Source organism: Pelophylax lessonae (assembly GCF_965119305.1).
Source record: "Pelophylax lessonae genome assembly, chromosome: 4".
NCBI lineage: Eukaryota > Metazoa > Chordata > Amphibia > Anura > Ranidae > Pelophylax > Pelophylax lessonae.
Genome location: NC_138771.1, coordinates 454296920 through 454441098, shown reverse-complemented (window position 1 = coordinate 454441098; position 144179 = coordinate 454296920). Strand labels below are relative to the sequence as shown.

Here is a 144179-nt window from a genome sequence, read left to right as displayed (position 1 = left end):
GCAAACACACACACATCATAGGTTGAACTGGATGGACTGATGTATTTTTTCAACCTCACAAACTACCCGTAACTATGTCTGGAGAAGCTGTGGAGAACGTTATGCTGCCTGTAACATCATTCAGCATGACCGGTTTGGTGGTGGGTCAGTGATGGTCTGGGGAGGCATATCCATGGAGGGACGCACAGGTCTTTACGGGCTAGACAATGGCACCCTGATTGTCATTAGGTATTGGGATAAAAATCCTTTGATCCATTGTCAGACCCTACGCCGGTGCAGTGGGTCCTAGGCAGTGGCGGCCGGTCTATAGGGGACGCAGGGGCGCCCCCCCCTCAATCTGTGGCCAAAGAAAAAAAAGATTACAAAAAAATTTCCATTTTTAGCCCACTAGGGGCGCCGGACCTACTGGTGGCTATGGAGGGGGGGGGGCGTTTTCACCCCACGTGCAGCGGGCAGAGGCGCCGATTGGCAGCCTTCTGGGGGTCATCGGGGTGCAGAGCAATGCGCCCCGACACTCCCCACTTTAGAGATGTCCTGGCTGTGATTGGTCCAGACTCCAGCCTGGACCAATCACACAGGAGGACATCCCGGGTGACGTGACGCGTGGGGGTGGTGCGTGCGTCAGTCACTCACCGTCCTGGCGTCACGTCATCACCTTCCCGCCCGCCGGCGCCATCAGACCAGAGAGAGCCGGCGCGTGAGGAAGAAGAAGAAGGACTCGTTCGTCTTGGAGTCGTCACGTGTTCTTCTCGTCTGCTCGTGTGAGTACTAGTCCCAGGCCGACTCAGCAGCAGCACGCAGGTCACCGTGAGTGAGGTAAGTTCAAGTGATGCCTCAGGGGGGGGCCCGGCCCACACATTGCTTTGAAGGGGGCACGCATGCACGCTGGTCTCTGCATTGATGGGGGGGGGGCACGGCAGACAAGCTGGTCAATCACTGCATTGTCATTGATGATGGGGGCACAGTAAGCTGGTGGTCACTGCATTGATGATGGGGCCACGGCAAGCTGGTCACTGGCACTGCATTGATGATGGGGGCACGGCAAGCTGGTCACTGGCACTGCATTGATGATGGGGGCACGGCAAGCTGGTCACTGGCACTGTGTTGATGATGGGGGCACGGCAAGCTGGTCACTGACTGCATTGATGATGGGGGCACGGCAAGCTGGTCACTGCATTGATGATGGGGGCACGTCAAGCTGGTCACTGCATTGATGAAGGGGGCCCAGCAAGCTGGTCACTGCATTGATGATGGGGGCACGGCAAGCTGGTCACTGCATTGATGATGGGGGCACGGCAAGCTGGTCACTGCATTGATGATGGGGTTACGGCATGCTGGTCACTGCATTGATGATGGGGGAACGTCAAGCTGGTCACTGCATTGATGATGGGGGCACAGCAAGCTGGTCACTGCATTGATGATGGGAGCACGGCAAGCTGGTCCCTGCATTGATGATGGGGGCACATCAAGCTGGTCACTGCATTGATGATGGGGGCACGGCAAGCTGGTCACTGCATTGATGATGGGGGCACAGCAAGCTGGTCACTGCATTGATGATGGGGGCACGGCAAGCTGGTCACTGCATTGATGATGGGGGCACAGCAAGCTGGTCACTGCATTGATGATGGGGGCACGGCAAGCTGGTCACTGCATTGATGATGGGGGCACGGCAAAATGGTCACTGCATTGATGATGGGGGCACGTCAAGCTGGTCACTGCATTGATGATGGGGGCACGGCAAGCTGGTCACTGCATTGATGATGGGGGCACGGCAAGCTGGTCACTGCATTGATGATGGGGGCACGGCAAGCTGGTCATGTCTAAGGCCTACATACAGAGGGTATCTGTGGCCTATAAATATTAACAGCCTGTGTACAGTATATACAGTGGGTACGGAAAGTATTCAGACCCCCTTAAATTTTTCACTCTTTGTTATATTGCAGCCATTTGCTAAAATCATTTAAGTTCATTCTTCTTCCTCATGAATGTACACATAGCACCCCATACTGACAGAAAAACACAGAATTGTTGACATTGTTGCAGATTTATTAAAAAAGAAAAACTGAAATATCACATGGTCCTAAGTATTCAGACCCTTTGCTGTGACACTCATATATTTAACTCAGGTGCTTTCCATTTCTTCTGATCATCCTTGAGATGGTTCTACACCTTCATTTGAGTCCAGCTGTGTTTGATTATCCTGATTGGACTTGATTAGGAAAGCCACACACCTGTCTATATAAGACCTTCCAGATCACAATGCATGTCAGAGCAAATGAGAGTCATGAGGTCAAAGGAACTGCCTAAAGAGCTCAGAGACAGAATTGTGGCAAGGCACAGATCTGGCCAAGGTTACAAAAAGATTTCTGCTGCACTTAAGGTTCCTAAGAGCACAGTGGCCTCCATAATCCTCAAATGGAAGACGTTTGGGACGACCAGAACCCTTCCTAGAGCTGGCCGTCCGGCCAAACTGAGCTATCGGGGGAGAAGAGCCTTGGTGAGAGAGGTAAAGAAGAACCCAAAGATCACTGTGGCTGAGCTCCAGAGATGCAGTCAGGAGATGGGAGAAATTTGTAGAAAGTCAACCATCACTGCAGCCCTCCACCAGTCGGGGCTTTATGGCAGAGTGGCCCGACGGAAGCCTATCCTCAGTTTAAGACACATGAAAGCCCGCATGGAGTTTGCTAAAAAACACCTGAAGGACTCCAAGATGGTGAGAAATAAGATTCTCTGGTCTGATGAGACCAAAATAGAACTTTTTGGCCTTAATTCTAAGCGGTATGTGTGGAGAAAACCAGGCACTGCTCATCACCTGTCCAATACAGTCCCAACAGTGAAGCATGGTGGTGGCAGCATCATGCTGTGGGGGTGTTTTTCAGCTGCAGGGACAGGACGACTGGTTGCAATCGAGGGAAAGATGAATGCGGCCAAGTACAGGGATATCCAAGGACAAAAACCTTCTCCAGAGTGCTCTGGACCTCAGACTGGGCCGAAGGTTTACCTTCCAACAAGACAATGACCCTAAGCACACAGCTAAAATAATGAAGGAGTGGCTTCACAACAACTCCGTGACTGTTCTTGAATGGCCCAGCCAGAGCCCTGACTTAAACCCAATTGAGCATCTCTGGAGAGACCTAAAAATGTCTGTCCACCAACGTTTACCATCCAACCTAACAGAACTGGAGAGGATCTGCAAGGAGGAATGGCAGAGGATCCCCAAATCCAGGTGTGAAAGACTTGTTGCATCTTTCCCAAAAAGACTCCTGGCTGTATTAGATCAAAAGGGGGCTTCTACTAAATACTGAGCAAAGGGTCTGAATACTTAGGACCATGTGATATTTCAGTTTTTCTTTTTTAATAAATCTGCAACAATGTCAACAATTCTGTGTTTTTCTGTCAGTATGGGGTGCTATGTGTACATTCATGAGGAAGAAGAATGAACTTAAATGATTTTAGCAAATGGCTGCAATATAACAAAGAGTGAAAAATTTAAGGGGGTCTGAATACTTTCCGTACCCACTGTATCTGTGTTGGAGTTACTTCATGTGCAGACTTTTACTAATTTATGAGAATTCAGTGTGCAGGCTCTAAATTATTTTACTTTTTAAACGGCATTGCTTTTCATAGGACAATTACTCCTCTTCAGAATATTAAATTTCTGTTTTAATAATTTTACTGAGTTTTATACCATCTTATACCAGGCCGCTGTGTGCTATTTACTATTAATAAATAAATAGTGCCAGTCCAGCAGCCTGCTTAGCAGTGAGTGTACACAATATAAGACAGTGCAGGCCAGGCCAATTACATTGTACATCAGGAAAAGTGCTATGCTAACTTGGGATTTGTGCTAGGGGGTCTGTACTGTGGGATTAGTGCTAGGGGGTCTGTACTGTGAGATTAGTGCTAGGAGGTCTGTACTGAGGGATTAGTGCTAGAGGGTCTGTACTGTGGAATTAGTGCTAGGGGGTCTGTACTGAGGGATTAGTGCTAGGGGGTCTGTACTGTGGGATTAGTGCTAGGGGGTCTGTACTGTGGGGTTTGTGCTAGGGGGCCTGTACTGTGGGATTAGTGCTAGGGGGCCTGTACTGTGGGGTTTGTGCTAGGGGGCCTGCACTGTTGGATTAGTGCTAGGGGGTCTGTACTGTGGAATTAGTGCTAGGGGGTCTGTACTGTGGGGTTTGTGCTAGGGGGCCTGTACTGTGGGGTTTGTGCTAGGGGGCCTGTACTGTGGGGTTTGTGCTAGGGGGTTTGTGCTTGAGGGGTTTGTGCTGGGGGGGTCTGTACTGTGGGGTTTGTGCCACTCTCAGTCAGTATATCCCATAATAGGGTGTATCTCACAGTATATCCCATAATAGGGCCCCTGCTCCCTATTATGGGATATACTGGTACTGATGGACCCCTTAATATGTGATATATTGGGAGAATTTGTTCACGCAAGCAAAATACAGGGGACAAAATGGGTGGAGTATATAAGGGGTGGGACTTCTGAGAAATGGGAGGGGTCAAAATGGAAGGGCGGGGTCTTGCGTCCCACCATCTTAAAACTTCCCCAGCCGCCACGGGTCCTAGAGTTCCTCCTGGTGCATGACAATGCTCGGCCTCAAGTGGTGAGAGTATGTAGCCAGTTCCTGGAGGATGAGGAACTTGATACCATTAAATGGCCCCCACACTCACATGACCTAAATCCAATAGAACATCTCTGAGGCATTATGTTTCAGTTCATCCGACGCTGCCAGGTCGCACCTCAGTCTGTTCAGGAGCTCTGTGATGCGCCGGTCCAGATCTGGGAGAAAATACCACAGGACACCATCCATCCTCTCATTAGAAGCATCCCCCGACATTGTCAGGCATGCGTACAAGCACGTGGGGGCCATACAAACTACTAAGTACAATTTTGAGTTGCTGCAATGAAAATTTTTGCAAAATGGACTAGCCTGCTGCATAATTTTTTCACTTTGATTTTCGAGGTGTCTTTTTCATTTCCATTAAATGATGTGGCATCCTTTCCTTCCTAACACATTACCCAGTCCAGTCAGTATAGATATCCAGCATGATATTTTTCCCCATTGAGATCTGATGTGTTTTCAAAGTGCTCCTTTAATTTTTTTGAGCAGTGTACAGTATATGCCACTGGGTAAGGTGAGTAAAGGGGCACTCTGCTACACTACTACTAGACATTTAAATGGAAGACACTCACATGCAGGGTGACATGCACTTGGCTTATGTCAACTCAACATATCACAACCTAAAGGTTCTCAGAGTCTTCTTTACCTCTCACCAGGGCTATTATAAAACACAAAAGGTACCAAAGTAACATCTGCCATTCTACTTATGGTGTTAATCTGGTGGCTTGCTCTAGTGCAGCCTTTTTTCAACGAGGTGCCCAGGCACCCTGTGGTGCTTTTCAGGTTTCTTTGGGGGTACCTTGGCAAAATGCCTAAAAATTGCCCAAAAACGTATACAAGTCCGTGGGCGGATCAAGACTGTCTTTTAGGTACACATAGCCACAGGTTTTTTTGTTCAATCTTATTTTATTAAAAGATGAATAGAAAAGGAATGTACAACAATATAAAAAGTTATATACCAAGTTATACAATATGGTACAAAGATAAGGATCATAAGAAAATTAGCATAGTTACAACATTATGCCATTTTCACAATTTGATTTTCGGACGTAAAAGAATAATAAAGACCTCCAAAGGTTTCTGCATTGAAATACATGTAATAGATCTCATAGGCCACCAAAAAGCAAATGGACCCATTATATCGGAAAGGATATCATGAGTTACGTCAATGACTTCCTTCTCATAGTAGGATATGATCTGTTAAGGTCATTAGAGATGTTATATACATGGAATTTTGCCATCATTTGATGTAAAGGTAGCTCAGAAAAATTTAAGGCAGAAATATAAGGGAAAGAATATAAATGAGACAGAAGAGGTAATAAGGAAAGTGGGAGAGGGGGAAAGTGTTGTGAAGGTTGTACGCACTTCATCATGACACAGGGGTACCAGTAACTGTTGCGCCCTTGGCCCAGTGAACGAAGTCTGCTGAAAATCGGAACACGAACCAAGATGACCATGTGGTGGAGAATTTGTCCAGTTTCCCATTCTCCTGCTCCAACAGACGTTTCAAGTCTCCAATCTGGCCCACCTCAATGGCCCAGTCTCCCAGTGAAGGCATATTCGATGCTCTCCAATGTCTAGGTATTACTACCCTTCTTGCGGCCAAGAAGTGCCGCAGGATGTCTTTTTTGATGGATCGAAATGACCCCGGTATGATTGACAGTAGGGCCATTTCCAGTGTGGGTTCAAGAGAGGTCATCATCAGCCTGCAGTACAGAGTAAAAATCGTCTCCCACAGTTTCCGAGCTGGGGGGCAATCCCACCAAATATGGAGTAGTGTCCCTGTTCGTGGGTTTTGGTGGCCAGCGATAGTTTATGTGTTAAAATGAAGCATTTCTGCCAGTCGATGGGTGAGATAGCATGTTCCTTCTCCCATGCTCGTGTGTAGGGCGGTAGATCAGGGGAAAAAGCCTGAAGCAACAGTGAGTACAGATTGGAGAAGACCCACTCGGGAGGACCAGCTTGCAAAACCAGGTCATCAAAACTCGAAGGGTCCGCCAGGATATCTGATAGAGAAGGCAGTGTATGGAGATAGGAAAGGACCTGTTGTCTCTGTAACCATCCCGTCATGAGTTGAAAAGATTCCCAAGATAGGACCGCAGCCATCAGTGACGGATCAGTGTGGAGGACTTGGGCAAGGGGTATGTAATTGTCTTTACTCCATGGGCCAAACCTCTTCCCACTAGAAGCCAGTGGGAAGGCCAGGGTTTCCGAAAAAGGGGGTCATGGGACCCTGCAATTTAGATAGGTTGCCGGATGTGGTCAGTCGGCCCCAAATCTGAAGAGTCTGAGTAAGAGTACAAGCACACATTGTGCTCTGCGCCCCAAGCCCACCCTTTTTTTTCCAGCCTGTGAGAGCCTCTGGCTCTAGTCACATGGTTAAAAAAAAGCCCCATTAAACTCCATGCATCCAGCGCCCCGCATGTAGATTAGGGGGCCGGACACATGAATAGTGGGGGGCGGCACCCCTGCGCCCCATATGCACCAGCCGCCAATTGGTGGAACCAGTTCACAATGCGTGTAAGTACCACTGCCTTGTGGTATAAAGAGGCATTGGGTACTCCAGCACCCTCTCAGGCTTTGGGAAGGGAGAGTGTTGCATATCTAATCCTTGTACGAGCCACCTGCCACAGAAATTTGGAGAACAACAGGCGGAGCTTCCTAAAGTAGGATGTAGGAATAAACACAGGTATCGTTTGGAATAATAATAATAGAGTTTCTTGGTTGCATATGCGGTCAAGTCTGATTGGGTTCTGAGAAGTAGGGGCTCAAAATTCTCAGCAAAGAGTCGAAATGCATCGGATGGTATGTTAATCCCTAAGTAGCAAATAGAGGAAGATCCCGTATTAAAAGGGAATAAAGATGAAAGTTGGCGCAAAGTCATCTCTGGCAGCGATATATTGAGAATCTCTGACTTGTTATGATTACCTTTGAAGTTACTCACCTTCCCGAAGTCTTGGAATTCTCGCAAAATTGAGGGCAACGAGGAGAGTGGCTGGGTGTCAAACAATAGAATGTCGTCCACGAAGAGAGCAAGTTTGGAGTCTATGGGGCCCACCTGAACTCCTCGTATAGATGGGTTGGTCAGTATGGCGATGGCTAAGTGTTTCATCATAAGGACGTAGAGAAGGGGAGAAAGGGGCACCCCTGCCGCGTCCCGTTCCGAATGGAAAAAGCTGGGGACAACGAGCCATTGATTCGAATTCTAGCCGACGGGGAATATATAAGGCCATGATCATCGAAAGCTTGTGTGAGCTAAGCCCGATCTGTTGTAAAGATAAACAAAGAAATTGCCAATCCACTTGGTCAAATGCCTTTTCAGCATCGACCGCTAACAAGCAAAGAGGAAAATCTTGAGCACGTGCATAATCAGTGAGAAGCAGAGCTTTGATAGTGTTGTCTCTTGCGTCACATTCACTTACAAAGCCAACCTGATCCATGTGTATCAGGTGAGGTAACATGGGTTGCAGCCTATTCGCCAACACTTTGGCATATATTTTCAGATCCACCCCAATTAATGAGATGGGTCTGTAATTTGCACAGAGCGATGGGTCTTTATCCTGTTTTGGAATAAGGGAGATATGAACTCCAAGCATCTGTGGGGGGAAGATAGAGCCTGCTGATGAGGAGCTACTGTAAATATATTGGTCAAGAGAGGGACAAGGAGAGAAGCAAACACTTTATAGAATTTGGGGGTGAAGCCATCAGGGCCTGGGCTCTTGTCAGTAGGAGTACCAGCGATAGCCTTCGCCACTTCATCTTCTGAGAAAGGCTGCTCAAGTACATCTATAGTATCTACATCTAATCTTGGCAGAGTGGTTCTAGCAATATAAGGAGGATGCCAAGCCCATAGGAAGCCGAGGGACAGATATATATACACTTTGATCTCATCTATACAAGACTACTACTACTTGTACTACATATGACCCTCTGTGGTCTTATTTTTCCTGTATATCACAGGTTGCCATATGAACATATCCCCCTTTATGGGAGTAGTCCATATTGAGCCAATTTTCTTACCGGTCATCGTGGTGCCCTGCTGGTCCCTCTGGGCGGATGCTACTACTTCTCTCATGCTCTCACGGACTTCGTAGCCCTTGAATGGGCCTGTGGGAATTTGGGCATTCCTCCTGATGGTAGCAATACCATTTTTAGCTGACAGACCAATCCAATCCGTAGGGCTAGACGCTAAGGATATACTAGGTATTGTATCTGGAGCTTTGGGTGACCCCTGAAGAAGGGCTTTTTTGCCCAAAACGCGTAGGGTCGGTTCCGGTTCCATGATCACCTTGTACACCTAAGCGCCCCTAATTGGTTCGGTATTTGGTCTGTCATATGCATGCATATTTTAATGCCCTGTGATGTTATTGATTTATGTTACTGTTTGTTTGTTTGGTTCTTATTTTGGAATAAATAAAGATACTTTTATACAAAACACAGTGTTCAGTGGCATTCACGGTCCCATACATAGGGGAATTTTTCTTGTATACAACATATAGGGATGATGGCCACTGACACTGGGCACTGAGTGAAAAGATACTGTTTGTTCTTAGCAATATAAGATGCCTTAGTCTCCTCCGGGGAAGGCAAGGAATCTAGATTAGGTTCCGGAGGTATATTGTACAAAGATTGGTAAAAATCCTTAAAGGTCTGAGCAATTTGTGAGGGAGCGGTAACTGATTCACCAGATTCGCCCCGAATGTGGGTATTAAAGGTAGAAGGAGGCTTAGGATGGAGGGAGCGGGCCAGAGGCTTACCACATTTATCCTGCAATTTATACTGATGGAGAGCTAACTTGTCAGCGTAGGTGCGCGCTGACGCTTCATATAACTCCCTGAGTTGCGACCGAGCCATCGATAGAGCAGTTAACGTGTCCACAGTGGGAGCCCGTTTGTGATCCATTTCTAAGGATTCAAGTTTGTGAATTGCGGACACTGTGGCAGCCGGACTTTCTTTCTTTAAATAAATCCCTATTTTAATAAAGGTGCCTCGTAAGACAGCTTTAAGTGCCTCCCATTGAATGGGGAGTGAGGTCCTAGCCACAGGTTTTAATTGTGCTCCATTACAACCTTCTAGCCGTTGGCGTACTAACAACCAATTTTATCATCAGTTAATAAGAGGGATGTCAAACACTTGGACAGCATCCTTGTTTACCCCTCTATGTCAGCACTGGGATCACATTAGCAGAGTGAGGGAGAGAAACTGAGGGAGTGAAAAACACTGGCGTAGTAGTCAGTACCAGTGTGCAAAGGTGTTTTTACTTTGGAATAATAAATAATGTTGGGTGTCTTGTGTATGTGGATGTGGCTGCATTATGTAAAACTATTTGTTAAGTAATTTACAGGTATATAGGGGAGGAGCCGAGCCGGTGACGTCATCAACCAGGAAAGAGTTTTACCTGTGCATACAGTTTAAAGAATTTTGGAAGTTTTTATATCCATTGTTATTATAAAAAATGTTGAAATAGAGAGCACTATGGGTCTCCTTCTTATGTTTCCCATCACGGTGATGTATTGACCTTGTCCTTGGAGTTCCTATTGAGTGAGGATACGAGAGAGGAGGTTTGCTATTCCAGACACAAAGAGAATGATAACTGTTGCTGCTTGATAGACTCTGTATTGGGGTCAGAAGCTGGGGTGAGCATTTTTTTTTACCTAGAGATGGAGGTCACTGAAGGTGTCATGAGACTGAAGATTGTCACTTGTACTATAAGCACGGCGGTGTTCAATTGTTTGGAACTCTTTTTAATTGCACAAGAGCTTTATGTTAAATATATTTTTAAAATGTTATGAGACTACAGTATTTTGAGTTGTGCTGCACTATTCTTTTGTTTTATCTGATTTATATTAGCGTGTTGTGAATTCACTTACACAGTGTTATAGCTGCAACCACTGTGTTTTAACACAAGAGGTTATGTTGTCAACATTGGAGTGCTGACATAGTTTTACCTTCAACAGAAGGTCACATATTTGTACACTTTGAGTAGCATGGAATTATTTTTAATAAGTTTGCTATGCAAGGAGCAGCCAATCCAGGGAGAGCCGGAGCAGGTAGTGGGAGAGAACTGTTAGAGAAAGCTGTATACGCACCCTTCATGCTTGTTCATGAGAGAAATGACATAGTCTGTCAGTCAAAGGAGTGGGGGCATGGCGACACACATTTTTTTAATGTATCACTCTGAAAGCCTGCAAGAAAGCGGAGAGGAATAAACATTGCTGGATTTACCCTTTTTTCCAAGACTGGAGACAGATGGCTTCTGATACAATACTAAACAAGGTAAATTGTATAGTTCAATTTCTATTTTTCAGGTTTTCAACCACTTTAATGCCCACATGCTGCACATATGTTCATGGGACTGAGTTTTTTTTTGCCCAGAGCATGTTCACAGCGCAGTTACCAGGCTGCCACAGTTACCGATCTCTGCTTATAATGAGGAACCTCTGGGACATAGCCAATTACAGTAACCAATGTGATGGAGAAGTCTGTCCCATTTCCCAGCACTAAGATTCAATGAAAGGACCAGTAGAATGTGGTAGGAATGGTTCAACAGAAAGAATATTAGGCGGAGGCTGGGCAGTCTGCGGGCCAAGAGGTGTGAGCAGCAGCGGCGACGTTGCAGAAATCCTCGGCTCAGGCCCCCCAGAACAGCGGTCAGGCCTGTCAGCAGTCAGCACAAGAGCTGTACACATCCTCAGGCCGCCATCGTGGAGAGAGCCTGCTGAGCTTAGGCGCAGCAGCAGGGAAAATGAGTGTGCACATCACCATGCCAACCCGGCTACTGAGCCCTGTCCTTAATCCTTCCAAGCTGCAAGCAGAGTTGCCAAGTGTGCTGTAAACGAAATACAGTACATCATCCCTGACCATGCTTGCTGGACTACGTGTCAGCAGTAACGTGGACCTTGCGGCTGACTGCCTTGCCAACGATTTCACAACAACACCTTCCACATGATGGTACAGAGCTGGAATGGCCTTTTGTGAAAATAAATAGCGACTGAGAACCTGCCATTGTTGGACAGCACATTCTGCAAATTCACAGAAGGGAGCAGAATCCACCAGATGGAAAGGCAGAAGTTGTAAAGCCAGCAGATTTGACAAGTTTGAATTTAGGGTGGCAGAAACATTTGCCTGCTATAGACTACAGCTGGTGGTATGCTACTGACAGATGTGTTAAAAGGACCTGGGACACCCTTGCTATAGCATCATCCCTGTCAGTGGAGGCTGCTGAGAGGTCATGAGGTATAGCGGGGGTAGACTGAGGTGAGGAGTGAGGAGGAGCAGAATTTTTTGATGATACTTAACTGTAGGGTCACATTGGTTCAGGTGAGAGCACATCTGTTGTGAAGGGGGGTACATTGATGGTTGGATTATGAGCACTATATGGTGATATTAAGAGAAAATTAAAATTATGAAAAGGACTGAAATAGTTTGGACTAAATATAATTTATAACTAAAGTGGTTTCACTAAGTGGTCTTCGTGTAAACAGGACTACAAGCTTTATTTTGTGGTATTGGGTTATTTAAAGTGTTTGTTATCACAACACTTCATATTCCTGATATGTGCCTTCTGTACCATATACTTGTATGAGAAAGTATCCTGTTCTCTTTGTATTGCTTCCTTTGTGCGAAATCCCTGGTGTTTCTGCTAGTCCCCTTGCTTTCCTATTAAATTCTGACCACACTAAGCAGGAGAGCACACCGTGGTCTGTCCTCTAGCTATGCTGGGAACTCAGTCTATTCTCCTCCAACGATCAGACTTATCCTGACATGTTCCTGCTGCACAGCCATTTACTGGGAAGCTCAGTGTGTTTCTCCCAGCTCTTATGCAGCAGGAATGTGATCACTTATAAAAATGATTGGCATTAACCTTTTGCCGACCGCCGCAAGTACATATACTGGGGCGGTCAGCCCCGGCCAGGCAAAGTGACGTACCGGTACGTCACTAGCCTGGGAGCCAATAGCCAGCGAGCGCGCACCGCCGGAGGCGTGCTCCTGCCCCGGCTCATTCACGGACACCTCCGTGCGTGTGACCGGCGGACCCGATGTCCGCCAGTCACTCGCGATCGTCTGCTGTGAAGGGAGAAAGGCAGGCGGCTAATGTAAACAAAGCCGCCTGTCATTCCTCCCTGTGTAAAAGCACTGATCTAACGGTCCTTCTATGTAGGACCATTGATCTGTGCTGTTACACACACAGCCACATCCCTGCACAGTTAGAAGCATGCCCCTAGGGACACACTAAACCCCTCCTTCCCCAATAAAGTTAACCCCTTCCCTGCCAGCGTCATTTTTACAGTAACAGTGCATATGTATAGCACTGATTATTGTAGTAATGTCACTGGTACCCCCAAAAGTGTCAAAAATGTCAGTCAAGGGTCCGATCTGTCCGCCGCAATGTCGCAGTCCCGCAAAAAAAATCGCAGATCGCCGCCATTACTCGTTAAAAAAAAAAAAAACAACAAAAATGACAAAAATCTTTCCCTTAGGTAGTAAACGCAATAACTTTTGTGCAAACCAATCAAAATACGATTATTGTGATTTTTTTTTACCAAACATAGGTAGCAGAAAACAAATTGGCCAAAAATTAAAAAAAAAATAGATTTTTACATTTTTTTGGGGGGAATTTCATATAAAAAAATGTTAAAAATATTATTATTTTTTCAAAATAAACGCTCTTTTTTTGTTTATAGCGCAAAAAGTAAAAATCGCACCGGTGATCAAATACCCCCAAAAGAAAGCTCTGTTTGTAGGAAAAAAAGGACGTAAATTTCGTTTGGGTACAGCATTGCACGACCGCGCAATTGTCAGTTAAAGTCGCACAGCGCCGAATCACAAAAAGTGGCCTGGACGTAAGACAGCAAAATCCTCCGGTGGAAAAGTGGTGAAATGCAGGCAATGATGCGTTATCAGTTAGTGCAAAGTGGCAAAAGAGTTATGTCAAAACTATAGTCCATTTAGCTTGCCATGCTAAGGGGAGAAGCAGTGGTGCAAGAACATGTGATTAGGTAAGGAAAACCACTAACCACCAATGGAAAGTGTGGAGAGAATTGAATATCACTGACTACTAATAAAAGGGGTGGGGGATTAAATATCACTTTTGCAGACCACCAATAGATGGGGGAGGGTCAATTAATATTGCCACTTACCACTAATGAAAGGGGTGGGGGGTGGTTTAGTTATCACCACCACTAACCACTGATAGGAGGGGAAATTATTGAATATCACTACCACTGACTATCAATAAATGGGTGGGGGAATTAATTATCACTTTTGCAGACCAGCAATGGATGGGGACGGGTCAATTAATATTTCCACTGACCAACCAGCATGGTTAATAATTATTAACACTGACCATCTATTTTGTCTAAAATATATAAAAACAAAGGGGTAAGTGCCTATTACCATGAACTGACACCCACTTTATTGACCATGCCCACTCTTTAGCCACACCCACCAGCAACCAGCGGGGATGGGGGCCATTACACACGCCTACATTTTCTTCTATATCTCTCCAAGGTTTCCCTTCTAATTGTTTTCAAATGTTGGCAACTATGGTACAATTACCAATTTGCACTTTGAGTGCCTTTCTATTTGAGCCCTTACCCTTTTGCCTTAACAGGTCAGGGCTTCTGAGTATGGGGGAACATGTGACTTTGTCTGTGTGACAGTGTTCAGGCTAATCTCCAGGCCTGAACACTGTCACGTGGCAGGAGGGTGGGTGGCAACAGTGATGTTATCTACCTAGGTAATAGGCGTCAGATTCTACACAATGTAGATTTCTGCAGTGAGAAGGCATTGTGGGAGTCTAGATTGCCAAGTTAACCTTGCCAGGGAAGAGGGAAGGGGGGGTTATGCTATCAGGAGGAATTGTTTATTTGCTATTTTTAAAATCCTGTGCATTAGTTGTTTTATACTATAAACATTTTTTGGAATCATAATAAAAAAAAAAAGTGAATTGTTTGCTTTTTTTAAACATTTTTCCATACAAACATTATCACATTTCTGCCACAGCTTAGAGCAGCGGTCTCCAAACTGCGATCTGGGGGCCAGATGCAGTCCTTTGCTTGCCCTTATCCAGCCCGTGGGGTACTATTTCATCCACTGACACTGTCAAAGTGTAAAGTAAGTATAAGGTAATTACACTATTTCCCCTTGTTGGAGTTATAGCACAGCTTTGTCATATTCGTTTTGGCCATATGTGTGCTATGTTCCTGGTACCTTTCAACCTAAATGTCCGGGGCCATTTTTTTGGGGGGGGAATTTCATATAAAAAAATGTGAAAAATATTGTTATTTTTGCAAAATTGTCGCTCTTTTTTTGATTATAGCGCATGATCAAAAATCGCACAGGTGATCAAATACCACCAAAAGAAATCTCTATTTGTGGGAAAAAAAGGACGTCAAATTTGTTTAGGTACAGCGTTAAAGTCACACAGTGCCGAATCGCAAAATACCCCCTGGTCAGAAAGGAGGTAAAATCTTCCGGGGATTAAGTGGTTAAAAAGGTAGTGAACCACAACAAAAAATAGGCACTAGGCAGTTTATGTCATAATGTGCTAGTATGTATCACATACATAGGTTTGTGGATATATATAATTAGTTCACTGGGTGATTTATGCATGTCACTTTGATATTTTTTATATGAGATTGTACAGTATATATGTTTTTGTTACTGATTTCTCTTGTGTGTAGCACCCTCCTAGGTAGGTGCTAGAGAGTGAGTGTAGTTTTTGGCTCTGTCTGCCTATCAGAGGAGCAGCAGGTAAATTCTATATTTCTCTCTGCTTAACAGGGAGCAGAATTTGTGAGTTAGGTCTGCTCAATGTGGTCAGTGTGTGATTCATCTGGTCTGAGGGAGTGTCCCCACTGATCCAATGGGGAGGCACATTGGATAGTGGAGGAAACATGGCCAATGAGTACACAGGCTTTTATACAGCCCCAGTGATTGGCACAGACTGCTGTCTCAGTGCATTGTGGGGTGTAGTATAAAAAGCCAGGAGCACATGTGCTCAAGGTCTTTGGCTGGTGAGCAGAGTCCCGGAAGGAGGGTGGCGGCTGCCTCCTCTTCTTCAGTGGTTGGAGTATGGTCACAGGCAGTCGGCCTGGTGAGTCAGAAGTGTGGAGCTGAACCCAGAGGTCCAGGAGAACTGACCGAAGGAGTTGAGGCACTGGAGAATCTGAAAAGCAGTATCGTGAGTCAGAGGCGTAACTAGAACCTTCAGGGCCCTGATGCAAGAAACCATGAAGGGCCCCCCAGACCCCTGGCCGGGCCCCTTACCTTCAAGCCAAGGGCTCTTCCCACTAATCCTGGGGCTCTTTACACTCGTTGCATGGCCTTTTATTACGGTCCCGCAGCAGGATTCTTTCACAGGTTCTGCAGTGGGCCCCCTTCCTGCAATCTTGTGGGCCCCCTTCCTGCAATCTTGGGGCCTCCCCACAGTGGTGCAATGCCAGGGTCCGGTCGCAAGTGTGACCTTTGCGATCCTGGAAGTTCACCCACTGGTTTGCTACCGGGCCCCCTGGAGCATGGGGCCCGGTAGCGATTGCAACCCCTGCAACCCCTGTAGTTACGCCCCTGTCGTGAGTACAGAGGATCGTGCCTAAGGGCCTGACCAGGAAGGGGGCCACTCCAGAGTAGAGTAGTCAGTGGACAGGTTTACACCTGGTGGATAGAAAGGGGGTACTAGGTGTGTGCCCTGAAGATAAGTACTAAAGGAACATTACCTCAGATTCATCTAGTGGCAGGATGAAGCTGCGGCCTTGCCGCATTCTCAGATAGAAGCATTGTGAATAGTTCAAGTGTTGGGAGTATCCCACTCATCCCTTCTCCCATCCCAATATTAAATAAAACAACAAAAACAACAACCCCTAGACTGTTCATTGACTGAGCCAAGAAAGTAGAGTGTTAAGATTCTGCATGCAGTTGCTACCAGTAAACCAGGGGGACCTAAAAGTGTGAAAATCCAGCAGCCCTCAAAGGGGGCAGTGCTGCATGTGTTTATTGGATGGTATTAAATAACCACTTCCGCTTCGGAAGATTTGCCCCCCTTCATGACCAGGTTATGTTCTGTAATACGACACTGCGTTACTTTAACTGACTGGCGTGGTCATGCGAAGCTGTACCCAAATAAAATGTATTTCTTTTCTGCCACAAATAGAGCTTTCTTTTGGTTGTATTTGATCACCTCTGTGTTTTTTATTTTTTGTGTTATAAACAAAAAAAGGCCAACAATTCTGAAAAAAAAAAAAATAAATAAAAAAAAAAAAAAAAAAAAAAAAAAAAAAAAAAAAATATATATATATATATATATATATATATGTGTGTGTGTGTGTGTGTTTTTTTACTTTCAGCTATAAAATATATTCAATAAAAAAATAGAAAAAATCTGATTTCTTCATAAATTTAGGCCAATATGTGTTCTGCGACATATTTTTGGTAAAAAAAATCCCAATAAGAGTATATTAACTGGTTTGCGCAAAAGTTATAGCATCAACAAACTATAGGATATTTATATTCATTTTTATTTCTTTATTTTTTTATTACTAGTAATGGGGGCGATCAGCAACTTATAGAAGGACTGCGATATTACTGCCTACATTCAGGAACTAACTGACACTTTTTGGGGACCAGTGACACTAATATAGCGATTAGTGCTAAAAAATATGCACTGCCACTGTACTAATGACATTGGCTGGGAAGAGGGTTAACATCAGGGGTGATCAAAGGGTTAACTCTGTGGCTAGCATATGTTTAACTGCAGTGTGAGAGGTGCTTTTATTAGGGGAAGACATGGATCTATTTCCCAGTCTTGCAGAGACATAGGATTTATGCCTTGTCAGAACAGCAATCTGCCTTGTTTACATAGGCAGACCGCAGTTCTGTGTCTCTGCAGGATGATCGGCAGGTGCATGCAGACATTGAGTCCGCAGTACTTGCTGATCTGCTTCCGCTGTGTATAATCACATTGGGAGCGAGCTGTATATATATTGTATGTGACGTGATCCGGCGCACAGCTGCCGCCCTGTAGCAGTAAAACTGCTATGGGGCGGACAGCAAGTAATTAAGGAAAAAGCACGACGCACTGGAGTTTTTTATCTCTATACCACAAAAAGAAAGCTCTATCTGTCTCAAAAAATGATAAACATTTTATTTCTGTACAGTGTTGCATGGCTGAGTAATGGTCATTCAAAGTGTGACAGCACTGAAAGCTGAAAATTGGTCTGGGCAGAAAGGGAGTGTCCGGTATGAATTGTCTGGTGGGTAATTCAGGTTTTCACAAGGAAGGTTCCTCAAGAACCCCATCATGCCTGCAAGAATAGTTCACAGCCAACCAATCCTGCCAGAAAGATGGTGGAACACACCTACAGGATCCTGATAAGGACAGATACTCCACTTAATCTTAGCAAAAATGGCCGAAAAGCGATACGTCAGCAGGAGGAATCACTATATGAGGTAGGGATACCAGGAATTCCACACACCCCAAAGAGTTGAATACGTTGGCATAGCTCCCAACTGGCCCTGATTTGGTGGGACTGTCCCTGATTTGGAGGGACTGTCCCTCATTTGGAACTAAGTCCCTATTTTCTCCTCATTTGTCCCTCATTTTGGTCTGATCTATATAGTTTTATATAAAATGCACTATTTATCTTCCAAAAAGTGTTTCCCGCTGCTAAACCTTTCATCCAATTTCTAAATTGCTGCATTCGTAGATGTCAAAAGCCAGTATAACCACTTTACGACCGCACCCGCCGCAGTTATACTGCAGCAGGCAGCCACTCCTGCGCAAACCGCCGCAGGCATACGTCGGTTGCACGCAGGCAGCTAGGGATCGTGCGTGCGCTCCCGCCCGCACTCGTCAGCAGGTAACTCCGATTGTAAACACAGCTGACCGTGCTTCTCACTGGAATGAACATAGAGCTCCTGTGATCCTTCTATAAAGGAACACAGGTCTCTATGGTAATTTCACAAGCCACGCCCCCCCCACAGTTAGAAACACGCCCCTAGGTACACATTTAACCCCTTGATCAGCCACACTGTTAACCCCTCCCCTGCCAGTGTCATTATTACAGTAACAGTGCATATTTTTAGCACTCATTACTGTAGTAATGTCACTGCCCCCCCAAAAGTGTCAAAAATGTCAGTCAGGGGTCTGCCGCAATGTCGCAGTACCTGAGAAAATTGCAGATCACCGCCATTACTAGTAAAAAAAAAAAAACAAACAAAAAATAAAAATGACATAAATCTTTCCCGTAGTTAGTAGACACGATTTTTTTGTTTATAGCGTAAAAAATCGCACAGGTGATCAAATACCACCAAAAGAAAGCTCTATTTGTGGGAAAAAAGGACATCAATTTTATTTAGGTACAGCGTCGTATGGCCGCGCAATTGTCCGTTAATGTAACGCAGTGCTGAATCGCAAAATATGGCCTGGTCATTAAGGGGGAAAATCCTTCCGGTCCAGAAGTGGATAAAAGAATAATAGTTGTAAAAAAAAAAAATCTTGTGGGTTTAATTCATTTTTTTTTATAATTCTTCTTTTTAAGGAGGGTGTGGCAGGGGGTGTGTCCTATATCTACATACTTTTGCTGATAGGTGTCCCTCGTTTCCATCTCAAAAAGTTGGGAGGTGTGCGCTGGGCAACTAAAGCCTCGTACACACGCGTCGAAAATTGGCAGGGAATTTTCGTCCAACGACCGGTCTGCCGATTTTCTGCTTGTTAGTATGCTGCTTCCGACAACAGACTCTGACTTTTTGGCCGAAAAAAATCTGGTGTGCAGGCTATAAAAAGGGGGGCAGTGTGTATAGGAAGGGGTGCGTAGGGTTGAAGGGGGGCAGTGTGTATATGAAGGGCGTGTAGGGTTAAAGGGGGGCAGTGTGTGCAGGATAGGGGTGTAGCATTAAAGTAGGGCAGTGTGTAAAAGAAGGGGTGTGTAGCATTAAAGGAAGGTAGTGTGTATAGGGTGTGAAGGGGGGTGTAGGGTTAAAGGGGGGCAGTGTGTGCAGCAAGGGGGTGTAGGATTAAAGGGGGCAGTGTATACAGGAAGGGGAGTGTAGGGTTAAAAGGGGGGGTCATTATGTACAGGAAGGGCGCCATGTGTACAGTTTTTTTAGGGGGGGTGCAAGTATCTGGTCTTGCCTAGGGTGCCAAATAGTCTAGCACCGGCCCTGTATACAACTATATAGCTCAGACAAAAATGAGAGAAAAATAAGGAGGAAAGAGGGACTTTGTTCCAAATCAGGGACCGTCCCTCAAAATCAGTGACAGTTGGAAGCTATGCTAATGACATTTCAAGAACAGGGCTGCTGGAAAGGTAAGGATGTTGGCTGTTATGTCTGCAGACATTGCTGCTTGGAGCCTGTAGTATAAAAGGTTCATAGAAAAGACGTAATAAAAACATGAGCGATTAAAAACAGAAAGTGGCAGGTTCACTTTAACAAGTTAGAGCCTACAAACTGGTGGGCGGGGCGGAGCAGAACGTAAGCCACATGACACCGATCTATTACGTAACTGCCGACAAGACGTTCTCCACCCTGGTCATGTGACCTCGAGGGAGGGGCTCTATGCAAAATGGCGTCGCTGCTTCAGCTGGAGAGAGTGCTGTATTTGGTGCACGGTGAGAAGGAAATTCGAGCGCCGTTATCTCAGCTCTACTTCTGCCGATACTGCAGTGAGCTGCGCTCTTTGGAATGCGTCTCTCACGAGGTAAATAACACAGCCGCCCTTTTCCTCCAGGGTGATCCAGCATCTCTGAGCAAAGGCTCCTGGGACCAGCCAATGGCTGAGCAGGAAACTCTGACGGCTGCAGTCTGATTGGTTACTTAATGCTGCTAAGCCGCGTTCCCTGCCTTCCTGTTAAGTTGAAGTCTAGTAAGGAATGGGTGGGGTTTTATTTTCCCAGCCCTGATTGGCCTATTGTAGTTGCGTTGTGTGCACTGGTTGGAGGGCAGCAATGTCAGTCACTGTCATGGGCCTAGAGAATGATTTGGCTTGGGTTCTGGGTGTGCTTTTTAACTAGAGGCCGAGGCCTAAGCGATCGCGGTGGCTGTGTACTGTTACACCTTCTGTGAATGTATATCTGAATGCTGCAGAGTACAGATCCGAGTGTTGTCACTCTCTGTGCTGAGCCTTTGTGTGGCAGAAAAAAACAAGCAAACCTTGGCCCCATACATCACAGTGCCTGCCAGATCTGATCTGTCTGTGCAACAGAACTAGCACACTACTGCTCTGGGTCTATTCTGACTCTATTCATGTTGCTTTACACGTGCATAGATGTTTATAAATATGGTTCATCGAGCAGATTATTACTATATACTTGAGCTCTGGAAAATGTTACCCCCCCCTCCTTTTTTTGACACTTTTTGGGGACCAGTGACATTAATACAGTAATCAGTGCTAAATATTATGCACTGTTACTGTATAAAGGACAGGGAAGGGGTTAATACTGGGGGTGATCAAATGGGTTAATGTATGCCTTCTCACTGGGGGGGTTCTGTGACAGGCACCGAGAGATCCCGGTTTCAGCTTAGCTGAAACTTCTGATCTCTCCCTGCCTGTCTGACAGAAGACTCGCCTGCTTTGTTTACATAAGCAGGCGGGTCTTCTATCAGGTTATCTGACGACTGCGGGAGGTCGGCAGCAATCGCCGCCGCTCCTCCCACGGCCTGCCTCCCGCTGTGTTTAGACACATGTGCGTCACCAAGACCTCGTGCACAATATCCCATAGTACTACGTGGTTTTGCGCAAACAAGGAGCCGCCCTGCCGCAGTAATATTATGGTGGGGTTGGCAAGAGGTTAATACCCTTACCTGTTCATGAATCCAGAGGTGTCTTCCCTGAGCTAATTTTTCAATTGGTTCTGGGGTGCTACCCCCCTCATCTGGGCTAAGGGAAACTGTCAATGAAGCCTTGCAGTTTTACAGCCGATTCCCTACTGCGCATGCATGAAGAAGGCTGTGCTTTGTGAAGGCCCAGCTGCGGGGGAAAGAGGGAGGCCGAACTTCTGGATGAGTTCGCTGTGGTGCAGTCAACCGGAAGTGGGAACGGGTACCTGTCAAAACCAGGTACCTGCTTCCCCAGGTACCTTCTCCCCCCACCCAATGGGTGCTAAATGTGACAGCGGAGGAGGCAAATAAGCAGAGCTTCCCCTTGTGTTTGGCGGTGCACTATTAAATGTGCAATTATGCAATGCTGTACACATACAACATTTATATTGTTCCCCCTACAAATAGAGCATTATTTTGGTGGTATTTGATCGCCACTGCGTTTTTTTAAATTTTGTATAAACGAAAAAAGATTTAGATTTTGAAAAATAAAACATTTTTTTTTTACTTTCTGCTATAAAACGCATTTCATTTATTTATTTTTTTAATCAAATTTCTTCATAAATTTAGGCCAAAATGTATTCTGCTACACTTTTGTTAAAAAAAAAAAAGCGTGTATTTGGTTTGCGTGAAATTTATAGTGTCTACAAACTGGGATATATCCTGCAATTTTTATGTTTGTGTTTTTTTTTTTTTTTTTTTATACTGGTAATAGCAATGATCAGCGACTTATAGCGGGACAGTATGGTGGGTAATCTGACACTAACTGACACTTCTAGTGGGAACTGGCTTACTGACGCTAATACAGTAATCAGTGCTAATTATATACACTGTACTAATGACACTGGCTGGGAAGGGGTGACATCTGGGGGTAATCAAAGGTTTACCTGCCTAACCATGTGTAAAATGATTATTGTGTGGTGCTTTTAATAAGGAACATGACAGTTTTTATTTCCTGCTTTACAGGGAAAAAAAAAAAGCGGCACATCACCGCTGTCAGTAGAGAGCTCTGTTTACATACACAGACCTCTCTCCAGTCACTCACTCCAGCATGCTCTAAAGCCAGTGACAGCACAGCGGGGTGGTCAGCTGTGTGTGCACCCCCTACCCGGAAATGCTGAATCGCGTATACATATAGTGGGTAAAGAAAAGAATCCCCCCCCCCCCCCCACCTAATATCACATTTTGCTGAAATGACACACAGTTTTGTTTTATCCAGCTGTATTTATAACATCAAAGTAAAAGATAGAACCCCGACATGCCAGAAATAATTAAAAAAAAAAAAAAAATTCAAGAAACCAAAAGACTGAGTTGGAAAAAGGTTCACCCCCCCCCCCCATGTAAGTATTTTTGCTTAAAGGGGTTGTGAACCCTTTTATTTTTATAAAAAAACAAACATGTTCTAAATACCTGCTCTGTGCAATCGTTTTGCACAGAGCAGCCCCGATCTTCTTCCTCTGGGGTGACCTGCCGGCGCTCCAGGCCCCTCTTCATTTGGTGCCATCTGCGGAAATCTGCTTTCCCTGGGGGCACCAGTGTGGGCTTGCTCCCGAGTTTTGCTGTTGCATCCATTGACTGCTCCCATGTCACTGGATTTAATTGACAGCACTCGGAGCCAATGGCTCCCGCTGCTATCAATCTGTCCAATGAGGAGAGACAGCAGCTGGAGCTGTTGCACTCGTGCACATGGCTGGATCAGATCAGGCTCGGGTAAGAAAAAGGAGGGGGGGGGTTCTGGGGGGAGCTGCAGCACAGAAGGTTTTTCACCTTCATGTATAGAATGCATTAAGGTGAAAAACCCTGATGCTTTATAACCAATTTAATTACAGCCTTTAGTCTGTTGAGATATGACTCTAACTCCTCTACCATTTGCAATATTTGCCCGCTTTTCTTTGCAGAACTGCTAAAGTTTAGTTAACTTTGATGGCGACCTTTTGTGGACTGCAGTCTTCAAGTCATTCCACAGATATTCAATGGGGTTTAAGTCTGAGCTTTGACTAGGCCATGCAAGGACATTCACCTTTTTCTTATTCAACCACTGTATGGTCATTTATGCTCTGTGCTTTGGGTCATTGTCCTGTTGGAAGGTAAACCTTCCCATTGACAACTTTCTGGCAGAGGGCAGCAGGTTTTATTCAAGAAATTAATGATATTTTGCCCCATCCATTTTCCTTCTATCAAGTCCCTGCTGCAGACAAACGCCCCCATAACAGGATTGCCGTGGTTTACTGTAGGAACAAAGCACAAAGAGAGGTATGCTAATTCTGTGAGGCTGCATATATGCATACAGTCAGCAGGAAGGGGTTAAATAAACGTTATCTGAATGGCTATACACTCGGAACTCGGATCACCCTCGTCCTGCAGCCACCGAAAGGAAAATTTGGTGCCGAAACCGAAAATTTAGGATGCACTTTGGCTGAAACTAAAAATGACATTCATGATCCTAAATAAAAAGTTGAATATAATACAGTTATATATATTAGTCATTTCCAGGGTTCTAAGTAAATTTCTAGCAAAAAAAAAAAATGCAGATTTTATCGTGTATAAGAAATTTAAAAATTGGCCTGTATGGGAAATGGTTAAATACATTGGTAGGATAGATGTGTATATACACTGCTCAAAAAAAATGAAAGGAACACTTTTTAATCAGAGTATAGCATCAAGTCAATTAAACTCCTGGGATATTGATCTGGTCAGTTAAGTAGCAGAGGGGGTTGTTAAAGAGGAAGTAAACCCACAGAATCCACAGGTATCATTGAATCGATACTTGCAAACATTACAAAGCACACCGTCATGTAAATTCTCCTATTCATGTCAGGTTTTATGAAACGTTTTCTTACATTCTCTATCTGTCTTCCTGCAGCAGCCTGCGCCATGTCAGCTCCTGGTATCCTGTTCCAGAGCGGAGTATATTTTAGCCATTCATGCCCTAATCCTGTGCGGTGGTACTTATCTTGCTGGCCAGACCTAGTGTTTGCGTATCCTGCAAGTGTCGGAGCTCACGTGGGATTAAAATGGGTACCCCTGAGTTCTGATGAAGTCGGCACCTTTTGTAAAGCGTTTGACAGCCCACTGAATGTGCTGTGAATCAGAGCAGAAAGGCGCATGCGCAAATTACGTTGCTGCAGGGGACAGAGGTCTATTTCTCACAAACAGTGCAGCTGTGGGGAATATAAACCGAGCTACATGTAAGTTAATGCAGTATGCTTTAAATGTAGAAAAACACTATAGAAGAGTTTGCAACCACTTTAATCAGTTTCAGCTGCTTTGGTGTTAATGAAATTAACATGGGCACTAGATGGGCAACAATGAGACGACCCCCAAAACAGGAAAGGTTTTTACATGTGGAGTCCACTGACCTTTTTATTCCCTACTCATCTCTTCTGACTGTTTTTCACTAGTTTTGCATTTGGCTAGGGTCAGTTTTACTGCTGGTAGCATGAGGTGATACCTGGACCCTATAGAGCAGGGGTCGGGAACCTTTTTGGCTGAGAGAGCCATGAACACCACATATTTTCAAATGTAATTCCGTGACAGCCATACACTATATTTCAGGGGTTGGGAACCTTTATTTAATATTCATATTCATGGGCCGCAGCTATACAGTGAGTAGATGGAGCCGTGTGAAAGTGCCTGGAGTCCAGTTGGGAAGAGAGCAGGCAGGTATGCAATGAGGCCGGAGTGGTGAAGCGCCTGCGAGTGATGGAGGTGAGTATAGGCCTTGAGAAAATGGCGGCCGGCTGCTGAAGGCCTCAGAAGTGGATGTGAGAGGCAGCTCCTGCGGGTCCCCAGGTGTCAGAGGGGAAGGAGATCGTGTCTGTTGGCACAGGGAGCGGATGGCAGGTCTCCTTACCGGGCGGTGATTGCCAAGGCCCTCAGATGCACAGCACACGAGCCGGCAGCGGTACCACAAGTAGGCCGCGGGGTCCGTATCGTGGCAATCCGGTCACCCAAAGACGAACTGAGAGCGGTGGGCAGCCCACAAAATGTACCGTCGATGGGTGCAGAAATCTCCTTGGCACCGGGCACAGCTACGTTGATGGCACTAAATTGAGTGGTAGATGCGGCGGAGCTCTGGGACTACATGTCCAGCGCGGCTCACGTCTAGACACGCCCCCCTTTATTAAAGATTTGTCTGTGAGCCAGATGCAGCCATCAAAAGAGCCATGTGTGGCTCGCGAGCCATAGGTTCCCTACCCCTGCTATAGAGGATGCACAGGCAGTTCTAAATACCTGGCGCTGAGAGCTGACACGTCTAGAGACCAGAAAAAGGATTGAAACAGTAAAAATGATGATAAATAAAAATGACCATGAATTTGGTCAGGGTGCAGCTGTCCCATACTCGGTCCCAATGAGATAAGTGACACAAACCACAAAAATGGGATAGAAAGCGCTCCCCCAGACCAGAGACAAAACTTAGCTTGAAGATTTGAGGTAAAAAATCTCAGTTTATTGGAAACATCACAACAGAAAGGTCCAACTGAGGAATTAGAAACGCAGACCACCATGTAAAATGGCATAGATAAATGTGCAGTACCTTAGTGGGAGCCAATGTTGATGACACTGTACTATGCAGGAGATGTCACCCCCAACGGGGGATAGGATGGAACTTTGCCTAACAAGGGTGGAGGGGAACTTGACTAGAGGAATGCCACATCAAAGAAAGCCCGCGGCGCCGTCCCACACCGAGGAGGTTAAAACACGGGTACTTCCGTGTAGCGGCCAGCAGCATCCCCAGAGAGCACTGGCGTCTCCTGCTCTCGTGGACCCGCAGCCGTGCCGGAAGATGCCACCAGGCAGCTGGAAACGCGTGAAGGTAAAAGCGGTATCCACACTAAGCAACAAAGGAGCAATGTTGAGGCGGCCAGCTGGAGGAGGAAAGGAACGAAAAGAAGACTACATGTTTCGGGGGAACCCCCTTCTTCAGGTCTGTAGCTGTATAAGCGGCCCAACTCCTGCTGCAGAAAACATCCCCCAAACCATGACGCTGCCCCTTCACCTTTTACTGACTTCTTCTACACACTTTGGGGTCTGTCTTTCCCCAGTTTGACAATGGACCTAATGTTTCCCATTGGACCCAAAAAAATAAACTTTCTTTCATCACTAAAGTGAAGTTTGGACCAGTTCTCCTCTGTCCACAACATGCTCCTCAGCAAAGGTTAGTCTAGCCTTTTGATTCTTTCTGCTAATGAGAGGTTTGGTCACTGAAAAGTGGGCTTTCAGTCCAAATTCTCAAACGTCGAGACACTGTATGACGAGACAGATCCTTACTCTGTTTGTTTGATGAACTGGCAAGCAATTGCAGATGCAGTGTTGAACTGATTGTCCATTGAGATTTTCTGCATTATCCCTTGTGACTTTACGTTGTAAAGATGCAATATTCTATAAATCACAGATTTGGAACGATAAACTTCTCTTGCTTTGGATGAAAGGGTCATCCCTGTGGCCTTCATCTGGGCAACCTGCTGCCAGAGGGTTTCAGTTACTTTAGAACAGCTCACCATCTTGCATTTGCACAAGGTGCCAGTTTAACACCAATAACTGGGAGGTATTTGAAAGTGTTCTCTGATGTTTAACCTCCTCCCACCCAGCCACTGCATATAAATGGCCTAGTGGGAGCTCCGTCGTTCTGAGAGGATGCATCCTCCCCCCCCCCCCCCCCCCCCTCCACTTCTCTCAGAACGAGCGCCTACTCACGGCCCGTCAAGGCTGTGACCACAGGACACAGCCAGGACGAGATCGGGCAATGAGTTGCTGTGATTGGCCCTCCCGATCACGTGACGACTGTCCAATCACACCCTTCAGGATGTAAACAAATGCTTATCACTTTGACAGTTCTTCCCACTGAGCTTAGTACTGGGGGGGGGGGGGGATCTGCAAGATCTGTGACAGTTTTGTGTGTAAGGATGATTTTACACACAGCTGTCACAGATCTCTTCCCCCCCCCCCCCCACAAACAGTCCCCATAAAACATCTGTACCAGTGTACAAAACATCTGTCAGTGTCCGCCGGTGGCCAGTCAACATCTGTCAGTGTACCAGTGATTACCAATAGATAAATGGAACATTTAAAGTGCCCCCATGCTCGCGTGTAAAGGCGAATGCACAGGTTTTTCCCGTACGCATATGTAAACCGCAATAACATCACATGTGACGTATCGCCATGAATGTCAGTGAGAGCAATAATTCTAGCACCTGACAACCTGTGTAACTTTAAACTAGTAACCAATAAATGCTTATAAAGCGTCACCTATGGAGATTTTGAAATACCAAAGTTTGGCGCTGTTTCACTAGTGTGCGCAATTTTTGAGTGTGATATGTTTGGTATCTATTTACCAAGCGCAACACCATTTTATATTTTACTGAACATTTGGGTATTGTCTTTTTAAAATGTATTCATGCATTAGTGTGTAAAATTGCGTTAGAAAAAACTGCTACTCAAATACCGTGTGACTTAAAAATTTGCAAAACCCACTGTTTTATTCTCCAGGGCCTCTGCTACAAAGTATATGCTTGGGGGTTCTAAGTAATTTTCTAGAAAAAATACAGATTTTTACTTGTAAACAAATAAGGCCTTGTCTTCAAGTGGATTATGGCTGAAGGTGCTATTTGGATTAGGGCTAGACCGATATGGTTTTTCCAGGGCCGATACCGGTATTTTGGTCACAACGTATCGGCCAATATGGGCCGATATTCTGCACATTCAATCACACATCCAATGCAGAGTGATCAGTGCCCCCATCCAATGCAGAGTGATCAGTGCCCCCATCCAATGCAGAGTGAACAGTGCATGGGGATTAGAGCGCCGCCTGATTACACAAAGAGTTCTTCTGCTTACCCAGCACGGGAGCTCTCATACGAAGTCCTGCCTCCTTGACCGTCTCCTACCTATGATAGACGTCACTAGTGTGTTGTCTATCATGGGTAGGAGTCGGTCCAGGAGGCGGGACTTCGTATGAGAGCGCCCGCACCGAGTAAGCAGAAGAACCCTGCTCTCTGTGTAATCAGGCGGCGCTCTAATCCCCATCCCCCCTTCCCATTCCGGAGGCAGCCCTACCCCAAGAAAATATCGGTCATATCAGGCAAGTTTGTGGCCGATACCGATAATTTCAATAAAGTGAATATCGGCCGCCGATAATCGGTCGATCCCTAATTTGGATGTTGCGCTTATCTATGTGGCCAGGCTGTGAAACTCACATGTGTTATCACCATACTCAGGAGTAGCAGAATGTATGTTGGGTGTAGTTGCAAGTATGGCAATGCAGTGTGTGAGAAATAGCTTTGTTAATGACATTTTTGTGAAAAAAAAAAAAAAATAATAATTTCTTAATTCTCGAAAGAATTGTGAGGAAAAAAACTACGTCAAAAAAACTCGCCATGCCTTTTACTATATACCCTGGACTGTGTACTTTTCAAAAAGGGGTCATTTGGGGGGGGGGGGGGGGGCGCTATCTGTATTGTCTTGACGTGTTAGGGCCTCAAGAAATTATAAAAAAAAATGTAATTTGGGAATAGTGTTGCATGACCGCGTAATTGTAATTTTAAATTGTAAGAGCAATGAAAGCTGAAAATTGGATTGGGAAGGAAGGGGGTCAAAGTGCCCAGTATTGAGGTGGTTTACCAATGTTCTTTTCTCAAATCTCATTTAAGTTTTTTTTTTTTTTTTTTTTTTTTTTTTTTTTTTTTTTTTTATTCTGTGCTTCAAAATATATAATATGTGACTCGTGAAATATGCTTAACAAAACTGCTCTTTTTACTCCTGTTTCGATCATTTCAGATAGGACTAAGCAGTGGCCTTAAAAAAAAATTTAGGAAAGTGTGGGTTCTCTCATTTTGATCTCCAATGTGTATATATAATCATATCCAGGTATATTGTCCAGCAAAATGTGGCAATTGGGTGAAGTGTGTGAACCCTAATCTGATTAGCTGTTTATTATTGCATCATGCTACACTTTGTTGCTGAGCTCCCTTTTTTTTTTTTTCTATTATTAGTTTTATTATATACTGTGCAATATATGCACAAATTCTTATGTATGCGCGTGTGTGTGTGTGTGTGTGTGTATATATGTGTGTGTGTGTGTGTGTGTGTGTGATAGATAGATAGATAGATAGATAGATATATAATCTCTAATATATGAGTGTGTGTTCTGCAAACATAATGTTCTCTGTAAAGACTTGTGTGCACATTAGGAGGAAGCAACTAACCAATTTGTTTGAGGTTTTGGTCTGGATGATTTATTTATTTATATTTTTGCACTAACCTTGTGACAAGTGTGGGATGCAAGTGCTACATGTGAGATGTGGTTGCTCAGATCTCCGAGGGGGCCATTGCGTATTTTTCTTCCTGCAGATTCAAAAAGAGGCCACACTGATGTAATCTGTGGAAATATGTTGTATTTTGTTTCCACATAAGCGGTACACACAAGTTTGTGACCAAAGGCAGCAGCACATCTAATGTCCAAAATAGCTATTTTTTTTTTTTTTTTTGGTTTACCACATAACTGCAGGAAAACAGCTAAATTGTAATACATATACTGGAATGGTTTTACTTGCCTAAGAGTTTGCATTTGCATGTACCAATATCTGACATCTACACAGCCATGCCTGGTCAGAATTACACACCTAGGCCATTGCCTTATCCATAGCCTGTGATTGGACAGTGAAGGTGAAGCAGTAGACCAGTGTGTTAAAGTTGTTACTAAACCCTGGAGCCTGCATTCACTATATCTGGTCTCCCACTGTACACAGAACATGGAAATGCAATTATTTTTATTATTTTAGTAAATATAAAAGGATACATTTTTTTTCATCGGCAGTATATAGCAGTCTTGTGACTTCTATCAGTGTCCGACTGAGCACTGGTTAAAGCTTGTAGGGGGAGTTTTCATTCTTTTCTGACTGTCCTATGAGGCTCCATGACCTCTGACCTTCTGTCTGGACAGTGCTGATTGGCCCTGTGCTGATCACATACACGGGGCCAATAATTTCTTTTTTTGTAAACCGCAATTTATTTATTTTATTTTTTTTTATCTTCTTGGCGTTTAGCATTAAAGTAAAGCTAGTCATGTACATTAAGATTTGTCTTAAGCTTAATGAATAAATATTAGATTTCCCTATTCATTCCAAACTATATGGATGGAGAAATCTGAACTGCCTGCTCTTTTTATTGACATCCTCAGCGCCCCCAGCTGTCTAACTATCTGAACTGTGACTGAGTAATGTGATACAATGCTTGTTCAACTAATAATTTTCTATCCAGTTCAGCAATTTTTCTTTTACCAAAATTTTATTGAAAGGAAAAGGTTAACTAACTCCAAATATCCTGGACCCTGCTGCAGATAATGGCCATGATACCCTGTGGTGCCGGTGTAATAGTCATAGTGGTCCATTCACTGCAATAAACAGCCCTGTAGTGAGCATTCATCATAATACTCACAAGCGAAACTCTCATTGGTCAACACAGCCACGTGACCATGCTAACATTTGAGGAGCGCATCTGAGCTCCTTGGTCTCGTAAGGTGTCGCAGAAGAAGGAAGCTTGTGATTGATCAGCGCGGTCACATGGATACTCGGGGCTGTGTATTCGTGTAGACTACTACATCAGTAGCATGGGGTAACATAATCCCTATGGGCTGCTGGGTCCAGGGGGGTGGCCAAGATATTTGGAGTTTACCTTTTCCTTAAAAGGTGAACTTGCCCTTTTAAGGATTACAGAATGGGCACAATGACACCATAACGATTAAAGTCTATGCATATGGAAAATTTAGAAATCTTCATACAAAGAGTATCTGGTAAGATAAACCATCTCAAGCGATTTTTTAAATCAACTTTTCTCCGACTTTGCGATGCCGACAGGACCTCATAAGACTCAAGATTCAGCAGGAATCAGATGGATGTCAGGCTGTGTAAGGCCAGCTTCTAGGGATGCACTGATCTGATATTTGGATCGGATATCGGCGCCGATATGGCCATTTTAGATGGATCGGTAAAATTGACTGATCCACTGGCCGATCCGGTTTTTGCTTGGTAACGGCTCAGCCATCCCTTACTAGGTGCAGTAGTAGTATGGGATGGGAGCCGCTACTTACTGTATAGGTCCGGCTCACAGGCGGAGTGATATCAGATGCACTCCGCCTGTGAATGGAGGAGCCGTACACATAAAGCAGCGGCTTTGCTCTGTACTGCAGCCGCTTGCTTTGTGTGTAGCTCCGGATCGGTTCCGGTATCAGCGATTTCACAACGCCAGATATCGGTATCGGGTCCAAAAAAGTCAGATCGGTGCATCCCTACTTTAGACGGGATGCACAGTGAATGTATCTAGGAAAGTGTACTTTTTTTTTTTTTTTTTAATACATTTTTGATTTTTATTTTCGCAGGTCGACTCGCACTACTGTCCCAGCTGTTTGGAGAATATGCCGTCAGCTGAGGCAAAGCTGAAGAAAAACAGGTTTGATGACTATTATCTGTAAACTTCCTAAAATTTATGAAGGCGCTTGCTTTTATGGGTACCAGTAAGAAAAATCTTGTAAAGCCAGCCTTTAGTGTATAAGACCACACCTGGCCTGCAGAAAACCAGTCACCAAGCTATGATAATCATGGCTGCTATGTAGTGCATACTGTTTATAGAGCTTTCAGAATACAGAAATTACTGTGCAACAACTTTTTATTTAATGTGAAAAGCCCCAAAATTTGGCAACCGCACTAGGGTGGTGTGCGTGTTTTTTTTTTTTTTTTTTTTTTTTTTTTTTTTTTTTTTCTGAAGGTCCACTGCCTCTTTGTTGTCTTGGCCTTTTGAAAGAGCATTTATTTAGTTAACATTGGAGACATTTCCATGGAATATAATGGGTTTTAATAGATTTCAACTTGAAGAACAAGCAAGGAGAAATGTAATGTGCAATAAGCAGCAGCTCTGTGCATCAGTATTCAAATAATAGTTGCATAAATAGCCTCCAAATTATACAGCTGCTCAGTTCTAGCTAGCTGGAAAATAGCACTATATTTAGCTAGTTAGAACTAATAGGATTACATAATTGCACAGTTCAGTGTGCATGCTATTATCACAGATAAAGCTGAAAGTTCCCCATATGCATACAAAGAAAAGACCTACAGGCCAAACAAATGGGTAAGTGGGAGTCCAGGTAACCTTTTTAGGCCACAATGTCCCCTTCAGCAAACTGTAAACCTGTTAGAGCAGATGAATCTTTTCTCTGGCATGACACGATTTTTGCCTCAAATCGAGAGGATCTGCATTTCTTCTAGACAAGGACGAGCATCTGAAAGTGCTGTAACAGGCCCAGGACTGTTTGTTGGGGCACTAAAAATGGTTGATTGGCAGGTAAAGCGCATCTCCCATCATTCCTCAGCACTTGTGATGGCATGGCTCTGTTTTATCTCATGGGTGAAAATGGTAATCTCTATTAGGGGGAAGACAATAGTTTTCAATCAATCCATTTTTAAAATACATTGGGGAGCAAGGGTAGGGAGGATGAAGGGCCACAGATTTCTGACATTGTGTAGTCAGAGAATTCTGTCAAAATAATCCTGTCTTATATTGTCATTGCATTAACTTATTGAGTTGTTGCTATGGGTTTCTGTGAGAATCTGTCAGTTATGTCTGACTGAATTTTTTTAAATCTCTCCAGCCTGCCTTTGTAGTACAGATTTTTTAAGAAGTAAGTTATATAAAGTTTCTTTGAAGAGGTATACCTTGTCTACTCTTAAGGCCTCATGCACACTGCTGCTCCTAAACAGTTCGGCCTTTTGACATTTTTTGCCCAAGCCCCTGAACGCATCAAAATAAAAGCCTAAGTCCATTAGGGGTTGACTTAGTAAAACTAGAGAGTGCAAAATCTGGTACAGATGTGCATGGTAGCCACTCAGCGTCTAACTTCAGCTTGTTTAGATTGACTGTAAAGTCTCTAACTAAAAAAAAAAAAAAGTTATACTTGGTAATTGTTTCACACCGAGCAGAACAGTTCCTCCTCTTCTTGGGTCCCTCTTCGGTGCTCCTGGCCCCTCTCTTCTGTTGAGTGCCTCCACAGCAAACAGCTTCCTATGGGGGCACCCGGGCCACAGCTCCCTGTATCTATTCAAACACAGAGCTGTGGCTCTGCTCCGCCCCCCCTTTCTCTCCTCATTGGCTGACTGATTTTAATTGACAGCAGCGGGAGCAAATGGTGCCAGGCTGCTCTCTTAGCCAATGAGAAGGGGAGTCCCGGGCAGCGGAGACATTCCTGCAACATCGCTAGATCTAGATGGCTCTCAGGTGAGTATTAGGGGGGCTGCTGCACTTGGATGGCTTTTTATCTTAATGCATTAAGGTAGTCAAGGTTTATTACGCTCATCAGGTGTTTGGGGTTTCCCCCTTTTTTTTTTTTTTTTTCTTTTTAATGCATTAAGATGATAAAAAAAATAGTCTGCCTTTTTACAACTACTTTGACAAAAAAAAAAACCTGGAAGCTAAGTGGTTTCTTTGTAGAGCTGCACCAGATTTTGGATTTTGCACCCTCCAGTTGTAGTAAATCGACTCCACAGGCATTTTGGTGGAGTTTAGCAGTAGCAGAGTTTACAGGTAGTCAAGACACCTTCTGAACACAGAAGAATCTCGTTCAGGAGAGGAGCTTTTGGGCATAAAAATGCTAAAATGTGCCTTGTTAGCGCTTGTTTTTATTAATTTCAATGGCCAGAATAAATTAAAACTCTGGTCAAATGGAGCTTAGGTGAATTTTTGACGCTGATTTTTTTCCTGTCAGGAGAAATTGCAATAAACCAGTGTGCATGAGGCCTCAAAGTTTACCTAAAGACTTTTTGTATAGTGTAGGAAAGGTTTATTAGCCTCATCAGGGGTTTGGGTTTCCCCCCCTTTTTTTTTTTTTTTTTTTTGCTGCCCTTGTCACCTTGGGGATATTTTCTTACACTTACTGTCCCATGGACAAAACAGGAAGTCTATTTAAACTGGGTTGCTGCAGCAGTTGTTCCCATTGGAAGATTTTCTTTCTTTTCTTGATCTTGTGATAAATCCAAAAAATAGAATTTTTACTTCATTTTTAGTCCCCTGAGACCATTGTTACTAGGACAAATAGTAACTCCAAATTTGGTATTGCTTACTGTCCCATACTCAATCCAAAACCGAACAAAAAGTTTTGACTTCAGATGCAGTTTTCACAGCTATTGCTTCATTGATGTGTATTAAGGATTTCCATAACTCGATTATCAGACTTTTGGCTGCATTTACCAGATGAGGCATCCCCCCCCCCCTTTTTTTTTTTTTTAAGCTACTTATAAAGTTTGGGGTGATATCAAACAGAGTGATCCAAGTTGTGGTGAATGACTAAAGAGTTTCTTTGAATGATGGGGCTTTCAGCCAGTATTCCAGTATCAAAGGACTAGTCCACTAGATGTTCAGAAAACATCTAGCAGCTCAACTGTTGATGTGTTTAATTTAAAAAAAAAAAAAAAATTGAGCTGCTGATCTGTAACTAGACAGTGAAAATGCACCTTGGGCGCTCCACTGGCTGCTGTGAAAATACAAAATATTAATGTACAACTAAAAAAATTATAAGTTATACATTTTGTATTTTTATTTTAGTTAGTCCTGGACATAATAACCAATGCATATACAACCACGGCCCAGTCCCCTTTTTAATGATTGCACTAACAGCTTTGCAATTTTGTTTGTTATGCAGATGTGCCAACTGTTTTGACTGCCCCTGCTGTATGCATACTCTCTCTACCCGGGCCACTAGCATTCCGGCTCCACTTCCTGATGACCCTGCCAAAACCACCATGAAAAAGGCCTATTACCTAGCTTGTGGGTTTTGCCGCTGGACCTCCAGAGATGTTGGTATGGCGGATAAATCTGTGGGTAAGTGTTTTTCTTTTCACAAATTTTGCTTCACGCTTGTCATGTTACACATCACCTAATATCTGATGGGATTGAGTGACACCATTAGTTGCATAGTGTGGCTGGTAAATGGCCAGCAGTTTCCAAAGCTGATTCCTGTAAAATTGGCGAATTTAATAAAAGTAAAATATGGTAGAGTGCGTGTATCAAGGTAAATGTGTTCTATGGATGTTTAGTATTCATAGGGTAAACTTAAAAAAAAAAAAACCCCCGGTGGTGCAGATTTCTACATGCTTGGGAAATGGAATAAAATTCTGATTACAGAACTTCAGTGTACTTTGACTTAGTTGATGATAAAAATAATATCCTAGAAATCCTTTTTTATGTTTTTATCTCAAAGCAACACAGTTAAAGGAATTTTCTTGTTTCTTTTTTGCAGCTAGCGGCGGGTGGCAGGAACCCGAGACCCCGTACACCCAGAGGGTAAGAAGATTATGCCTTAATTGGACTTAAACACTACATTTGACTAATAAAGAATCCTTCAGTGACCTTTTACACATGCAAGTTAGCACAAAGCCTACTGTTTTCTATGTTTGTGCCAAGATGATGTCATTCCCTTATCAGTGTCAATGGTAGACTTGATGTCATTTCTATTAAATGTGGTAATGTTCACAAATGTTAGGCTGTCTTTTCTTGATCTACATTTCTTCTCAGGCTATGCCTTATTTACCTTGTATGGGAAAATCTTTTTTCTGTTGCTGTCTTCAACTGTGAATTCTCTACCCGGCTAATTTTTATTTCTGAGTACAGTATTAAAGGAAATCCTGTGTAGGACAAAGCACCTACACCTGTGTAGGACAAAGCACTCACAACCTACTGCTTTACCACAGTAAAATGGTTAATTTCAGACCTTGGCAGGGAGATCTGAAACTATTTGGTGCTCCGATATGACTGTAAAAGGTTCTGTTGTCGCAAGTTATTAACATAGGGCAAAGTAGGACAGACCTCCTTAATGGTTACAAACAACAATCATTTTGCCACACTGTGCCAAAACCTTAAAAGGTCTGCGGATGAATATTGCAGTGCTACTACTGAAGCTGATTTTTCTATTCCTTTGGAGAATTCTGTATAAATCTAGTGAAATTGATCTTTTAAAATAAACTTTTGCATTGCCTATGCTAGCTAGATCAAGACGTACCAGAACATTGTACTCCATGGACACATCACAAATTCACTTTGAGGGCCCTTTCACACTGATATGTTCCTGCATTGCAACGAAAACACAGGAAAAATGTTTCCCTTTGATACTTTTTCTCACCACTGCACTGTGCGTTTTGAATAGTCCTACATGCGGTATCTTTGGTGCGGTTTTAAAAACTGCAACAAAAATGCAGCTTCCCATTGAAATTTGGAAATCGTTGTAAAAATGCACCCGCAATTTGCAATTTTGGTGCGTTTGAGTCAGGTCCATTTTTTGCAGGTGGCTCAAAAACAAAATCGTGGCAAAAATGTTAATGCATTGCTACTGCCATTACTGACCCCTTTTTTAAAGGTACAAGGGATGTTATCCCTACACTTGCTTCGGTCACTTGATATGTACATGCTTTTGTCACATCATTTACCCCTGAAATTGTGTAGTGAAGATAAGATAAGCACTCTGGCCAACTTTCATACATCTCATATGAACAGTTTTTTTGCTTTTCAAAATGTATTTTCTTGAGCTCTAACTTATTTTTTTACATTGTGGTTTTCATTGAAGATCAACAAACTTTTGGAGTATTACCAACAACTGGCACAGAAAGAGAAGATTGAACGTGACCGTAAGAAGCTGGTGCGACGTAGAAACTATATGCCCCTGGCATTTTCTGTAAGTGTACCTTTTCATTAAGTAAAAGAATTAAACAAGGAATGATAAACGCGGTTTGCTTGCAATTGGCCATCGTGGTCACATCTGATGTTCCCTTTCTTGGTGGAATATTTTCTAGGCTGGCCAAACAAAGGTAGAGATCTAAAAAGAAAAAAAGATGCATTCTGATCTATTTTCCTCTTCCCTCTTATCTGTATAGCCAGGATGTGCAAAAAATAAAAATAACCACATGCCTGGCGATCATCAGTGTTTTCCAGAGATGTGCCGCTTCACAACAAGACACTCGGTCCTGCGTCTCCATCTTCCTCTGATGTCACCAGGGGGTGCTGGCTGTCTCTGGCTGCATAGACCATGAATAGACCACAAGCCCCGTGATGACGCTGCACATGTGCCATAAGTGCCCTGTGACCTTCTGGAACGCATGCCGTTGGTATCCCAGGAGGCTGTGGGCACTGTACACATGGGGAGGGATTCCTAGACAAAATTTTTTGCCCCCTATGCTGTTAGTGGATGGCCAGGAGGAGATTGATATAATAAAATTGATGGGGTGGGTAAAGTACTTTAGGCATTCCCAATAAATGTATTAGAAATTGCATTTTGTATATCGAGGGAGAAAATAAAGCTGCATATTTTTTAAATGTATCGAAATGCATGCAGTGACGTGTATTGACATGACGTGTAGTGCTGCATGCAAATAAATGCACATGGGCCTTTGCTGTACCATAATGAGCACATAAGACAACTGTCGTCTTAAGCCATACGCTTTGTGATTGGTGCAATCTTTTCTAGCATTGAGAGTGGGCATTGTTGTATGGCTACCCTAATCTGATAAGGCAAAAATTAATGGGCAGGATGCTATCTGTTGTCTGTTTTGTATTTTTAGCTGTTTAAAGAAGAACCTCCATCTATATTGAATTTTCAGAAACCAACATTCTTATGGTGAATTCAGAAAATTAAAAACTGTGTTCTCACTCCTCCTCTTCCTTTTAGCATGTAATTCCTGAGCAGATCTAAAAATGTAATAGTACAAAATAAATCTGCTCCCATAAACCAATAGAATTGCTTTCTGTAATTCATGTATCAGTGTTGTTGTCATATTGGAGGAAACCGACCCTATATGGGTTTTTCTGACTACTTGCTAAAGCTGTGTCAAGGCAATGACAATTCAAGTCTTTGATTATTATCTTTAAAACAAGCCCTCACTGACCTCTTTAACTGCCAACATTGTGGAACAATTAAAGTTCAAAGCAGAACTCCCTGAAGTTCTATCTGCAGTGCAGCTTACCCCGATCCCCATTACTGGTTGAGCCAATGTGGTAACTAACCAGTCAGGTATCGGATCACTCACCCAACTGCCTTCCCACTCCCAGTATTTCCATTTGTTATGCTGGGTGGTGGGAGTTGAGCGGACAATACACTGAAATTCTGCCAATTTTGCAGGGACCGGCCAAATTTCGAACAGTGTGTAGGCTCTCCTGCATGATGCAAGTCGGTTAATCAACTACTGTCAAAAGGACATGTTGGAAAATGTTCTGTTTAGGAAAGGCTGTCCTAAATCACTGGGTAAGAGAGCTAGATAATAAGTAATAACTATTGACTTCATCATCGTAGGAGGGAGTTCTCCTTTAAAGTGCTTAATAGCTTGATGAACCCATATGTCTTCAGCAATGTTAGTTCTTTTGTCTGACTGTCACTCTCTTGTTTTTTGCCTTTAATTGCATTCTGGTTAATGTTGGAACTACTATACAGCAACACACTATTCATGTAGCGGTAAGTTCCAGGCCTTCTCATGTCTCAGAGCTTACTATCAGCACCAAAGCAATGACCAACATACAGCTTTATTCTAATATTTCAACGATAACCATCTCTGCTTCAGAGAATGCTTTTTTTTTTTTTTTTAAATCTTGACACGGCTTGTCTTGCATGGTTATCATACTTTAATGTCACTTGTTCAGATGCTGTGCCACTAAAAGTATCTGCCACTTACAGGACAAGTATGGCCGTGGTACAAGGCTCCAGCGTCAAAGACCAGGAGTTCCCATCACACCCCTATCTGGGCTGACGTAAGTACTGAACTGTTGTATACTGTGCACATTTTCCAAGGTAATCTAATAGCGGTGCACTGAAATTAAAAATTTTGGTACCGATAACGAAAATTCAGAATGCACTTGAAAATTAGTTTTTTTTATATCTATAAAAAGAAAAAAAACTATATTATATATAGTGTAGTTCACAAAAGTGAGTACACCCCTCACGTTTTTGTAAATATTTTATTATATTTTTGCATGTGGCAACACTGAAGAAATGACACTTTGCTACAGTAAAGCAGTGAGTGTTCAGCTCGTATAACAGTGTAAAATTTGCTGTCCCCCTAAAAATACCTCAACATGCAGCCATTCATGTTTAAACAGCCGGCATGAAAAGTGAGTACACCCCTAAGTGAAAATGTCAAAATTGGGACCAAAGTGTCAATATTTTTTTTTTTTTTATATATAGCTGTGCCCCTATTTTAAGATATTTCACTTCTTGCCCATTTGGGTCTCAGAGTAGGAAAAGAGGGGACCTACTCAAAAAATATAAACACATTTTCGAGCAAAGTGGGGGAAAATTGGAACATATTGCAGGGTTTTTTCTTTTTATTCATTTCTAGGATAAATGAGACTTGAAGGATAACTTTACCTCTAGGAACATGTTACACGTTCCACCTGTTTTTAGGGTGGACCATGTAATGTGTTCCTGCTCCTGCAGCCACTCTCCTATTTTTATTTTATTTATTTTATTTTTTTTCTTTTATCTCAAATCACTTTAGTAAACGTAATTATTACAGCTTCTGTTGTCATTGGCAGTTACAAGGTAATAGTTCATGTGGAATATTCTCTTTCCAGTCTGAAAGAAGGGGAAGATCAGAAGGAGATAAAGATTGAGCCAGCACAAGCAGTGGATGAAGTGGAGCCTCTCCCTGAAGACTATTACACCAGACCGATCAATCTAACTGAAGGTAACAATTTTCCTAGATGGTGGCATGTTTAGGAGAATATTGGGCTCAATAATCAGATATTGTCATTGGCCAACATTTGGAAGCTGTGCTAGTTTTGGTGCAGACACACCATGGGGGATAATTCTGCAGAGGTGCAGTCTTTTACTTTACAGCAACATTTGCATTTAGAGGGTTGGGGACAGCGAAATATACCAAATGTATTCATATACAGGAGCAAGTGCCTTCTCAGTAAGGAATACAGTGGTATAATGAGAAGAAACCCACCAACGAGGAAAGTGGTGTCACCCTCCTGGCTATACTGTCTAGCAGACTTTTAGCACAAAAGTGGCTGGACCGAATTAGAAATCTATTGTCAGGCATGATTTACCATAGTGTATTTAGCTTTTTGCCTGCTGTCCGTTTAGGACAAAGCGACAGTGCCTGCTGATAGCCCTCCCCCATCAAGCTGTACTCGCCAGTCTCTACTCCTCCATCCGAGCCTTCTCTCTATTACCAGTCGCTAACACTTTCAAACGGGGGAAGGAAAGTAACTTCATCTCATTGGGTAAGCTGCAACAGCGCCTAGGGCTTACTCTGGTTAGGGAGTGTGGATTGGGGATTATTACTTGCTGGGGAAAGGCCTATCAGCAGACACTGTTACCCTGCTCTGAATGGGTAAAGTGACAGCATCTCTGTTGTCCTAGTTTTTGTGTAAATGCTGACTCTATAGTGGTGGCTTCCTCATCCAATCCACTGCTCACCATCTTTAGTACGTCATACAAAAAGATTGTCACATTATACTTTTTTTGTTTTAGTTACTACACTGGACCAGCGCCTGTTACAGCCCGACTTCCAGCCCATCTGTGCCTCTCAGCTTCACCCTCGCCACAAACATCTCCTTATCAAGCGATCTCTCCGATGCCGGGTATGTCAGTCCTGGTAGTTAATCCTAAAATGGAAGGGAGGAGAGTCCCTAGAAGAATGGAGTGTGATTAAATGTGTTTTGTCTTCCAGAAATGTGAGCATAATCTGAGCAAACCAGAATTTAACCCTACATCTATTAAATTTAAGATTCAACTGGTGGCAGTGTAAGTATCTGAAAACCTAGCTCGAAAATAATTGTGTATAATATCAGTTTGACGTTTTTTAGACTGGTTACAGTGAAAAAGTTCTTTGTAAATGAAACGCTTCTATGTATTTAGCCCTGAATTGCCAGGTCAGTATTGGCTATAAAGAAATTTTATTTTGTGCAGTGTTGTTGGCAAGAGACCCTGAACCAGAGAAAAGCCTGATATCTCGTGGGAGATAAAAAGCTTTCCAGATTTCTTATTAAGACAGAAATAAAGTGCTCCCCAAACACTTTCTGCCGAAAGATATTTTGTGTATCTTTAGGGAATACTATTCATCCCTATATAATCTCTCCATGGTTCCGACTCCTGCTTCCTCCATAGACACCTACCTCTCTTCCACACTACTTGCGCGTCTCACTTCACCTGAAAGATAGGCCCTTGAGGCCTCTATCTCATTAGAGGAATTGCAGACAGCAATAAATCTACCAAATCTGGAAAAGCCCCCGGCCTGGACAGTTTTACTATTCAGTATTACAAAACTCTTCACTCCTTACTGTGCCTATAGATGCTTAAATTGTTTTAACAATTTGGGACAGTCGTCCTTCACCACAGAAGCCCTACTGGCCCATATCTCTGTTTTCCGAAAGCGGGTAAGCATTCCTCTACCTGCGGCAGTTACAGACCAATCTCCCTACCCAATGCTAACTTGAAGCTTTTCACCAAACTACTCGCCTCCAGACTTATAGCCATTATTCCCCAGACTGGTCCATTTGGACCAGGTGTGCTTTATCCCCTCAAGAGAAGCGAGGGACAATACCTTGAGGTTGTCCATCTGCACTTGCATGCACGAAACAAACTACAAACTGTTGACCCACTGGTATTACACTCTGACGGTCCTTTGCAAATATTTTCTGGAGGCCTCGGATCGTTGCTGGTGGTGCCGAGAGGAGCCGGGGACCATACTCCATGTTTTCTGGAGCTGTCCCAAACTCCAACAATATGGGAGGGAAGTACGAAAGATCACCCAGACATGTACTGACTTCCCAATTCCAGAGGATCCTGCCTTCTTCTTGTTACACTGCATGCAAATCCCACCAATACAAGAATTTGATCCTGTGCCACCTACTTAATGCTGCAAAAGCCTGTATAAGTCCCTGCTGGAAGAGCACTAGCCCACCTTCCATTGCCATGTGGCTCAATAAAGTCAGGAATGTTAAATACCTTAGAAGACCTGGTTTTGACAACACAAAATAGAAGGGAACAGTATACTAAAACTTGGTCTTATTGGAACATGTTTATATACTCTGATGAAGGTAAAACCCTACTAGATCACCCTGGAAATTGAAACCCTGATATCCCAGCTCTAGTGGGATACAGTGTGTACCATTAACAGCCCAAATGTCCTTTCCTCCCCCTCTCACCCCCTTTTTTTTTTTTTTTTTCCCTATTCCCCCCCCCCCCCCCCCCTCCTTCCTTCCTTCCTTCCTCCTCATTTCTACCTTGTGTCTGACACCCAATCCTACCCTTTCTCCAACTACAAGATATTATTACTACATATCTCAGAGGTTATCTCATCTGAAAAATGTAGACTGTGAGAGTGGACTTACTGAGCCTTGCTTTTCACACACGCAAAGCTTCCAATTGTTCCCGCATTCATGGCATTTCTATGACTATTTTTTCATGTCTGTACAAACATTACTGACTGTCATACCTTTTATACTTTATAAATAATTTGAAAAAATGTAAAATTAAATAAAGCTCTCCCCACACCGAATTTTGCTTTACTGTAATTCTATAGGCCTGAAGTAGTAATGTCTATCATCCTAATTTGTTGACAATCATTGATTTATGCAGGAGCTATGTGCCAGAAGTGAGGATTATGTCAATTCCAAACTTGCGCAACATGAAGGTCCGTATTGCTTTGATTTTTTTTTTTTTTTCTGTATGTATTTATTTATTTATTATTATACAGGATTTGTTTAGCACCAACAGTTGCGCAGAGCTTTATGAAATGAGGGTAGTCAGTACAGTTACAATATAGTTCAATACAGGAGGAACCAGAGGGAGGGCCCTTCTTGTTAGAGCTTATAATAAAATTTTCCAAACTGGAAAATTGGGAGGGAAGACCACTTAATACCAAAAAAAAATCAAAAAAAAAAAATCGCTATTGCACATAGTGGGGAAAAATATGCACATCCTTCTTTTGTCAATGTGAGCTACTGAGTGTGCAGAGATACTGCTTGTATCTCTGCTGTGAATCAGCTGTTCTCTGCCAGTGGGGGAATCCCAAGAATTCCTGTCAATACTTGTTAAGCCTTATGCTTTAAAGCAGACCTTCACTCAAAAATAACTCTGCATCATTCTCTTCCTTCACCAAAATGTTAGAAATCCTTCTTTTTTTTTTTTTTTTTTTTTTTTTTTTTTTTTTTTTTTTGGGAATGGGGTACCTTATTTTAGTTGTACTTGCTCCCACTTCCTTAGCCCTTGCCTAGATCATGATAAATTACCCTTGGCACATTTTCCCCACATGCAAACACCTGGAATACAGGTCACAAAAGCTACAGAATCTGTCTGCCTGCAGTCCATGATCTTAGATGTGCAGTAGGGGGAAGCTTCTTTCCAAATGCAGCATGGAGATGCGAAGGAATAGAAGCCTTGCAAAAAATTTGGTGCTTGGAAGACAGCGCTGGACCCCATGGGCTAGTAAGCATGCGTTTCTTAAAAGTCAGCAGCTACAGTACTTGTAGCTGCTGACTTTTATTTTCCTCAAAAGCCAGACGAAGTTCCTCTTTAAAATGTTTGACCAGGCATTTTTACTGTTGCTGGCTTAATTGAGCACCAAAAAGCTTGCATTAACAAGCCCCGGTAACCATGTAGCTAATATACCTAAAGCATATTTTGCCTCTTTTAACCCCTTTGCACCTATAAGTAAAACATATCTTAATGCCTAAGCACAACTTTGACATGTGTTTGTACCCGTAGTACAGCCCAGAAACAATAGTGCACATTTTTTTATTTTTATCCTATCTAAAACACACTGATACTAATTTTAAACATTAACCACTTAAGCCCCGGAAGATTTTACCCCCTTCCTGACCAGGGGGTATTTTGCGATTCGGCACTGCGTGACTTTAACGGACAATTGCGCGGTCGTGCGACGCTGTACCTAAACGAATTTGGCGTCCTTTTTTTTTTTTTTTTTTTCCACAAACAGAGCTTTCTTTTGGTGGTATTTGATCACCTGTGCATTTTTTTTTTTTTTGCACTACTGCGACATTGCGGCGGACAAATCAGACCCTTGACTGACATTTTTGACGCTTTTGGGGTTACCAGTGACATTACTGCAGTAATCAGTGCTATACATATGCACTGTTACTGTAAAAATACACTGGTAGTGAAGGGGTTAACTTTATTTGAGAGGGAGGGGCTGTGTGTGTCCCTAGGGGCGTGATTCGAACTGTGATTGGCTGAGGCTTGAGCTGTAGGAACAATGATCAATGGTCCTACATAGTAGAACCGTATGATCAGTGTTTCTACACGAGAGAATGACAGGCGGCTTGTTTACACTAGCCGCCTGACTTTCTCCCTCTGCAGCGACGATCACAGAGTGACCGGCGGACTTAGGGTGCGCCGGTCACACGCGCGCGCGGGGGGGGGTCGGTCCGTGCCTCCGGCGGCGCGCGCTCGCTCCCCAGAGCCTCACAGGCTAGTGACGTTTATATACGTCACTTTGCCTGTGAGGGGCTGACCGCCGCAGTATATCTACTTGCGGCGGTCGGCAAGTGGTAAAAAAAAAAAAAAAAAAATCCTGTCCAAAATATACTGACCTTTTGACCCTTTAAACACTAGTCCTGGCTCCGATCTAGCTCAAACATTGGATCTAGGCATTTTTTATTTATTATCCTGTAATTTATTTATTTTTCTCTGCAAGGAGAGAGAAAGATGCAATGGGGTTGATTTACTAAAGCCAAATGGACTGGGCACTTTGCAAAGTGCAGTTGCGCCAGAGCTTAGTAAATCAGTCTGCTGACTTCCATTATCTAATCGTGTGCAAGCAAAAATGCTGTGTTTTTTTTATTTTTTTTATTTTTTTTTCCCCCCTCTCTCATTTCCTTTGCACGTGATTGGGTATTCTTTGCACAGTAAAGTTTTTTACCTCATTTTATTAAGCTCTGGAGCTACTGTACTGTGCAAAGTGCACAGTCTTCTTGCCTTTAGTAAATCAACCCCAATGTAACTCTCCCCTCCATTCACAGAGAGAGACATGGGTGGGCTTCACAGTGTGTGATCTCTGGGACAGCCAATCGGAGGCTATTACAGTAAAGGGGTTCCCAGAACCGGTATTTTCTGGGTCCTGATCATTAGTATGGGACCTTAGACTTTTGGTGAGACCCTCGTCTCCGTGCAGGAAATGCGCTGTCCCAGCACAAAGCGATACGCAGATGTAATGTCCCACAGGAAAAAAACTGGTCCAGTGGGGCAGTATATCTGTGTACTGTACTGTGTAGTAAGCTGCACTCTGGACAGAGGCAGCTCCAGGTGTCTGCTTCACATGTTTACCTGGGAGCCTCAAAACTAAATGTAAATTCCGACAAGGTTTTATAGGTTCTCTGGCTTGCCATTCACAACTCTTTATTACGCGAGCTAACTGCCATAGGTATAGTGCTATTAAAAAAAATGTAACTATTTAATTTTTACACTTTTCTTTAATTTTGTTTTGTTTTTTCTTGATCACTTTTTATTGCTGTCACAAGGAATGTAAATATCCCTTCTGACCGCTATAGGCAATGACTGGTACTCTTTATGCTTTATGGGGAGATCTTTAGTCTATTAGACCCCTCATGTCTCCTCTGCCCTTACAAGCATCTGCTCATCTAAGGAGAGCGCTCAAAGCGGATTGGAAGAAAGAAAGGGATACTCGCGCACCCCCCCCTTCACACAGGAACTGAGGCTGTCCATCAGCTTGATGGTCCCTTCCCTGTCATCATTTTTCTCTTGGTGTCAGGCAAACTTGTCAGAAGTGACTAATGCAAATAGCAGAGGAAAGAGGCTGCAAACAGAATGACACTTAGTGTTCTTAATTGAGACTAGTACAAACTATAGAGGTATATGATTTCTTCATATTTCATGTCTGAGGTTTACATCCACTATAAAACCCTTCTGTAAGTGAAATTTTTGTTCTGGTGATGACATAAATTTGTGTTGCAGGAGAGCCAGGTTCTGCTGACTCTGACTAACCCCGTGGAGAACCTCACGCATGTGACGCTAATGCCATGTGAAGAGGGGGATGCCCATGACATCAACAGTACCGCTAAGGTATACTCTTTACCGAACAACTTTTAGTTTTTTTTAATACTGTAACTTGTACTCAAAGGTAAATATGTGGTAATGGCATTTAAAAATCCTTTTTTTTTTTTTGCATAAAATTTAGAATGTCTCCCACGGGGGGGGGGGTTTCCCTTCACTTATTATTGTGCCGCTATGGCAATACCCTGCAGTGAAAGCATTTGTTACAGTGGGTAAAGGATAAATACCCCCCCCCTCCCCCCGTTAAAGCGGTTGTAAACCCTAAAAAATAAAAAAAAATAAAAAAAACCCTGCAAGACAAAGGCATAATGAGCTAGTATGCATCGCATACTAGCCCATTATGTGTAACTTACCTTAGAACGAAGCCCCGACACGGACCCCCGAACATCGCTGCGGGCGCAGCCATGATCCCTCGCCGTCTCTTCCGGGTTCGGCGGCTCCGGTGCGGTGATTGGCCGGAAGAGACGGCTGCGGTGCGATGATTGGCCTGAGCCGCGATGACGTCACTCCCGCAAGCTCCCGGCAAACTAATTGAAGGTCCCCCCGGACCTTCAGAGCGCATGCGCCGCTCGCGCGAGCGGCTGCATGCACTGTAAATATCTCCTAAACCATTCCGGTTTAGGAGATATTATTTGTACCTACAGGTAAGCCTTATTATAGGCTTACCTGTAGGTAAAAGTGTCAAAAAGCGGGATACTACCGCTTTAAGCGTTGTTGTTGTGTTTTTATTTTATTTTTTTGGGGTGTCAGTTTATTTGATTAATTTTGAAAATGGTTCTAATCCTTCCTTGTGGCTAGAGTTTAGCCTGTCCTGCTTCCCATACCTCTGCACTTTTCTGGGTTAAAGGGCAAAGCCCCCTAAAGCTCTTTTGTATTCAGTAGTTCTAGGAGTGTCAGATGTTGACACCCCTCCCCACCCCTGCTGCACTTTGATTTTTCTCTGCCAGCCCTTATGTCACTACAAGACACAGCTGCTGGCAGAAGGAACCACAGTGCACAGCAGGGAACCAGGCGTCTAACATTGGCAGAAAGTTCAAATGCTGGAGATCTTTGAGCCAGCTTCATTCTTCAAATCAGAAGAGTTGGTAATGAGGGCAGAGGGATTAAGTTGGCTGCCTTTCCTTTTAGGTTCAGTTTACACCTGAGTGATGTAAATAACTTTTCTAGAAGTGCTTTAACGCTCTGTATAGGATTCCCAATAGATCCCCGGTGCCCATTCACACCTTAGTGCTGAGTCGTGTGTTTTTGGTACCTATGGTCTATAATGGGAGAGCCAAAAAAATACACATAGAGTGCGTAATTCGTGCAATTTATTGAATTTTCTTCCCATAGTCACTAGTTTCTCTTTTGGGGAAAACCAAAAAAAAGGTCAAGCCTGAAAAACGCTTGAACAAATATGCATTAAAAAAGGCTCCAAAACTCCCTTCAAGAAGCTCAAGTGTGAACCTAACTATAGGGAGGACTGCATTTTGAATTTGAACATGGCGATTGAGGTGCATATGGTAGATTCTGTTGGTATACAGAAATGCATATTACAGCCTTTTTTTGCCATTTGCAGGTGGTTGTGCCTACAAAGGAGCTGCTCCTGTCTGGCAAAGATGCTGCTGCAGAGTATGATGAATTGGCAGAGCCGCAGGATTTCCAAGATGACCCAGAGTAAGTGGACATGTTAAAATAATCTTGACTGTCAAATATGATGATCCACTGGTCACATGTTGTTCAGCCTTTCCTAAAAATTATTATGCTTTACATTCAGTCTTGAATTTGTATTCTGTATCTAACATTGGTTTATTTTCTGCAGTGTTGTCGCCTTCAGGAAGGCCAATAAAGTGGGAGTATTTATAAAGGTTACCCCACTGCAAGAAAAAGGAAGAGTGATCGTAAGCTTTAAGCTTAAGCATGACTTCAGAAACCTGGCTGCTCCTATCCGACCTGTAGAAGACAATGAGACCACCTCCGAGGCTGTGTGGCTGACACATCATGTAGAGCTTGACTTGGGGCCTGTGGTACAGACGGCTCCCTAGAATTGGCAGTGTTTTGTATGTTACAGGAACACGTTCCTGGGGTATATGTTCATCTCCACCTGCAGACTACACGTGGAGAAAGAGCTAAATAGTGCACTTGTGCTTGGAGGTTGCTGGCTAGTCTGTAAGCAGTTACTGTGGGAATTCACTACTAGGTCACCCCTGATCCCTTTAACACTGGAACAATAGATAAAGTAGCTGCGAAACACATGATATGTATAATCTGTATAATGTACTAGAAAAATGACACAGTTGGGTATTTCAGAATCTAGGTGTGACTCAACACACTACTTCTAACTAGAGCCAGAATGCAAGTTTTGAGCTGACTTGTCTTTTTAAGAATGCAAGTCCTTGTAGTAATTTGTATTTTGCTGGTTGAAAATTCTGTGCATAGTGCAAAAATGGTGGTGGGCTGTAGCTCATAACATCCAATCAGAAGCTGACTTTCATCAAATTGACTGATGCTTAGGAATAATTTTCTGATTGGCTGCTGTAGGATCCACTACACTACTTGCGTTATGCCCCATTCTTTACAAATTAGTGTTGATTTACTGTTGTGCATTAGTTTATACTTCTGTAAAATCTTTTACAGATAGTTGTGAGGGAAACAGGGTGTTTAAAAGCCTTGCTATCTGTTTCTGTATGCCGTATCTGTAAGGCAGCTTAACAAATTTAAAAGCCATTTTATCATGGGCACCACATTTGTTGTCATCCATAATACCGGACTATTTTTGTAAATGCCCCTAATATATTTTAAATCATTTATTGCGTTACAATTTAGTTTTTTATTCTCCACTAATAGGTTTGGAATGTGTTTTTATGCAGAGTGGGCAAGAGCTGGAAGATGATGTTGGTCCTTGTGTATTGGGGTCTTTAAAGGAAGGACTGTTGGCTGAAGAATCAGATGTCCCCTATTTAAGCAGTGCAATATGGAGGAATGAAAGGAAAATCTAGCAACTATGTGTAGTTCATTCTTCACACATAGTAATAAATAATGCCCATTTTGCAGTTTAGTCAGTTATGTCTGAGCTGTAAATTTCACAAATGGCTCCTGTAGTATTGAGTGAAAGCTGGTCTGTTTTACCTGTTCATGCTTTAGTCAAGCAAACGTATAGGTTTTACAGCTCATTTCTCATTAGTTAGGTGTTTGGATTCCACAGGATCACCTTGGTGGTTCACCATCATACAAATGATATATATTGTTTACTTATGTGCAATGCTTACAAGAAGGTAACATTCTTGGGTTTGCTTTATTCCTAGATGACACTAAATGTAACTATTGTCTTAAATAATTTCCATAGTCCAGTATTGAAGATGTCCTCAAGCTCACCTTCTGGAGGATGTTTTCCATGTCTTTCCACTGCAGCAGCCTTTTTTCTTCTTTTTTTTTTTTTTTTTTTTTTTTTTTTGTGCCTTGATGCATGCTTGGAAAGGGTAGTACTAGGACAGGATTATGACCATTCAGTGCCGCCTTTTCATGTGCTGCACACTAAAACCATGTCACTTTACTATTCCAATAAATAAAAGCTGTTCCCATTTCAGTTGTTTCAGTCAGCAGAATGGCAATGTGCCTTTTATACTAAAAAGGTGTAATGTATATCAGCGCAACTAAATTAAATAAAGTATTTAAGTATCAAAAAATATTGTGGCTGCAATATCAAAGTGGTGAATCACTACACGTAAAATCAATAAATATATGAAGTGATATCGCGCTACAATAAAGTGCTAATAACAAAAAATTGCTGTTCTATTCGAACAGCAAAAAAATACTGTGCAGTGCAAATAACAAAAGTTGCTGTGCCTTTTATGACTTTGAAGGTCAACAGCGTGGGTTATGGGGGTCACGTTAGATCCCAATCCTTGTTTTGCTTAGTGCTGTGCTGCGGCTTTCTGGAAACAAGAAAGAAATTACAAGTGTTATACAATATTTCCAGTCTCTGCCCTGATCATGCCATTGTGCTTGGATATTATTTCCTAGTTTTTTTTTTTTTTTTCCTCCTTCTCCCCCCTAACACACCCTCCTTTATCTCTGGACTTGCAATTTTCAAGATGCTTATGTGGGATAAAATCATTGAGGGTATGCAGCTGCTCCCCTTAGACTTTGTGGACCAATTCTCCAATGTTATCCCAAAGTAGAAGTTTACTTTTTAAAAATGATAAATGCCCATTTTTCTGCAGGTAAAAAAAAGTGCATATACTATAATTCTAGAATAGTTTTTTTTTTTTTTTCTTTTGGAATGCATTGCACCATGCAGGACTCCAGCAGACTAAGTGTAAGCTGTCTGCCACCGTATGGGCAGGCAGTTTCTCACTGACAGGACGATTTCATGAACTACCACTGTACTTAACAGCACCGTGGTAAATCATTGAGAATTACAAGCCAACATCTGCAAAGGATGTCAGTACTTGTAGTTCGTTCATTTACAGAACTGTGATTAAATGACGTAACTGGGCGGAGCACCACGCAGCCGTGCGGTTTTCAAAAAGTGACCGCTCGTATCGGGGGAACTTTTCCCCTGTCCTGCCGTCACGGAGGGGGGGGAATCGGACCGCAACTGCAGCAGTTGGGAACGTGTTGCATGTTCCACCCCAAAAATGGGTGTAATATCTTCCCAAAGTTGAACTTATCCTTTTAAAGCTACTCTGCTTGCTTTAAAATAGAAAAAAATTACAAGATAGATCTGTAGTTTTGTTTGAATGTGCTCTAAAGGTGTTTACCCCTATTTTATCTGCTACTTCAGCTGCTCTTTGCTATTGCCCCCTCTGACTAATCGGAGTGTAGGGCACTTTAGAAAGTCCCACGGTTCACCATTTGGTGCCTGAGCTTACTCGGCCTCTTTGCATTGCAGCATTTTATCCTATTGTGCTCCCTTCACCCCAGCAAGATTGTGCACAGAGCTTTTTGTAAACCCTGGAGCATTGGTCCAATTTAATAATAAACTCCAGATTTTTACAAACCTCAGCAACTAAAAACACTTAATTCAAGTCTTTGCACAATAGTGTGTTGAAACACACTTGTATTGTGTGAACCAGGCACGTAGGGAACAGTTGTCTTTGCATTAAGGCTACATCAGTGCACCTGGTGTGTGACTAAGCCCTAAGAGGTTCTGAAGATAGGCTTGCTGGAGAAACAAAGGTGTGATTATGATAAATCTTGAAGAGGCTGAGTTGCTCTAAGGAATACACGGGATGTAAAAGCAAACCTGTTGTATTGAACACAAGCTCACAGTATGGAAGAGCCTACTGAAATGTTGCCATTTCAGTCATAGTCATTGCCATAGTCATTCTTGAATAATTGGGTGATACAAAATTGGCTGGTTTTGGCACCTAATTGGATAACAGACCTCTATGGAGCCAAGAGCTTTTGGCACGTTTGGGTAATCAGGTTGACTGCATTCACATTGAAAAACATTTCGTATTCTGCTGTAATGTGAATCCAGTCCTGAATGGACTCTGCTCTATACCTTACCCGAATAGCAAACTGCTTCATGTCCATGAGCTCTTTTCCTGATCATAGGTTACCCTTTACTTTTGTAGTTTTACTTTCTATAGTGTTAAGGAGAAGGGGTAGCTTTTTGGTAATGATCGCCTGTCCACAGAAAGCCATATTATGTTTACACTGTCACCGCACCTACAGCATGACTTACAGGCTTAGCCTATATTTATTATGAGATAATAGTATTAACATAATTGTGTATGCAGCCTATATTATGTCAGCACACCACTTTCTGCTGCAGATTTTTATTTTTTCTTTAGCGCTGTAGAAATATATAATTACTGTATGGGTCTGTGAATACAAGTTTACTCTAGATGAGCATTTTTTTTTTTTTTTTTTTAAGGGCTGTTATAATTAAGTAATATCACACAACGCTGTAAAGCTGCATATTGTGTCATGGGAAGTAATTTGGATGCTGATTCTCTTCTGAGATCTTTATATTTCTTGATGACGTTTCACAAAGACATTGACTTTTCAATGCTAGTCTGAATAGAAATGAATACAGAAGGCATTTAACAAGAATGTACTGTACAATGTATTTCAGTTTTTTGTTTTTGTTCTGTTTGTCTCTTACAGAGCCTTTTCGGTATCGCTATGCAAGATCTTGTGTATAAAGCCCTGTACACACGCACCGATTGTCGGCCGCACGATTGGCCGTCTTTTGCCCAGTGTTGATGTGTTGGTTGAAAAGTGATGTCATGTTCTGGTCTACTTTTCATGTGTTTTTTCTTCTCTGAACATGCCCAGTCTTGCTCATTTGACTTTTGTCGGCCGAAATCTGTACTGACTGACGCGAACAATCGGCCGTTCTGGTGACGGCCAACAAAAATTTTATAGCATGCACACCAGATTTTGTTCGGCCGAAAAGTCGCAGTCGGTTGTCGGAGGCATCATACTAACAAGCCGGCTGCGTGTGTACGGGGCTTTAGGCTAACAATGGGCCGAAAACTGAAACTGTCTTTTTTTTTTTTTTTTTTTTTTTTTATGCAGCACACCAGTTTATAGCATGCATTATGTGCTGCATTGTAGGCCCATTACTACCTAGTGTAATTGTGCATGGGGGGCAATTCTAAATTTAAGTGGCTGGAAAGGCAGAAGGTTTTGTACTTTTTTTAATGCATTCTCTGCATTAAGGTAAAAAAAAATAAAAATCTGCATGCAGCTCCTACCAAATTTTGACATATCAGAGCAGAAAGCACTTTTGAAGTGAACCTGCTTTGCCCATAAAGTAACAGGCTCTTTTTAACTTTTGGCACATACAATGTTTCTTTTGGCTCCATTTACTACTGTGAGCAGGGAGAAATGTTGGGCACATCCAGATATAGGGGATTGTGTGACTTCCTTACTTGAACAAAGTTGTTCAAAGCTTGTGGACTGCTGTGCTAAAGGTTTGTAAATGCTCTCTATAAATATTGTTATTCAGACTAACCATTAGCAGGTTCGGGTTCATCTATCAGCCAATAACAAAGAACACTTTGTACTTGCATTCACATTCTACTGAGTGATTAGCAACTGGGAACATTTCAGATACATATTGTATATTGTATGATTCACCACGCTTCCATGTAATGTTGTGACCGTACAGTAATGTCAAAGTAATAAAAAAGAAAAAAAAATGTGTGCATCTTTTCATAAGTGAGCTGAAAGCAAGAAGGTTCATAAAATCAGAGCTTTCTCCTTCTGTGGGCTGGGGAGGCATTTCAGTTTTCAGATTTTGATAATTTCAATATCTTTTCTTTTGGCTAGCCACCCAGTGCTCTCATTGGGTAAACAACTATATCTATATGTTTTTTTAACTGTTAACTGGTGGGCATTTATTCCAAACTAAATGAGTCAAGCTAAATACGAAAAAAGACTGAATTGTGGATGCTCTTATAGCTAGTGCAGTTTAGCTACACTTTTCTGATAGTGTTGTGGGCAACTTGATGAGGTCACTTTGGGTGAGAAAAAAAGCTGTATGGTCGAATGGGACCATGTATATTGGATGGGCTGCAGGGCCAATGCAATAATGAGCCAAAATCGTTTGTTTTGTTTTTTCCCCCCAATAGTCTAAAGGGCCATACACACTATAAGATTTTCTGAAGACTTTTTCCTTCAGATTAACCTTTTCTATGTAGTTCAAGGGCCTGCCAGATTGCATACAAATTGAAAGTGTTTAGGTTTGACCTCATATTATATGGTTTTGGTAAATCTAAAGGAAAAAGTCTTCAGAAAATCTTATAGTGTGTATGGCCCATTAGTTCATACCCAATATGTTGCAGTGGGGTGAGCTTTGTGAAAATGGAACCTACAGCAAGACTCATCAACAATACAGCATGCAACAATGTAAGGTAAAAGAAAAGGAATGTATTGTCCTTCCACAATGGCCACTCTAATGCACACTGGGATGTTGTGTGGCTGGAGCTCATCAGAAAGGAGACGCCGTACACAACTTCTTAGGACATTAACAGACACGCCAGCAATGAGAAGCCAAACTTGTCTTGGAAATGTGGTGCCACAGCTCCATAGATCCACTTAATTCTTGGGAGGCAGCCTCGAAAGTTCAAGGCAAGGAAAGGCTTCCTGAAGATAGCTGTGGCTTCACCTCTGCATGTAGGACTATCTGGCCACAATGTCTCACCCCAAAAAGATCCACGGAAGTGGCTCTCAGACTTATTGGAACCTTTAACCCCCAAGATCAGGGACTGCACTGCAAGAGTCTGAACCTGTGCGGACAACTACCAAAAAGATTTTGACTCCTTAGTCCAGAGCACTTGCCATTTTTCTCCACCTCTGTTTCTATGTTTTTGTACATGGTTGAGTCTCTTAGCCTTGTTGGGGTATGAAGGTATGGCTTTTGGGCTGCACTTCTTCCATGAAGACCACTTTCGGCCAGACTTCTGTGGACAGTGGATGGGTGTACCTGGGTCCCACTGATTTCTGCCAGTTCTGTGCTGATTGCAATGTTGGACATCTTGCAATGTCAAAGGGAAGTAAGCATAGTGGGGTTGATTTACTAAAACTGGAGAGTGCAAAATCTGGTGCAGTTTTGCATAGAAACCAGTCAGCTTCCAGAGGTGTGGTTTTTTTTTTTTTTTGTAAAAGCTTAATTGAACAAGCTGAAGTTCAAAGCTGACTGGGTACCATGCACAGCTGCCCTAGGTTTTGAAATCTCTAGTTTTAATAAATCAACCCCAGTGTGTCTTTCATCTGCTACATTTAGTTTCCTTGGCTGATTGACTGGTCTACGCTCCTTAATGTTTCCTAATCAATAGTGTCCTCAATGCTGAGAATTCTTCTGCAAAGATTCACATGGTTTCTATTGGTAAGGGTCATCATGTAGGTATTTTGCTATTAAGTGAGAGAAGTGCCAGAAATCTGGTCCAAGATCCTCTTCCAGGCTGCAAAACCCCACAACTATGGTTGCTCCAGTTTTCATCCAGTAGAAAGCAGTCACTGAATCTCTCCTACCTGCCATTTATGGCTGCAAAGAATGGCTATGCCCCCTGAGCAAAGCTCTCTTTACCACATAAGGAGTGGGTGTGGGTTCAGGTCATTTTGGGTGCAGGAGCCCTGTTGAAGTTGAGCTTTTCAGAGCTGCATTGTTAAACCTTACCATAGTAAAGTTATTGTGAATAACTCGAGGTGCATTAAAACACTGTTGCAGACAACTGCATGGAGCCTTCAACGGCAGAGGACTTGTCAAGCTTCTGCAAGAAATGGACAAGATAGTACAATATTCAGCCTGTGTTTTTGTTCCTGCTAAGCCATTTTTTTTTCTATGGTGATTTAGCTACCATGAGTGGAGGATAACCAGAAGATTCTACGTATGAAGTGTACTATGGCATTTCCTTAGATGGTGGAAATAGACTGCATGGCCTTGGGGGGGAAAGCTGTCTTTTTGGCAATGCCCAGGACAACATCAGATGTTGGTGAGGGTGAAATCACCCACCCACTCAGAGGGAGAAGCCTAGAGCGCAGACTGCAAAATATTTTCCTGCTCTATTGTCCATTGTCTGTTTCAAGGCTTCATAGCCAAGTTCTTTACCCCAAATCCTGTAGCAAAATTGTTCTAAAGCCCATGGCATTAGCCTTTTCTGCATCTTGGAAGCTGTAAGGGTCTAGGTTCAGATGCCAGTCTGTGCATAAGCATATACCAAATCTGGAACTGCCTCCCTTCACCTGGAAGATGTTCTGACTGTTGATGGTAGTGGAGCTAATGATCCCATCTCTTCAGCAATTCCCATACTTTGCCTATAGAACCCATGCACTATCAGTCTGGGGTTTTCCCTTTCAACCTCTTATGAGCACCTCTGGCTATTCTTTAGGATGCTCAACCCAGTACAAGCCTTATTGCATTCCTGTAACAATTTGGTGTTGTTTTCATTAGATTACCTGGTTCTGTTCTCACTACACGTATGCCCCAGGCGTGTGCAGCTCAACATACAGCTAAACCTTTAATCCTGCAATAACCAGTCCTTTTGTAACTTAAGGCTTTATTCCAGAGATAGAATAGTGGTCACACGTACAGGTTACAAGTCAGAATGGATATGCGAATAGGATTGTGCATAGAGAGGTGAAACTGCAAATAAACAGATAAAGGCATACAATCAGTGTACAAACATTAACAAACATATGCTTTGAGTATATAACTGACAGTTCTGAGCATACCAGCGATGCTTCAAAGGGGGGTTCAGGAATCTTCCCACAGGAACCTCAGATGCTGTCTGGCTGTCTCCATGAGCTGTTCTAAAATGGAGATTCTCTCAGAGAGGGGTGGAACTAATATCCAGCAATAAAGTACCATAAAGTGCTGTCCAACAATCGTTTTTGTCACAGTGGCATCTTGTGGCCGATATTGGTATTACAAGTTCCAATAGCATTAATTATTTTCTTATGCTGGAGGCATAACACTCCCCGTCTGGTACTGCAGCAACAGCTCTTGTAGCATGGTCTGCAGGGTTATAGTCAGTAGGTACATAGTGCCATTGTGTTGGACTGGTGGATCTCCTAATCCTCAACACTCTGTTGTTGACATAAACGTAGAAACGTCTGGTCTCATTGTAGATGTAGCCTAGAACTACCTTGCTGTCTGTGTAGAATTGAACATCCTTGAGGTCAATGTCCATCTCTGAGGCTATTAGCTCTGCTAGTTCAACAGCTAGTACTGCAGCACAAAGTTCTAGCCTAGGTATAGTGTGCTCAGGGTGTGGAGCCAGCTTTGCTTTGCCCATGATGAATCCTACGTGGCATCGCGCTGTAGTGTCAACAGTCCTTAAGTAGGCCACGGCAGCTATTGCCTTGACAGAAGCATCACAGAATATGCAAAGGTTTTGACTTTGTATCTTTGTAGAAGGTACAGGAGCATATGGGCGTGAAACATGGAGATCAGATAAGTCTGATAAAGAGTCCCTCCACTCTACCCAAGAGTTCCTCTTATCAAGGGGTAGTGGGGCATCCCAATCGGATGTTTCACGAATCAAGTCTCTAAGCAAGGCTTTACCTTGAATTGTAACAGGTGCCGCAAATCCTAATGGATCGTACATGCTATTTGATTGTAGACAAGACACCTCTGCGAGTGAAGGGTCTTTCTTCTCCATTTACTTGGAAGGTAAAGGAATCAGATTTCAAGTCCCAAAGTAGACCTAGACTGCGCAGTACAGGTAGACGTCCTCTGACAAAACGCGTAGGGCAGAGTCGCAACGTCATTACGTCACTTCCGGTTTCGGAGCCTGGGCCGTGGAACGCGGAAGCTTCCCGGCCGTCACCGCTGATCCTAGACAGCCTCAAACGTGAGTGTTTTGCTCTCTTTTTCACGCTACAGATATACATTGCATCATGGGGCCTTTCTCTTCCAATTTGAGGTATTAAAAGCCAAGTTCGGTTCACTGGAGGACCCCGGAAGCAGTGTTAATTTAGTCGACTAAAACCGACTAAAACGTTTTTGTCGACTAACACAATTCAGATGACTAAAATACGACTAAAACTAAAATGGCATTTTAGTCAAAAGACTATAACTAAATCGAAATCTGCTGCCAAAAATTAACACTGGTGCATGCTCAAAGCATAAATAATAACATATTAGATTTTTCACTCCAGGACCAGCAGTAGTATATAATGAGTTTGGAAATTGTAGAGAAATGCTTAAATAATGCATTACAAATTACAATTGAACTACACCCATTTGATTATAGATGACTAAAATGAGTTTTAGTCGACTAAAATGTAGGGCGTTTTAGTCGACTAAAATATACTGGAGTTTTAGTCGACTAAATACGACTAAAACTAAAACACTTGCAGAAGACTAAAATAGGACTAAAACTAAAATGCCATTTTAGTCCTAAGACTAATGCCCCATACACACCTGCAGATTATCTGCAGACTTTTGTCTGTAGACTTACCTTTTCTATGTAGTGCAAGGGCCTGCCGGATTGCATACAAATTGAAAGTGTTTAGATTTGACCTCATATTATATGGTTTTGGTAAGTCTGCAGATAATCTGCACGTGTGTATGGGGCATAAGACTAAAACTAAATTGAAATTTGCTGCCAAAATTAACACTGCCCGTAAGCAACCGACCACTTTACCACAAGTTCAGGTCGTATACCTAGGGGCGACATCTAGTGGATGCATGAAAGAATTGCAACCCCATTTTGTATTTCATTTATTTCTCTCTTTCATATAATTTGTCACTTTTCACTAAAGTGGTAACAAAAACACCACGCATAGCACGGATATGATTTGTATTCACTGTTTTATTTGTGCATCTAATATATAATCACTGGTTTATTTGTGTATTTAATATAATTTGCTGAAGTTACTAACAGCTATCACGAATAAAACGCACCTTTGGAACTCACTGTTTTATATTTATTGAGCATACGCAGCACAGCACTTGCACTTTATAAAGTTGCACCTTATGAGTCCAGGTTAAATAATCAGTTAACCTTGTCACCCCACAAGCCACTAGTGCACTTTACTTTGGACCCAACGATTTATATGGTATAATTTTACTTTATTGGCACTTTATTTTAAGTTGGCACTTACAAAGCACTTACCCACTATTAAGGTAGCGCCGTTACAACCTCCTCTTATTTATTTCACACTTTAACCCCTTGAGGGTTCGGTTGTTGGCAGCTTACACCTTCTCAATTGTTTAAGGTCTCTTACTCCATAGCGCTGGTCACCCCTATCTTTCTATTGCCAAAGATGTGTACCCTCATGCGATACTCTGAAATAACTTTGGAAGGATCATTGTCTTGGAACCAAAGGAACCTTAGGAAGTTCCTGTCTTCCTCTCTGACCAAGAAACAATAGAACATCGGCTGGATGTCAGCCATGAAGGCAATAGAATCTTTGCGGAAGCGTAAGAGCACTCCCAGGAGTTTGTTGTTAAGGTCTGGGCCTGTCAAGAGGACATCGTTTAAGGAGATACCCTTGTTTTTGGCACTAGAGTCAAACACTACTCTGATTTGACCTGGCTTTTTGGAATGGTACACTCCGACTATAGGGAGATACCAACACTCTTCAGAGTCTTTAGGGATGGGAGCATGACCGTTCTCAAAGATCTTCCCCATGAAAGAAAAGAAATGTTCCTTCATCTCTGGCTTTCTTTGTAAATTACGTTTAAGGGAAGCAAAACGTTGTAACGCTTGTTCTTTGTTATTGGGTAAGCGTTGTCTCTGTGGTCTGAAGGGAAGAGGTGCGACCCAGCTGTTTGTGCTGTCTTTGACTAGTCCTTGCTCCATTACTTCTAGGAAGAGTTTGTCTTCGATAGACCTTGCCACACGATTGTCATCTTTAGTTCTCTGAAAGACTGTGCACCCTAAATGGTCTTGGTCACTGTCACAGGCAAAGTTGTCATTAGTGGAGCTTGTGAAGGGACAAGATGAGTGGGTGGCGTAGGCTGATTCCTTAAGGAAATGGTTGTGGCATGGCTGGAAAAGAGAGGGACGCCCATTCTCTAGGGTATTTGTGAGCATGCTGCTAATGGAGTTAGGTTTGTGCACGCTTCCTAGACAGACATCTCCTATGATGACCCATCCAAGGTCTAACTTCTGAGCATAAGGAGCGTTATTGGGACCATTAATCTGAGCTCTTGATTTGTGGGCTTGTAAGATATCTCTCCCAAGGAGTAGGATAATCTGAGCCTGAGGATCAAGTTCTGGTATCAGATGCGCTATGCGTTTCAAGTGTGGGTGATGAGCTGCTACATCTGGTGTAGGAATTTCAGATCTGTGATCAGGGATCTGATTGCATTCGATAAGAGTTGGCAAAGACAAGCGAGATCGCCCGTCGATGGACTCGATTTGGTAGCCGGATGCTCTCCTACCAGCCGTCTCCACTATTCCTGCACAAGTTTTTAAGGAGTAGGGAATGCTGGTGCCTTTAACGCTGAACATGTCAAAGAAAGTCGAGCTGGCTAATGACTTGTTACTTTGGTCATCCAGGATTACGTAAAGCTTAATAGCTTTGTCTTTTTGGCCTGCTGGGTAGACTCTGACTAGGCCGATTTTGGAGCAGGACCTACCACCTATGGCTCCTTTGCAGATCTCTGTACATTGTGAAGTGACCTCTGGTGTAGTTGTGGTGGTGTGCTCCTCCTCCCCGCCATGCTCACTAGTGCGGAGGGTGTGTTGTAAAGTCCATGGAGCTGGCCCAGGATGTAACCCTGTATTGTGATCTGAGCTGTCACATTCTGTGCATTTCAAACTGACCTTACAGTCCTTGGCGAGATGAGATGTTGAAGAGCAGCACCTGTAGCAGATGTGGTTCTCCTTGAGGAAGGCTTTGCGGTCCTGCAGGGTTTTCTCTCTGAAGGCTCTGCATTTTAGTAGAGGATGTGGCTTCCGATGCAAGGGACACTGCTTACCAGGATCGTTGACCTTTGTCTCTGAGTTAGAGAAGTTGACAGACCTGTGAAAGGAACCTGGAGGAGACACGTTAGTTTTGTGTACTGCTACTGGAGGTTTGCGAGGGTTAAGTCCCACAGGAGCAGCACACAACAGCGTAAAATCAAAACTTGGATCATTTCTTGTTTTAGCTTGCTGGCACACAAAGTCCACAAAAACAGAAAAAGTAGGGAATGGAACATCATGCTGTCTTTTATATCGGGATCCGTGTGTAATCCACTGCTCTTGCAAGTTATAGGGTAACTTTTGCACAATGGGGTTAATACCTCCTGGCTGTGTCAAGGAATGCAAGTCCTTGTAAGTCTCCCTCGGATTTAGCTACTTGAAGTTCCATTAGCAAGTCACTTAACTCTCTAAGTTTATGGTAGGCTTTGCTAGGTATTCTGGGAAAGTTATCAAGTCTTTTGAATAATGCATTTTCTACTGCTTCTGCTGAACCATAACACTCATCAGGTCTATCCCAGATTGTTCTAAGACCAGTGTCTGGGTAGTTTATATTTATTGTCCTGATTCGCCTGGCGTGCTCGGCAGACTCATTTCCAAGCCATTTGATCAGGAGATCTATCTCTTCGCTGCAAGATAGCCCTAAGTCTCTGATAGTGTTTTGAAAGGATGACCGCCAGGCTCTGTAGTTTTCAGGGCGGTCATTAAACTTTTCAAGTCCTTTGGTGACTAACTCGCGTCGTGCAAAGAACCTTGCGAAGTCTATTGTGGCTTGGTTAGCCTGTGGTGTGTTGTCATGGTAATATGGCTGTGTGTAGTCATACCTTTTGCTGGCACCGAGCTGTCCTCTGATGTACCGTTCTGGCTTGGATGTTGGTTCTGGAGGGCGATTAGAAGGTGATTCTGTTATCTCACTTATGGGGAGTCTGTCGTAGGAGACGTCACTTTGCACGGATTTCTCCCGTTTGCAGGCTCTAGGCTTGTCACTGACTTGCGGCGGTACCGTGTGGTGACTTTGGCTTGCCTCTTTGACATCATCCTTGACACTGCTTGTTTTAAAATGTTGATTGATGTAATCTGAAGTTTGTTGAAGAGAATTTGGAGTTTCAGCTGCTGGATCGAGAATATTGCTGCGTCTTCTGCGTTCACTTCTCGTGTATACAGCTAATTCTAAGGCCTCCACTTCAGCTATGGCTGCTGCTACTTCCTTCTCTACGGTGAGCTTCTCTAGGGCTACTTCTAGGAGGGCTTCCTCTGCCTCTTTCTGCGTTTTTACTTTTAGGAGGGCTTCCTCAGTCTCTTTAACCTCACTTTCTCCTGTTTAATCTGCATTTCTTGCTCAGTAAAGGCTGCTCGCGCCTTGGCGGCTTCAGCTTTCGCACGTGCTATGGCAGGTGCATTGCTTGCGGAGGAAGATCTAGAGGAGCCGGAAACTCGGGACCTTGTCTTGAGTGAGGATGTCTGGCTATGTGACATGTCGCCTTGCAGGAATGCTTGACTGTGTAGAGACTGCTGTATTGCATATGCAGATGACTGCACTGGCAGGGTAGCAGGCCTCTGTATAGTCTCTGTCCTAAATCCCACTTGCTGGATAGCCGCTGTTTCACTGTTCTGTTCTCACTACACGTATGCCCCAGGCGCGTGCAGCTCAACATACAGCTCAACCTTTAATCCTGCAATAACCAGTCCTTTTGTAACTTAAGGCTTTATTCCAGAGATAGAATAGTGGTCACATGAACAGGTTACAAGTCAGAATGGATATGCGAATAGGATTGTGAATAGAGAGGTGAAACTGCAAATAGATAAAGGCATACAATCAGTGTACAAACATTAACAAACATATGCATTGAGTATATAACTGACAGTTCTGAGCATACCAGCGATGCTTCAAAGGGGGGTCCAGGAATCTTCCCACAGGAACCTCAGATGCTGTCTCCATGAGCTGTTCTAAAATGGAGATTCTCTCAGAGAGGGGTGGAACTAATATCCAGCAATAAAGTACCATAAAGTGCTGTCCAACAATCGTTTTTGTCACAGTGGCATCTTGTGGCCAATATTGGTATTACAAGTTCCAATAGCATTAATTATTTTCTTATGCTGGAGGCATGACATACCTCCTTTTTGAGGGAACAGATAGTGTGGGCTGAAGCACCGGCTGAGCAGCAAGACAATAACCTCCAGATATTCCAACAATTTGGATGGGTTCAGAACCTTCAGAATGTCACTGGAACTGTTTCACCTTCAGAATATCTGGGAGGTTCTGCACACTGCTCAGGAAATTGTGCTTTTCCTCAATAATAAACACTCTCTGGTCTTGGATTCAAGCTCTCTGGCCAAGCAGCAATCTGACTCTACTTTTGTATGAGTATCCTCGATCTGCCTCTTTTTAAGGCAATCCCTTTGGCCTAGTTTCAACCCAAAATTTTTTTACAAGATGCCATTCAGTCTTTGGACAGGCGATTCACCTATAACAGATCTTCTGCATTCAAGTGTAGCACCAATGCTGTGGGAGGGCACTCCCTCTACTTCAGGAATCTCAAATCCATGACCAGGGTTTTTGGTCCTCTCAGACGAGGGTGCACCAGCCTCGTGTATTAACCAAGACTCCATTTATTTAAAAGCGTAAAATAGGTAATATACTCACAAATGGTCATTAAAAAAAGGCTCATCCCAATTCTCAAAGGCACAACCAGAACCACTGTGCATGCCTCCAGATGGACTAGGAAGCATGCCCAAGAGCCTGCTGATGGGTTTCCAGGGTGCGCCCTCTTCTTCAGAGCTGAATGTCTGCTGCAATCTGTGCATTCTTATATACTACCTGTTTATCAGATTTATGTCCACTTGGACTGGGTTTGTAATACTATTAGTACTGGTAGGTTACATAAGACATTGGTTTACAGGGCTAGCTATTATCCAGCAAGCAAAGGTACTTTGAAATTGTCCACTATACTGTTAATCTATAATAGTTCTGCGCTGCAAACAAAGCTATACCTTACAGATTATATTCGCGCAAAGAATTGAAGGTGACTAAAAACAAATTGTTGAATTAAGGCAGACGATATCTCCCATAATCCTCAATCCGACTACTGTAAGTATTCATAATACATACCATGTATAACAAGTGCATAATAAGTCCATGCAAGTGATGAAAAAAATGTAAATTCAAATACAGTGAACTGATAGGTCCACATCTATCCAATTTTTAATAAAGCTGTGACATTCTTCCCCATCACCAATCCTTTTTTGTTCATAATACACAATCTTCCTTCTCCCTTAGTGGGGTTCCAATAAGCAAATCTGTGTGACACCACCAAAAGTGCCCCCCCCCCCCACTTCAGTTTAACTCCCACCTTCAGCAGTGCGACCTTGCGATTAAGCTTGGTAAAAATGCGCCTTGTAGCCTCTCCTGGGCTGGAACAGAGGTATCCAATTGCTTCTTGTCTTGTCGACCCTCTTGGCTCATTGGTGTCCCGATAACATAGGTGAAAAAAACTCAATAGTGTTTATACCCTTAACCACTTCAATACAGGGCACTTCCTATCCAGACCAATTTTCAGCTTTCAGTGCTCTCACACTTTGAATGATAATTACTCAGTCATGCAACACTACAAAATTTGTATGCTTTTTTGCAAACAAATAGAGCTTTCGTTTGGTGGTATTTAATCGCCACTGGGTTTTTTATTTTTTGCGATTTAAGTAGAAAAAAGAGCGAACATTTTGAAAAAAAAAAACACTTTTTTTCTTTTTAGCTTCTATTGTAGTTTTGCAAATAAATAATTTCTCTTTCGTTAATTGACCGACACAGCTCTATATCATCTTTTACCCTTGGGTTATGCTGCTCTCCATAGGAGTAGGACACTAGGTGGGGAAAAAATTGACTACGCCCATAGGGCCATCGTAGGGGTGAACTCTCACTTCCTGCTATAGGACTTCAATTTTCTTTCTGCTCAGTCAGGAATAAGGACCTATTTCCTTGCTGGGATCTTTGGTCCTAGCATTTTTTTAAACTGACATTTTTTATTTTCTGAACTACATACAGTGAGAACTACAATCAACTGCTGGACTGGGCAACGCACTGAATATCCTAGATCCTTACGGTCTTTCGAGTCCGGCCAGCAAGCACAACCCAACTGGAGCTTACAGCCATACTGGGCGGGGCTGGCTGGCGACTAAAACGTCTCACAAGGACACATAGCCCTGGTCACAACCTGACTCACAGCATACCTCGGGCCTGCAGCACCCCCATTCCAAGATCGTGCGGTGGTCTGCCTGGATTGGTGCCTGCCCGGTTCCAAGGTGTGGTGAGTAGTGTCCCCCCTCCCCCTCTGGTGAATGCTCGGGGTGGACGCAGGTCCCTCCCCGGGTTGGTAGACCCCCTAATGTGTCCTTCCTTCCTCACTATTGAGATCCCCCTCTGCCCTGTCTTTCACCAATCCCCCCCCCCCTCCCAATTAACTCCTACAAGAATTATCCTCCCTATCCTGTGACTGGTTTGTGAAAGCGAAGCATTACTAATCGGCTCATCTCTACCCTTGTCCTGAATTCTCTAATCTTGTCCTGTGAGCTTGTTCCTTGCCAGCACATTTGCATGCAGCACACTTGATTAGTGCATAGCACTGACCCTTCTCCCCAGTATGAGTGACACTGAATAGGAGATAAGTGAGCAGGTGCGCAGGAGATCTAATTTTAACGATTGATCCATTTTAAGGGTTGTGAAAAGAAAGTCTTGGTAGACTTTTACAAGTCGCAGATGGTGACAATGCACTGAAATAGCCTCCAGTCCAGCATCTGTGTATGTCCTATTAATGTCCTGCAATATTTTATGATGCCTGCTATAAAAAGCTGCTCATCTAAAAGATTTCTTTCCGGTAGAAACAGCAATGATATGCTGGCAGGGAATATGGTAATGAATGTATTCTGTATATTAAATCTGATGTGTTATTGGTTAAAATAGCCTGGAAGGCATGATAAAAATGGATATAAAAATTCCATGTGATACTGAATTAGACAGAACGGCCAGTGAGGTGCAGAAGAAGCTTTTTATGCAGCTTTAAAAATAAGATTGATGTTTTGTACATACAAAAATAGTGTTAAATGTGAGTGTTGTACATGGTTTTTATTTCCAATGGGTACCCTAGGTGAATACAGATTAAGCATAGATAAAACTTTGAGTAGAAAAAAAATACGTATATCAATTGCTATGCCTCTGATTAATATAAAAAGCTGGTGATTTTTTTATTTTTACACATTTCACAGCAATGTTAGAAACTTTCTGTACAATAAAGTCCTATGCAAGAAGATATCCTGGCCAAAGATTTAAAGGAGAACTAAGCACATTTCATTTAAAAAAAAAACTTTTTCTGCTATAAATACAGGATTCTTTCAAACTGTAAACCACACTTGCACAGATTCAAACTTTACGTTCTGAGTGTAACCTTGGGGGGAGAGTATGGCAAAGCTCTAAGCCTATGTTGAAGTTGGATTTAGCTCAAACTGACCCCACTGTGTGTGATGTCTGTGGTTGTGGCATGGACATTAGATGATCATTTTCGCTGCCGCAGAGACTAATGTCAATGGCTGGTCTAGTGAGGAGGAAAGAGCAAACCCCTGAACTCCAGCTTATCTTGTAGGAAAATAATAGTGATTTGTTACAATAATCCATATGAGAAATTGAATTTTGTCCCCTAAAAGTGTTCAATCAGGGATAATCTACAGATATTAGATTGTATTTCAGTTTGACCATAACTGGCCAGAATGATCCTAATGGTCAGAACTAGAGCCAGTCTTCCTCCTGGTGTTTAGGGAATCTTGAATGGCCATTACTGAATCCAGGGCCGTCTTTAATATTGATTGGACCCTGGGCAAACATTTTCTCTGGCCCCCATGCAATTTCGCTATCCACCTTCTCTGAGACATACAATAAACAGCAGCTAGACTCAAAATCAGTTTACTTAATCAGATCAGGCAGCAATTACGATTGGTTGCCAGAGGTTACAGTGTATCATTACTGCTCACTGACTGACTGCTAGAGGTTACAGAACACACTATGGCTAACTGATTATTTGCTCGAGGTTACAGCACATGACTACTGCTTGTTGATTGATTTCTATAGATTACTGTACAATAACATTGCTCACTGATTGGTTGCTAGAGGTTACTGAACATCCTTACCACTCACTAATTTGTTACTAGAGGTTACTGCACATTATTACTGCTCACTGATTGCTTGCTAGAGGTTACTGCACATCCTTACCAGTCAATAATTGGTTGCAAGAGGTTAGTGCACATCATTACTGCCCACTGATTGGTTGCTTGCCTGCACACCATGGACTGGGGAGGTGAGGGGACCCATCAATAGATAGAAAACTCCTAGGGATACTAGGACTCCTGGGATCAGTGGCATTGCTGGGGAAGGGGGGTGATCAGTGGCAATGCTGAGGGGTAGATGGGATCAGTGGCAGTGGTGGGGGGATGGGATTAGTCAGGAGGCAGTACACTGTGGCAAATTCTGAATCATGTAGAGCAAAGCAGAAAATCTTTGGCAAGTATATAGTGGGGGATTTTACACCGACAACCAATGTGAGGGGAGATTCTACACTGACCACCAATGTGAGGGGCAATTTGCACTGATCACAATGCAGTGGGTGATTTTACGCCCCCCACCAATATAAAGAGGGATTTCTACACTGACACCAATGTAATAGGAGCATTTTTACCAACCACCAGTGTAAGGGGGAATATACAATGACCTCCATGTAAGGGGGAGTTTACACTGACAACCATTGTTGAGGAGATTTGTACTGACCTCCAATGTAAGGTGACACTTCTACACCGACCACCAATGTTAGGGGGGGGGATTTACACTGACTACCAATGTAAGAGCAATTCTGCACTTACCACCACTGTAAAGGAAAATGTACTCTGACAACCAAAGTAAGGGGGACATTTACACTGGCCACTAGTGTGAATGAAAGGATTTTTCACCAAGCCCCAATGTAATGAGAAGATTTACATTGACCACCAATGTAACTGAGACATTTAGCCTGCATTCACATTTATTGTGTCAGGAAAACATGCAAAATTGCTTTCCTGACACCACAGAAATGTGCTGCCCTTCGCCTGGTACACAGCAGTGGCATTAATTGTTAATGACACCCTCACACATCTACTGAGATGTGCGTATTCACATCCACCAAAATTCAGGGTGCTGTGCCACCATGGTATTTTGTAAAAAGGTTCCCCCTCCAATTTGCTTACCTGTTGCAGAGCAGGCTGATGGTAGGCTTAATGACCTCAGTTGTAGACAGAACTTTCAAGCATCCCCCTTTACCTCCCAAGTGGGCAACATTCAACAGAAGTGAAGGTGGATATGACCTCAGGGTGTCATGATATACATATGAATGCTGCCTCTATTTACCTATCAATTCAGCTGGTCCATGGCTATTTACGTATTAATGTCATGCAATTTGCATATCATTGCAGGTTATTTACAGGTAAACACAGGGTCTGCAGGTGAGTCATCTGTACATGGCAATAGGGCAGAGCTGGGCAGCTATGGGACTAAAACTTTAAGGGAATTTAAACAGGGATAGTTGGCAAGTATGAGGCAGCTGCTTTGGGCCCCACAACAATGATGGGGCCCAGGGCAGCTTCCCCTTTTGCCCTGCCTTAAAGACGGCCCTGACTGAATCCACTAGGAACACCCTCTGTAACCAGTACAAAAAATATTGGTTGCCTACGTCCAGCATTGCATTACCAGCAGGAGAACCAATAGAAATAAGCACCATGAATGCAACATAATATAAAGGTAATATCCTTCACAACCAGTTTTACAGAACACAGACCATGGCTGTCATCCTCATCCTCTAGCTCACTACTTAGTAAGTGAATGACCAAAAACAGGTAAGCAAGCATTTAAAGGGAAAATGTCATTGTTTACTTAAAAAAGCCACCATTACCTTAGATATTTTCTCCATCAATGATTCGTCCAGCAAAGATAAGAAACTTGTAGATTCTTAAACAAGTCAGTATTAGCATTACCTATACCTGTCATGAAAGGTTCACGTTCTTTTATCTCCTTATGTTTCAGAAACCCTTCATTTCTCATCACCAACTGCATTTACACGGGAATATTAGTGTTACTAATATTAGTATCAAGGGACCTTAAAGTGATTCTAAACTCACAAAGTTTAATTGACATTGTCCCTTTTTATTTCTGAATATGGATGATGGCAATGTAATTATTCAATTAAAGTGATGCTAAACCCAGGGCCCTGCATTCAGTATCCCACAGTACACAGAACATGGAATGGAAATGCAATTTTTTTTAGCAAATATAAACTGCAAAATACTTTTCTCATCAACAGTATATAGCAGTCTTGTGACTTCTATGAGTTCCTGATTAAAGCTTCTAGGAGGAGTTTTCATACTCCACTAAACTGTCCTATCAGAATCCAGGACCCCTGACCCTCTGTCTGGACAGTGCTGATTTGGCCCTGTGCTGATCACATGCACTCTTTCAAGGAAACAAAAAAACTCTAGCCATACTGAGCATGTGCAGCCTGACTCCAAGGGCTCTGTCTTATCCGGACATATTCTAGAGGCAGTGCAAGTAGAGGAGGATCTGTGCATACAGGATCAAACAGCCTTTTTACACAATGCAGAGGATTAACTCCTTAGGTTCCACAGTGAATATTACATTTACTGTTGTGGGTTTAGTAACACTTTAATTAAAAAAATAAAATAAAAACGCCTAAGTACCTCTTTCCTAATTGATATACAGCTGTCACATGACCCAGCTCTTTCCCAGCCTCTCTGCAGGGAAACATTAGTAGGAGGAGCATCTAGTCTTCTGCTGTTGGTCACATGCTCAAAAACATGGAATACTGAGTAAATATAAATAATATCAATAAACTGTTTTAAATTGTCATACAAATTTATTTTTGAAATACAATTTATATTGTTTTTTTAGAAATAACATGGTGTGGGTAGATTGTTATACCCCCCCAGCCTGTGTCCTAGAATAAGAGGGGGGGTGAAGCCACCATGAATCTACAATATCCCACTCCATTGTGTTTAGCTGGATATTGGGCATGGAGGAGGAGGGAAGGAGTGGGCTTTCATTTACTACTGTGTATACACCCACATGTGTGACTTTAGTCACATGGGCTGCTCAGATATCATATGAAGGAAATGCTCAGCATAGAAACTCACTGAAAACTGAGCATGTGCAGAGTTGCCATTACAGCTGCAAAATCCCTAGCTGAATTGGGGACATGAACAGGTGGAGATATAGAGCAGCAGGAGTGAGTATGAAGAGCATGTAATACACCATTCATATATCGTTTTTTTATGATGTGGGTTTAGTGACACTTTAAATGGCTATATGATTCCTGATAGCGTTGCTCTTTTAAAGCTCAAGTGCAGCCAAAATAAAAAACCAGCACAAGGGACATCTTAGTCAGTAGGATGCGTCACTTTTGCGGATTCTGCTTCTTTTAATAGAAAGCACCCCCTTCCCCAATCAATCATCCACTGTCCACAATTCGTAGAGTGTGTTCTATTCATAGAAGCTGTAGTATAGAAAAAGCCAGCTCCCCTGATGAGATTCTGTGACGGCCCCTTATTTACTGTATATCCCTTGTGCTGATTTTTTTTTCTTTTTTTGATTTTGTCTGCACTTTACCTTTTAAGCAATATCCTGTTTATGCCAGAATGATTATGCTTCAAGTGAGGACTGAGCAGGGGATTGGGGAAATAGAGCATGTGCACCACAGCAGGCTTGCACTTGTAAGACATGTTGGGTTGGTGGTCTGGAGTGGAGATACTTTGTACCCAAGCAGAGCCCTAAACACACTGAGTTCCTGAGTTTAAGATAAATATGCATTTCTCCTCCTCCATCCCAGACTTATCACAAGGCCAAGACATTGTCACATGGAGAGCAGAAGGCATACCTAGCTTTATAGAAAAGTTTCTCATAGGTGGGTAGACTCTGTAAATATAGTATAATCCATGTAGCACTGAAGGGTACCTCCCAACCAACTGCAATGTTACTTTGCTTTTTAGTGTCATACAGACATGCATAAAGTACAGTCCGAGCGTCTGAGTATACATACTCATCAACTAATGCAAATATTTGTATCTGAACTACTTTTAAGCAAATCAATGTGAAGCAATCTTTACGCATTATCCTAACACCTCAAATAAATCTATAAGTCTGCTGATTCAGGCACATAGGCCATTGACCACCCCCGCGGTGCTCGGTTGAAGCTGGGCCTCAGGAACATAAGTTGTCCGCTGGGTGATTCTTCAATTTGAGCTTGAATATCCTCAAAAAGATAGGGAGCTTCTCCACCATTAACTACAGATAGACTTCCGAAGGGTATTGGAGCTCTGGAAAAAAAAAGTAAGACAAAAACCTTATCAATAAAAATCATTCATCTGACATGCATTTTCACAAATCAAAACAATACCAAGTTTGCAAAAAAGTGATTGTGACCTGCTGTTCAAGATACCTGAGCATTTGTGTACAGCCTGTCAAGGCCCCTTTACATGTAATGCAAGAATTACCAAAATCTGTAAATTCTCCCTAGACTCCTATTTTATTTGACCCTGTGATGCCACATTTATTTGTAAAATATTTTGGGTTGTTGGACCTCATGTAAAAGCCGGTATGTTAGTTTGTGGTGCCTAATGCTTGGTGCTGCTTTTTTTTGCCACAAGACAACCTGCAGAGATGAAGTATGGAGGCTGTTATAGTTGACCTCTTTTTGTGAAAAACAGAAAATGTAATATCAAATACTTACCACAATTTTCCTTTCCTGGTGAGATACATGTCAGCCTACCACTGGGAACTAACTAGCTATCCAAGATGGGATAATGCGGAGACAAAACAGGGTTCATTATGGCCCCTGGCTAACGAGATAACCATTTTTCCCAAAATTACAGTTATCAAAAATGACCGATCTATGCGATAATGAGAAATAAAGGTGTGTATGGACAACCACTTTGCCGCCTTGCATATGGATATTCAATTTCCAGGCATCTCTAACATCCCGTCTCCCCGCTCTCTTTGGAAAAGTCCCTTAGCAGGGTTTCCTTTTCCTTGTTTTTCTCTAATTAATTTGGGATGGATGCCACCAATAATTTATTCTATATAGATCTGTGAGTGCAATTGAGTATTTGTGCATATTGACTTCATTGAGTCTCTACAGGCAGCTGCCCAGAAGGTTGAGATGCTCCTTGTGGAGCGCGCAGGAAAGGGCCAACCCACTATCTGTATATAAGAGGGAGATCACTTTCACAATCCAAGAATCAATTACTTTACCGGAAGCTCTGGCCCCCTTGCGTGAACCTCTGGGAACCACAAACAGGCAATCTGATGACCTGAATGTTGGGGTAGCATGGATACATGTCTTCAGTGTCTCCCCGACATCCAAAAAAACTACATTTTTGTCCATCTTCCAGATGAAAAGTTGGCAATATGATTTCTCATCTTAAATGGAATCTTGAGGCCACTTTGGGAAAAGAATCCAGCCTCGGGAGCAGAATAACTCTGTTGGCCAAGAAGGACTTATAGGGTTCTTTATAACCTAGAGCTGCCAACTCAGAAACCTTCCTAGCTGAGGCTGCTGCCACCCGGAAAGCTGGTAATTCCCATAGCGACAACTCCATCATGGATTTTTGGAGCAGGCAGATAGTTGAGTACTATTGTGAGGTCTCATGTAGGAGGACTCTGGGAGGCCTTCGCTTTACTACTGCCTTAAGAATTGAAGAATCAGAGGTCCACTGAGTCCTGCTAAGGACGGACGTGGAAGAGATGTGTCCTTTGAGTGAGCTTGCGCTCAGGCCCATGTCGAGACCTCTAAAAAAAACGAGAACATTACAAGCTCTCCTGGAGAAAACGTCTGACATAGCATATTCTTGGAATTTGCCAGACTTTGGTGCAGACTTTGTTCATGCTGCTCTTCCGTGCTCTCAGAAGGGCATCTACCATTCTCAAACAGCAATCTAAATCTGCAGATCTTTGCCTCTCAAAATCCAGACACTAAATTGAGCGTCTCCAGAGAGGGATAGAGAACTTGACCTTGTGCCACTGTCTGGCAACTGAGATTTGTATTAGGTTTCTGTGAGCCATAAATAGTTTGGTGCATATCCACTATTGAAGAGAAACCCCTGGAAAGGGTATCTTCTCCACTGAGCCACTCAACACAAGGACAGGGAGAGACCATGGTCCTGATAGTGTCTGCATGCCTAGTGACTGACGGGTGAATAGAGGAACACCAGGCCATTTCAGTACCTTAAAACCAGTATGTTCTCTAGCAGCAGAGAAATGCATACTTTGAACCATGATTAGTTGGGCTTCTAATTACAGAAGGACTGTGTAGGGGTCAGATGACCCTGTTCTTTATTCATCAACTGCCAACTCGGACATTTACCTTGAGGCAGGAAGCCAGACTTTCCACAATCATAGAACCTTGCTGTCAATTTTGGCTTCATCTTCTATGAACAAATGCAGTGAATGAGTACTTCCTTAAAGGCTACATTATCTTCTAATGGTAAAGTAATGTATCTGACCAATCCCATAAGGGACACATCGATCAAAAGGGGTGACTCCAATATGCTGGATACCTTCCTCTTCATAAGAGCATAACTTTGACATCTGCTGTAAAAACATGCTTTTTGCTCCATTCTTCTAACATGAGCTGTAATTTAGTCACCTTAATGAAATTGCAAAGCGGTCTTTGGAGGCACTTGAAATTCTTTCACTGCTTTCCTTCTATCCTAAGGCATCTCACCACCCTTACAAATAAGGGCTCAAACTGGATATAGATAATCCCGATCTGCCCTTTTTTTTTTTTTTTTTTGAAGAGTCTGAAGACGGTTGGTTGGCCTGAGAAAGCTCTCGAGACCAGTTGCTTGTTTTGGAAGGAAAACTGGACCTTGCCAGAATAGATGACTCTTGCTTAAGGGGGGGGGGGGGGGGGGTTAATCAACTAATTTAGAGTGTTTTGACCAGATACTTAATTGTGACAACCTTTTGGTCTTTGTCATCTTCATCACTGAATCACTTGAACAAAGCAGGATTCAAACAGTCATGTTCATTCGCATCTCTCTTTGGAAGAGTCTGAAGAGGGCTGTTTGCCTAGACAGCAGATGGGCACTGCTCCCTACCTTCTTTGGTATCACTTGTTTTTGAGGTTGGTATTTGTTTTTCTGCAGAAGGCAGGCAAAAAACATTGAGCTTGTTCAATGACTATTAAGGAGTAGTGCAGTGCCTCATTTATAAGGAAGCTCAGTATCTCAGTAATATTAAGGCAAGCGTCCACTCCAGCCATAATATTGCACTGCTTCCCCTTTGAGAGTGATTTACACCTTATATGCCGCCCCAGAGACCAGCAGAGGGGCTCCCTGATAGACAATGCATTTAGTATGTGAACCCAGGGGCCAAATCCCAGTGGAGCAGGATAGACAGCTCGCACTTTATATGAACTAGGTAGGAGACGTGCCAATTTTCTGGATCCTGTCCCTTTATGGGGTGAGTAGAAACGACTCCTGTAAAGTGTATTGACCACGTGTTTAATGAATGCGACTGCCTGTTAGGTGGTGTCATCTTTATCCTTGGCTGCTTGAACCTGATAGAACACCTTTGAATTAGAGCAGGGACTGCAAGCCAGGCCTTCTTGTCCAACCTCGGTGCCTGACCTCACAAATGCGCTTCTGGAAGAATGGTCAGACATTCTCATAGACACACTCCTAAACCTTGTGGGCAGCCTTCCCAGAAGAGCTGAAGCTTTTAAAGCTACAAAGGGTGGACCAACTCAACATTGAACCCCACAGACTAAGACTGGGATGCCATTGAAGTGCTTGTAAAGGCAGGCGCCCCAATACTTTTGACACTATAGTGTATTTCAGCCTTGCTTTTGCACCCTAATTGTACATCCCAGCAAGCTTATAAGAATATTTAAGGTAGTATTTGGGCATAGGCCCACTTTAAAGCGACCTTTTAGAACTCTCATAGTGAAGAATCATACACTTACCTGTTATGTGTACGGTTTGCGACATTTAGTGGTGTTTTTGGAGGTGGTGGTAATGATTCATCAGCAGGTATGACATGCTCCACTGAGTGACCCTCAGCCCAAGGACAATAGTAAGGGATAGCTGTGTTGTTAAACTTCTCATATGGCACTCCTTTTAAAGGTCCAGAGTAACCTGATATTAGAAAGACAGGAACTCAATATACAACATCATCATCAGTGCACTTTTATACAAATAAAAAAAAAAAAAATTGCAGAAGAGGAGCCAGAATATTGATTACATGCCAACAGCCCCCCACGTCAGTAGATAGTCACTGTTTCTGTGACAGAGCCAGTGGGGAAAAAAATTTGCAACATGGCACATTACTCCCTAGCTCCAATGCTTTTACCCCCACAAACCCTACGTCCATTCTAAAAACACACATTAAGCAGATGCAGCAGTACCACAGTCATTTGTCTCTGATACAGACATTTTTGCCCCTCTAATGCCCCATACACACGTGCAGATTATCTGCAGACTTTTGTCTGCAGACTTACCAAAACCATATAATATGAGGTCAAACCTAAACACTTTCAATTTGTATGCAATCCGGCAGGCCCTTGCACTACATAGAAAAGGTAAGTCTGCAGACAAAAGTCTGCAGATAATCTGCACGTGTGTATGGGGCATAAAGCTGGATACACACTATACAACGTTTGTTGTTAGATTTCCTTTAGATTTACCTTCAAATACGTAGTGCAAGAGCCTGCCTTATCGCATACAAATTTAAAGTATTTAGGTTTGACCTTATATTATATGGTTTTGGTAAATCTAAAGGAAAAAATCTAATGAAAATTGTATAGTTTGTATCCAACTTTAGACAATCAGAGGGTAAGAGAGCACAGTACACTTTACTGGAGGGGAGCTGTGCATATGGTTGCCATGAAGGAGATGGGGCTTATCAATGCTGTGGTTTATTGTAGGGACCACTGTAGATGACAGTAGGGAAGAGGTATGAATATTTGGGAGTAGACAGGATCTTTAGATGTAGACAGTGATAGGTGCCATACCATGTGGATTTGTGGTGTGGTTAGATCAATCCCTGCTATTAGAGATTGGTTTATAGAATTGAATATATACATAATATGAAGTATTTGAGCTGTAGAGAGCAAGAGCAGGTAGAGAACTTTACAAAAAAAAGGAGGAGATGGGTAGATTTTAAAAAGACTAACAAATATTGAGAAGAATGGGTGGAATAATGTGCAGAATGTGCTAATGAAGAGGAAGCCAAAGTAAAGCACAACAACAGGAATAAGTGGTAGAAAGAAGGGGGAGGGTGGGTTATGGAATGGAAATTTTGTACACTGGAAAGTAATTTTAATTTTTTTGGTTATTTGTATATTTTGAATTGAAAATTAATAACATTTATATATTTTAAAAAAGATCAATCCCTGCTGCTTCCAATATGCATATCATCCACTTTTCACTCATAATGAACGGTGCATGGCCAACAGAGACATCATATAAATCCAGAAAATGTAAATGACCAGCCCACCAAAAAAGTACATCTAAAGATTTTACTGAAATCTCAATTGCAAAACAATGTGAACTATAATTTGGTGTTGAGGTCTCAGGAAAAATCTGAGACCTTCTTTTTTTTGGTGTGGTTGCCCTTTTTGTTCCTGCTTGAAATCAGACGCGTTCAATGAACCCAACCCTGTTGTAGAATTTATTCACTCTTACCTGGTGCAATCCCTCCTGGATTCAACTGCATCTTCATCTGCAAGACCTTGGCAGATTTCTTAGGGATATTTGGTGGGGTCTGATTTCCTCCTGGGACTATGTGTATCTCTGAGCGGAAGTTCTCTTTCCCATCAACCCCTGCTGAACCAGAGAGGCCATTGACAGCTGTCTGATCAGCATTCAGGGCGTGCATATTACTACCTGCCTGATAAATGAAGAGTCATTTATTACATGGATTCAGTAATCCCAAACAAAAATAACCTTATGGAAAAAAAAAAAATAATATTCACAAACATTTGTGTACATATATAGTATTCCAGACCTACATAGCTATAATAAAGGGGGCTTTGTCATTTTGCTATGCAGCTTATGCAGCTTATTGTTCTGTGTTAGCTGCCATATAAGTAGTGGGGTGCATAAAACAAGCAGATCTAATGTGGATTAACATGCAGTACTGTATGCTCATTGGTGCATAAGTCTTTTGAGCCTACTCTCTTGCCACCGTATCATACATTTAAAATACACCCTAACTGAATTTATTTCATAAATCACTATGCATCACGAACCACTGCCGTGTTCTTTTTCTTTTTAATAAAATCATTTCATGCCATGCTTTACATCTCAGTACTGCTGATCTCCTGCAGCATCTTCGCAAACCACCTCCAGTCAATCCACTCCAGTTAAAAATGCACAGGTGTGAATCTAGGGTAAGACTTTCCATTAGATTACAAAGGTTAACTTACATGGACAAGATCTGATGGGTATTCAAATGTAAACCTCTGAACGCGCTTTTGACGCTCCAAGTACATACAAGAACCACGATTGCGTTGTAAAGTGAGTTCTTCCATCATTACGTCCCTTGGTATGCTAACCTTCTTACCCAGGTTCAAAGTTGGACCTACAGGAAAAGAAACATCAAATTAGAAGTCACGTGCACCTCTCTGCTTCAGGCACACTAACCGCACATCTTAAACTGTACCTAAAACTATTGGGCTTTTAGTTTGGTGGGTTTTTAAAATCCTGCTTGTTCTATTTTTAGTGTGTTGACCTACAGTTTGCCATGCCAAGTTAATTGGCAAGTAATCCTACAAAAACACAACTCTGTGTGGCTGTAAATGGACATTAAACCCTTTAATGAACTTCTCTTATTTGGTCCCTTCTGGACCTTCCATTAACCACTTACCGCAAAGTGACGTAGGGCTACGTCGGCAAACTTTGCGGTGTTATACCGGGATGATGCCTCTAGCTCTAGTTTACAGCCAACGGTCGGCTTTCCGTCAGTAACGACTGATGCGGTTCGGGAGCCGCTCAATCGTTACCCGGGTGAGCGGGAGGGGACGTCCCCCCACCTCCCGTCGCCTTCCGTGACTTTGAACGGGCCTCTTGTCCCACCGGGAGACCCGAGCACCCAGCCGGCGTGTCCACCGGCTGGATGGAGTCCCGATCAAAGCCGGAAATGGCTTTGATCGGGTCTCCGATGACGTAACCCGGATGCGGCATCCATGACGTCACTTCCAGGTTACTCTGCTGCAAAAGGCGGCAGATTTAAAAAAACGGCTGTATGCAAAAATGCAGTTTTCAGCGTTTTCATACATGGGAGTGTAGTGGAGGGGTCTTTTAGACCCTCGATCCCTCCATAAAGAGTACCTGTCACTGCATATTGGTGTCACAAGGGATGTTTACATTGCTTGTGACGGCAATAAAAGTGATCAGATTTATTTTATTCTTTTTAAAAACCTGTAATAAAATTTAAAAAAAATAAATAAATAAATTGGGAAAAAAAACATTTTTAGCCGCCCCCGTCACCGTTAGCTCGCGCACGAAAAAAAACATATATGGAAGTCGAGCCGCGAATGAAATCGCTGTTCAAACCACACATGTGTGGTATCGCCGCGATCGCCAGAGCGTGAGCAATAATTAAAAAAAAAGAGCTACACTCTAACTCTAAACTGGTAACCGTTAAAAAAATTTAAAGCGTCGCAGATTGAGATCTCTATTGACCGTAGTTTGTCGCCATCCCATGGGTGTGCGCAATTTTAAACCATAACATATTGGGTATCTATTTACTCGGCGTGACATCATCTTTCACAATTTACAAAAAAAATGGGCTAACTTTACTGTTTAGTATTTTCTAAATGCAGTGAAATGTGATTTTTCTAAATTTTTCCAAAAAATGGCGTTTTAAAGACCGCTGCGCAAATACCGCGTGACAAAAAATATTGCAATGACCGAAATTTTATTCTCCAGAGTCTTTGCTAAAAAATATATATATCAATTTTGGGGGTTCTAAGTAGTTTTCTAGGAAAAAAATACTGATTTTAACTTGTAAACAAAAAGTGTCCGAAATAGGGCTGGGGCTTAAGTGGTTAAATATACAATTGAAAGTGTTATATCTAGGGTTGAGCGAACACCTAGATGTCCGTGTTCGACGGGTTCGGCCGAACTTTAAAAAAAAGTCCGGGTCCGTGTCCCGGACTTTTACCGAACTTTTCCCGGACACCGAACCCCATTGAAGTCAATGGGGACCCGAACTTTAAGGCACTAAAATGGCTCTAAAACACCAAAGGAAAGGGCTAGAGTGCTGCAAATGGCAGCAAAACGTAATTAAGAGCATGGCAAGTGCTCTGCAAACAAATGTGGATAGGGAAATAACTTAAAACAACAAAAAAAAAACAGAAAAATAAAACAATGTTCTTCTTCATCTCTGAAGGACGAGGCCCATATGGAGTAGGAGGGAGGTTGAGGTGGTGGTGGATGTGGCGGTGACATAGGCGTGCGCACAGGGTGTGCTGGGTGTGCCTGGGCACACCCTAATCACCTAGGGCACATAGCATTGCCAGTGAGGAGATGGGAAAGATCTCCCTGGGACCTGCTCTGCTCTATTTCTCCTTGCCTACAGGTACATGGCCCCGATACATTACTCTCCCTGCTGGCAAACACATGCATGTGTATTTCAACTTTGGGGTGCACACCTTAATGCAATAGGCTGCGCACACCTATGGGCGGTGTAGGTGGAAGCGGCGGTGGAGGAGGACCAGGGCCGGATTAACAGCATCATGGGCTTGGTGCTGAGGATTTTGAAGGGCCTTAAGGGCCGTGCCTTGCCATGCACCCAGAGGAGGAAGGGTGCAGCCATGCATGCCTAATTCAACATGGGATGCTGTCTCTGAAGCCCATAAACACATCCATGCATCGCCAACTGTCCCTCCTTGTCCGGCCTTCACGCTGTGTGGGGAGGTTCTGAGGGTGCTGCCTGGGGAAGCGAGCATAGAAGCCAGACTTCTGTGTTTACAAGTGACAGAAGAGCGGTAACAGTGAATATGGCCAACCCGGGGCCTATATAAAAGGTAGGGGCCTGGAGCTGCAGCTCCAATAGCCCCTACATTAATCTGGCCCTGAGGAGGAGGACGAGGTAGCCAACACTGCTTCTTTTCAAAAATTTTAAATGAGGGTACACCCCAAAAGAGTGAGAAAGAGCAAAAATGGAACAATGGGTGGGTAAGGTCGGTATCCATTGCTATTCTGCATAAGGTACGGAAAAGTCCCGTGGGATCCATGCCTGGTTCATTTTAATGAACGTGAGCTTGTCCACATTGTCTCTGGACAGGCGGCTGCGCTTGTCTGTTATAACGCCCCCAGCCGTGCTAAATACCCGTTCAGATAATACACTGGCTGCAGGGCACGCCAGCACCTCCAAGGCGTAAAGGGCAAGCTCAAGCCATGTGCCCAATTTGGAGACCCAGAAGTTGAAGGGGGCAGACCCGTCATTCACTACATGTAGGCGTGTGCACACATACTGCTCCACCATGTTGGTAAAATGCTGCCTCCTGCTAAGACGTTCCATCTGAGCTGCTGGTGCTGCTGTTTGTTGTGGCGTGCTGACAAAGCTTTTCCACATTTCGGCCATGCTAACCCTGCCTTCTGAGGTGCTGGCGGTGCCCTGGTTGCGTTGGCGACCTCCTCCTCCTCCTCCTCTGCCTTGTGCTTCCACTGTGGCCCCGCTGTCAGATGGGAATGCCAGCAGCATGGCGTCTACCAGCGTGCGCTTGTACTCGCGCATCTTGCGATCGCGCTCCAGTGAGTGAATTAAGGACGGTACGTTGTCCTTGTAACGGGGATCCAGCAGCGTGGCCACCCAGTAATCAGCACAAGTTAGAATGTGGGCAACTCGGCGGTCGTTGTGGAGACACTGCAGCATGTAATCGCTCATGTGTGCCAGGCTGCCCAGAGGCAACGAAAGGCTGTCCTCTGTGGGAGGTGTATCGTCCGTGTCCTCTGTATCCCCCCAGCCACGCACCAGTGATGGCCATGAGCTGGCCTGGGTGCCACCCTGCTGTGAACATGGTTCCATCTCCTCCTCCAGCTCCTCCTCCTCCTCATCCTCCTCATCCTCCAGAACTGTGCCCCTGCTGGACAATTGCGTCCCTGGCGTTTGCGTGTGCAGGAACCCACCCTCGGAGCCCCTTGCGAATGACTGCCCTGAAAGCCTTGGAAATGTTACCTCTTCATCCTCCTCCTCCTCCTCATCCTGTGCCACATCCTCTTCCATCATCGCCCGAATTGTTTTTTCAAGGAGGCATAGAAGTGGGATAGTTAAGCTGAGAACGGCGTCATTGCCACTGGCCATGTTGGTGGAGTACTCAAAACAGCGCAACAAGGCACACAGGTCTCGCATGGAGGCCCAGTTAAATTAAATAGCGGAATAGAAAATATGATCCAAAAAAAGTGTATGTATATCACACGTACACAACCACACTGGGCCCCAATTACTATTGTTTGTACCCCTAAAAGGCTAGATGAGGAGTAGGGGGAGTATGGAACAGGCAGCACCCTCAAACCTTCAGAAGTATGAGATGAACCCCAACAACTTGGAAAGGTGGATCTCTCTCACACGTACCGACACAGACTATCCCGCAATTCAATTGATCCTCAAAGGTTTTTATTGAATAGCGGAATAGGAAATATGATCAAAAAAAGTGTATGTATCTCGCACGTACACAACCACACTAGGCCCCAATTACTATTGTTTGTACCCCTAAAAGGCTAGATGAGGAGTAGGGGGGGTATGGAACAGGCAGCACCCTCAAACCTTCAGAAGTATGAGATGAACCCCAACAACTTGGAAAGGTGGATCTCTCTCACACGTACCGACACAGACTATCCCCCAATTTAACTGATCCCCAAAGGTTTTTGATTAAATAGCGGAATAGAAAATATGATCCAAAAAAAGTGTATGTATATCACACGTACACAACCACACTAGGCCCCAATTACTATTGTTTGTACCCCTAAAAGGCTAGATGAGGAGTAGGGGGGGTATGGAACAGGCAGCACCCTCAAACCTTCAGAAGTATGAGATGAACCCCAACAACTTGGAAAGGTGGATCTCTCTCACACGTACCGACACAGACTATCCCCCAATTTAACTGATCCCCAAAGGTTTTTGATTAAATAGCGGAATAGAAAATATGATCCCAAAAAAGTGTATGTATATCACACGTACACAACCACACTGGGCCCCAATTACTATTGTTTGTACCCCTAAAAGGCTAGATGAGGAGTAGGGGGAGTATGGAACAGGCAGCACCCTCAAACCTTCAGAAGTATGAGATGAACCCCAACAACTTGGAAAGGTGGATCTCTCTCACACGTACCAACACAGACTATCCCCCAATTTAACTGATCCCCAAAGGTTTTTGATTAAATAGCGGAATAGAAAATATGATCCAAAAAAAGTGTATGTATATCACACGTACACAACCACACTAGGCCCCAATTACTATTGTTTGTACCCCTAAAAGGCTAGATGAGGAGTAGGGGTTCTTTCTCTCGCCTCATTATTTCAGAACTCTCCCCAGCTCCCCCCCGGAACGGCTTCCCCTTAATAGCAAAATTGAAGGGGTCGGAGGTGGGAAGGGAAAGGAAGAATCACACCGGGGTAGTCCCCTAGTTAGGAAATCCACACAAGTTGCATATAGCAACGCCGTGTGAGATAAGGATAGGGTAACTATCCAAATTGACAGAGAGAGGAGAAGGACCTTGATAGGGACCGAACCCTCTCGACTGCCAATTAGTTAGGGAAGGGGTTTTTTTTTTTTTTTTTTTTCTTCTCTTGATTTCCTGTGTAAATAGAGATGGAGGAGGTAAAAATTATCTCTTATAATGTTAGGGGATTAAATGTACCAGAAAAAAGGCACATGCTATTAGGGGAATTAAGACAACAGAAAGTTGATATCGCACTAATACAAGAGACACATTTTAAGACAGATAAGTTACCATATCTTAAAAATAGATTTTTTCCCTATTCATATCATTCCACAAACGAACAGACAAAATCAAGAGGGGTATCAATATTATTAGCAAAGGATGTCCCATGGACTTATCAGGATAGTAGGCAAGACCCGGAGGGAAGATTCCTATTTTTGAAAGGACGGATAGGCGAAACTCAGGTGACGCTAGCAACATTATACGCGCCTAATAAACGACAAGACAGGTTTATATCAAAGACCCTGACCAACTTAAGGATCTTCTCTGAAGGACAACTGATTGTTGGAGGGGACCTTAATATACCATTGATACCGACTGTAGATACCTCCCTAGGGACTTCGGTACTTTCCACTAGACTATGTAGACGAGTCTTGAAGATAATGCACGAATCCCAGTTGATCGATATTTGGAGACTACAACATCCCGATGAAAAAGACTACACGTTTTACTCGACAGTACACAAAAACTACTCGAGAATAGATTATTTTTTGATACCACATGCGCAGTTACAAGCAGTCCAAAAATCATCTATTAACAATATCGCCTGGTCAGATCATGCATCTATAGTAATAATATATAAACTAACAGAGAACTCTTCACAGAAAAGACAGTTTTGGAGGCTGAACGAAAGCCTGTTACAAAGGGAAGAGATATTAAAAGAAGTAATACAGGAATTAAATACGTACTTTGAGATCAATGACCAAAATGACTGCAATATGGGCACCCTTTGGGAAGCCCATAAGGCAGTAATTAGAGGTACCCTTATTAAGCATGGGGCACGTATAAAGAGGGAAAGAAATAAACAGATGTCTCAGTTACTGGAAAGGCTTAGAGTGTTAGAAACAAAACATAAACAATCCCCAACGAATAGCATATATACAGACTTGACTATGACCAGAAAGCAGATCACGGATTTGCTACAGTACAAAGCTAAAGCAAACATACAAAGGGGCCGTAAATTAAATTATGAAGCTGGAAATAAGTGCGGGAAACTGCTTGCCAAGACAGTTCAGGAACAGAAGTTGAGATCGTATATACCCAATATTGTAACATCGGAGGGGATTAAAAAAACTCTACCAACACAAATAACTGAGACATTCGAAAAATTTTATGCCTCATTATATAATTTAAATAATGAGATACCATCACAAAGGGAAATAGAAAGATATCTAAATCAGTCCAATTTACCCAAAATCTCAGAGGAGGACAGGGAATACCTAGAGGAAGAAATTAGTCTAGAGGAAGTACAACAGGCAATAAGGAAAATGAGACCAGGGAAGGCACCAGGACCAGATGGTCTGACAACACAATATTATCAGCTATTATCCCATATTCTAGGACCCTACCTAGTAAGACTGTATAATGCAACAGGTCTGGACGGAACATTGAGTAGAGATACACTTACAGCACATATCTCACTGATATTAAAAGAAGGCAAAGATCCAGCGGCCTGTGGAAGCTACAGGCCGATATCTTTGCTGAACGTAGATTTGAAGATATTCACTAAGGTGTTAGCGGATAGGTTAGCAAGAATATTACCAAAACTGATCCACCCAGACCAGGTAGGCTTTATGACATCAAGAGAAGCAAAAGACAATACCATCAGAATACTCAACCTGATACATATAGTAAATGAGAAAAAGATCCCTTGTGTGGTATTAAGCGCCGACGCTGAGAAGGCCTTCGATCGGGTTGGATGGCCTTATCTATTTGCAGTACTTAAATATATCGGGATGGGAAATTCGATGCTAGATAGGATAATCAGAGTATATACAAATCCAGTTGCTAGGGTGAAAGCCAATGGCCTAATATCAAATGCGTTCCCAGTAAAGAACGGCACCAGGCAAGGATGCCCATTATCACCCCTCCTATTTGCCCTGTCACTAGAGCCCTTTCTTTGTAAGATCCGATCGAACCTGGACATTGAGGGAGTGAGGGTAAAGGGAAAACAATTCAAAATAGCCGCTTACGCGGATGATATGTTATTTTCACTGTCTAACCCAAATATCTCACTGCCAAATTTGATACGAGAATTCAAAAGATATGGGGCAGTGTCAAATTTGAAAATTAATTTCGGGAAATCAGAAGCTATGGGAGTGGGGATGACATCAACTCAAATACAAGCACTGAAAAATAATTATGAGTTTAAGTGGAGTGAAACGGCAGTGAGATATTTGGGGACACATATACCAACAAAATTGTCACGAGTATACGATCTCAACTTCTTACCCCTGATAGCAATGACTAAGAAACTGTTAGAACAATGGCATGTGGGGATGCAGTCATGGTTCGGCAAGTGCAACCTATTGAAGATGATTGTACTCCCAAAATTTTTATATCTCCTCCGGGCCTTACCAGTTAGGATACCAAGTAGATTTTTCGCAGTGATAAACTCATTATTTTCAAAATATATTTGGTCTCGTAAGAAAACGCGAATAGCACGGAGAATATTGACCCTCCCAAAAAAAAAAGGGGGCCTTGCACTACCAGACATAAAAGCTTATTATCAGGCCACACATGTGGGCAGGATTTGGGACTGGTGGCATAATGCAGAGACGAAAATATGGGTAGAACTGGAACAAATGCAAACGGATGTAAATCTGAAAAGAGCTATATGGTGCTACCAGGATCTACCCAAAAATTTAAAACAACACTTAATAATAGGGAACACGTTGCGTATCTGTACGAGACCAAATATATACTCTAAATTAACAACAGAGAGATCTCCCCTATATCCAATATTAGGTAACCCCCTATTCCCGGTGGGACTAGATAGCAAAAGGTTTACATCATTAAGGGAAAAGGGGCAGATACAGGCTTCATCATTCTTAATACAAAAAAAGTGGCCCTTAGTGACTGAACTGATGGATGAGGAAGGCCCATTTAACCTGCCATTTTGGCAAGCTATGCAATTATACCATTACCTGGGATCCATACCTAAACCAGAAGAGTTTGATAGGAAGCTAACCAGATTTGAGCAGGCCTGCGTAAAACCAGGGAAACTAACACGCACTCTATCGGCTGCATATGGATTATTGATAAACCCAGAAGATCAACCAGATTTACCCTGGGTGAGAAAGTGGGAGGGAGACCTAGGTTGTAATTTGACAAAGGAACAGATTCAGAGGATATTGAGGTTTACCTTCAGTCCAATTAAATGCACTAAAATACAAGAGATGAACTACAAACTTATAACAAGATGGTACATTACGCCCAAGAAATTACAAAAATGGTCTTCAAACCAATCCAACTTATGTTGGAGATGTGAAAAAGAAGTGGGCACACTATATCATTTCTTTTGGACCTGTTCTAAGATAAAAACTTATTGGGAAGGGGTGAGATCTATAGTGCAGAAGGTAGTAGAATATGAAATAGAAGAGAATCCAGCCTTTTTTTTGTTGAATATCTCGGATATACCAGCAAGTAAATATGAGAACTCATTGATACCACACCTAGTAAATGCGGCTAAGGTAGGCATCCCGGGTAGTTGGAAAAAAATACAACCCCCATCGATAAGAGAGTGGATAAATAGGGTCGAGGATAATAGGAGATTAGAAGAACTAATCGCCACAACACAAAATAAGCAGGGAAAATATGAGAAAATTTGGAAAGCATGGACTGACTTCCTAGACTCGGAAGAAGCGAAACAATATATGTAAAATAATTAGGGGGGGAAGGAAAAAGAAAGGAGAAAGAAAGAGGAAGAAAAGAGGAGGTAGAAAAGATAATAACTAAAGGAACACCATCTCTATACACGGGAATAGATTTTTTTTTTTTTTTTTTTTTTTTTTTTTTTTTTTTTCTTCTCTAGTTTTTATTGTTTGTTTAGGAGGGAAGGGAGGGGAGGGAGGGAGGGGGAAAGGGAAAAAAAAAAAGGGGTAAAAATAAGGGATCTTGAAGGTATAATAAAGGAAGAAGCTATATTGTATGTTGAGACAGAAAAAAAAAAATATGTAACATGTAGAAGATTATGTGTAATAGCCTGTCTGTACCTTTAAGATTCCTGAATAAAAGAGGATATTTGGAAAAAAAGATGAGGAGTAGGGGGAGTATGGAACAGGCAGCACCCTCAAACCTTCAGAAGTATGAGATGAACCCCAACAACTTGGAAAGGTGGATCTCTCTCACACGTACCGACACAGACTATCCCGCAATTCAATTGATCCTCAAAGGTTTTTATTGAATAGCGGAATAGGAAATATGATCAAAAAAAGTGTATGTATCTCGCACGTACACAACCACACTAGGCCCCAATTACTATTGTTTGTACCCCTAAAAGGCTAGATGAGGAGTAGGGGGGGTATGGAACAGGCAGCACCCTCAAACCTTCAGAAGTATGAGATGAACCCCAACAACTTGGAAAGGTGGATCTCTCTCACACGTACCGACACAGACTATCCCCCAATTTAACTGATCCCCAAAGGTTTTTGATTAAATAGCGGAATAGAAAATATGATCCCAAAAAAGTGTATGTATATCACACGTACACAACCACACTAGGCCCCAATTACTATTGTTTGTACCCCTAAAAGGCTAGATGAGGAGTAGGGGGGGTATGGAACAGGCAGCACCCTCAAACCTTCAGAAGTATGAGATGAACCCCAACAACTTGGAAAGGTGGATCTCTCTCACACGTACCGACACAGACTATCCCCCAATTTAACTGATCCCCAAAGGTTTTTGATTAAATAGCGGAATAGAAAATATGATCCAAAAAAAGTGTATGTATATCACACGTACACAACCACACTAGGCCCCAATTACTATTGTTTGTACCCCTAAAAGGCTAGATGAGGAGTAGGGGGAGTATGGAACAGGCAGCACCCTCAAACCTTCAGAAGTATGAGATGAACCCCAACAACTTGGAAAGGTGGATCTCTCTCACACGTACCGACACAGACTATCCCGCAATTCAATTGATCCTCAAAGGTTTTTATTGAATAGCGGAATAGGAAATATGATCAAAAAAAGTGTATGTATCTCGCACGTACACAACCACACTAGGCCCCAATTACTATTGTTTGTACCCCTAAAAGGCTAGATGAGGAGTAGGGGGGGTATGGAACAGGCAGCACCCTCAAACCTTCAGAAGTATGAGATGAACCCCAACAACTTGGAAAGGTGGATCTCTCTCACACGTACCGACACAGACTATCCCCCAATTTAACTGATCCCCAAAGGTTTTTGATTAAATAGCGGAATAGAAAATATGATCCAAAAAAAGTGTATGTATATCACACGTACACAACCACACTGGGCCCCAATTACTATTGTTTGTACCCCTAAAAGGCTAGATGAGGAGTAGGGGGAGTATGGAACAGGCAGCACCCTCAAACCTTCAGAAGTATGAGATGAACCCCAACAACTTGGAAAGGTGGATCTCTCTCACACGTACCGACACAGACTATCCCGCAATTCAATTGATCCTCAAAGGTTTTTATTGAATAGCGGAATAGGAAATATGATCAAAAAAAGTGTATGTATCTCGCACGTACACAACCACACTAGGCCCCAATTACTATTGTTTGTACCCCTAAAAGGCTAGATGAGGAGTAGGGGGGGTATGGAACAGGCAGCACCCTCAAACCTTCAGAAGTATGAGATGAACCCCAACAACTTGGAAAGGTGGATCTCTCTCACACGTACCGACACAGACTATCCCCCAATTTAACTGATCCCCAAAGGTTTTTGATTAAATAGCGGAATAGAAAATATGATCCCAAAAAAGTGTATGTATATCACACGTACACAACCACACTGGGCCCCAATTACTATTGTTTGTACCCCTAAAAGGCTAGATGAGGAGTAGGGGGAGTATGGAACAGGCAGCACCCTCAAACCTTCAGAAGTATGAGATGAACCCCAACAACTTGGAAAGGTGGATCTCTCTCACACGTACCAACACAGACTATCCCCCAATTTAACTGATCCCCAAAGGTTTTTGATTAAATAGCGGAATAGAAAATATGATCCAAAAAAAGTGTATGTATATCACACGTACACAACCACACTAGGCCCCAATTACTATTGTTTGTACCCCTAAAAGGCTAGGAGTAGGGGGAGTATGGAACAGGCAGCACCCTCAAACCTTCAGAAGTATGAGATGAACCCCAACAACTTGGAAAGGTGGATCTCTCTCACACGTACCAACACAGACTATCCCCCAATTTAACTGATCCCCAAAGGTTTTTGATTAAATAGCGGAATAGAAAATATGATCCCAAAAAAGTGTATGTATATCACACGTACACAACCACACTAGGCCCCAATTACTATTGTTTGTACCCCTAAAAGGCTAGATGAGGAGTAGGGGGAGTATGGAACAGGCAGCACCCTCAAACCTTCAGAAGTATGAGATTGTGTTCACTGTACCCCACAAAGATTGAGTTCACTGCACCCCACAATGATTGTGTTCACTGCACCCCACAAAGATTGTGTTCACTGCACCTCACAAAGATTGTGTTCACTGTACCCCCCAAAGATTGTGTTCACTGCACCCCACAAAGATTCTGTTCACTGTACCCCACAAAGATTGTGTTCACTGCACCCCAAAAAGATTGTGTTCACTGCACCCCAAAAAGGATGTTGTTCACTGCACCCCAAAAAGGATGTTGTTCACTCCACCCCAAAAAGATTGTGTTCACTGCACCCCACAAAGATTGTGTTCACTGCACCCCAAAAAGATTGTGTTCACTGCACCCCAAAAATGATTTTGTTCACTGCACCCCAAAAAGGATTTTGTTCACTGCACCCCAAAAAGGATGTTGTTCACTCCACCCCAAAAAGATTGTGTTCACTGCACCCCACAAAGGATTTTGTTCACTGCACCCCAAAAAGATTGTGTTCACTGCACCCCAAAAAGGATGTTGTTCACTGCACCCCAAAAAGGATTTTGTTCACTGCACCCCAAAAAGATTGTGTTCACTGCACCCCACAAAGGATTTTGTTCACTGCACCCCACAAAGATTGTGTTCACTGCACACCAAAAAGGATTGTGTTCACTGCACCCCAAAAAGATTTTGTTCACTGCACCCCAAAAAGATTGTGTTCACTGCAGCCCAAAAAGATTGTGTTCACTGCAGCCCAAAAAGATTGTGTTCACTGCAGCCCAAAAAGATTGTGTTCACTGCAGCCCAAAAAGATTGTGTTCACTGCAGCCCAAAAAGATTGTGTTCACTGCAGCTCACACACAGAAAAATGGATGTGGATCACTGACACCTGCCTATCTCCAATCCCACACCACACAGCAATATCGATTGTAGTTTGTAGAACACAGTTTCCCTAAAATTCAGCAGACTCTGTCCCTAACAGGATTGAGAAGAGATCGTAGATCAGGATTGAGTGCAGATTCACCCCACCCCCCACACAGCAATATCGATTGTAGTTTGTAGAAGACACTGACCCTATAATTCAGCAGACTCTATCCCTAAAATGCCTACAACTCGCCCTGCCTAAACACTCCGACCTGTCCCTCAATTCTATCCGGACACAAATGGTTTTTTCCTGCCTATCTTTCCCTAATCAGCAGCCAGCACGTTGATGTGTGCTCTGTCCCTGAATCTAAGCAGCATAATGACGCCGCTGCGGCTGCCTCGAACTTATAAAGACTTGGTCACATGCTTCAGACGGCCAATCACAGCTACTGAGACATTTGCAGGCATGGCTGGGATGGCTTAAGGCACACCAGTTAAACGATTGTTGATTGGCTGTTGAAAGCCCGCCATGAAAAGAGCGCCAAAGCATGCAAAACCCGGAAATAAAACGACCGAACACGGATTTTTACCCGAACATACAGTAAAGTGTCCGTGTCCGTGTTCGGGTACAAAAAATCCAATTATTCGGTACGAACACGAATAATACAGTCCGTGTTCGCTCAACACTAGTTATATCTGTTTGACGAGTTCAACCAAATACCTGGAACTGGTTTTCCAATAAATGGTTGGAACTGCCTGGTTGCTGAAAATCTTGCAAGTTGATAACATGCAGCACGGGGAGATAGAACAGAAAGTTATCAATTACATTGTTTTCTAAGGACTATAGAGCCACACCTCTGTTATGAATAATAGGAGAGGGGAGGTGTTCCATCGTCCTGATACAGAAGGGTGAGTGAGCAGTGTCATCCTAGGACTAAATGTGTTACTGGCAGAATGAACAGATGAGGATAAAGGTACAAAAAAGCTTGAGAAAGGAAAACTAATGCAACCAAGGACTGATAAACTGCAAAATATTACATTTTTGTTTTGGGGTTTAGATATACTTTAACCACTCAAAGACTGGAAGGATTTGCCCCCTTAAAGCGGAGTTCCACCCAAAAGTGGAACTTCCGCTTTAAATAGCCCTAACCCCCTGACATGCCACATTTGGCATGTCATTTTTTTTTGGGGGGGGGGGGAAGCGGGTACCTAGTTTTGACAGCTATCCGCTCCCACTTCCGCTCGGAGCGTCGCAGCGCCCTGAGCGGAAGTTCTCCTCTCTCCCTTCCTCTCTGCAATCTTCTGAGACATGTCAGAGGTCCCAGAAGAGTGCCGGCCAATCACGACGCATAGCGCAACTTGCACATGCACAGTGCGTACCCAGCAGTGAAGCCCCAAACTGTCACAGCCGGGTGACAAAATTTATGTCCTTTTTCCCACAAATAGAGCTTTTTTTTGGTGGTATTTGATCACCTGTGTGATTTTTATATTTTGCGCTATAAACAAAAAAAGAGCGACAATTCTGAAAAAAACAATATTCTTCACATTCTGCTATATAACATTCCCAAAAAAAAATTTAAAAATCAAAATTTTTTTAACATTTTAGGCCAATTTGTTTTCTGCTACATATTTTTGGTAAAAAAAATCGCAATAAGTGTATTTTTATTGGTTTGCGCAAAAGTTATTGCATCTACTAACTATGGGAAAGATTTATGTCAATTTTATTGTTGTTTTTTTTTTTTACTAGTAATGACGGCAATCTTCGATTTTTTTTTTGCAGGACTGCGACATTGCGGCGGACATATCTGACCCCTGACTGACATTTCTGACACTTTTGGGGGGATCAATGACATTACTACAGTAATCAGTGCTAAAAATATCCACTGTCACTGTAATAATGACACTGGCAGGGAAGGGGTTAACAGTATAGGTGATCAAGGGGTTAAATGTGTGCCTAGGGGCATGTTTCTAACTGTGGGGGGGCGTGGCTTGTGGAGTGACCATAGAGACCTGTAATCCTATATAGTAGGATCACATGGGCTCTATGATCATTCCAGGGAGAAGAACGGTCAGCTGTGTTTACGACAGCTGACCGTTCTTCTCACTCAGCGGGGAGCGATCGTGGGTGTCAGGTGGCAATTGTATCCACCTGACCCGTGCATCAGCTTCACCCGCCCCCTAGCTGCCACCAAGCGACCGACGTAGACCTACGTCGGTTTGCGTGGGAGAGACACACTGCCGCAGTAAATATGCGGTAAGCGGTCGGCAAGTGGTTAAGGTTCCATGCACACTAGAGGTTTGCTCCTAGAAGCTGTTAGTATTTTTTTTCTGCTCCTAGAAGCTAAATAGTGTTATCCTATGTGCCCATGCACACTACTAGGCTATTAGCTTTTTTTGAGTGTCAGCATCTAGTAGCAGAAAAAAAAATTGTTTTTGTAGAGTTTCATGGAGCATTTTTCCAGCAGAAAAAAACACTGAATGCTCATAAATGCTCCTTAACACTACTAATAATGTTTTTTTAAAGGAACTGCAAAAAACAGGTATAAAATGCTAACGCTCCTAAACGCTACTATAAAAAAAAGCCACTACCTGTGTTTTTCATCCAGCGCTTATTTCGTTTAAAAAAATGCTAGTGTGCATGGAGCCTAACACACCAGTTCTGATGTAAGCTAATTCTTCTATGCACTCATCAAACTAAACACAGTCTGATCACTAGATGGCAGTATTTACCTTTCTAAAGCACAATTGTAAGCTCCATTCCGCGCTGAACAGAACAGCATACATCCTTACTAATGATTGTTTCAGGCAAGGCAATACATTTCCTGCATTTCCCTGAATTTAACAGCACCCTCTGAAATTTGAAGGGGCCATCCCAAATGTGAAGAAGAACATCTTTGTGCCAATTAAATATGTATTTTCCAGGTTTTGCTTGTCTGAAATGTTGCTGGTTGGGTTAGATATTTATATCATGTTACGAGCAGAAACAATTTTGTTATAGTTAATAGAAATGTCTTCGCTATATGTGGTAGTATAAATAATACATGTAATGGTATTGTGCGTTGGCACCCTAGTTTGTCAGGCCGCCATTTTGTTCAAATGCTGTCGCAAGCATCCATCTTGTGGTGTGAGCTTAGTTGACAGTGTTGGAAATGGTCATTCTTACCAGCCTCATCCTCCAGCCTTTTGGCAGTGTAATGACCCCCTGGGTCACTGAATGCCAGGTTCCTGGACAGCTGACATTTTTCACACCTTTACTATACACAAGCAGATTGACCAAGCAGACCTTCCGTCTCCTCATGCTCTAGAGTGAATTGGTAATCTAAACACAGCATATGGCTCCTAGGTCATTCGGAAAATGACACAGTTGACCACAAAACTTTATATCTTTTTACCCAAACATAACATATTAACAAAAAGTAGATATTTGGGTGCCCCATAAAATACCAATCGAATTAAGACCCAACATGGACACCTTCATGCCTAGGAAAGACAAGCTAGCGATCCGATGCCGTACAGGTTAGAGGTTATTCCAAAATAACCCATGTTTAGTGTCTAAAGATAGGACATTCAAAACCGGACCATAAAATATCGGTTTCAAGCATGTAACCGTTTTATATCTCCAGATATGAGTGCTTTTATTAATCTGTCAAACGGGGAGGTCCCTTAGCAGTTTATAAGACTCAGAGCTTATTGGCTAAGTACTTCTGGTGACACCCCCTGGAGGGTCAGAGAAAAGGACAGGAACTGATAGAGAGCTCAGTTCTGATCCTAACATGGAAGCCATAACATCGCCCAAGGGGAACCAAACATACCGGTTCAGCTTATGAAACTAAGGTAATACCAGGACCGTTTAATGCAAGTATTTTCATCCTTTCTCTTCATATTTCTCAATTGCTGTATTGTGTCTCTATTTCTTTGTAACCCATTTTTCTGTAAATATTTTTATTAGCACCAATTTTAACCTTTCTTATAATTAAACCTTATTTTGAAAAGTGTTAACTTTGTCTTTAAGCTCTTAAACGCAACTTGACCCAAACGAACCTGCCTCCTGAAGCGCGCTACTGTGTGTTACAGACAGTTATTTTAAACTCATAATTGATATTTGTACTGTTTAGGCTAACCTATCTGAACCATTCTTGTCTGAGGTGACAGTGGGTGTGTTACAGACGGTTATTCTAAAGTCATAATTGATATTTGTAAAATCACGAGCGTCCGCTAAGCTCAAACAGCGGTGGTGGCAGAGAAAGGGTTAATCGTTTAATTAACCCGGTGACAATCGCTCTCAGTCTGCTGGCATCTAGATTGTGGTCCCGCAAGCTGGACAATCTGTGTGCTGGGTGCAGCTGAGAGTGGCATTGTTACGCAAGTGACGGCAGGGTGTGAGATTGCTTGGTCTTTGGTCGCGAGGTGGATGAGAAGGGCAGGGGTCTTATACCCGCCACCATCACATATTGGCTGGCAGCGTAAGTGGGATAGTCTTGCATTTTAAGAGCATTCAGTGCACTGTTAGGAATTAGCTCTGCACTGAAGGATTGTAACGGTTGTGGAAAGCAGTCCTTAGAGACAAATTGGTGCATATTTTTTGTTTTTTAAAAAGAGACACACATCTCTACTTTCTACAGCTCTTTCCTATCTTTGCTTTCTGTTCTATCTTTTCTGCGTGCAAACATGCCTGGTTTATCTGAAACTAAGAAAATGAACAAAAGTGAGCTGACTACGGAGTGCACGTCGAGAGAGGCTGCAGAGCGGCAGGCTGAGAGAGAGGATGCACAGAGGGAGGCTAATCGTCGGCACGAACAGGAGATGGCTAAGCTCCAGCCGCAGCTACAGTCTCAGAACCTCGGATCCCTAGAGCACAGGGACACCTCTCTGCTTGTGAGCCAGGCAGCCAAATTTCCAGTCATGGAAAAGGACAATGACATTGGTGTGTACCTACTGTCGTTTGAAAAAACTTGCCGTCAGTACCAGCTGCCCCAAGCACAATGGGCCTGGTACCTGACGCAAGGGCTGCGGGGAAAGGCCCTGGACGCTTACATCGAATTGCCAACGGAACAGGATAGTGATTATGAGGCCATAAAGGCTGCAATCACCCAAAAGTACCAGTTAACCCCGGAAGTGTACCGGAAGCGATTTAGGTCCCTTCAAAAGGGACCTGCGGACTCATATATGAATGTGGTAAGCCGCTTACGCACCACATTCCGTCAGTGGACTAAGGGCTTGAAGGTCATTACGTTTGAGTCCCTGGAGGATCTCATGATTGGAGATCAATTGTTGCACATCTGTCCTACAGACGTCAGACAGTTTGTGCTGGAACAAGAGCCAGCCTCTGCCCAAGAAGCAGCAGAACTGGCAGATACCTACATCCACACTCGGGTATCTGACCATCGCAAGGCTCCTCTGTATGGCGCGAAAGGAGGGAAATCGCACATGGAAACACCTCCTGCACCTAGGAGTCAAGCTCCCCAGCAACCAGCCCCTGCAGTTCCTGGTGTCACCTTCCCTACAACTGACACCCGCAGATGCTACACTTGTGAAAAAGCGGGACATCTCAGGACACAGTGCCCTGAGCAGAAGCAGATGACATCACCTGGTCAGCTGGCCCGCAACTCTTCCCGTTTGTCCGCAGGAAATCCCGGGTGACCGCCGCCAACTTGCAGCCCGTCACCGTGGGCAACTGGACTGTCACTGGTTTCCGGGACACAGGAGCTGAAGTCACCCCGTTCAAACCAGAAGTGATAAGAAGGATGGACATCATCCCTGGAAAGTTTTTACCCTCACTGGAGTTGGGGGGACCCGCTCACAGGTATCCCGTGCCCATGTTTTCCTTGATTGGGGTGCTGGGAGGGGGTTGAGGGAGGTGGGAGTCTCTGAGGAAATCCCCACAGATGTTTAGTTGGGTGCCGACCTAGGCACCCTTATTTCGTACTAAACCCCTGCTAAGAGCACCCTGGATGCCTCCACGGAACTCTCTGGACTTGACAAGGTACTGTGTGCAGATATTGGGGTAATGTCTGGGCAACCTATGGATGGACAGAGGGAGGGGGAGGGGTGGAGTGGTGTTGAATTACCAGGTCCTCCATCTTTTGAAGAAGGAAGGGGGGCCCTCTTGCCTGTGAAGTTACCAGGGGTATGCTGTCGTAATGTCGATGATGAGGCTAATGATGATGCAAATAATGTTGATGATGATGATATTAATGATGGAAATGTTGATGATAATGTTGATGCTAATATAACTGGAAATGATGTTGCTGATAATGTTGATGGAAATGATGATAATGCTAAAGATGTTTTGTCAATGTTGGTGGTCCCTCGCAGTGCGGCACAGGCAGTGGAGACGCAGGCCCTGGTCGCAGAGCAGCAGGAGGAGGTCTCTATGTCCTCTCCTTGTTCTGACCCAGTGGACTCCACCTCTGTTAGGCCTCAGCAGCTGTCTTTGTTCGCCACAGGACAGCTGGCTGGGACTTATAGTACTGCCTGTCAGGCAGCACTGCGGGTCGACCAGACTATCCGATCACTTAGAACTGGAGCTGAAAGGCCCCCTGATGTGATGAGTAGACACCAGCTTGACTGGGACAATGGTCAGATAAGTGTGACAGGACAACAGGCAGGAGGCCTGGAGACTGAAGGGGATAAACAGCTGTTCATTGTGTCCAGTCAACCTCGCAGACATGTATTGAAGTTGTCACATGATCTGTTTTGTAAGGATCTCTGTGAGATCAGGTGGGCCGGGCCTGGAGTGAAGCACCAGGGTTTGTGGCTTGACCTGATCCTCACACAGCATCCTAGCACAACACATGCCAGGGGCAGAGTTAGTACCCCTTAACTGGGAAAGACAGGTGTCCTGTTAGTGGTAGCTGACACTCAGGGCGTGGGTTTGGGCCTTCAGCTGAAGCCCCCTTTCTCCCTCCAGGTATCTATGCCACTGGCAGTGCTTACCGCATGCCGTGTCAGAGATATTGGAGACCCTGGGAGGACACACCCTGACGTCCACGAGATGGGCGCCTGGGTGTCTGCTCCCTCCATACCTGCGACCCCCCCTGTCTCACAGGAGGCCCAGGCCGATGGGGAACAGGAGACAGAGAGAAGGCTTTGTGGAGCCTTTAGCAGGCTGAATGTCAACCCTGCGATTGTGACCTACCCCGTGCCCAGGAACCATGAGGTGTCAAAGCAGCTGGCTGGTGCCCGCTGTCGAACCACCTTGAACCTGAGCAGGGGGCGTGGACCAAACCTTCTAACCTGGAAGGCTCAGGACGACCCAGCCTTCCCCACCCCATGTGGCTTAACTGCGTCTACGGCAGCGCTAGATGGGGTTGGGAACGCATCAGACACCTCCCTAAGGGTCACATGAGATCCACGGGGAGAGGTCAGACCTGGTGCAGTGGCCTGCTTTAGGGGCCTGGTAGTGTTTGGCCCTGTCTGGGTGGAACACCCAGAGCTCCTGTCCACAGTCCCAAACGTTCTGGCACGTCCTAGTTTGACAGCTCTGCGTAGTAACTGTCAGATGGACCTGTCAGCGGTTTGGTACTGGGAACAGCAGGAAGGAGTAGGCACCCAGAGATCTGGAACTGAGGATACCAGGACCTGGCCTACTCCTCAAACCCCAACTTTGGTTACATCATTCCTGGGTACAGCTGGCCACAGGTGGATGCTGGGGTGTGACGATAGTGGCTCAGCTGAACCTGTGACTGACCAACCCAATGGTACCCTGGTTAGATGGGCCTCCTTGACACCAGTGTGTCAGAAGGACCGTCCGGCCCTGACGGAGGTACTGGCCCGTGCACCTGGGACATGGGGCCCGGAATTTAAACGCCTAGTTCCGGCACAACCCTTTGCCATTACCTTTGGGCCAGATGCAGCCCTAGGCCGGAGAGATGCTAAAGGAGAGAAAACTCTCATCCTCTATTTGAGCCGGAAGCTTCTCCCCAGGGGAGTAGCATCTGTCATCCAGCAGAAGGAAGGCAGTACCCATGGCAATGCGGGTGGTTTGTCGCGGCAAACCGAACCCACGGAAGTTGGTTGCGTCCGGGGAGAAATTGCAATTCCCGCCTATGCGCCCACAAGAGTGGGAGGTGTAATGGTATTGTGCGTTGGCACCCTAGTTTGTCAGGCCGCCATTTTGTTCAAATGCTGTCGCAAGCATCCATCTTGTGGTGCGAGCTTAGTTGACAGTGTTGGAAATGGTCATTCTTACCAGCCTCATCCTCCAGCCTTTTGGCAGTGTAATGACCCCCTGGGTCACTGAATGCCAGGTTCCTGGACAGCTGACATTTTTCACACCTTTACTATACACAAGCAGATTGACCAAGCTGACCTTCCATCTCCTCATGCTCTAGAGTGAATTGGTAATCTGAACACAGCATATGGCTCCTAGGTCATTCGGAAAATGACACAGTTGACCACAAAACTTCATATCTTTTTACCCAAACATAACATATTAACAAAAAGTAGATATTTGGGTGCTCCATAAAATACCAATCGAATTAAGACCCAACACGGACACCTTCATGCCTAGGAAAGACAAGCTAGCGATCCGATGCCGTACAGGTTAGAGGTTATTCCAAAATAACCCATGTTTAGTGTCTAAAGATAGGACATTCAAAACCGGACCATAAAATATCGGTTTCAAGCATGTAACCGTTTTATATCTCCAGATATGAGTGCTTTTATTAATCTGTCAAACGGGGAGGTCCCTTAGCAGTTTATAAGACTCAGAGCTTATTGGCTAAGTACTTCTGGTGACACCCCCTGGAGGGTCAGAGAAAAGGACAGGAACTGATAGAGAGCTCAGTTCTGATCCTAACATGGAAGCCATAACATCGCTCAAGGGGAACCAAACATACCGGTTCAGCTTATGAAACTAAGGTAATACCAGGACCGTTTAATGCAAGTATTTTCATCCTTTCTCTTCATATTTCTCAATTGCTGTATTGTGTCTCTATTTCTTTGTAACCCATTTTTCTGTAAATATTTTTATTAGCACCAATTTTAACCTTTCTTATAATTAAACCTTATTTTGAAAAGTGTTAACTTTGTCTTTAAGCTCTTAAACGCAACTTGACCCAAACGAACCTGCCTCCTGAAGCGCGCTACTGTGTGTTACAGACAGTTATTTTAAACTCATAATTGATATTTGTACTGTTTAGGCTAACCTATCTGAACCATTCTTGTCTGAGGTGACAGTGGGTGTGTTACAGACGGTTATTCTAAAGTCATAATTGATATTTGTAAAATCACGAGCGTCCGCTAAGCTCAAACATAGCGGTGGTGGCAGAGAAAGGGTTAATCGTTTAATTAACCCGGTGACAATCGCTCTGTCTGCTGGCATCTAGATTGTGGTCCCGCAAGCTGGACAATCTGTGTGCTGGGTGCAGCTGAGAGTGGCATTGTTACGCAAGTGACGGCAGGGTGTGAGATTGCTTGGTCTTTGGTCGCGAGGTGGATGAGAAGGGCAGGGGTCTTATACCCGCCACCATCACATATTGGCTGGCAGCGTAAGTGGGATAGTCTTGCATTTTAAGAGCATTCAGTGCACTGTTAGGAATTAGCTCTGCACTGAAGGATTGTAACGGTTGTGGAAAGCAGTCCTTAGAGACAAATTGGTGCATATTTTTTGTTTTTTAAAAAGAGACACACATCTCTACTTTCTACAGCTCTTTCCTATCTTTGCTTTCTGTTCTATCTTTTCTGCGTGCAAACATGCCTGGTTTATCTGAAACTAAGAAAATGAACAAAAGTGAGCTGACTACGGAGTGCACGTCGAGAGAGGCTGCAGAGCGGCAGGCTGAGAGAGAGGATGCACAGAGGGAGGCTAATCGTCGGCACGAACAGGAGATGGCTAAGCTCCAGCCGCAGCTACAGTCTCAGAACCTCGGATCCCTAGAGCACAGGGACACCTCTCTGCTTGTGAGCCAGGCAGCCAAATTTCCAGTCATGGAAAAGGACAATGACATTGGTGTGTACCTACTGTCGTTTGAAAAAACTTGCCGTCAGTACCAGCTGCCCCAAGCACAATGGGCCTGGTACCTGACGCAAGGGCTGCGGGGAAAGGCCCTGGACGCTTACATCGAATTGCCAACGGAACAGGATAGTGATTATGAGGCCATAAAGGCTGCAATCACCCAAAAGTACCAGTTAACCCCGGAAGTGTACCGGAAGCGATTTAGGTCCCTTCAAAAGGGACCTGCGGACTCATATATGAATGTGGTAAGCCGCTTACGCACCACATTCCGTCAGTGGACTAAGGGCTTGAAGGTCATTACGTTTGAGTCCCTGGAGGATCTCATGATTGGAGATCAATTGTTGCACATCTGTCCTACAGACGTCAGACAGTTTGTGCTGGAACAAGAGCCAGCCTCTGCCCAAGAAGCAGCAGAACTGGCAGATACCTACATCCACACTCGGGTATCTGACCATCGCAAGGCTCCTCTGTATGGCGCGAAAGGAGGGAAATCGCACATGGAAACACCTCCTGCACCTAGGAGTCAAGCTCCCCAGCAACCAGCCCCTGCAGTTCCTGGTGTCACCTTCCCTACAACTGACACCCGCAGATGCTACACTTGTGAAAAAGCGGGACATCTCAGGACACAGTGCCCTGAGCAGAAGCAGATGACATCACCTGGTCAGCTGGCCCGCAACTCTTCCCGTTTGTCCGCAGGAAATCCCGGGTGACCGCCGCCAACTTGCAGCCCGTCACCGTGGGCAACTGGACTGTCACTGGTTTCCGGGACACAGGAGCTGAAGTCACCCCGTTCAAACCAGAAGTGATAAGAAGGATGGACATCATCCCTGGAAAGTTTTTTACCCTCACTGGAGTTGGGGGGACCCGCTCACAGGTATCCCGTGCCCATGTTTTCCTTGATTGGGGTGCTGGGAGGGGGTTGAGGGAGGTGGGAGTCTCTGAGGAAATCCCCACAGATGTTTAGTTGGGTGCCGACCTAGGCACCCTTATTTCGTACTAAACCCCTGCTAAGAGCACCCTGGATGCCTCCACGGAACTCTCTGGACTTGACAAGGTACTGTGTGCAGATATTGGGGTAATGTCTGGGCAACCTATGGATGGACAGAGGGAGGGGGAGGGGTGGAGTGGTGTTGAATTACCAGGTCCTCCATCTTTTGAAGAAGGAAGGGGGGCCCTCTTGCCTGTGAAGTTACCAGGGGTATGCTGTCGTAATGTCGATGATGAGGCTAATGATGATGCAAATAATGTTGATGATGATGATATTAATGATGGAAATGTTGATGATAATGTTGATGCTAATATAACTGGAAATGATGTTGCTGATAATGTTGATGGAAATGATGATAATGCTAAAGATGTTTTGTCAATGTTGGTGGTCCCTCGCAGTGCGGCACAGGCAGTGGAGACGCAGGCCCTGGTCGCAGAGCAGCAGGAGGAGGTCTCTATGTCCTCTCCTTGTTCTGACCCAGTGGACTCCACCTCTGTTAGGCCTCAGCAGCTGTCTTTGTTCGCCACAGGACAGCTGGCTGGGACTTATAGTACTGCCTGTCAGGCAGCACTGCGGGTCGACCAGACTATCCGATCACTTAGAACTGGAGCTGAAAGGCCCCCTGATGTGATGAGTAGACACCAGCTTGACTGGGACAATGGTCAGATAAGTGTGACAGGACAACAGGCAGGAGGCCTGGAGACTGAAGGGGATAAACAGCTGTTCATTGTGTCCAGTCAACCTCGCAGACATGTATTGAAGTTGTCACATGATCTGTTTTGTAAGGATCTCTGTGAGATCAGGTGGGCCGGGCCTGGAGTGAAGCACCAGGGTTTGTGGCTTGACCTGATCCTCACACAGCATCCTAGCACAACACATGCCAGGGGCAGAGTTAGTACCCCTTAACTGGGAAAGACAGGTGTCCTGTTAGTGGTAGCTGACACTCAGGGCGTGGGTTTGGGCCTTCAGCTGAAGCCCCCTTTCTCCCTCCAGGTATCTATGCCACTGGCAGTGCTTACCGCATGCCGTGTCAGAGATATTGGAGACCCTGGGAGGACACACCCTGACGTCCACGAGATGGGCGCCTGGGTGTCTGCTCCCTCCATACCTGCGACCCCCCCTGTCTCACAGGAGGCCCAGGCCGATGGGGAACAGGAGACAGAGAGAAGGCTTTGTGGAGCCTTTAGCAGGCTGAATGTCAACCCTGCGATTGTGACCTACCCCGTGCCCAGGAACCATGAGGTGTCAAAGCAGCTGGCTGGTGCCCGCTGTCGAACCACCTTGAACCTGAGCAGGGGGCGTGGACCAAACCTTCTAACCTGGAAGGCTCAGGACGACCCAGCCTTCCCCACCCCATGTGGCTTAACTGCGTCTACGGCAGCGCTAGATGGGGTTGGGAACGCATCAGACACCTCCCTAAGGGTCACATGAGATCCACGGGGAGAGGTCAGACCTGGTGCAGTGGCCTGCTTTAGGGGCCTGGTAGTGTTTGGCCCTGTCTGGGTGGAACACCCAGAGCTCCTGTCCACAGTCCCAAACGTTCTGGCACGTCCTAGTTTGACAGCTCTGCGTAGTAACTGTCAGATGGACCTGTCAGCGGTTTGGTACTGGGAACAGCAGGAAGGAGTAGGCACCCAGAGATCTGGAACTGAGGATACCAGGACCTGGCCTACTCCTCAAACCCCAACTTTGGTTACATCATTCCTGGGTACAGCTGGCCACAGGTGGATGCTGGGGTGTGACGATAGTGGCTCAGCTGAACCTGTGACTGACCAACCCAATGGTACCCTGGTTAGATGGGCCTCCTTGACACCAGTGTGTCAGAAGGACCGTCCGGCCCTGACGGAGGTACTGGCCCGTGCACCTGGGACATGGGGCCCGGAATTTAAACGCCTAGTTCCGGCACAACCCTTTGCCATTACCTTTGGGCCAGATGCAGCCCTAGGCCGGAGAGATGCTAAAGGAGAGAAAACTCTCATCCTCTATTTGAGCCGGAAGCTTCTCCCCAGGGGAGTAGCATCTGTCATCCAGCAGAAGGAAGGCAGTACCCATGGCAATGCGGGTGGTTTGTCGCGGCAAACCGAACCCACGGAAGTTGGTTGCGTCCGGGGAGAAATTGCAATTCCCGCCTATGCGCCCACAAGAGTGGGAGGTGTAATGGTATTGTGCGTTGGCACCCTAGTTTGTCAGGCCGCCATTTTGTTCAAATGCTGTCGCAAGCATCCATCTTGTGGTGCGAGCTTAGTTGACAGTGTTGGAAATGGTCATTCTTACCAGCCTCATCCTCCAGCCTTTTGGCAGTGTAATGACCCCCTGGGTCACTGAATGCCAGGTTCCTGGACAGCTGACATTTTTCACACCTTTACTATACACAAGCAGATTGACCAAGCTGACCTTCCATCTCCTCATGCTCTAGAGTGAATTGGTAATCTGAACACAGCATATGGCTCCTAGGTCATTCGGAAAATGACACAGTTGACCACAAAACTTCATATCTTTTTACCCAAACATAACACATTAACAAAAAGTAGATATTTGGGTGCTTCATAAAATGCCAATCGAATTAAGACCCAACACGGACACCTTCATGCCTAGGAAAGACAAGCTAGCGATCCGATGCCGTACAGGTTAGAGGTTATTCCAAAATAACCCATGTTTAGTGTCTAAAGATAGGACATTTAAAACCGGACCATAAAATATCAGTTTCAAGCATGTAACCGTTTTATATCTCCAGATATGAGTGCTTTTATTAATCTGTCAAACGTGGAGGTCCCTCAGCAGTTTATAAGACTCAGAGCCTATTGGCTAAGTACTTCTGGTGACACCCCCTGGAGGGTCAGAGAAAAGGACAGGAACTGATAGAGAGCTCAGTTCTGATCCTAACATGGAAGCCATAACATCGCCCAAGGGGAACCAAACATACCGGTTTAGCTTATGAAACTAAGGTAATAACAGGACCGTTTAATGCAAGTATTTTCATCCTTTCTCTTCATATTTCTCAATTGCTGTATTGTGTCTCTATTTCTTTGTAACCCATTTTTCTGTAAATATTTTTATTAGCACCAATTTTAACCTTTCTTATAATTAAACCTTATTTTGAAAAGTGTTAACTTTGTCTCTAAGCTCTTAAACGCAACTTGACCCAAACGAACCTGCCTCCTGAAGCGCGTTACTGTGTGTTACAGACGGTTATTTTAAAGTCATAATTGATATTGGTAAAATCACTAGCGTCCGCTAAGCTCAAACGTAGCGGTGGTGGCAGAGAAAGGGTTAATCGTTTAATTAACCTGGTGACAATCGCCCTCAGTCTGCTGGCATCTAGATTGTGGTCCCGCAAGCTGGACAATCTGTGTGCTGGGTGCAGCTGAGAGTGGCATTGTTACACAAGTGACGGCAGGGTGTGAGATTGCTTGGTCTTTGGTCACGAGGTGGATGAGAAGGCCAGGGGTCTGATACCTGCCACGTCACAATACAAACTGTACTTTTAAGTACAAAGAACAAAATAATCAACCGCTGACATCTAATTGCATTTTTGTTAAAGATGATATGCTATAGAATTTTACAAAAAATATGGTACCATTTGCATCCGTATCTATCCAGTGCCATTTAAATTCCAAACAATGTATCCCCTTCAAATTCCAATATAGGAGTGTTTAGATTTTTGGTAGCTGCTAATAATTTCTTATATCTCTCTCTATCCAAAATATTGCAGTCTATGTAGTAGGGGACACCAAAGAAGGGCGTGAGGTTTGGCCCTTGAAATGCGTTGACACTCATATAACCTTTCACCTGATTTTACATCATGGGATAAGCATAAGGATAAGCATACGGGTGAGCTTAGGAAAGGAAAGCTTAGGACAGCTTAGGAAAGGTCAGGGAATGGAGGTGACCTTTCTAGAGACATAGAGGGAAATTTACAAAGACTAGAGAAGCCAGAATCTTGAGCAGCTGTGGATGGCAACCAACCTTTAATTTTAAAGCTTAACTGGATAAGCTGAAAAAGATAGAAGTTGATTGGTTTGTATTCAGAGCTGCTCCAGATTTTGTCTGCTCCAATTTCAGTAAATCCCCCAATGGGCAAAATTGTGTCTCATTCTTTAAACCTTGGCCTTCAGGGGCTGAACAATCAGTTCTCTACTTCTAATACTAGATAGTTTGAAGGCATTGGCTGCTCCTATCGCAGTTTAGGCAGAAGAACTGTTAATCTACTAGTACTTTATAGGGTTTTGGCAAGAAACAAGGACATTTGAAAGGAAAGCCATACAAACACAGGGAGAACATCCTGGTAGGAGATGATATCAAATTGTAGGTACAGTAAAGCCTATCGTCCTCTGGGTCACATGTGAGCCAGGACCCAAAAGCTCTTCTTATGATATCTTCAATACTTGTACTTGTTTTACACAATAAATTCAAGACATATGAAAGCCTTTCTAGTTTATAGGCACATCATTATGCTTCCATTGATGAAGAGAAAAAGACCCAAGGATTCCTGTTTTGAGAGTAGAAGTGACTATGCAGAATCTACACCAATGTATTATAATTTTCTCCTTCACCACACTCCAAGGAAAATACGGCATTTCTAAAAAGAAATCAATGGGTTAGAAGGCTCCCTAACATCCGGGTTGCTAAACCAATTCCAAGATGGTGTCCTAGGGTTCAACTTTGCAGGGGTTGTGAGCTTAGGCAATGACTACTCCCAGCCAGCTCTTCACATAAGCTTAGGTTCCATGTTACATCAGCCCTAGGCCTAATCAGGAGCCAAAAATACTGTTTTTAATGAGGCCTTGTCTACTCTTGGTTCTAGGTTTAGTCTATACGGGGATCCCATCTAACACCTTAGGCCCACAGGCCTTATGTAGAAAATGGTGAGTGCATGCAGCGGGAGAAACCCTCATTCACACCTGACCTGAACTGGCTGCTAAATTCGCTCTCACCAGGTATTAGCTACACTGTTAACTTTTTTGAAAGAATGTGAGACCAGTCTTGCCTACTCACTTGCAGAAAAGAACATTTAGTTTAAGATTTTTAACAGGTATATCTACAGAGTCTCTCACAGTAAGGCATATTACATTCTGTCTCAACAATGCAGAGCACTACAATTCCCATAATAGTACAGATCTTCTCTGAAAGCATTACACCACACAACTACTTTGTGGTCCAGGAGTTCCACTCCCTCTAGTCTCCTCTCTGCTACTTACCTCCTCCTGCCACCTGTTCATCTTGCTCAGCTAGGTAGAGTTGGGCATACAGTTCGAGCCAAGCAAAAGTTCTGCCCAAACATCGCCTGTTTGCCTATTCAAACACCTGAATTTGCGGGGCGCTCTATGGGATCTTCGCCCGCTGATCACCCCACAATGCACTGCGCCCCACACAGTGCATTCTAGTGCCCTGATTAGCTGAAGCAATGTACCTGACCACTGTAGTGTCAGTGTAGTGTGGCATGATAGTAATTAAAAAAACATTTTTGTATTTTATATATATTCATTATAGCCGTTTGTGCTTTGGAGGGGTATTTAAAGTCCTACTTATTTTTTTGCTTCTCTATCCATTTTCCATCCACACCTTCCTCTCTTTCCAAATCTAGGCACATCCTTGTGTCTGCCTGCCCCACAACACAATTTTAGCATTGCTAATACTATAGACATATTGTACTTAAAGTACACTCAGAATAAATACAATAGCTACAATAATTTAACATATGCTGTTAACAATCCTGTATATACTATTAAACATATGCCCCTATAAACAGTGACAGGGGTAAGTCCCTCGAAGCAGCTGACTCCAAAAGAGACACCTCAACCTCTTCTGTGGTGTGGGAAGCAATCCAATCCTTTGACATCAAGAGCAAGGTATCTATCCCCTCGCGGGCATAGGTGAAAACTCACTCAGCGATGCTAGAGCTACGGATTCTAAAATATATATAGATACCCTGGTTATGATCACCCAATGAGATAATAAACTGAAATAATTCACAAATAAGCTTCATGTAAATTTGATAGCAATGGCAAATTCATTCATCTCTATACAATCTCCTTTAAATCTACCAAAACTAGTGTAGTGTATAGTTGAAGCCCCAACCTAAACAATCCATTCTATTTGAATCTAGTCAAATACCCTTTTGTTCTGCATAATTGTCTGTAAATCTCATGAAGATTGTTAAATAGGATTGCGAGGTGCAAGGTCAGGCTACTAGCTAGGTTGCTCCTGTTATATCCCACCATCGGTTTCACTTTCAGTGCCATGATTGTGATAAACTGAATTATTAGCCCCTATCCTCTTTGATATTCAGACACCCTGGACATAAATAGTACATTTGTTTGAACAATCCCTTTAAGAATTCACAAATTAACTCAGATTGCTAAATACTCACCTTCCCCTCTTATTTCTCGAACTATTGCAGACGCCAGACCTTTCCTCTCCTTCACAAGATCTGCATACGTGGGAAACATTCTCCTGGCTAGGAAGAGAAAAGAATAATTATACCACAAGGATTTCATGTAATCTCATTTTTTTCTTCTAGATAATGTAATATTTCAACTGCACATCTGAGAGATTTAGGAGAAGAGATGGGAAAGGAAAGATAGCTGTTTATGTCTGTGCTAGGCTATAGGTCAGAGATTTGTAAAGTCTTTGACTGGAGGCTGGAAGCCATGTGAGAAAGAAAAGCATATTATAGAATAAATGTGGTAATAAGAGGTAGTTGAAGGAGTACACTTGTCCTACCTATACACTGTAAATTTAAAAGGGATGTTCTACTAATCTTTTAGGCCAAAAGAGCTTATTATGTGGCTTTCACAACATTCCTGCAAGGCTGTCAAAATGGACACCCTGGTAGTGGTCTGGATGTTTCCTGTAAGTAATCAAACAGCAAGGGGGTGCCAGACTACGTGCAGTAAGATAGAAGAATGGACACAGCACACAAAATTGGCAACTCAAATTGTGTAGGCATGCACACGAATGGCATGCTAAGGTAGCCAGTCACAGGTACTCCTTGTCAGGAACCATGATGACTGAGACAGAAAATGCAGTAAAAATCACACCTTTAACCACTTAATAGGACCAGGACTATTTCTGACACTTGTTGTTTACAATTTAAAATCAGTATTTTTTGCTAGAAGATTACTTAGGACCCCAAACTATTATGTCTAGGATGTCTAGGGCTAGAATTATTGCTCTCACTTTAATGATCGTGGTGATACCTCACATGTGTAGTCTGAACACTGTTTACATATGTGGGCGCGACTTGCGTATACGTTCGCTTCTGCGCGCAATCTCGGAGGGACAGGGCGCTTTACATTTTTTTTTCTTTTTTATTTTATCTTTTATTTTTTATTTTTACACTGTCTCTTTAAAAAAATGTTTTTTATCACTTTTATTCTATTACAAGGAATGTAAAAATCCCTTGTAATAGAAATAAGCAGGACAGGTCCTCTTTAATGTGAGATCTGTGGTCAAAAAGACCTCAGATCTCACATCTACCCTTAAAAGCAAAAAAAGAGCAAGATGGGTCCTTTAAGGCCGTTTTGGAGGAAGCAATATTGTCGCTCCAGTCCTCCAAGGCCATAGAGTCGAGTGGGGGCCACCTTGCCCTCACTCGACTTCCTGCCTGGGAATGAACCAATCGGATCATTTTACCTGCTACCAATGGCTCCAGTAAGCGGGGAAAATGACCAGGAAGTGGCGGGAGGGGGGTGGGCACCTCTCCCGCCGCCCATAAAAGTAATCTCATGTCAAATCCGCCGCTGGTACCACTTTTATGTTAAAGAGAACTGCTGGCCGAGTAAGAAAATACTAGGGTTATGGCAGCTATTTGCTGCCATAACACCGGTATTTAACGTCAAAATACTGACGTAAAACTGCGGTGGGCGGTCCGGAAGTGGTTAATGTTATAGTAAAAATTGTACAGATCAGTAACTTAGTCAAAACATAAGCCAGGGGTCAGAAGCCAAAACAGGAAATCAGACAAGCCAGTGATCAGGGAGCAAGAAATCGGCATAGTCCGAAGCAGAAGTCTGGGAACCAGAAGGGACATCAGCCGGGCAAAGTCTTTAACAGGAACACTGTTGAGACACACAGGATATCTTGACCAGGTGAAGTCAGGAAAGGAATCAACAAGGCAGCGTAAATAGCCAGAAGGGGCTAGCTGTAGGAGGGACTAATGAGCAGATAATGATAACCAGGTGAGCCACTGAGGAAACAATGAGTGCTGACAATCAACTGATAGCTAAACAGCCTGAGCACAGAGAAGAGAGCCCAGTCCTGACACTCCTGCAGCTTGAGGCAGAATTCCAGGATCCCAGGAGGGTGCCACCACTGTGGGAGTGGAGATGGGTAGCCAGCTGGCTTGAAAAACAGGTGGTAGCATCGAAAACGCCACACCCCCTTTGGTGACCCATCTGGTTTTGTAATTTCCTGTCCCCATGTGCACCCCACAGACCCCACATGCTGCTTTCTGCTTCCTCCAGAGGCTACCTGATTACCCTGGCTACCCAACTCCATCCCACAGTGGCAGTGCCCTCCTGAGATCCTGGAACTCTGCCACACGCTGCAGGAGTACCTGTAACTGGCAACTTAGCATACCATTCATGTGCATGCCTACACAATTTGAGTGAATTGCCAAATTTTGTGTGCTGTAGCCATTCTTCTAACTTATTGCACTTAGTCTAGCACCCCCTTGCTTTCTCTCTAAATACTACGATTGTGAAAGACATCTGAGTACTATGATAAGCTCTTTTGATTGTACTAAATCTAAGTTGTTTTCATTTTACAATAAATGTCATGTTACCTGCTGTAATAAAATAAAATAAAAGTGCAGCGCATATGTTATGCTATAATCTTAAAAAAGCGGTAATCAATGTGCAACATATTTAACAGTGAAAATATCAATATAAAGAATGTCTAAACAATACACTGAAATGTATTTGATCAATGCACCTCCAAGGTGAGTATAAGAAAAAACAAAAGAGTCCCAAACAATAACTTCTTGTGTGTTTGGAAAGAAATATAGGAATAGCCAGGGTGACACCCAAAGAAAGATCTACACCAGAGGCTTACCAGAATGCCAATGACCCCCTTATTCAGGGTGGTCAATGCTCACTCTGTCAGACAATGATGGTGAACCCCATAACAGGAATATTCTCGGCAGACTGTGACAAGTAAGGGCTCAACATAGAGTAATATTGTAAAACATCCTAATTTACTGTAAAGTATTGCACTTACATTATTAAAACTTGCAAGAAAGAATGTACAACACAGCAGAAACAAAGACAAGTCCTCCTCCAGTAACAAAAATGGGCAACGTCTGTCCATGCATGAGAGGTAGCGTGTGTACATGGCCAGTGGCGGTTCTACATTAAATTGCTCCCCGGGCGAGACTCCCTCCCGGCGCCCCCCCCCCCCCCCAAAAAAAAAATAACATGACAAAACTTCACATCTTGTACACACCACACATTTTATTGTAGTAATAAGTACACCAGTCACTTCCACCACACATTTCTCAGGCAGGGCAGGGCCCAACGCCAAAAATCTCCTGTACAGACAGTACAGTCACCTCACCAGTCACTGGTTTAGTCAACCTCAAGTTCAACCTTCCACACATAATCATTGATTTATCATTTGACACATACATTTCTCAGGCAAGAAGACAGGCAGCGCCACAGTGGTGCCTGTTGGCCATCGCACTAAAACGCAACATTAGCATCCTTATCAGACGGCCACCAGAAGAAAGGAAAATAAATCAGCAGATAGTGAATGGTATATTTTTTTTTAATAAAAAATATTGTACCAAAGATTCTGCTAGAATATACACAGCCTAAATTGGCCCGAGTATGTGTGTACAAATTTGCTATGCACATGCCTTATTACATTCTGGAGGCTAGCCCAAAGCCTTAGCAATTTGAAGGGTGCAGTAAAGACCAGATGACCTACATTGTAAAAATTTACCAAGAAAAGTTTACAGAAAAAGGCTTTCAAGTGTATCTGACATGGTCCAGAGGGCTGGACCCTAGAGCCACTGAGAGTCAAATATGACCAAATGGATATATCCCTTTAAATGTAAATCAATTATTTCCAAGTAGTTCCTTGTGCTTCCAAATATTTATTCAGGTCCTTTTTATGTACAAATTCCACAATGTCATGAAAAATTCAACAGCATTAAACAGCAGAAGGATCCTTCCTGCAGCCTGAGAGTCGGTGTAGTACAGCAGGAGGTGTGTGATGGAGGAGGTATCACACCCCCCCTGTAACAGTAGACTCCCCAAGAGGCTCACCCAGAGACTAGTAACACACAAGGTCACATCCCCGAGGCCGCACTGTGTTCAGTAACCCGCCTGACAGGAGACCGAACTGGGAAAAATGATATATTGATTACTGTCCATTACCTCATGCTACATGAAGGAAACTTAGCATGCAAGGACAGTAAGTCACCAGAAAGTACAATCATTCCTTCCAGGCACTGGAAAGTGGCACCAACTACCTCATTTCTTTTAGGAGAGCAACTTACCTGCAACTGCAAGTATAGTGACGACTACTACAGACAGTACACTGTACAGTCAGTCAGTGTGTAAACTGCCCTCCTCACCTTCCGCGCCGCCGCTGCTGTGCTGTGTGTGTACAGTACGAGTCCTCGGCTCCTCCTCCGACCTTGCCTTCCACCCGCCGGCGCCGCTGCTGTGCTGTGTGTGTCACACTCTGTGTAGTGTACTCTCGGCTGAGTCGGCTCCTCCGCTACCCCCCCCCCCCGCGCCACTAGTTCTGACTGAGCACGGCTGCTGTTGCAATACGATCGATGCTGCACAATCCCCGCTCCACTGGAGCGGCTCCAGGCAAACTCCAGCCGCCGGCCCGGCTCCTTCAGCAGCAGGGGCGGCAGCGGCGCCGGCGCCCGCAGCAAAGATCAGATAATTTTCTTTTTCTCCACCACCGCGAGGGCCGCCCCCCCACGTGATGCCGCCCCGGGCGGCTGCCCCGTTCGCCCGTGCCCGAAACCGCCACTGTACATGGCCTTTCCCCACGCGTTTCATCAGAGATAACGTCATTAGGGGCACGTACACACACACCTCAGTCGTGCCAATACATACAGAGTCTGAATGAAGAGGATGCACCATGATTCGATAAACAACAACACAGAAAGCTGATGTTAGCTGCTACACTTAGTCTGCGCATTCTGCTCCGTTTACTTGTGTACCTAGAGATCTCTTCAGTCTCCCACTGCGTCAAATGTACTGGTTTTGGATCCATTACCAAATCAAATGGCCTTTCCTGTGAAATATCCACCCAAACTGTCCTCCTAGTTCACTTAGTTTGACCCAACCGAGTCTACACCTATTAGTGCCATATTGCATATCCTTCCACAGACAGAAATGAAAATGGTTTTATTTAGCAGAGTAGGGAAAGGCTAGAACTCCTGTCAGATTTTTTCATTTCTTTGAAAAATATTTAGTTATAGAACCATGTAATGATTCTATTTGCATTACTATTCAAAGGTATTGCAGTGGTATTTATGTAAGGGTCAGGACACTAATGAAGGGCATAAGGGATGGTCTTTGAAACGCATTGACACTCTTGTATAATCTTTCACCTAATTTTACATTGGAATACAATTTTTTCATGGCTCTAAACTTGTGGTGTAGCGCTTCAATCTCAAATTTGTATTCTTGTCTCGGTCCTTATTGCAGATTTCACCACATTTCCTGTCCGTTGAAACATGTCAGCAGGACAGAAGTGTGGGTAAGTCTCTTAATGGCGCCCCAGATAGCATCAAAAACCCAATAGAGATTCTAATCTTTCTCCACTCTATCCAAAACTGGAAAAAAAACGTTTAAGTTCAATCATTTTTATTGAGTTCAATAATTTTTTATTGAGTTCAATATTTTTTATTGAGTTCTTCGTGTGAAAGCAGACAAATCATATTACATGTTCACTAGACAATAATGATATAGTGCAATAGAACACAATGGAAAGGGTAAACAGTGAAACAAGTATTCAATGGAAAAGGCATCAATCGCAAAGAGGGACACATGTCACGTTCCTATAGAGGCCCAAATGTTAAGCCCTCTCATGATCTCTCTCAACTGGTCAGAGAGGGTTGTGCCAGTAGAAGCAGGGCTGAGGACAGACATAATAAAAATACAAATGTGGCGCTAATCTGGTAGCTAAAATCAAAGAAATGTCCTTGATAAGCGTGGATGAAAAAGCAACAGTTCAAAATCTTTCTCGTGCATCAACAAAAAAGACTTCACAAAGAAGGGAAGAAATGTGAAGATCCTCAGCATGGGAAACCACCACCAGGCACCCGCACACACTGATCCTTACCAGATCGCATTGACCCTCATCACAAAGGTCAAAAAACGCCCGTGGTACAAGCACTGGAAAGCCGGGATCATTCACTCCTCCTCCTTTGAAATCTTCCACCAAACGGACAATCCTTAGGTCCTTACAGGGTCCCCATGTGAGGAAACAAAATACCAACACATAGTGTACACTGCTTATGAAGTTTATTGCTCCCCAAGGATAATAAGTACACTTACAAGATAGCCGCACTTAGAGAGCGTTGCTTTATCCACCTCCGAACGGTCGGGTGCTCGCGCATCCCACCAAAAATATGGCCGCCGTGTCTCTTCCTGGTGTGGCGTGCGTCGCCACAGGCTCCACCCGACGCGTTTCGTCAGAGTTGACGTCGTCTAGGGGTGTGGTCCTGCGGCGTCAGCGCCATATATATAGGATCGAGACGGGCGGAAGTTGTTCAATCCACCAACAACCGGAAATGGCCTGCTTGCGCTCCACCACCCGGATGTGGGAATTTTAAGAACGGAACATAGAGGCATAATACCCCCAACATTCCAATCACCACATAACATGGGATTGAATCGCGCAAAAAAGAAGAAAAAAGGCTTTTACTTATTAGACTTCAATGACGTTAGTTCTCACCATTAAAGGTCAACACGCCAATTAGTCGGAGAACACAGCGCCATCTGGTGGTCGCAATTCAGACCACAGGAGGGGGAAAAACAGCAATCTCTTCACATTGCGGAAAAAAAACCAAAATATAAAAACAACATTAAAATACATTAAATTAAAACAGTTGAAAAGACTGGAAGAACTAAAAAATGAGGATATTTCTTAAATCTACCCAAAATAGGTCACAGCACAATATCCACAAACTGGGGAACATAGTAATGGGACCATATTAGGAATTGTTGATAAACGCATTCAGATCCCATTCTATGTTCAGACCCAATGGGGTATAGGACTTAAGCCTATATATCCAGCTGGTTTCTAGCTTGGATACCCCCCGGGTCATATTACTACCTCTCCAGTTTTTGGTGAATCTGTCTATCCCAAGGAAGATGGTTCCCTTTGGATCCCTTTGATGGCACTGATCATAGTGTCTCGAGACACTATGTTTCGGGAACCCCTCCCAGACCAATTGATAGATTCGTTACTTTTATCGATCTTCAAAAATATATTAGGAAATTGAGCATTAAGAGACATTTTGCCAATGATCCCGCTCCGCCCAAACAGGAATACGTTATGGGAGTAAGGAGTACTCAGTTTTCCAACGCTTCTACCTTTAATCCCCCTGGACCCTTGGCGCCCTCGCTAACGGTGTTTAGAGACCTTGTGGCGAAAGATTTGGATCAGCTGCAAATTAAAAAATGCGGGACTGATCCTGCTTTCAGTAGAGGCCTTAAGACCTTAAAGGAGCGTAAAGACATCGTGGTCAGACCCGCTGACAAGGGAGGGGGTATAGTGATCCTAGATACAGAGGCCTACGATCAGGAAATGTTGCGGCTCTTATCGGATCGTGAGACCTATATCCCTCTGAGGGGAGACCCCACTAGAAACTATAAGCGGTTATTGGAAGAGTTAGTGGTAGAGGGATTCGACAGAAAACTTCTCACCAAAAAAGAGAAAGATTTTTTGGTACCCAAAACCCCCAGAATCCCGGTTATTTATTTTCTACCCAAGGTGCACAAGGATCCTGTTTGCCCACCCGGGAGGCCTATTATTAGCGGTATTGATTCCGTTACCTCCCGGGTGGGCAAATATATTGATTATTTCCTGCAGCCCTTGGTGTCGAGAATGCCATCCTACTTGCGTGATTCTATGCATGTTATGAACGAATTGAAGGGGATTCAATGGAAAGAGGGATATATCCTGGTGACAGCGGACGTATCGTCCCTATATACAATTATTTCACATGACCAAGGCCTCGAAGCTGTTTCCTATTATTTAGGACAGGATATCCCTCTGGGTTTTCAAAAGGACTATCTGATTTCCCTTCTGAGTTTTGCCATGAGCCATAATTATTTTTGGTTTAAGGGGGATTTTTATCTCCAAAATAGAGGTGTGGCCATGGGGGCTAAATTTGCTCCCAGCATGGCCAACCTCTTTATGGCCAAATGGGAGGAGGATGTCGTCACAGGTGTACCTAGGCCGGAGCTTGTGCTCTGGCGTAGGTACATCGATGACATCCTCCTCCTGTGGGATGGCTCTCCTGATTCCCTACAAGAATTTATGGTTACTCTCAATCGGAATGATAGAGGCATTCAATTGCAGTATGAATTCAGCACCTCTGAGATCCACTTCCTAGATCTGAAGATAATGGTGCGAGAGGGCCATATTCTGACATCTACATTTTTCAAGGCGACTGACAGGAACGGATTCATTGACACCAGCAGCTGCCATCATGCTGCGTGGTTAGAATCCGTTCCTGTCAGTCAGTTCCTGCGCCTTAAGCGTAATTGCTCACTGAGGAGTGATTTTCTCAGAGAGGCCTCTATCCTGAAGGAGAGGTTCCTTGAAAAAGGTTATGGGGAGCAGCTTTTGGACGAGGCCATAGCGAAGGCTGATGTGAGAGAAAGGGATGACTTGCTACAACCTAAGAAGAGGGGGAAAAATGATTCTTTTGGTTTTGCGTTTCTGTCATCCTACTCCACACAACATTTTTCTGTTAAAAAGATTATACGACGACATTGGCACGTTCTGAAAAGTGATGGAGTATTGGGCCCCCTCCTTCCTGATCAGCCCCAGGTGGTCTTCAGAGGGGTTCCACCATTGAAACTCCAGGTGGCTCCTAATGTTAGGGATCCCCCTAGGGTCATGTCCTTCTTTCAAACTATGGGTGGTTTTTTCCCTTGCAGAAAATGTGCCATCTGTCAGTTGAACCACAATAGAAGTAGACGAATTTGTTCATTCACCTCCAGTTCTACAGGCCAAGACTTTAAGATCAAGCCTTTTATATCCTGTACTACGAGATATGTAGTTTACTTGTTGAGGTGCCCTTGCGGGCTTGACTATGTTGGCCGCACCATAAGGGAGCTCCACGTCAGACTCAAGGAGCATGTGGCCAACATAGTCAAGGGGTTCCCGAAACATAGTGTCTCGAGACACTATGATCAGTGCCATCAAAGGGATCCAAAGGGAACCATCTTCCTTGGGATAGACAGATTCACCAAAAACTGGAGAGGTAGTAATATGACCCGGGGGGTATCCAAGCTAGAAACCAGCTGGATATATAGGCTTAAGTCCTATACCCCATTGGGTCTGAACATAGAATGGGATCTGAATGCGTTTATCAACAATTCCTAATATGGTCCCATTACTATGTTCCCCAGTTTGTGGATATTGTGCTGTGACCTATTTTGGGTAGATTTAAGAAATATCCTCATTTTTTAGTTCTTCCAGTCTTTTCAACTGTTTTAATTTAATGTATTTTAATGTTGTTTTTATATTTTGGTTTTTTTTCCGCAATGTGAAGAGATTGCTGTTTTTTCCCCCTCCTGTGGTCTGAATTGCGACCACCAGATGGCGCTGTGTTCTCCGACTAATTGGCGTGTTGACTTTTAATGGTGAGAACTAACGTCATTGAAGTCTAATAAGTAAAAGCCTTTTTTCTTCTTTTTTGCGCGATTCAATCCCATGTTATGTGGTGATTGGAATGTTGGGGGTATTATGCCTCTATGTTCCGTTCTTAAAATTCCCACATCCGGGTGGTGGAGCGCAAGCAGGCCATTTCCGGTTGTTGGTGGATTGAACAACTTCCGCCCGTCTCGATCCTATATATATGGCGCTGACGCCGCAGGACCACACCCCTAGACGACGTCAACTCTGACGAAACGCGTCGGGTGGAGCCTGTGGCGACGCACGCCACACCAGGAAGAGACACGGCGGCCATATTTTTGGTGGGATGCGCGAGCACCCGACCGTTCGGAGGTGGATAAAGCAACGCTCTCTAAGTGCGGCTATCTTGTAAGTGTACTTATTATCCTTGGGGAGCAATAAACTTCATAAGCAGTGTACACTATGTGTTGGTATTTTGTTTCCTCACATGGGGACCCTGTAAGGACCTAAGGATTGTCCGTTTGGTGGAAGATTTCAAAGGAGGAGGAGTGAATGATCCCGGCTTTCCAGTGCTTGTACCATGGGCGTTTTTTGACCTTTGTGATGAGGGTCAATGCGATCTGGTAAGGATCAGTGTGTGCGGGTGCCTGGTGGTGGTTTCCCATGCTGAGGATCTTCACATTTCTTCCCTTCTTTGTGAAGTCTTTTTTGTTGATGCACGAGAAAGATTTTGAACTGCTGCTTTTTCATCCACGCTTATCAAGGACATTTCTTTGATTTTAGCTACCAGATTAGCGCCACATTTGTATTTTTATTATTATTGATCTTTCTGTTCCAAAGATTTGTGTTGGCTGCTTTTCGCATATTTATTTTTATTATATTTTAGCGCAGCAATTACATGTTTTATAGTCTTTTCTGAGGACAGACATGTCTCACTGATTATGCTCCCAGTCGTTGTCCCTTCAGTCACAGAGTGTGTTTTTGGTTTTCAAGCAATTGGCCACAAAAGTTAAACAAGAAATGGGTCAACTTCTTTGAGGTGTACTGACATAAAACTATTGGTGGTAATGTGGACCTGGTGGGCATTCCAAAGCAGGAAGGGATCATCAACTGAGGAAACATTATCTGTAAAGTAGTCATTTAAGCATTTTTCTATTTCATTTTTGTGTTCTGGGTTTTGTAGGAGTTTTGTGTTCATTCTCCATAGATATGTGGTAGTGGCGGAGAATGGATCCTCCAAAGTGATTGAGACTGAAGCAGGATCTGACCATGTAATGTAATTTATCAGGGAGGATCAACAGGTTATGATCTAGCAAAAACAAGTCTATTCTGTTATAACTGTTGTGCGATGCGGAGTACAAGCTATAATCTCGTTCGTTAGCAGTTAAGCACCTCCAAGCATCGTAGAGTTCATAGTTTTGTATATAGGTTTGTAGTTCAGGAGGGAAGAAGTTGAGTATATAGTAGGGTCCAGAGTAAGGTTGAAGTCACCGCAAAGTAGGAGTGAACCTTTCTCTTCTTTACGGATCTCCTTTAACAGCTTGCTAAGGAAGTGTATTTGATGGGTGTTGGGGGTGTATACATTGACGAGAGTGTAGGTAATTGAGTTTATCTCACATACAAGTATCAGGTAGTGACCCTGAGAATCCCTAATTTCTTTCTAAGAGGTTGAAAGATACTGTATCTTTGATGGCCATTAGAACACCTTGCTTTGTTGTGTCCGCATTGGCAGTGAATACATAGGGGAAATTTTTGTGTGAGCATCTTGGAGGGGTTTACTGCAGAAATGTGTCTCCTGAAAAGACAAAATGTCGCATCCATGTTGCACAGCTTCCTGCCAAAGTGCTTTGCGCTTGGCTGGGTGGTTAAGGCCTTTGGCGTTAATGGTTAAAAACTTCACTCCCATGTTGAGTTGTGTGGTGTGTGCTTTGGGTTGATAGGATAATAGAATTACAGGCATACCCCACTTTTAAGTACACAATGGGACCAGAGCATGTATGTAAAATGAAAATGTACTTAAAGTGAAGCAATACCTTTTTTCATTTCTCAATGCATGTAAATACATTAGCTCCATAGGAAATCTTGGTCAGCTTGACATGGCATTGCTCCCAAACCATGTGAAAAGGACACCAAGCTTGGGGAGCATGTTAAGGGGATCCAGGACTATGACATAGTAGATTACCTAGGCCAGCTGGCCAGCCACAAACAGGATATGTTGTAGTCCTGTGTCCCCTCTCGGTGCCCCTAAGTTTGGTATCCCTGTCACTTATGGTTTGGGAGCAGTGCCATGTCAAGATTTCCTATAGACGCCAATGTTAAAAACCGGGAGTAGTGTCATGCCAAGCTGAACAAGCTGTGTCCTTACGCGCGAGTGTACTTAAAGCGGGGTATGCCTGTACTTACAATGAGTAGATGATGACCTCTAGAGGACGATGTTGGTATTTTCTGGCCAGTCTCTGTCCAATTCTGATGTATTCCAGCTTGTGAATTTCCACGAGTATTTCTCCTGTGTTTTAAAGGACTGTGATAGTGAAAAAGGGAAGAACAAAAGGAAGGTAACAGTAACATGAAACAGTACTTAAGATTCATACCTCTCATATTCTTCAAAAAAGAGGCAGGAATAATGAAACTAAGTGCAGCTTAACTGCTGCTCAAGTTGGGGGAAAGAAAAGGATAAGGGGAACCTCTGCTCCTTGAGGTTCTATGGTTAATGGCTGTATTGCATCCAGCTATTATTTATGTTTGCGTGAGTTTTTAGTAGAGACCAAACGCCACTCTGGAGCCAGGTGTTGTGGGTTGTCTGTAGGAGGATTGGCCTCATTGGGTGACGGAAGTATGTTTCAAGCTTTAATAAGTGAGAGACCTTTTTCATGGGAATCTATCACGTGGGTAGTCCCCTCTTGTGTGACTGTAAGTTTGGCTGGGTACCCCAATATGTAGATGATTTTATGGTTGCAAAGGGGTTTAGTTATGGTGTTAAGGCTCCTACGCTTCTGTAGCGTGTGCTGTGATAGGTCTGCATAGAATTACAGGCCTGAGTATTGCGGAGGTAGTTGAGTGTTATCCCGGGAGGCTTTAATGATTTTTTCCTTTATGTGATAAAAGTGGAGTCCTAAGATTGCATCCCTAGGGATTTTGTCAGGGAGGTAGGATGGCTTGGTTAAACGATGGATCCTGTCAATCATCACATCCAAGTCTGTTGCATCAGGGAGGATTGTTTTGAACAAGGTGGAGGCATACTCCCTCAGGCTGTCTTGCTTAATGCTCTCAGGGATCCCCCTGATTTTAAGATTATTCTGCCTCGACCTATCCTCCATATCCACCAGCTTGGCCCTAACCCATTCCATATCATCCTCCTTTTTTTCCATGAGGATCTATAAGATCATTGATGGTAGTGGCAAATTCCCACATTTTTTTTTTCTTCCACATGATCTACTCTGTTGGTGACTGACTGAAGGTTTCTGCCAAATTTGTTCATATAGAAAGCCATATCAGCGCAGTTATTTGATACTTCCACCGGACAACCTCTGTCCTTTACAGCCTTTTCCACTAAGTATAGCATTCCTTCAAGTCATTATCTATATTATAGACAGTGCATCAGCTTTGTGAACTCCATTTATCTACCATCACAAGGACGTTTTAAACCCTCCCTAGTGGACTCCTGGCTGCAACACAATAAACACAAAATCTCTCACTTATACAAGCCCCTACATACGTAACTTTCCCAAGGATTTGCAACTACCGTAGCTAAATCTTGGAATAAAGTCCTCCACTCGGATGAAGCGCACCAAAAAATCCTATCAGGCTACCTTACCACCCGCAAATACATCACTAATGAGTTCTGGAGGGAACAACAATTTAAAATAATCCACAGAGCGTATATTCCTCATCTCCGATGGTCCCCGGACACTTTTCACCATCATTGTACGCATTGTAACGAACTCCACCCTTCTCTACTTCACAAGTTTTGGACCTGCCAGCCTATCTCCACCTTTTGGGACAAAACTCTGCGCTATGTACAACGTTATACTGGAATCCAACTCCCTAAGGATATTTACCTCCTACTGTTTGGATATACCAATCATAAGGCTTTGTCTATCCCGAAGAGCAGTTGGAAACACCTAACTGGCCACACGCCTTGGCTGATGACTTGTCTAATGATAGCGAAAAGGCTGATATTAAAACATTGGATGGAGGCGTCCCCCCCAACTCTTACAGAGTTAACGAATAGCCTACATATTCTCCGTGACATAGAAGCTACGGGCTTGCTCCTTCACCCCACGAACTCTGCCACCCGTTTCACTAAGAAATGGTCTAGCTTCCCTCCCAGGAGGGTGGCTCCTTCCATAGCATCGACCTAAGACCCACTACACTACTACCTGCAAGTGAATGTGATTGAGGATAGCACTTGGTTTCCTAACTAGTGGTGTACCCACCCGAAACCGAGTGCTATCAATAATACCTCTGAAGGTGTCTTTTATGCTTGACTTTTTCATGTTTGCCCATGTGACGCACAGTTTTCCCCCATATCCAGGTTACATATGTAGTATATGGCAAAGGACTTCTACTGTATGCCACAACCTTATTATCATTAACCTCTACCTCTCTCCTCCGTACCCGAATCCATTTCTCCCTCATACCTTTTCGCATCTTCCCATTCACCCCCCCCTCCCACCCTATCCTCCCTTCCCCCCCCCTCCCCTCCCCCCCCTCTCTACAACTCTTCCTTACCCGCCTGCTCCCTCCTTCTTATTCCCCTCCTGCCCCACCCCTCCCCCTTTTTATACCACTGAAAATTTCATATCATCCCACAGTTTCTTTGCAGTTCATTCTATGCTCTGAAGTTCCTCGTGATTCTATTACATTAATTGTGAACAATATTCTGGTCGCAATTACTTCTATGTTATCACATCATCTCTGTGGTTCAATTTTTGAAATTGTTTGTAAAATGAGTTTTCTTGAACTTTAATAAAATGTTATAAAAAAAAAAAAGAAAGCCATATCAGATTTTAGGGAACTCCTTAGAGACACCAACATGTCCTTTAGGACAGTGTCCCTTACAGGCCTGTTGTTGGTGGGGAACTCCTCAATGGAGCCTGGCAGGTCCCTAGTGTCTTCCTCCTTATCCCCTCTGTGCCTGCCATCCAGCCTGAATTTAGCCTTTTCTGGGCTACCAGACATGGGAGTGGAGCTAAAGGTCTGTGCAGACTTTCCTGTGTCCTTTTTGTGCCTCCCAGACGAGTCCCGTTGTGATGGGTGGTGTGGAGAGAGGGCAGCTGCAGAAGGAGACGAGCTGGTGCCATCTTGCCTGGCTCCACGAGGCTGCTGAACGAAAAAGGCCGTCAGTTTCTGCGGCCTAATGTCCTCCTTCGTCTTCTGTGTCATGTTCCTGGTAGTCCAGGGGAGTAGATCACTTGGTGGGTGGATTGCTCCGCTGGATGTACGTGTCGCTGCAATCCTCAATGGACCCGGAAGCTGTGCGCCTATGCGGCCATCTCGGTTCCCAGCTAGCCACGCCCCCCTGGAAAAACTTATTTTTTTGGCTTGACCTATACTTTAGGATGGCAATTTAACAATTTTGAAATATAACCTGAAACATTTCCAAGATCTATAAAATACAAAATGCAGAACATAAACCATTTCCTCACCTAGTTTATAGTTACAATAACATAACTTCCCTAAATATTTAAAGAGAAGGAAATCAGAATAGAATTAAAAATGACAGATGTGATTGTTTCAAAAAGGACGGGCATTTTTCTTCCTGTTTTTGACCTGTGTTTGCAATGTACATCAAACACAGGTATGCAAAATCCCATCGACTTTAACCACTTGCCGACCGCCGCATGACTATTTACTGCGGCGGTCAGCCCCTCACAGACAAAGCGGTGTAGGACTACGTCGCTAGCCTGTGAGGCTCTAAGGAGCGAGCGCACACCGGCGGAGGCGCGCTACTGCTCCCGCGCGGTCACGGACCGCCAAGCGCGTGTGCCCGGCGGACCCGATGTCTGCCGGGCACTCACGATCGTCCGTTACAATGGAAGAAAGGCAGGTGGCTAATGTAAACAAAGCCGCCTGTCATTCTTCCCTGTGTAAGAATGGAGATCACACGGTTCTACTATGTAGGACAGTTGATCTCTGTTCTTACACTAGTAGCCACAGCCAATCACAGTTAGAAACATGCCCCTAGGGACACACTTAACCCCTCCCTCTCCAATAGAGTTAACTCCTTCACTGCCAGTGTCATTTTTGCAGTAACAGTGCATATGTATAGCTATGATTACTGCAGTAATGTCACTGGTAACCCCAAAAGTGTCAAAAATGTCAGTCAAGGGTCCGATCTGTCCGCTGCAATGTCGCAGTCCTGCAAAAAAAATCGCAGATCGCCGCCATTACGCGTTAAAAAAAAAACAACAAAAATGACAAAAATCTTTACCTTAGTTAGTAAACGCAATAACTTTTGCGCAAACCAATCAAAATACGCTTTTTGCAATTTTTTTTTTTACCAAACATAGGTAGCATAAAACAAATTGGCCTAAAATGTTAAAAAATTTTGATTTTTACATTTTTTTGGGGGGAATTTCATATAAAAAAATGTGAAAAATATTGTTATTTTTGCAAAATTGACGCTCTTTTTTTGTTTATAGCGCATGATCAAAAAATCACACAGGTGATCAAATACCACCAAAAGAAAGCTCTGTTTGTGGGAAAAAAAGGACGTCAAATTTGTTTAGGTACAGCGTCGCACGACCACGCAATTGTCCGTTAAAGTCACGCAGTGCCGAATCGCAAAATAGGCCCTGGTCAGGAAGGGGGTAAAATCTTCCGGGGCTTAAGTGGTTAAGGAGCAATACACATGGCAGTTCAGATGCTGTGTTGCTTTACATTGCGCTCTGATTGTTTGACCACAGCATATCCTATTGAGTTGCATTTAAACTGCAGGCAAGGCAGGTCAAAAGAAGCCTTTTCTTGTCATATGTTACATTTTCTGATTGAATGTGAATGTGCTTGAAGGGAAAATGCACTGTCAAGAACGTTTATCAACATAATCCCTTCTAAAGGGATGTAGAAAGCATGCTGAAATTAGAGACACATGACCTTCTTGCTTGGCTTTGAGGAACGTACGTTTCGTGACCAGAGAAATAAAAGTCCTGCTACTACAGCAGAAGTTGGCCCACCCTATCTGAGATACAGAGACATTCAACCCCTCTCCATTTTTGCTATTGCTTTGCATATGAACAGATTATGAAGAATGCACTTGATTAGGGGATTAAAGATGATTTGTCTTCATTCTGCTCTGACCATCACTCTCCTCCATTATAAATAACCACATGACCACAGGTTGGAGTTAAATGGCCATAGCAGCCTTTTATTAACAAACTGTATACATAACAGGTAAATAACACGTTAAACCCAGTTTTTTACTGGAGCCTCAAGGTCCCGGTAGGCATCAAAGAAGGAGGTACCTGCGTCCGACTTAATTAGGCCTCCAGCCGCCACAGCACCAGCTCAGAGACAACCAGTCGCAGGTACCAACATACCAACTACTGGGAGCCGTACCTCAGACGGGTCCCTACCAAGTATAAGTTTGCACCATCTGGGAGCCGTACCTCAGACAGGTTCCTACCAAGTATAAGTTTGCACCATCTGGGAGCCGTACCTCAGACGGGTCCCTACCAAGTATAAGTTTGCACCATCTGGGAGCCGTACCTCAGACGGGTCCCTACCAAGTATAAGTTTGCACCATCTGGGAGCTGTACCTCGGACGGGTCCCTACCAAGTATAAGTTTGCACCATCTGGGAGCCGTACCTCAGACGGGTCCCTACCAAGTATAAGTTTGCACCATCTGGGAGCCGTACCTCAGACAGGTTCCTACCAAGTATAAGTTTGCACCATCTGGGAGCCGTACCTCAGACTGGTCCCTACCAAGTATAAGTTAGCACCATCTGGGAGCCGTACCTCGGACGGGTCCCTACCAAGTATAAGTTTGCACCATCTGGGAGCCGTACCTCAGACGGGTCCCCACCAAGTATAAGTTCGCACCATCTGGGAGCCGTACCTCAGACGGGTCCCTACCAAGTATAAGTTTGCACCATCTGGGAGCCGTACCTCAGACGGGTCCCTACCAAGTATAAGTTTGCACCATACTAACCTACAGGGACCTTGTACCCCGCTTGCTGCCATGACAAAGAACCACCCCAAAAGAAGAAAGCCTCTGTTAAAACAAAAATCAAAAACAAAGGCGGTGGACCGCAAAACCAAAAGTCAGAAAAAACAAACAAAAAAAGAAAATGGGTGGGAAATATTCTCCAATGCAGCTTTCCTCTGACTGAAGACTTCCTGAGGCACCTAGTTTGACCTCTCCCTGTAGCTCCACCCCTTCCTGGCCAAAACACCAATTAAAAGTCCCACCACTTATATTTTCTCTCAAACAGGGCTGAAAACCCCTCCTTGTCCCAAACCCCTTTAACCCCTGTCATGCCGGCCCTCCATCCATGTCTCTTCTCTCCTTTACTCCGGGCCTTTCTTTTAGAACTGGTAATGGCATGATCCTCACTGATAGGATTTGGGCATTTTCAAGTCAATGGAGGCAGAATGTGGGTGATGAATATGGGAGTTTGGCCCCAAGTACAAATCACCAGCATACATTTACCATTACAAGACAGTTGTGGTTTAAAACAACCATATCACATTTAGAAATTAGTGCAATGGTAGATGACACTGAAGATGCTTCTCCTATCAATGGGAAACAACCAAAAAACTGTTTGCAGTGTACTAAAGAACATCAGTGTTTGACTCTTGATCAATATAGAAAATATTGCTGCTGTGATGGCAGACTCCAATTGTGTCACAATGCTTTTTGGCAAGCAATTGAATGAGGGAATGTAGAAGGGAATCTTAGCCTTGAGCTGCATATGGTGCACTGATATTGTATACTGTATGTGTGTGTGACCCTCTGTGGAGTTGATGACATACTGCAGCAGCTGTTATCAGTGCTAGGTGGAATCCCAGCATATACTAAACATGGGATCAGATTATTTAATCTCTCTGTGCCTAACATAAGTGTCTCATCACATCTCTACTGATTGTTTTTTTAGCTTCTAATAACATTAAATTAGATGTAGGACTAACTTTTGTTTTAAAAACTTTAGTCCGGTAAATACGAAATTATACATTCAGCAGGTGGTGCACTCAAAATAGTTCTTTATGCCGAGTGGATTATTTTATTGCTATGCTTTCAGTGGTCTGAAAAGATAAGTATATTTGATCCCCCACTGTATTCACAATACATGCTGCAAAAATCAGAAGAGGGACAAAGCCTTCTCTCTTGTCGATCACATATACTCTCCAGCCCTGCATCATTATTACATCAAAACCATGTATGCCAGACTAGCAAAGCAACGCATGCCCATGATATAGTAATAGTGTGCGATGGAAGACTCCTCCCACCCAGTGTTAGAGTTTCCAAAGGCCCCTGTGTGAAAACAATTTTGGGCCTCCTTCTTAATTTTTATTAATACACTTACTTTTTTTTCACTGATTTACAGCTACATATTGTCAAAAGTATTTGGATGCCTGCCTTTAAACGCACATGAACTTTAAAGGTATCCCAGTCTTAGTCCATAGGGTTCAAAATTGAATTGGCCCACCCTTTGCAGCTATAACAGCTTCAACTTTTCTGGGAAGGCTGACCACAGGGTTTAGGAGTGTGTCTATGGGAATGTTTAAACATAATTCCAGAAGCGCATTTGTGAGGTTCCTCTACCCCAAACTCGCTCATCCATGTCTTTATGGACCTTGCTTTGTGCACTGGTGCGCAGTCATGTTGGAACAGGAAGGGGCCATCCCCAAACTGTTCCTACAAAGTTGGGAGCATGAAATTGTCCAAAATGTCTTGGCATGCTGATGCCTTAGGCATTCCCTTCACTGGACCTTAGGGGCCAAGCCCAACCCCTGAAAAACAACCCCACACCATAATCCCCCCTCCACCAAATGATTTGGACCAATGCACAAGACAAGGTCCGTAAAGACATGGATGAGCAAGTTTGGGGTATAGGAACCTGACTGGCCTGCACAGTGTCCTGACCTCAACTAAATAGAACACCTTTGGGATGAATTAGAGCAGAGACTGCAAGCCAGGCCTTCTTGTCTAACATCAGTGCCTGATCTCACAAATGGGGTTCTGGAAGAATGGTCAAACATTCCCATAGACACACTCCTAAACCTTGTGGATAGCCTTCTCAGAAGAGTTGAAGCTGTTATAGCTGTAAAGGGTGGTCCAACGCAATATTGAACCCTACAGACTAAGACTGGGATGCCATTAAAGTTCATGTGTGTGTAAAGGCAGGTGTCACAAAACTTTTGACAATAGTGTAGGTAGAAGTGAACCATATCTAAGTCTATGTAACAGCTGAAGGGTTCCTTCACCCACCTGGCCCACATTTAATATAGTTGGGCAGCTAAATCACAGAAGTCTATGATCCCACTGCTGCATGTTCCTATTGGACAGGCCTGGAACATTGCTGAAATGAAGAGTGGGGGCATGCATATACTTAATCCTGGACTCAGGGCACCATTTTCCCAGGTCTTAATCTTAATTTGACAGAAGACACTGGACAAAGGAGTTCTACGGGAAAGAATGCAGACAGTGTTCCTGATCAGCATTCTTGTTTTAGGTCTTTGCCTCCGAAAATATTGCAACCATCGGATCAGCAGAAAAACCAGGATGCATGTACCTCTGAAGGAGAATTCAGCAATGCCTGGTTTCATATTCTTTCAATATAGGCTTCCTTTAAGTTCTTTACGAAGATCATCTTGACTGCCACTGTGATGCCTAGTACAATGTATGTTCTGCCCCAGTGGGCAGGGAGCTTGAGAAATGCCAATGTTTGTTCAAATATAATTTAAAACTCTGGCATAGTTTCTGTTATGAATGGGCCAGTGCCATCTAGTGACCAAGTGGAATAGTGTCAGTGGGAGGAATTGTGCCCCATCATTTGTGTCAGTAGGAGGAATTGTGCCCTAAAAATTGGTGTCAGTTTAGTTGGAGGAACAGTGCCCCATCAATGGTGTCATTTGGAAGAACAGTGCCCTACAATTGGTGTTATTGGGAGGAATAGAGCTACATAATTGGTATCAGTGGGAGAATTAGTTCCCCATCCCTGGTGTCAGTGGGGGGCATAGTAAGCCATCATTGGTATCAGTGGGATGAATAGTGCATCATATCGGTGGAAGAAAAAGTGCCCAAGGGCTGAATAAAAGCAAGCAGTTTGGAGACTCATGGTCTAGCCTTTTGATAGTCCATATATGATTGCATTGGCATTGTACTGTACTGTTAAGTTGTTTGTGCCATCATACTTATTGTATATACATTTCCTATTAGCTTTAAACCTCCCCTTGCACATTTAACAAATCTTCAGGCTTCATCACAGTCTCGTTATTGATCGTAGGGGAGGAGTTTACACTGTCCATAAGGCTTCTAGATCTGGGATACAGTAAGCCAGTAGTGGAAAACTATTCTTCTTTTTAAGTAATCTCCAATCTGCATGTAAGGTGGGGGATTCCCTTTAAAGTATAACTAAAAGAAAACATTTTTTACGTTTTTATTTAGTTTTGGATAGAATGGAGAAGTTTTAAAACATCTGTCATTTTTTTTATTTTTATTTTTTTATTGATGTCTCTATTTGTCTATTGCTTCTCTATTTGTCCTTTTAACAACTATCACCATAAAAGAAAGAAAATCCAAAATTTTGGCTTGTCACAAGAAAAGGAATAAAGGGGAAATCTTCCAATAGATAATAAAAAGTTGGAACCTCGTTCATAGGAAATACCACTGGTGGGTATCATCCCTACAACTCTAGCAAAACCACTAAAATACCCCACTGAAAAATCTTCCAATAGTTCTGACGACAAGACATTCTTCAGTTTGGAGGGATTTCCCCTCACTTCCTGTTTTTGTTACTGGACAGGAAGCGAATGGAAATTTCTCCAATGGGACATGAGAGCAAAAACTGACAGGATTTATAACCCTCCCTTACTTTATCCAAAATTAAAATAAAAAAAAAGTTTTGCCTTTAGTTCTACTTTAATGTATAGTCCTGCCAGTTAAAATAAGAACCCGGGCCTTTTTGTATTAATAATAGAACCATTGGCTGCAGATTTAAGAGCTTCTCCGGAGGTGAAGCACATTCAAGTGGGTAGCTTGTTAGAAAAAAAAGCCCTATATGCAGATGATATGGCCCCTTTTCTTCTTGATACTGACACCTTGTTGTCTGTGGCTCTCTCCATATTAGTTACTTTTGCTGTGTTTTCTGGACTGAAAGTTAATTGGAGTAAATCTCAAGTCCTGCCACTTAAAGTGCCCTTTCCCACTCTACATGTTCCGGAAAATTGCCCAATACAATGGGTTGATAAGGTTAAATATTTGGGTATTCATATATCTAGCTCAGTTTCTGATTTTATTCCGTTAAATGTTACTCCATGGCTTCAAACGCTAAAACATAGACTTCTAACCTGGCAGAATCTTCCCTTATCGCTGATTGGGAAAGTTAACTTACTTAAAAGAAAATTCATCCCCCTTTTCAAGTATATTTTCCTGTGAATTTGCCTGTGTGGATCCCAAAGACTGTATTTAAGAGTATAGATTGCTTAATTTCAGCCTTTTTGTGTGTAATCCATTAAATGATTTGGACCAGTGCAAAACAAGGTCCAAAAAGACAAGGATAAGCAAGTTTGGGGTGGAGGAACTTCACTGGCCTGACCTCAACCCGATAGAACAACTTTGGGATGAATTAGAATGCAGACTGCAAGCCAGGCCTTCTCACCGACATCAGTGGCTGACCTCACAAATGTGCTAATGGAAGAATGGTCAAACATCCCCATAGACACACTCTCAAACCTTGTGGACAGCCTTCCCAGTAGAGTTGAAGCTGTTATAGCTGCAAAGAGTGGTCTAACTCAATATTGAACCCTACGGACTAAGACTGGGATGCCATTCAAAGTCATGTGCATGTAAAGGCAAGTGTCCCAATACTTTTGGTAATATAGTGTACGCAATTTCCTTCATATGGGTTCTGGCAATAGAAGATATGACTTTTTTCATACAATAAATGGTCTATATCACTATATCGGAAACCAGCCATGGATTTGTACTGGCTACAATGTGCTGATGTTTTGTGTTTGATTTGTGTGGCCTGGTTGTCAGGCTGTCATTGTGTTTGTTGTACTCATTGTTAAAAGCAATAAAAATATATTTTGAAAAAAATCTCTCTGGGGTTCGGCACTTTGCTATATACATTTGAGGAGGAGCAAGGGTTGGGGTCCATGTTTGCAAAAAGTGTATGTATGGAGAAGGTGTGGTAGAGAAGTTTATCCCCTTAGGGAAGACTCCAGGAGCCTTAAGGCCTGTAGACCTTTTTTAATGAACATTTTTGACCAATATGACTGTGAGCACCACAGCATCCCCTTCTAAATAGTGTTTAGAAGGACATTAGGAGTTCAGTAAGAGCCATGTTATGGAAATTACATGATACTGTTTGGACTCATTATCACCACGTTTGGGACTGAATTGTACACAGTGCAATTACAAGTTTGTGAGCTGTTTTAAGAAGCTTTTAGTAAAGTTTCATTAAACTCACTGCAAAGCCTTGTTACTAACAATCAATGCAAGAACTTAACTACCTTATTTTCTGGTGTATAAGACGACTGGGCGTATAAGACAACCCCCCTATTACATGATCTACCTGTAATACTTATACTTAGGTTACCTTGGAGATATTATACTCGGCGTATAAGACGACCTCCCATTTTTGGGGGATTTTTTTGAGGTTCAAAAGTAGTCTTATACGCCAGAAAATACAGTATATGTAATTTTTGCAGGAAATCTCATGTGCCTCTTAAAGGTGAGATGTACAATCAATACCTGAAGAGTGTGTTTTTAGCACCTGGCTAAGGTCGGGAGTAGGTGGCGGTCTGGAGATAACAGCTCTGGAAGTGGTGTTCTCGGTCGTTTTCATGGATGCACTCACTGTAATGTTTGGGCTCCTTAAACATGGTGCTGAGTTTGCCCGGGGATGAGATCTGAGACCAATAGAAGAATTTAAGGCCTTGAGAATATGAAGTATTTAAGTGTCGGCTCTGACCAGACCTTTGAGTGAGACATTTCTGGAACCTGCGCATGTGTAAAGTTTTGGTTGGTTGGGTGGGGCTGGGCTTTGCTGCTTCTTCCCTGCAAAGCTAAGTGGGTGATTAAGCAAGGAACTGGCTTAACAACCTGTTGTCGCCATCCTATATGTAGGTGTTGTCTTCATTGCGGTTCTCTGGCTGGAGACATGTAGCCACAGCTCCCCAGCTAGGGGGTGCCACATGCATCAGATGAAATGGTCATTCATCATCTCATCATACTAAGACATATGATCTACACGTGAAGGATCATTGAGAGAAACAATGATGTGTAGGAAAAAAACTGAAGATAAAAATTACATGGGTAAAAATAACAATTATTATGGAAAATAACCTGCATTATAGTTTTATTAATTGTGTCAAGTGTTCCCTAGATTGTTTGCCTACAGCAGACATTTTAATCAATCAGCAAAATGTGACTTCCTCTGTGTGATCAGGAGGACCAAGTCTAACCAAAACACTCAAAGCATTTTGCTTTACTAGTGAGAAAAAAATGTTACAGGTCAATTTTTTTTTTTTTTTCTTGCTAAGTAGCTTAACCTGGAAATTGAGTCTAATTCGATTTTTTCAATTAACTAATGATTGCTCTTTGCTTAGGCCTATAAAAGATTATCCTCGGACCCTGGCCATCAGACTGAAACCTGCATGCTTCCATAGTTGCCCTGCATGGTGAGACATTGAGAATGTGCTTAGCACTGCACAGTGACGTCCGGTGGTCTTCTTTATTACACCAGAGCATGGAGGTCAATCAGATTATCTGCAGCATGCATAAGTTACAATGTATCATTCCTTAAAATAGACCACCATTACGGCTGCCAGGATTTAATATCAGATTCCAGAGTACATTAGAGGAACAGAAGAAATACTGAGATCTCTGTCGTTAGGCAACAGCTCCTCTTAGATCTGTGCAAGTTGACATTTTGCAGGACAGATCAATCTTGAATCATGTCAGATGTGTAGATAACATGAAACACGACCAATTCTAAATGTATCCAAGATGCGTTCATGAAATATTAAAATATATTTGATAAATCACTACCAGAGCTGAAGTGACATTACATTGGACCCTGAGGCAGAGTGATAGCTTGACCCTCCCACCCTCATCAATATATTGCAGTCAGCATACAAGGTTTTCCCCCTGTCCCATAATAAGAGATTGGACTCAATGAGACTGTCCTTGTCCTGGGACCAGGGCTGAAACTGGGAGGGGGGGGGGGCAAGGGGATATGTGCCCTGAGCACCACATTGAGAGGGGCGCCAGCACTGACAGAAGCAGTGACAGCAGCATCATTACTCCTGTCAGCCCAGTGCTGGGAGAGGGGCCAAGACCTGAAAGAGGGATCATTGTGCGTAGTTTAATAAAATTGGGGGGTGTGCACTTGAACTCATTGCACAGGTTCAGCACAGTAATAGATAATGCTAAAGATATAAAGATACATGGACAGTAAGTGACTGTTTGTCTAGTCACTTACTAGACAATCACACCCAGTGGCTGTATGTGGGGGTCAGTATAATAGGCACATCCCCTATCCATCCAGTTCCCACCTCTGCTGGTACCAGAGAAGATATGGGCACAGCTCCACCCCACGGGACCGTACAAAGCTGATGTAAGGACATGGTGCCTGATTTGGGTGACATGTGTGCAGAGGATGCTACAGGCCCGACAGGTGAGATCAGGGGATATGTTCTATATACCAGGGATCCATTATGTACCACAGAGATTATGACTATCCAAGATCTGGGTGTGCTGTATGTGTCTTCAGGGAGGTGTGTGACCCATAATCCAGAAAGATACAATGTAGCACTATGATGGGACACAGTACATGTAATCATTTTGTCATATGGGCGTTCCAGTGCTCTGGGGGGTTTTAGTATTAGTGTGGTGGTCTCTAGTAATGATGTGGTGGCTTGTAATCTAGATGTGGTGTAGTGATGGTGTGATGGGGTGTAGTATTGGTGGTCTGTAATATTGGTTTGGTAGGGTGTAGTATCTGGTTGTGGTGTAGTATTGGTGTCGTAGCGTAGTTGTGGCGTAGTTGGTGGTCTGAATAATTGGTAGGGCTATTGTACTGGTGTGGTAAGATGTAGTAGTGTGTGTGGTGAAGTATTCATGGTCTGTAGTACTGGTGTGGTTTTCTGTCGTATTGGTGTGGTGCAGTGTAGCAGCCATGCAGTGTAGTAGCCAGTAAGTGTGTGGCCAGTAATATTGGTGTGGTTGTCCATAGTATTGGTGTGGTTGTCCATAGTATTAGTGTTTTGGGGTGTAGTATTGGTGGGCTATAGTACTGGCGTGGTCAGCAAGCTCAGCTCAGCTGTATTCCCCAAGCATGTGCACAGTGAATGCCTAACTCCTCTGAACAGTAAAAAGTGAGGACAGGTCCCATAAGCATGCACATAGGGTGCACATAGGTTGCACCCAGGGCACAACCTAATTCATGGGGTTGGAAACCCGTCTGAACCTGCAGGAGAAGAACGATGGTAGTGTAGCATTTATTTTAACTGATGGGCTGTATTTTCCTCCTGCATCAGCTGACCACTTCTCCTCTTCTCCCTCCTGCTGACATTCAGCTGCTGCAGGAGGAAAATACAGCCCATCGTTTCCCCTAAATGCCAACCCCACTTTTGCTCCTCCCCAGGTTCCCCTCCCTTCTGCTGCCTGGCCCCCCTGTGTGCTCCCTTTGCCCGCAGATACTGCGAGGATGTTTCCGGATGGAGAGTGGGAGAAGGGGCCAGAAAAACTGTGTTTACTATGCTTCAGTTTGGAAATGAATAGGAAGCCGCTAAGCACAGAGCACTTCCCATTAATTCACTGCCCAGTGCAGCTGAGGTTGCACAAAAAGGGACTGGGGAATCTGTCCCAAGTCCTTTTCTCTGTCTCAAAAGTGAGACATTAGGGGTCTGTTTACCTCTGATATTTCACCAAGCCCCCCCCCCCCCCCCCAACAGGGCTCCTAAAGATATTGTAAGAAATAATAAAAGCATAAAATTATTTTAAAAAAAATGTAAAACTACTGACACTGTCCACTGCCCTACTGACACCAACCTCTGCCTTACTGACACCATCCTCTTCGGGTCTTTACCACAGGTGAAAGAATGTCTATCTTTGCAACTGCCTGTGACAGAGAAAGGGCCCAGTAGGACTGCCCCTGTCCTGTGACAGGGAGAGGGCTGAGTAAGACCTATCTTGTAACAGAGAAAGGGTCTGGTAAGATTGCCCTTGTCCAATGACAGAAAGAGGGCCCGTGAGCAGAGCTGGCCCAAGACATTGTGCTACCTGGGTCCAAGAGTGAAATGCTGCCCCCCAACCCCCAAAAAAATAAACCACACCCAACAAAAGGCCCCCACATCTGGTCCATCAAACACCCACTGTCTGTCCTCAGCCCTCTTGTCACTTCTTTGTCTTTCGCGCCCACCGCCCTAGAAACCTACCCTGCGTGAGATGAAGTGTGCTGATGTCTGATGTCATTGTGCGCACCATGATCACTGGAGGAGACGCTCTGCCTCCTCATACTCATCAGTTTGCACTACGGGCGGCAGTATGAGATGGGGAAATGTCACCTGTAATGGGCCGTAAACTGATGACACACAAAACTGCTGGAGAAAAAAATCTTCGGAGTCAATTTGCCGCCCCTCTCCAAGTGCTGCCTTGGTTGGGCCGGCCCTGCCCATGAGACTGTTCCCATCCTGTGACAAAGAGACGGCCCAGTGAGATTGCCCCTGTCCCATGACAAAGAGAGGGCCCAAAAAGACTGCCCCTTCCCGATGACAGAGAGAGGGCCCAATAAGACTGTTCCTATCCTGTGACAGAGAGAGGCTCCATAGAGACTGTCCCTGTCCTGTGACAGATAGAGGGCCCTATAAGACTGTCCCTGTCCTGTTGCAGAGAGAGGGCTCAAGGAGACGGTCCCTGTCCTGTGACAAAGAGAATGGGCAGTAAGATTGCCATTGTTCTGTGGCAGAGAGTGTTCCCAATGAGACTGCCCTTGTCCCATGACAGAGGGGGCCCATTGAAACTACCCCAGTCCTATAAAAGAGAGAGAACATTGAGACTGCCCAGTTCTTTGTGAGAGAGTCTGGTGAGAGTGCTCCTGTCCTGTGTGAGAAATAGGAATCTGTTATAGAGTGCGGCAGTGTGTAGAACAGATGGGCGGCTGAGTAAATGGGCCTTGTCCTGTAAGGAGGTCCAGTGAGAGTGCACATTTCCTTTGTGAGATAGTCCAGAGAGAGTGAGCTTATGAAATGGTCCTGTGTGAATGATCACATCTGCCATGCAAAATTGTATAGGAACGTTCCCTCTTCCTTTAGCCAACCCAAAAGGAACAAAGGAGGAAGTTCACTGCATACCTCTGAATAGCAGCTGAGGTGATTTTTTTCCTCCCGCACTTGCTGGGCCTCAGAAAACTGCTTATGTTGCTAGTAATCCAGCTCTAGTCAGTGCATACAGCAACAACCACGCCAAGTGCAAAAAATCCACAGCAACCAACCAATTCATCTTTTTATTGAGTTGACTACAGTAAAATAGCGGGTTCCTTTCTGTCCTTTGCAAACTACACTTTGCATGGGCACATCATAGTTGGGGTGGTCATAGAAAGTCTAATGCAGCATTCAAATGAAGACTGCTACCCTAGGGCATAATACAACATTGAAATTGCTGATACGGAGCAGAGAAATCTAGGTTATTGGAAATTATGTACATGATGGGATTAATTTTTCCCTCTACTTTAGAAGAAGGTAGTAGTATACACAGCACGAGTTGATTCTTCTATTGGCTGAGTAACAAGATATGTATCAGGACATGCCGTACTGTTTAGACACTGGCAGTTATTTCTCCTCCCAATGGTCTTGGAGAGACATCTGCCAGCCTTTAGCTAGCATCTTTCTATTTTACTATACAAAAATATCAATAAAATATTGTGATTCTTTAAAATAGGAAATAAATCATTTTTGGATGGATTTGCCTTTAATTTGAGTGTTCATCTTTTTTTAATAGTAGCAGGTAAATTAAGACGTTGTCAGAATGAATCAAGTCATTGGTTGATTTTTGCAGTGCCTGTTATGGGTTGATGCATCTCTAGACACTTATTTCGTATTTAATAAATGGTGCAAGGAGCGTTATGATTGGCTGAACTCTTCTACTAGCATTTTACCCTTTGCACCATTCTGCACTCAAACTTGAGTTCACAATCCATATTGAAAAAGATCTCTAGAAAAGTATCCAGTTTATCACCGCTTCCTTTTAAAGTGAGCATGTCACTTTGAGTATTTAGGGCAAAGTAATGGGTTATCTTGATAGTTCACCTCCCCTGCCAATAAACCTTTGTGTCAATTGCTCATGTTCTCCTGCTGGAGCCCTGAATAAAATGCCTAATGTTGCTTTGTGTTGGTCTCTGTTGGAACTTACACAGAGCTAAAGATCTTCCCCCATGTAACAGTGCTTTGGCTTGGAAATTGGCCACTCAAGGGAAGAAGGAAAGAGGGTTACATGCTTCCCTATAACCAGAAGTACCAGGCAGGACATAGGGCTTTGGCTGATAGTGGGGCAGCAGGAGTGAACACGGGAAGGTATCTCAAACAAAGGAGGAAAGTGTTCAGATAAACTAGTTGCTTTATAATGAATTGTAAAAGTATTCGATTTTACTTCACTCACTATAGGAATTAGACTATAAAAAGCTCTTTTTCTCACCTGAGGTATACTATATTGACAAAAGTATTGGGATGCCTGCCTATTCACACACATGAACTTTAATGGTATCCCAGTCTTAGTCCATAGGGTTCAATATTACGTTGGCTCACCCTTTGCACCTTTGCAGCTATAACAGCTTCAACTCTTCTGGGAAGGCTGTCCACAAGGTTTAGGAGTGTGTCTATAGGAATGTTTGATCATTCTTTCAGAAACGCATTTGTGAGGTCAGGCACTGATGTTAGAGCGAAGGCCTGGCTCACAGTTTGTGCTCTAATTCATCCCAAAGGTGTTCTATTGGGTTGGGGTCAGGACTCTGTGCAGGCCAGTCAATCTCCTCCACCCCAAACTCGCTCATCCATGTCTTTATAGACCTTGCTTTGTGCAAAGGCAGGTGTCACAATACTTTTGACAATAAACTGTATATTGGACAAATATTCTAGTGTGAGCAATGCCAACCAATTTCTGCACAATAAATAGATTACAAAAGAGAAAAGGTTGATCATTTCCATCCCAAAAGATCTCTCACTTCTGCAATACCATAGTCCAAAGGTTTCCTATTTGTAATCTCTACCTAGTAAAATGACCATACTCTGCCTTCAGCAAATTAGCTCAGTTTTAGCATGATTAATTTATACCCAGGCAAAGCCAAAGCGTATGATCACTTATTTACTACCTAAGTAACTACAGGTACATTGACTATTTTCAAAGTAGGCATGCTTGTGAAAAATAGAAATGCGGAGATATTCCTCCATTTCAGAGACAGATGAATTGACTTTGTTCAATATCATGTCACATTTAACAATATCATATTAACATGCATTAGTAGCCAAATGAGTTGATTAAAGAACAATACAACATTTAGATAATTATTTTCACAATGCCCTTAGGCACACGCCATACCATTGGGTACATGGAAAGCTCAGCCTTATGCATTTTAGCATATTTGCTCACCTTATTGTAAAAATGTAAGTCTTCAGACGTTGAGTTTTCTTATTTATGTATCTTATGCTCTTTTGGTTTTCGTCTTTTTTTAAATGCCCTTTTGTGCTGTTTGATCAAAATGTTCTTTATCCCAATCCTTTCTCTTTTGAAATGCAAAACGCTCTGCCTTATCTTCTCATATGTGACTTCCCACCACCTGTTTTTACGTCTTGCATCTGTTTCTGTCTGCCTTTCTTTTCCCAGTTCCCTCTTTTTGTTTTACAATCAGGTTTATCTTCTTCCACACTCAGGTTGTCTATTCCTCGCTGTTTTCTCTCTTCTGGTAGTCTGATTCCTCGCAGTCTAGCTCTCTCCCTCCAGACTTGCTCTGTCTCAGAATAACTGTGCTGGGCCTTCCAATGATGACATAATGCCACTATTACAGGCTAGAGGTTAAAGTTAGCACAGACAGCACACCAAATGTAAAACCCATTAGGGATCTCTCATACCTAATGTCATGTAAATAATTTTTACAGTGTGTCAAGCAGTGTTGCTAGGAGAAATTTGTTTGTGTATAGTAGTGATATCTCTAAAAAAAATTATAAGGTTTTTATGTATAGGTTTTTTTTTAGATACATTTTCTTCCATTTGTCACATAGGTATAAAATCTTATTCAGGATTTACAGCAAACAGGTGGATCTTTATGCTTCTTGTTACCTGTTTACCAGACTAATTGTAACTGCTTTGCTGAAAAAGTGTGTTGTTCACTAAGCTCAGTGCCTTAAGCTCAAAACAAACACTAATACAGGGAATCAGACAACTTGTGATGTTTTGTGAAACTCATTTAAAAGGTGCACCTTTTATTGATGTAATAAAAAAGATAAAATATAGTGTAATAAAACAAGATATAATACATCAATGTAAAATAAATAAATAAACTTCAAGTGTATGCAAAGCCAACACTATTTTTTCCTTTTAAATTGGGATAGTGAAGGGAAGGGTTATGACATTTATGGATTTTTTTGGCTTCCCGTGTCTTGTTGAGAGATTTAATCACTTCCTGTTTTGGAGACACAATAGGAAATGAGAGAAAATCCCTCCAAAGTGAACAGAATTTCTTAGAAAGTTGTCATAGAACAAAGTGTTCGCATTAGAGAAAAGTTGCCACACTTTGATGACAACATTAAAATGTATAATTTCCTGTCACTTTCTTTCTCAGTTCAAATGGCTACCAGGAATAAAAGAGGAGTAAATGGATGGGTGAATGGGTTAGATTTTCCCTTTTTCCCTCAAAAATTGCCACACCCTGATGACATCTTTAAAAGTGTAAATTTAAAGTAACTCTTTAAACCCATCATCAATTCTGAGATTTAAGCCAATGTGGGGGGGGGGGGGGGGAGTTCATCTTAAAATTCTATTCTGGCTTTTTATAAGGTCTAATAGGAAAGACTTTTTTCAAACAATTCAATCACAAAATTCCACCTGTGTGTTCACACTACCTAACCACATTGGGCTACGGGCTAACACCCAGTAGGTGACTCCACCCCATCTACAAATAGTACAGATCAAGCAAAAATATAGTGTAGCGCTGCCAAGATTCATACAAACCAGATCTCCTCTATGTGAAACCAAATCCTAAAAACATTGTAGCAAGTATACATCTGGCAAAATTATATTAGCAAACACGTGTCCATAAATGAAAAAAAAATGAAAAAATCTTTGTTTAAATTATAATACAGAAATGTGACCATCGAATACCAGTGAAGGAAATTGCGTGATTTGAATCAGGTTGAAAAAAGACTAATAAAGTCCATCTATTGGGGGGGAAAAAAATCATACAATCCCATATACACAATCCACTACCTACAGTTGATCCAAAAGAAGGCAAAACCCCTAGTAAAGCATGATCCAATTTGCTCCAGCAGGGAAAGAAATTCCTTCCAGATCCCCTGGGAGGCAATCAGATATTCCCTGGTTCAACTTTACCTATAAATGTTAGTATCCAGTTATATTTTGTACATTTAAGAAATAATCCAGTCCTTTTTTTAAAGTAAGCTACTGAGCTAGCCAGAACCAAACACTCCACACCGTGTAGAGGAATGGGCGCTTCACCCCATGAACACTCAAATCTGCTCACTGCCAGAATTTGACCTCAACTGAGGGTCAACCAGTGCATTCTCCCAACAAGGATGATAATGATGGTAAAAGCATTTCTCTGTCACTCAACCTCCAAACCTCTCCAAATCTTGTCTCAGATGTACAGTATATCATATTAACCTTCCTAGCGGTATTCCCGAGTGTGGCTCAGGGTTCAATTTCAGTGCCAAAAGCGGTAACCCCGAGCCACACTCAGGGTACCGCTAGGAAGATCGCTGGATCCTGGAAGAGAGGGTACTCACCTTGTCCCCGTGATCCAGCGATGTATCCCGGCGGTGTGCGGCGGCAAATCTTCCTCCCGATGCTCTCTGTGCCCCGGCTTCTGTCTCCTGCGACGTGACGCTCGCAGGGGGATGGAACCGGCGACAAATTCAAACAGTAAAACACACCAAACACACTGATACATTGCAAAATAAAATACATTCACATTAGTTTGCCCCCCAGTGCCCTTTCCTGCAGTTTTACTTTATATATATATTGTGACAGGAAGTCAGGTAAATCTGGGAATGTAGTCACAGGCAGGAGATACATTTCCACCTGATTTAGAAAGTTCACCAATTACTAGGGTGTTGGCTACAGAGCTAGCCAGCAGGAAGTTGAACAGATTTCAGCTGTTCAGAATGAGGAAATGAAGGCCTCTATAATTTGTCCAAAGGAAGTCCTATTGATTGCTGCCTCCGGAAGCTGTCTCCTGAAGCCATGTGGGCTGGGAGAAGGAGGACAGTCAGATGTGTGCCTCCCGACAAGCTGGTGAGCATGGGAGAAGACCCCCTGAAGTGATGTGCGCTAAGGAGGGTAACCAGTTGTGAAGACTTCTCAAGGTAAATAAATGAACTATTTCTATGTGGAAGAAATAAAGGGACATGTTCAATGTGAAGAGGAAAAGGGACATGTTCAATGTGAAGAGAAAAACAAAGGGACAGCTTAAATGAACATGTGCTGTGGTGGAGAGATAAAACATGGACTATTGAGAGTCTGCTGTATGACCAGCCAAGTCTGCCCAACAGTAGGTTGGGGACAGACTTCATTAGATAGGTTCTAGTGTGTGAGAAGGTAGCAGCCCACAGTGGCAAGGATTTTTTTGTTTTATTTTATTTTGGCTGTTTTGAGGCTTGCAATTGTGTGAAGTAAATTGCATGAATAAATCAGTGTTCTTTGCAACCACTGCTAGGCTATCTCTCTGTGAAAACGCACCCCCAAAGGGGTCATCCACGCCTACCACCGAGCTAATCCTCACAATATATATATATATATATATATATATATATATATATATATATAAAATATATATATATGTGTTTATACAGTATATATGTATACATACATACATACTTTAACTTATTTGTAGTTATTTATTATATTATAATTTATGATTTTGTGTTTCAAACTTTATCATACCCGAGATGTTATAAAGAATAACGCACAGAAAAAAAAAATCATATGTAAATAGTTGGTTTGGGCTGCTCATTCTTAAGAATTACATGCAAAATAATGGTACCGCTTTCAGCACCTAAAATTGGAAAGAATCATACCGCCAGGGAGGTTAAAGAAAAGGGAATTTATGATGTTCCCTGCTATTTTTATTGGAAAAATGCCAAGAATAAACACTCACAAGAGAAAGTAAGAAAGAATACACAATGAAAAATATCCTGCAATGCAGACAATCAGCTCACATGTATGGGTATCTGTCAGGGCTGGGCTCTAGCTATTTACTAGCAGCTTTTCCTTTCACTGCACAGAGGCTTCTCAGCTGTCAGTTATTTACCAGCCACAGTTACTCACATGGTTACCATTACCTGCATCATTATTCCAGCCTACAGCCAGCCCCCTTTGGCTATTTAAACAGCTTTGCTCATTACCTTCGTGCCCTTGCCTGGTTGAAATATCCAGTGTGTTTCTGCTGTTTTCCTGTGTTTGGCTTGGTATGGCTGACTTCTCTTCTGATTCTTGCTCCTGATTTTTGGCTCCTGAAAACGCTGACTTCTTTTTCCCTGATCCTGATTGGTCAAATTACCTGCTCTGGCTTCCAAACCCTGGCTTCTGTTTTTGACTACTGTTTTTGCTATTAGGTGTGATTTTAACTGCATTTCTGCTTCTGCCTGGTTTCTGGTTTCTGACAGTATCTCAACGCTCTGCATCTCAACTCCAAAACTGTAGCATCATGACGTCATTGGCATGTGACCCTGCTCCTACATGCGTTAAGTCCAGCCTCGGGACTTCTTCAGTAGGTACAGAGCCGACGCCACTATCACACCTAAATAGACTTCCCCTCTGTTGCCATAGAAGCAGAGTGCTCTAACCCTAAATGCCTCGGGAAGTGACATTAGAGGGAGGATTGGCAAGTCCCGTGACCATGGGAAAAAAAGCAGAGGCCATTCCAATCCAGGTGAAACCTACCACAAGCCTCAATAAAGATACATATAAAAAATAAATACTTTTTACTGTCTACATCTCCGAGCAAGGTCACCTCCGAAGGGGTCTTACACATCTTTGACATAAGGTGATCAGCACATCCAAATATTGAAATACAATGAAAACATTAAAATATATAAAAATGAACATCATAAAAAATATATAAAAATCCAAACAAACTAAAACAAATAAAGAGAAAACAAAGAACCATATAGATATTACAAACTCTATAAAAATTACCGAAAATCAATAAACAATCAGGGGGACAAAAAGAAGGTAACATCATGGACAGGGTAAAAGAGGGAAAAATAACAGGATGGAAAAGGTGAGATGTAAGATAACAGAAATCCAGAGAGGGGGTTACAAAGTTACAAACCACTAATGAAACAATTTATATCAAAGTCAAAATTTAACACCTGACCTGGGATAAAACCTTAGTTTCAAAAAAATCCAAACAGACTCTCGTTGGCTCAATTTTCTAATAAAATGACCCCCTCTACAATGTCTATCCACCCTTGCCACCCCCAAAATTTTAATCTGTTAGGATCTTTATGGTAATGTTTGAAATGTTAGGAAACACTATGTTTTTTCTCTCCCTTTTTATTTTTGTTATAATCTTTATTTAGCACAAGTAAAAACATGTAAACTTGTACAAAAGACAGAGATACACTCTACATTTGTCTTGGCTAAAAACAATCCCAGGGAGAGATAATGACAGCCCAAGAGGGCAACACACACTGGCCAATACAGATAAAAATTAAAACAAATAATCCTAGGCTTGTTTGGCCCCGCAGGTATAACTAAAATGCTAACTTAGCTACCCAGGGACCCTGCTGGACCTGACAGGAAAGGGGGAGCCCAAAAAGCCTCCATCAGACTCCCTCCCACAGTGTGCCAAGACTAGGACCCTTGGGATCAAACAACTGACCACTATAAGGGGCAGATCTAGCCCAGAGCAATTTTCAACCTTAGTCAGTAGAAAAATAGGCATCAAGCTCCCAAGAAGGGACACTGTTGGCGAGTTTACTAGCCAACAAAAGAAGAAAAAAACAAAAAGGAAAAAAAAAGAAGAAAAAATATAGGTGCTTATCTGCATTCAAATGAAAGACATAGAGAGAGGGCTCCGCTAGCTCCAGGAGCACAACATTTAAACTAGATGACACTTGTCCTAAATCAGAAGCCTATTCCTGCCAGGCAGCCTAAATGTAATTAAAGCGCTCCTGCGTGCACTTAGAGGTCACCACATATTCCTCTGCCTCTCTGATCACCTTCACCCTGTCGATCCCCTCCTCGTGGCTAGGAACGTGTGTAGGTTTCCAATAGACTGGGATTAATCATTTGGCTGTGTTCAGCAGGTGTGGAAGTAAACTTATTTTGTACTGCCTAATCGGCATAGGAAGGATATGAAGGAGAAAGTGCATTGGAGATAAGAGAATGTCTAGGCCAAGTATAACCTTTTATCTGGTCTTTAACATCCTTCTAAAAAGGTCTAATCACCGGGCAATCCCACCATAAGTGTAGTAGTGTACCACGATGGCCCCAGCCTCGCCAACAAATATCTGGCACCAAGGGGGAAGAACCTAAGAGAACAGCAGGCACCCAGTACCAGCATGACATTATCTTGAAGTTTGTTTCCTCGAGCTAGAATGTGTAAGAGAACTCCACCCAGCTCCCTTTCCCATTCCAGGATACATATGGGTTTGGCAACACCAGTGGATGAACCGAGCAACTGGTACAACTCAAAAACCATATGTGGAATGGCCCTTTAACAATGAAAAGTCATATTCATACAGGGTAAGAGTTGAAGTTGCTTATACCACCAGAAGTCCATAGGAAAACTACCATTGCGGTCTCTAAGGGACTCCAAAATCAGCAGTCTACCGTTCTCCATGAATTTACCCGTCACCCAAAGAAAACCATTTGCTTACCGGGATGGAACCATAGGAAGCCCCCTAGATGAGC

General features: G+C 43.4%; 2 protein-coding genes across 3 annotated transcripts; one reads left to right on the top strand and one right to left on the bottom strand.

Annotated features, from left to right (window-relative positions):
• Positions 1-20159: 20159 nt before the first annotated feature.
• DCTN4 (dynactin subunit 4) lies at positions 20160-49008 on the top strand. Of its 2 annotated transcripts, XM_082252708.1 has the most exons (14): positions 20160-20322; positions 31816-31886; positions 35125-35303; positions 35722-35765; positions 37042-37149; positions 38899-38919; positions 39139-39212; positions 40035-40147; positions 40942-41051; positions 41141-41214; positions 43051-43105; positions 46405-46512; positions 48062-48159; positions 48305-49008. In XM_082252708.1, exons 1-14 carry the CDS (start codon positions 20188-20190, stop codon positions 48525-48527), a joined length of 1413 nt encoding a protein of 470 aa, XP_082108834.1. In that variant the 5' UTR covers positions 20160-20187; the 3' UTR covers positions 48528-49008. The 2 variants fall into 2 exon arrangements, with proteins under 2 accessions (XP_082108834.1, XP_082108835.1); XM_082252709.1 differs by lacking the exon at positions 38899-38919.
• Positions 49009-70513: 21505 nt separating this feature from the next.
• Positions 70514-138069, bottom strand: MYOZ3 (myozenin 3). Its single transcript, XM_082253383.1, has 6 exons — positions 137679-138069; positions 107393-107479; positions 77360-77514; positions 76617-76821; positions 74897-75068; positions 70514-71249 (listed from the first exon to the last, which is right to left on the bottom strand). Exons 2-6 carry the CDS (start codon positions 107469-107471, stop codon positions 71066-71068), a joined length of 795 nt encoding a protein of 264 aa, XP_082109509.1. The 5' UTR covers positions 107472-107479; positions 137679-138069; the 3' UTR covers positions 70514-71065.
• Between the last annotated feature and the right edge of the window lie 6110 nt (positions 138070-144179).

What these genes read in the sequence shown, in the direction of transcription:
- DCTN4 (XM_082252708.1), top strand. Translation starts at nt 20,188, where the DNA reads ATGGCGTCGCTGCTTCAGCTGGAGAGAGTGCTGTATTTGGTGCACGGT. An exon ending in GCAAAGCTGAAGAAAAACAG is followed by an intron (nt 31,887 to 35,124) that starts GTTTGATGACTA and finishes TTTGTTATGCAG; the next exon opens with ATGTGCCAACTGTTTTGACT. An exon ending in CAAACTTGCGCAACATGAAG is followed by an intron (nt 43,106 to 46,404) that starts GTCCGTATTGCT and finishes TTTGTGTTGCAG; the next exon opens with GAGAGCCAGGTTCTGCTGAC.
- MYOZ3 (XM_082253383.1), bottom strand. Translation starts at nt 107,471, where the DNA reads ATGTTTCCCACGTATGCAGATCTTGTGAAGGAGAGGAAAGGTCTGGCG. An exon ending in TCGAGAAATAAGAGGGGAAG is followed by an intron (nt 77,515 to 107,392) that starts GTGAGTATTTAG and finishes CTTTTCCTGTAG; the next exon opens with GTCCAACTTTGAACCTGGGT. An exon ending in ACCCATCAGATCTTGTCCAT is followed by an intron (nt 76,822 to 77,359) that starts GTAAGTTAACCT and finishes TTCATTTATCAG; the next exon opens with GCAGGTAGTAATATGCACGC.